General features: G+C 35.8%; 4 protein-coding genes across 16 annotated transcripts in view; 2 read left to right on the top strand and 2 right to left on the bottom strand.

Moving 5' to 3' along the window:
* Positions 1-11,428, bottom strand: part of LOC122326268 (probable E3 ubiquitin-protein ligase HERC1) — a 57,391-nt gene extending 45,963 nt beyond the window's left edge. The window contains exons 1-5 of the mRNA XM_043221008.1: positions 11,130-11,428; positions 4,197-5,163; positions 2,528-2,623; positions 2,232-2,417; positions 1,464-1,775 (exon numbers count right to left, since the gene is read on the bottom strand). Of these exons, the coding sequence (XP_043076943.1) occupies positions 1,464-1,775; positions 2,232-2,417; positions 2,528-2,623; positions 4,197-5,129 (1,527 nt within the window). The 5' untranslated portion in view covers positions 5,130-5,163; positions 11,130-11,428. The remainder of the gene's footprint in view (positions 1-1,463; positions 1,776-2,231; positions 2,418-2,527; positions 2,624-4,196; positions 5,164-11,129) is intronic.
* Positions 11,429-14,897: 3,469 nt separating this feature from the next.
* On the top strand, positions 14,898-17,601 carry esm1 (endothelial cell-specific molecule 1). The gene is made up of 3 exons (XM_043220803.1): positions 14,898-15,471; positions 16,679-16,822; positions 16,925-17,601. The coding sequence occupies exons 1-3, from the start codon at positions 15,165-15,167 to the stop codon at positions 17,005-17,007; spliced, it is 534 nt and encodes a 177-aa protein (XP_043076738.1). The 5' UTR covers positions 14,898-15,164; the 3' UTR covers positions 17,008-17,601.
* Positions 17,602-29,904: 12,303 nt separating this feature from the next.
* Positions 29,905-122,004, top strand: arhgap24 (Rho GTPase activating protein 24). 5 transcript variants are annotated; one of them, XM_043221719.1, is made up of 10 exons: positions 29,905-30,317; positions 44,957-45,171; positions 63,376-63,463; positions 110,146-110,268; positions 115,104-115,311; positions 116,775-116,907; positions 118,336-118,409; positions 118,877-118,998; positions 119,086-120,160; positions 120,649-122,004. In XM_043221719.1, the coding sequence occupies exons 2-10, from the start codon at positions 44,983-44,985 to the stop codon at positions 120,890-120,892; spliced, it is 2,256 nt and encodes a 751-aa protein (XP_043077654.1). In that variant the 5' UTR covers positions 29,905-30,317; positions 44,957-44,982; the 3' UTR covers positions 120,893-122,004. The 5 variants fall into 5 exon arrangements, with proteins under 5 accessions (XP_043077654.1, XP_043077656.1, XP_043077655.1 ...); XM_043221721.1 differs by lacking the exons at positions 29,905-30,317; positions 44,957-45,171; positions 63,376-63,463 and adding an exon at positions 86,186-86,307; XM_043221720.1 differs by lacking the exons at positions 29,905-30,317; positions 44,957-45,171; positions 63,376-63,463 and adding an exon at positions 96,377-96,553.
* A 3,437-nt stretch (positions 122,005-125,441) lies between these two features.
* Positions 125,442-144,179, bottom strand: part of mapk10 (mitogen-activated protein kinase 10) — a 60,249-nt gene continuing 41,511 nt past the window's right edge. For 4 of the 9 annotated variants that reach the window (XM_043221563.1, XM_043221562.1, XM_043221566.1 and 1 more), the window contains exons 10-15: positions 143,741-143,923; positions 139,760-139,884; positions 138,137-138,160; positions 135,760-135,823; positions 135,256-135,333; positions 125,442-130,281 (exon numbers count right to left, since the gene is read on the bottom strand). In XM_043221563.1, the coding sequence (XP_043077498.1) occupies positions 130,139-130,281; positions 135,256-135,333; positions 135,760-135,823; positions 138,137-138,160; positions 139,760-139,884; positions 143,741-143,923 (617 nt within the window). In that variant the 3' untranslated portion in view covers positions 125,442-130,138. Of the gene's footprint in view, positions 130,287-135,227; positions 135,334-135,759; positions 135,824-138,136; positions 138,161-139,759; positions 139,885-143,740; positions 143,924-144,179 lie in introns of all 9 variants that reach the window. The other 5 variants (XM_043221565.1, XM_043221564.1, XM_043221568.1 and 2 more) reach the window with 4 other exon arrangements.

The raw sequence follows: 144,179 nt of genomic DNA, 5'->3' as shown, positions 1-144,179 counted from the left end.
CACACATGAAATACACACTTAGAAAAATGCAATGACGAGATTGGTTACTTTTTTTGTAACATTAGTGGCTGTTAAAAGTGATTTGTCGTTTCTAGACATTTCTAGATAGTTGTGAAATTAACCAAAACAACCTAGGTGTTTTGGTTAATTTCAGAATGTTATGATGCAGTTTTTAAGCTGTTTGGCGGTTATTGGAACATTGCTATGTGGTTGATAGGGTGACTTAATTGATTTTAGCATGTTATGTAGTTGCTAGGGTATTCAGGGGTTGCTAGGACATTGCTATGTAGTTACTAGGGTGTTTTGGTTCATTTTAAAATGTTGCTATGCAGTTCTGTGGTTACTAGGGTACTGCTATGCAGTTGCTAGGGAGATTTAACAGATTTTTAGCGAGGTTTGTGAGCTAGGACTGCAACAGCGCTACATTTCAGGGTGCTGCTCACAAGCAATCTGGTTGATTTTTAACACATTATGTTGCTATGGTGTTCAGTAGTTTCTAAGGCATTGCTATGTGGTTGCCAGATTGTTGTGAGTGATCTTTAGCACACTGTTACTATGGCGTTCATGGGTTGCTAGGGCTTTGTTATGTGGTCACAAGAGCGACCTTATTGATTTTTGGAATGCTGCAATGCAGTTAATAGGGAGTTCTGTGGTTGCTAAGTCATTTCTATGTAGTTGCTAGGGTGATGTAATTGATTTTAGCAAGTTACGTTGTTGTTGAGAAATTCAGAGGTTGTTAGGGAATTGCTATGTGGTCTCAAGGGTGTCTTGGCTGATTTTAGAATATTGCTGGGAAGTTGCTAAGGCACTACTGTGTGGATGTTAATGTAGTTTCTACTGTGCTCTGGCAATGCTAAGATGTTTCTAGGGTGTTGCCAGGGTGTTGCTAGGGTGTTATGGTGTCTAGGGGTTTTCGCATTTGTTTCTAAGAAGTTGGTATGCAGTTGGTGTTGCTATGCAGTTTTTGTGTTTACCGATGCATTTGTAATGTTGTTTCTAGGTTTTCTTGGTCTCTCACCAACAGTTGCTATGGTGTTGTGGTTGCTAGACTGTTCTGGGTGAATGCTATGCAGTTGCATTTGTGTTTTTGATTTTGATTTTGATTTGAGATTATAAAATAGTGTTTTTACAGGTTGTATACATTCTATATTGTGATTTTAGCAAGTTGCTATACAGTTACTAAGATATTGTTATGTGGTTTCCAGGATGTTGCTATATTGTTGCTAGGATCTTCTAAGTGATTTCAGCATGATGCTATGCAGTTTATAAAGTAGATTTTTGGCTAAGAACACTGCTATGTGTTTGCTCTGGAGGATAGTTAAGGTGTATATAATTTCTAGGGTGTTGCTATGGTGTCGCTAGGTGGGTGTTAGGATGATGTGAAAAGCTGTCAATTGATCCAATTCAAAAGAGCTCATGAAAATATAAACGTAACTTCTGCATGTAAAAACACATTTACTCACCTTTCCTAAGAGTGGGCCTTGTATAATCTTAGGGTATTTCTGAGTGGCGCTGTTACCATGGCCCAGTTTGCCATAATCTCCATCTCCCCAGCTGAACACCTCTCCTTCTGCCGTGACAGCCAGAGTGTGTCCGTCTGATCCCTTGGAAGACGACACCTTCCTCATAGTACGAGGCGGCTCCAGAACCAGCTTCTTGGGCATTGACTGGTTATTAGAGTCTCCCAGTCCCAGCCGCCCATAACTACCCTTCCCACAAGCCTTCACCGCTCCGTCTGCAGACACAGAGAACGTGCAGTACTGGCCTGCCTCAATCTGTAGGTGGAAAGAGAGGGGCACTATTTAGAGCCAGGTCAATTGAATCAACCGTGATAGAGATGACCTAAACTGTATTACTTGAAAAGGCACAGTCTATTAAGATGCGGCTGCTGTTATCCAAATTGCATTTCTTAACAATAATGAAAAGACATGTCTATATTAAAAAGCAGAGACCTCAGATTAGGTAACCAGTTTTTGGAAGTCCTTCATAATCAGACAAATTGCTGTTCTTTTTCCAGTTTTGTCCATTGAATATAAATGATCTTACTACCTTTTAAATAAATCCTCTTTTCTAGAACTGTCAAATTGAGAGTTGCAATTTCTTTATTAATTTCATTAATTAATCTGTTCCCTCCTTCTCATGCTGTTTCTGTTGGAACTAATGTTAGCTTCACGACGGCTTCAGTTATTTGGATTTTCCAATTCTCTTGAGTAACTTAAACCCACACAAACCATTTGTGCATCGCTGAAGCCCTGAGCCAGTTTGGGCTGTAAAATCTTCTCCAGCGTTCCCTCGGCGAGCTGATGGCTGCTGTTGCTGCCCCACACGTACACCATGACAGCATCATTCTCCGAGCCGGAGGAAGAGGAAGAGCCCGCGCTGCATGAGCACAGGCAGTTAGAGGCCAGGGTGCAGATCTACAACACACACATACACACATATGAAGATTAAAGATTTGTCATAGAAGATAATACATTAAAAAACTATATGTTACAGAACCCTTATAGGTCTATTTGAGCTAACACACCTCTTCAAAGAGGCAAAGAGCAACATGTGAGAGGCTACAGAGTCCATCTGCATCCTTCTTCAGCACCTGAGTATTGACGGATTCACCACGAACAGCCTGGAACAACAAACAAATTAAATCCAACAATACTAGCAGCTGCAATATCCATGGCTAAATTAAGTATGGCAGCATCAGTTAAATTAGTGGCATACTTACTGTATGTCACTAAGACATTTAGAGGATCGATTTGTTTTTTTCAATGTGGCTAAACATGGCCAGTAAAAAAAGTAAATAATTATAATAACAAAAGACGTAGGGTTGGGATTTCTATCAATTAGTTGCTGAATGAATGATTAAAGGAAGAGTTTACCCTGATTTTTTTTTGGTCATAATGGTGTTGACAGTTCACCCTTATGTTGTTCCAAACCTGTATAGTTTTTTTCTTATGTAGAACACAAAGAGAAGAAATGTTTTAATTTTTTTTTGACAAATGAAACGGCTGTTAAATTCCATAGTAGGTAAAGAAACACTATAGAAGTCGATGGGAACCAGCATTCTCCAAAATATTTTGCACATAAAAATGAAATTCATACAATTTTGGGACAACATTAGGGTGAGTAAACGATGCCAAAATATTCATTTTTGGGTGAACTGTTCCTTTAAGAATTCCGTGGTCTGAACGAATTGGAAAAGAAACCAAACATATGCACAAATAAACCATTCACAATCAGACCAATAGCATGCATTTAGAAACGGATATGGTAAATATAATGCTTAGATTAGGACGCAATGTGTTCCAGATGATGGACTCTTTCCTACACATCTTGGTAATGACTGGTCAATATAACTCTAAAATAAAAGCATGCATTTGTGTTTTTAAATTCTTTAACACAACTCATTCAGACGGTCAATTAAATGATATGAACACAAAGTGAAACTCTGGCCCAAGCCCATAATTGATTAAAACAAAAGATTCACAATGTAGAATAGAATTTGTAAGGTGGTTGTTTATTGGTCAGCATTATCCAGTGGCCCAGGTGACGTTAGCATGAAAAGAAATTAATTTTTTATGTTTTGATTGAAGATTAAAACGATAGTCTCTGGCTTCATCTCACCAAAGTACTTAACCAGCTAGCGTATCAGAGAACGAATTAATACAATTTTCAGGAGTAGGAAAATCTTTAAACTAACTCATCTTTTAGTACAGGGAACAAGTTCTGCTGAACTTCAAGCACTAAAGCCTTGAAGGAGACATATTTCCCATTGATTAAGACATGAATAAATTAGAGAACGGCACATGGCAGGTCTGGTGTGACTCAGGCGGCTTTCAGAGCCGGGAAGACAGCCAAGAGCACCCGGTCAAATGAAAGCCACAATCTTATTTAGAGCAAGGAGAAATGTTTAAATCATTCCTCTCCTCCCTGAGAGGAACACATAATAATGTAAACTATTGTATGGCCTTAATGTATTAGCAGTAGCAATTAGCAACAAAGATTGGCTTTAAGTGCAGAGGGAGGGGTGAACAAATGGAGGAAAGTGTTATCCTTGCCACAGCACCGTAACTCTATACCCTTTCTGAGTTTGAAAGAGGCACAGTTTTCTATATTAGAGCCCATTAGTATTACTGTATATTACTTCACTCATGCTATTAGCATGACCGCTAGGTCAACCGCATGGCGCAGGAACACACCGTGTGCTGGCGCATCTGTTGCAGGGTTTGATGGATCAGCTCGTAGCCCACTCCAACCGTTTCAGATGTGGTGGAGGAAGCAGAGGCGGCCAGTGCCACCTCCACCCATTCCAGAAGGAAGCGCAAGGATCCTCTTTGTAAGGCTAACGAGAGGAGGAGCTCCAGGGACAGCCTGCGTCCAGCCCGATCTGCCCCAGACCCGCTGACCGCCGTCTTCTTTAGGAAGTCTCCAACTTGAGAAAGACAGTCAAGCCCCACTGTTGGAATCTTGTTCTCGTTGGCCAAGGAAAGAGGAGGCAGGGCGGCCAGGACTGAAGATGCGGTTGCCAGTACCTCGTTGCACAGAGCAACATCCGGTGGGTTCTCAAGACGCCCCCGTTGCCAACTCTGCCTCAGTAGGGCAAAAAGGAGACTCAACCCGGTCCGGACTCCCATTTCAATAAGAACATCTGTGCCCGACTTTGAGCGGGAACTGCCTGTTGGCCAAGGCTCGGAGACGGATTCTAGAGCACCCCCTTCTGCACTGGAGGACGAGGGCTGGGGAGGCAGTCGCGCTCGGAATCGGTCATGATACTTGCTATGGAGGGCATAAAACACCCTCTGGAGGATCACCAGTCTGTGGTGCAGGGATAGGGCAAAGGGGGTCCTCGCCAGCATACGGTGGGCAAGGCATCGCTGACTGTGGAGCAGCGCGGACAGATATTCCTCCTTTTCTTCCTCAGCGCTGGATTCGTACTGGAAGTCAGGCAAGCGTGGACCCATTAGGTCCTGCACTGGTTGGGCCAATCCCACGACCTCCTTGTTATAGACCAGTTTTGCATAGAGAGCTGACGCTCCGTGCCGTGTGGCGGTCTGGACGCTGTCCTCCGCCGCCCAGGAGCTGTTCAGGTGCTCCTGCCACTTGAGCATCACGTGGGTCTGAGAAGGCACCATCACTGTACATTATTCACAAGCAAGAGGCACATAGCTGGAAGACAGAAAAAAGAAGCGAAAATTAAAGTTATGTTCAAGACCTACAGTAGCAATGATTTTCAGTGAGTTTTGAAGGTTTCTGCTACAAACCACACATTAAGAGAAAGCAACTGGGTTTGAAAAGAACGTATGTGTGATAAATGTTTCATGCATTACTATGCTACTGACAATGGACTTTTCTGCTTAAGAAATGAACATCTTTTCGTGCTTTTTCGAAATTAATCTAAGCCAAAAAGCCGTAACAGCAGTTGAATTAAAGGTATTGTTTAGCCAAAAACAAAAAGGCATTAATTACTCAACCTCAAGCTATTCCAAACATGGAATACAAAGATATTTTTGTTGAAAGAGCTTTCTGACCCTGCACAGACATCATCAAAACTGCCACTTTAAAGGCCCAGAAGGATAGTAAGGGCATCAGTAAAATATTCTATGCGACATCAGTGGTTAAATTACAAATGTATATCTGAATTTGTGTTCCAAAGATAAAAGAAGATTTTACGGGTTTAGAACAACATGAATATTGACTTTCATTTTTGTGTGAGCTATCCCTTTAAATAACATTTAAAATTAAATTAATTTTAATTAAAATAATGAATAATAAATCAATTTAAATAGATAATCTAATCCAAATGTATACATATAGTTACAAAATAAAAATAAATATTCTAAAACTTCGAACTCTGGAGGCACCACAATTTAAACAGCCACCACAATTTCTGACCTCCAAGATGCCTAATCTTTACTGAAAAGGGAGCATTTTATTTATGCAGTAAAGTCACTAGGCAGCTCAAAAGATTTTGGAACAGAGCTTATGTCTTACATCTTCTCAGTTTTGTTTGTTATGGTGCATCTTGCGTTTCTATTGGAAACTATGGACATGTCAACATGACCCTGGAACAACTTTGTGATTTTATAGTTTTGTTTAGGCAGTGTTTGGTGCTTGTACGCTAGTATCATTTATTTATCATTAAATCTACTTTTAGGCATTACTCACGGGTAAGGCTAGGTTTAGGTGAAGAGATATGGTGAAGACAGGGTCAATAAAATATGTGTATTACAATAGTTCATTCTTAAAATTACTATTATGTTTGGTCTCTGTCAATTACATCCTTGTAAGACAAACAGATCTCTAAAAACACTTCTCCAGGGTCTTTCTAAAACAAATTTCTTGACAGCCTGCGCTTGTTTTCCCCAGTCAGGATGTAAAAAATGTACCAGAGAACATATGTAGAAGTAAATCAAGGTCATTTTCCTGAGGCACGGTTTGATTAAACACGAGGAACACATCGAATTATGCACAGCTTACTTATGCTGATGACAACAATAGCAATGCACACAGATACACACTTGGCTCTAACATCTTTGTGACTCATTAATCAGAAGATTTCACCCTAATCTAGTTAGTATGTGTAAAACTGATTACAGACTCCAGCAGATGTAACTAGCCTACAAATAACCTAATGAGAGATGATGTGAAGATGAAAACAGCCAGACATCACGCAGGGTTCACCTTTCTGGGTCTTTTTCCAACCTCAAAAACAGTTAGGTTTCATCTAAAGATGTAACAATGAAAAATATCATCTTGTTTTGAGAGCTGTGACATTTCTGAAAACCTCGGTTTGAGAATTCAATGCTTTAGTTTAAACTATAAACTGTAAGCTCCAGAGAAAACAAAGGCATTAATGACCCTGGACCACAAAATCAGTCTTAAGTCGCTAGAGTATATTTATAGCCATAGCCTAAAATGCATTGTATGGGTAAAAATTCCTGATTTTTCTTTTATGCCAAAAATCATTAGGACATTAAGTAATCACATAAGGAATCATGTTCCCTCAAGATATCTTGTACATTTCTCACTGTAAATAAACCAAATTAATTAATTTTTGATTAGTAATATGCATGTTATTCGTTTGACAACTTACATTTTGCACCCTCAGATTGCCTCAAATTCCAGATTTCCATTATATAATAGTTGTATTTCGGCCAAATATTGTCCAATCTTAACAAACCATACATCAGCAGAAATCTACCGGTAACTGGTTTTCAATCAGGGTACATTTGATCATCCCAACAGACGATTTGAAAAATCTACCCTTATGACTGGTTTTGTGGTCCAGGGTCACATGTTTTTTTCCAGTTTTGACATTTTATAGCTATCCTTCAAACAGAAGCACAAGTAGCCTAAAGCACGTTTTACACAATATGTTATCACAATGCTCTCTAAAATACTTTATTCTGATTGGCCGATCAGATAATCATTTGTTTTAATGCTGTCTGTTTCTAGTTACATAACCAATGCTAATATTTCAATTCTGATATTTCAGCTTTGCCATCAAATCAAATGTATTTTACAATACATTAATAAAAATACTGTTATTTTAAATTGTAATAATACTTCACAACATTACTGATTACAATACGTTTCCAGTGTTCAAAAGATGGTTGACTTATTTCCATTTTTGACTATAAAAAGAGGAAATAAGAAAACTCCACGGTTAGGGTGAGAGACACACTCATGATATTATATTTCAGTCTCGGAAAAATACGATTAGCTAACATGTGAACACGAAACCTTCCTTGATTATATTTGGAAATCGGTAACCGTTCAATCAGTAATGACTGACGTGATGAATCCAACACCTGCGCAGCAGTATGATCTAAAATGGAAATCCAGGACTAAAACCTTGAATGAACCAGACACCGTCAGCCTGGGAATTGAGCAACCTGGACACCCGCCTCGCGTCGGTGAACCCGGTGGCCTTCTCGTCACTTCGAGCAAGCGTCAAAGCTACCTCTCGTCGGTCAGCGTCCACGAGCAACATGACCCAGCACTTCCACGTCTGCCCAGAGTCTTACACCCCGGAATTTATTACACCCGACCGCCTCTACGGTTTCACTATGTATAAAAATAAAAAGGATGCTTCTCAGAGCTGCTTCACAGTTATGTGGGAGGTGGTGCGGGACCGAGTGTCACATTCCCCGGGAACTCTGACTAATCCTACAAAAACCATGACAATAACAAGTCCTTAATGTGGCGGTCTGTGTGAAGAGACGCTGAGCTTACCCTCTGAGGTGTTTACCGCTTTGCAACAGACATACTGGCGTGAGTACAATGCGCCGAGTGTAAATATAGACAATCTTCAGTTACATGCTACTATTAATAATGAGAAAGAGGTAGTTATGCACACAAATAGTAATTTTAGAGCATGTACAAAAATAGATCAGAGAACATACAGTTTTAAACCAGTGTTGATCTGATAGCTGTCGGGTGTGCTTTTCAAATTATATTATTTATTACATGTGTTGGATATAACATTTTGTGAAGTATTCTAACACAACATTTTAATGGGGTTCTATTAATAATATTTTTTTTTAATGTAATTTATTGTTAAGGTCCCGGGAGTACATATATTAAACATCCTTTTCTTTTAAAATGCTTGATATAAATGGGAAAACGCATTATTTTTATTAAGAAAATTCTTATTTATGTTCTTATTAAGTTTCGGAGTTAGTGTATGAACATGATTGACACAATGTGAGGTCGTATATATTTTCTAACGTGTGAAAATGTTTGCTTTGCTTTTATTGGAAACTTTTTTTTTTTATTTAAATGTAGTAATAGTCTTTATGATCCATTAAATACATTCTTGCTGAAAAATATATATACAGAAATACTAAACCCAAAATTTTGAATGGTGGCTTTTAGTTACTTTATGGTCTATTTTTTTTTTTTTTTTTGTGGCCTTGGGAAATTACAATACATTTTATGATTTGTATGTGCTATGCCTATTATAATATACACCTCAACCATTCAATCCAGAATTTGTTTGATAAAATTACAGGCATCAGTATGACTGAATAAATCCAAAAGACGGCTAAAAATATCCGCATTGACCATTAAAAATAATAAAATTAAATATTAACATCGACACCCCTGTGCAAGCCAATTCTCAACGCCTTACTAATTTTAGCATCCTGTTAATATCTTTGTGTAAATAATCACATCTGACCAAAGCATGAATATGATCCGCTTAATCTTTTTATGGAAATACTTTCCTAAATCACAGCACGAGCATATTACCGTTTAATCTTTTTAGAGTTCACAAGAGTGCCGCACAACAACAATGAAGCGTTAAAAATCTGGATCATAATAAAAATATCAATTCGCTGTCTCTTTTGTCTTAATACTAATAAGCGTTTTCAAGTTTTTCGTAGAAACCTTGATGCAAATGAGCCCGCAGTCAAATGAAGGAACGCGCAAACGCTGTTAACCGAAAACAGAGAGCATATGGAATAACAGGGTCATTCCCTGCCACAGAGGTGAAGGACTGAGCTTGAATCAATCAGACAAACATAAAGCTGTCCGGCCAAGATTTTCCATTGCCAAGTGCTATCGCTGTTGACCTTCTGTTGAAGTGAGACTAAAGTGGATTCAATTCAGCCAGTCAGAATGGTCTGAGGGGGATGATAGTCTGAACACCTGACTGATCCAGGGCAACTGCGACAACTAAAACTTCCGTCCAGTCTGATCACATTTCAGACGGAGGCCATCAACGCATGGGGCTCGCCAAGGTTTCAATGCACAACTACGAAGCGGAGCGTTGAGGTTTGCGTTGAATACGAGTGCAAAATGTCTCCCGAATACTTCAGAAACACTAAAGGCTTAATTATTTTTATTTTAGAAGTGTCTGGCTCCGGTCGTGATCTCTGGATCAACTTGTTTGGACCTCGAAGTAACAATAAAGACGTATTAAACGCAGAATTTAATACGCAGAAGTATTTTACTAAAGCCGGTGTAATGAATGTCAATGAGGACTGAAGCGTTTGTCATCAACAGTGACAAAAAGGGAGCATAAAACTAACCCATATGAGTTAACTATACCAAATCTACCATATGATTGTTGCGTTTAGACACAAATATTTAATGTACTGAAAACATCCACCTGTGACTGCGAAATTTATGTAGACTGTCCTGACCAGGATTTCTAACTTGACCAAAATATAATATTTAATACAAATATTTCACTAAACCCGGACAATTTGGGCAGTTTAGAAATCCTGGACATATGGTCACCCTTGCATTCGAAAATTGCAGCACGTTCGATTTCACAAATGATCATAAGACGTGCAAGATTCAATGATGTTTGGCATCAAACCGGAGACATTTCTGATATACTTAAATTCGAACGTGTGTTGTTGCAGGTCTGCAGCGATATTAGGGTGAGTAAATGATAACGGAATTTTATTTTGGGGCGAGCTGTCCCTTTAAATGCCTTGCTCAAATAAACAATGGAGATAGTTCACGGGTCACCTGTTCTCTGCTGAAAAGACTAACTTAGTCCAGCACGAACGTCCATGGTTTGTAGCTTGTCTAGTTGGTTAACCGATATAAACAGCAAAATACATTCTGTTGGTTGACCAATGGAGGCTTTTTAGGGTTAAAACAGTTAAAAACAGTACAGACATCAGCATCCCAGCATCTAAAACCACACGTCCTGGTCTTTTCAACAAGGTTGAAGGGTTTAAACCCACCATCTAGAACCACTACACCACATTGCCCATAAGAAACTATGCAATGCTATGAAAAACAGCATCAGAAACCGCCGTTTGCTCAGCACGGTGGACCAGAAAGCATCAGATATTATCTGTTAAACAAACCACCACGCACCTAAACCCCGATCTACGCCAAAATACAGCACATTATGCAAAACGTAAGCACAATTAGCAGTGTTACCACAGCAACCTTAACCGGACTGTCACTTAGGAAAGACTTACATTGTTGCATCAGCTGAGACTCAAAGCAACACCGATAGATACAAAAATAGCTAGGCATATGACGAGCTCAACTGTTTAACCAACTATCCAACCGCATCGATTACGACGGATACGACAACGCACAAACGATCAGATCTCATACTGTCGAATAAAACACACAAAAAAGACAGTGTATATAACGCTTACCAAACGATCCGGTCTCCTGTCTTCCTTATGTCATTCACGCCCAGCAGATCAACTGCCCCCTGCAAGGCTCTTTAAACCTGCTGCCTACCAGAAAGGACGTGAATCCTGCGCTTTATTATCAACCATATCCTGTATTCACCTCCACAAATACACACTTTTGAACCGAATGTAACTAAACGGCGCCCGGTAAGGAGGAGTTACGCAATGCGAGGACGAAATGCCGGTTAATCTCGCGCTGAGGGTGTTTATAGTGGGTTAGGCTGCCGCTCCGCAAGCTGTTGCCATGAAAGATAGCGGCGTTCGTTTTCGGGAATGCGCGTGCAGCGGTGGATGTTACGCATATGGCGTAGAGTCGTGACGTCATGACGTTTCTATCGTACGGGTCCGTTATATCTAGCTTTTGTTTAAGAGATAATGTTTTTTTTGTGTGTGTGTGTGTGGTTTTTATCATTACCTTATTTAATATGTAAATATTTGGTTCTTTATTATTTATTATTTAACTATTAACATTTTAGATTAATTTTTTTATTATTATACACTTCACTTTCAAATTTACAATTTTTCATTTCTAAATATAAAATTGAATTTTTTTAAACGCTTTTGCATATCTTGATTTTTGCTTTGCACACTGCGACCCGAGATGTCACAAATAATAATAATAATAATTATTAATAATAATTATTATTATAACAAGAAATAAATAGATAAATATGCTGAGGCAAAAGGAGTCATAAGGGTCAGTTAAGCTGAATAAAAAAGCTTTCCATTGATGTATGGTTTGGTAGGAGAGGATATTTGATCGAGATGAAACTATATAAGAAAAAAATAACCCTAGGGATGCGAAAAAAATCTAAATATTGAGAAAATCACCTTTAAAGTTGTTTAAATTACATTTTTTTGCAATGCGTATTACTAATCAAAAATTAAGTTTTGATTTACAAAAAATACCTTCATGAAATATGGTCTTTACTTTAATATCCTAATAATTTTTGGCATAATAAAAAAAAACAATGTACCATACAATATATAGTTGGCTATTGCTATTAATAAATGTGTTTTTGTGGTCCAGGGTCACAAATACTTCAATTTCCTCGAAAAAATAAAATAAAATCCTTTTTATCAAGCTATCTTACTATTTTGCTTGACATTATTAAATAAAGCATAATTTTAATACATTTTTTATGTTTAAGGACAAAATCCCAAACAAATTAACTCACTTAAACCAGCTGACAACCAGAACCAGAATCCGAATGTTTTAATATTTTGAATTAATTTGTATATTTTAATTTTATATATTCTGTTCATTTTATTGCAATGTCGTGTTTTGCTTGCGTTTCTTGTGTTTTTATTACCTTTTTTTTCCAAGCATGATTTTTTATGGTATGAATTTTATTTAATAATATTAACTCTTCTTGAAAAGGGTTATTATATAGTGCATAATTCATATACATCACTACTTTAATACATTTATGGTGTTGTTGTCATTTGGAGCCATCATATTATATATACAGTAGTCAACGACTGAAGTGGATCAGAACCTTTTATTTGACCTAAAACCTAAATGCATTCTTGTACTCTTCTTATATAAATGCAATAAAATATTTTCGATGTATACGGTTTAAAGATACGCACGAAGGCATGTACAGCTACAAGTTCAACGCAATGACCAAAGGCACGAAACTCCAGAATGAAACGAGCTGTGTTTATAACGCTTTTAAGAGGCAAGCACGACTTGTTCTGGCCTTTGGCAAACCAACTTTTGCGTGCGTTTCCGCCAACTACTGGACCGGAGTCCAGAGCGTCGAGGTTGTGGTGGTTAAAGGCACAAAAAAGCACCAAGATAGTATTAAAAAAGTCACATATACAAATGTGCTCTATTACAAGTCGTCTAAGCGCACAAAATTACTTTACCTGAGGAATGCACCTAAATTTAATTCGTTAACAGCCGTACAAAACTTTCTCGTCACTGTCCTGTTTAACGAAGCAGCGCCATCTAGCGACGGATATTCTGCATTGCAGCCACTCTTGTATTATTTTCCAATGTTTTCTAATCCCAAAAATTTTTGTTTCAGACAAAAATGTAAACCTGAGCTGTTTCGAATTAAAGAAATTTAGTGAGTCAGTGCTTTTGTTTTGTCTTAAGATGCACATCAATAATGCTTGTTTTTAAAGGATGTTTGTAAAAACTAATTTTAAATTGACTTTACAGTAAGGTGTCATGTTAACATTAATTGATGTATTAACTAACATGAACAAACAATTAACAATGCATTTGTTACACTATTTGTTCATCTTTGTTAATGCAAGTCATGAGGGTCAGTTTTACATCGTCTTACAGCTGAATAAAAAAGCTCTCCATTGATGTACGGTTTGGTAGGATCGGATATTTGAAGCGAGGTGAAACTATATGAAAAAAAAAAATCTGGAATCCTGGGGGTGCAAAAAAAAGGAAAAAGAAATATTGACAAAATCACCTTTAAAGTTTTTTTGCAATGCGTATTACTAATCAAAAATTATGTTTTGATTCACAAAAAACCTTCATGGAATATGTTAACAAACACAACTTGTGATTTTAATAGCGCATTAGTAAATGCTGAAATTAACATTAACTAAGCATTTATCAATAAATGCTGTAGAAGTATTGTTTCTTCTTAGATCATGTTAACTCATGTTAAGTACTGAGCCTTATTGTAAATGTCCTAATTGAACTCCGGTCTAATCCTGGTTTAGGCTAAGCCCCGTCTGTGAACCTGGGCCTGTATTCATGGAGATCAGACTTTGACTGCTGGAAACGATATTTTACTTTTTAAAAGATATATGCAGAGCATAAAAATGTCTCATTGATATTAATATATCACCAAAATACTTATATGTAAACCTAAAAAACTTTAATCAGGTCAATGTTTTAATAACATTTAAATTTTTGAAAGCCCCATAAATGGTATCTTAAACCATTTATCATCATTTTGTGAAATTCAGCTCATTTTGTCTGACCCATCAGCTAAAACGGACCATGTTATGACTTATATTTCAATGTCTTCATGGGCCTCTTCTTTAAATTGTTCAGTTAACGTTAAAATTATTCAAATTACATATTATATACACGTTGTATGACTCCAGTAATGTAAGACGCATCTTGTTATTATAAAATTAGATATAAATAAAAGCTATAATTATAGTTTTGCTGTTGTTTTATTTCAAAATGTCATTTATTCGTGTGGTCAAACTCAATTTTCAAGCGTAGACGGTTGGGTAATTTGCTCTCGGGATTCTTTGATGAATAGAAAGACCCCCAAAAAATCAGCATTTCTTTTGAATAAAAAACTTAAACGAGAATACGATCATACGACTGGAGTAATGATGCTAGAATTCCTTAGAATTCATTATATTTTAAAATATATAAGTTGTTTTAAATAGTAAAAATAGTTCATTTGACTGTTTTGTTGCACTTTGGATGAAAAAAACGCAGGCTTGGGGAGCAGAAGAGGCTTTAAAACCCACCCACACACACACACACACACACACACACACACACACAGGCCTAGGCTGCTTGTAAAGGAAACATGTTATTGAGGAAGCCTTCTTTGTAGCCTAATTATTTCTGCGCATTTCTGTGTGCAAGCTCTGTCCTGTCAAGTCTCAGAAGAAGACACTTTAAACGCGACCAAACACATCTGGTCACGCACGTTCACGTCAGGAACCAGGAGCCGCCGGGGTCACGCGGGTCATCTCGAAAAACCTCCAAATAAACAACTCTTTGATGACATCAATTCCTGGATGGCAGCACGGCTCTAATTCCACTTCCACGCCGGATTTCTAAAACGAGGAAAGGGGGAGGCTGGCAAATAGACAACAACACCGGATTGAGGAAACTGACGAGGGCATACCACGCGCAAAACAAACTTGTTTAAAGCCGACGGCCATGCAGCCCCGAGCCGTTTCATTCACTATCTCGTCTAAGAAGGGGACAGCTCCTCCCCAGCGCGCTAGACCCGAGGACAGCGTCCAGCGTGGTGTTCGTTCGCACTTCAAGCCATGCGTTCGTACGCGATCCCGGTGTTGCTGCTGATGGCGCTCGGAGACGCCGACGCGTGGGGTCCCGCGGGTAAATACGCCGTCAGCTGCCCGGACAGATGCAGCCCCGCGCTGTGCGGCTCGACGCAGCGCTGCAGGCGCACGGTGCTGGACGACTGCGGATGCTGCCAGCTCTGCGCCGCGGGACGGGGAGAGCACTGCTACCGCACCGTGTCCGGGATGCACGGCGTCAAGTGCGGACCGGGACTCTTCTGCGACTTCTACAAGGATGAGGATGATTACGGAGACGAATACGGCATCTGTAAAGGTACGGGCTGACGCGTGCACCTGCTCGGGCAGACGGGATTGTTGAGGGGGGGAGGTTTGAATGCACTCGATATATTCAATAGATTCATTGATTTTGCAGTCAGTCGTGTTTGAATTATTAACTGCAACCGTCATGGCAAAAGAGAACTTAAAATACTTAAATTAACTAAAAATAATGACGCAGAAAAAAACATTTAATTACTTTCTACTTTATCTCATTACTTCCTCATTACACCTTACCAAATTTTTTTTGTAGTTTTTTAATAGACTGTGTGTGTGTGTGTGTGTGTGTGTGTGTGTGTGTGTGTGTGTGTGTGTTTATTTATCTTGAAAATCTAATCTTTAATATTGTCTCCTATCATTAAAGTAGCTTTCATAATAAAAACACAACCATAAAACAATAAAAATGAAGTTCAGAAGGAGTGTAAAACAGAATTTATATGCAAGTAAAAAAATGTGAATACAAATATTTAAGATACCTTTATAGAAATTAAAAAATTCAAAAAAATTGAACAAACTGTAAAACAAAGTGCCTAGAGCAACAAAGCTGAAGGAATATATATATTTATGATTATATTTTTAAATATATACATAAATATATAACATAAACTGTGTGTATGTGTATAGTATATATATATATATATACAGTTTATATGTTATATATTTATGTATATATTTAAATATAAAATCATAAATATGCATATTTCTATATATGCTAAAGGCTGTACATAAAAAATCGCTCTAGTTTTTTTCTATTGTGGGATTTCACATTTTTTACTAGCTGGTGTGTCACACAGCTTCAATACACTTGTTCAAGTAATTCTATCTATAGAATATTCAAATATTCAGGATTAGCTGATGGTTTTGAGGTGATTTCAGGTCACAGGTTAAAGAACAGTTCGGCATACTAAAGTAAACCCGCCTCCAAGTCTCTAAGTCCTTTAAGGGCCCCTAAATTATTACTTGAAGTATTATGTAAGAACAACGTGAGTTGGTGAAAGAACACTCGTTGCTTTGTATTGGTGAAACGCACTCTTTCCACGCCAATTACTCACACTCAGCCTTTTAATTGAGTCTTACCCCGGGTCCTAGACAGAAGTGAGCCTTCTGATCCTTTCACGCAAACATCCTCAAAAAGATAACGACGGGTGTTAAAGCTGTGGCGCGGATCAAACCGGCCGTAACAAGCGTGTGTTTTCTCGTTGCAGACTGCATGTATGGAACGTACGGCATGGAATGTCGGAAAACGTGCAACTGTAAAGCAGGAGGACTGTGCGACAGGGAAACAGGTGCTTGTCTCTCCTTTAAATTCCTGGCTAAAATGGCCATGCTGAAATCTCACTCAAGTGAAGGTGAGTTTAGAGTTTACCGAAGCCCTCGAAAAAACGATTCAAAACACGCTTTTTGATCGAAGTGTCATGCAAAATATGTTATTGATTATTATTGTGCGACAGGTAATGAAGTGGGCTCCGGAGACAGCGACATTGAAACCAGCAGCAATCGTTCTTCCATTCGCAATTTTCTCACCCCTCGCTGACAGCAACTCTCTATCTTCAGTTTAGTCAGTGTACATGTAGCATAATAAATTAAAGGACCAAACGGATATATTTTAATATGTTTAAAAACGAGTTTTATCCCGTATATTTTACAGATGTGTGTGCCGGTTATGTCTTTATTCCGAAAGCACGTCTACATGCATTCAGATGCACACAAATAAACCTGCAAATGTCCAGCGGAGTTTGATATCCCGATGATAGTGTTGTGCTGAAACGTCAACGCTCTTTTACCTTATGAATGTATTACAGTCCAATCGTATTTAATGAGATACATATTTTAAGATAATACACCAGACTCAGTACCAATTCTGATCAGCATTAGCGTCGAATTTGACATCTGTAATGTTAAAACAGTGATGTTTTTCATGTGCGTGTTATATTAATGTGTTAATGTGGGTATGTTGAGGCCAAGGAGATTATTATAAATTATGGACTGTATATCCTTCTAATATGTGTATAAATTATTCTCTGTGAATCTTTGCTTTAAAACCCTCTTTAAAAAGAGAGATAATATGAATTCTTACTGCTTTATGTATGAGATTTAAATTAAAACAATGTAATTCTATGAGAAAAGATGCAGTCTCTTGTTGTTGGTTTTCTATGGTTTATTTAGCCAGGTTTTCTGATTATTTTAAGTTGTTTAAAACATTTTTAAAGTGTGAAAAAACTTGCTAAATTATAATTAATGTTCTCTTATTAATATTTAGGTTAGCTGAAATCTGTTTTTCAAAATGTCCAAGTTTTTATTCCAGATATTTTTTTTTGGAAAGCCAGGATATTTTTATATATATATATATATATATATATATATATATATATATATATATATAGACATATTATTATGTATTAGACATATTATATCTATCTATCTATCGATCTGAATTATATATATAATCTAAAACCCATTATATATATATATATATATATATATATATATATACACACATTCTGTATGTATATATTATATATACATTTTATATGTATAGTGTATGATGTAGTGTATTTGCTTTTGTTACTTTTATTTTATTTTTTTTAATTTGAAATATATAGAATATTTCATTTGTATAAAGGTATCGTAAATATAAAAACAAAACCTGTATTATACATAAATAGACTTCTAACTACAAGTTACCGAAATACGGACCATGTGCAGGCCTTATGCTTAATACAGTTAGAAATATACAAATATTAGAACTAATACAAAACCAAACGTTTGGTTAAAGTATTTAGCACCCTTACAAATAATGATATTTCATTCATATAATAATGAATAACTCATTTACAAAACTTATTTCCCGTTCATTCAAATCTAACCCGCTTTCCAGAGGTTTCTGAATGAAAACAGCCCCGAGCAGTACAGCAGATGCTCTTCAACACGAGCTCTGAAAATACCCGCCGAGGGCTATTAATAACCGTCAGATCCCTCACCTCGCAGGGTTCTCATATGAGGCCGTTTCCCAGCATCCCGCTTGTTTGTTTCCTGTGTTTCCTGACACCTGCGAAAATGGTCTTACTTCCTGTTGTTGTTGTGTCTGCCTCTGGGACCGGATTCGAAAAAACTGGCTGGAATTTATCGACTGACACACGTCACCACGGGACAGGACGGGAAAAGAGGAACGTCTCGCTCCCGTCGCGGCAGCAGGTTAACCGAATGTCCTCCCTGCGGGAAACGTCACATCGTTGAAGCATAAACGTGTTTATTGACACATTTCTGAACTGAACCGCAGATTACAAACACGATGAAGTGTAGAACAGATACTCATTTCGCGATAAAAAAATGTTTATTGCATCAAATCGGCATATTAAAAAGGTTTCTAAAGGATCAGCTTCATATCACAAAAATAAATTAAATTGTAAAATATGTTAAAATAGTAAACAATTTTACTGTATTAAAGCCAGCCTTAATGAGCATGCGAGACTCTAAAACCAAATTCTCTGACGTAATTAGTCTAAATGAGTACGTATGGTCATTTCCATCTATTTCCAAGTCATTTCCATCTAGGTTTTTATGGTCAACAGCTCACCTTCCTGCCAAAGCTTATTTTTAGAGAGCTTTTCTTGACGATTTTTCTTCTTTTTATGCATTGTTTCCACAGCAATTCTTTCCTCCATAAGCCACAATGAGCTTTAGCATGAGACACCTTTGACTTCATGGCGAGGCCTTTGAGCTTCATTAAAACCTGCACGCACACAAACACACACACACACACACCGGTTCCCATGTTTTACGGGGACTTTCCATATAGATGTAATGCTTTTTAAACTATACTAATTTCCAGCCGCTTATCCAAACCTACACCATTAACACAAAACGTTCAGCTATTTCAGATTTTCAGAAAAAAAACTGTATTATTTATCAACTTATTTGCTCATTGGATTAAAAATAATGTCCAACGTCCCAAAAAAAAAATTGTCCCAACGTCCAATTGTCCCCAAAACGCAGGGAATTGAGGGGGAACGCACAACACATAACACAGAATTAATAAGCAGTACTGTACACACACACACACATATATACTTTACTGTTCAAGTTGTAGAGGTCTCTGATAACACAAATCTGCTCCGTGCTTCTCTCAGGCACGAATGCAGCGGTTCATCGTTCCCCTGAGAACCGAGGAGCAGGACTCCCGCGGCCAAACAAAGGCCTTGTTCGGAAAAACAGGAAGGAGTTGGTGAGAAATACCCTTTATCTGACTCCCTGAACACGTCAACATCGCCCTTCAGAAACAAAGGTGTACAAAGCACCTTGTAAATACCCCTGATTTACGGCAACTGGCCGTGTTGATATTTGGACGGCAACAGGTTGTTTATTAGCGCGGCCCGAAGTGCATAACGGCAACCCCCGACCAGCGTCAGGTCGCGACCTTCGCAGAAATGAAGCGTCGTCTGGGTCGTCCGCTTCAACAACAATGAATCGGATGTCTAAATTTAGAAATAAATACGCAGACGAGAAATTGATTAGATGTTTGGCATTCCACGGGTCTACCGAGTCGTGAAAACACGCTAATTATTGTGGCTTTGAAGCCGACGGCCTGGTTACGATTGAACGCTTTGTGGAGACAGTTTGAAGGTTTCGAAGGCGTTTGGGGTCACACTGTGGTCAGTTCACACTTAAGTGACCCGCAATCCTTAATAGGTCTCCTCATGATCTGTCAGGACTGATGGGGGGACATTTCTTTGGTTAGCGTGTGCCGCTGGTAGATTGTGTAACTACACCTGATTCGGTTGTATTTCCATTAAATAAGTTCAGCTTTTTAAATTCTTCATCATAATACAGTAGATATTTTTCGCTAAAAGCATGTTTAAAAGTCCGGGGTTGTACTTTTTATGTTTGTGGAATTATTTTGTAATGATTTTAATGTTTAATAGATTAAAAAAGATCAAATAAACTGTATATATATATATATATATATATATATATATATATATATATATATATATATATATTTTTTTTTTTTTTTTTTTTTAATACAGAAATATCAAAAATGTCCTTGCTCTATAAATATTTTAATTTTCCCTTTCTTTTTAAAAAATAAATCTCACTGAACTTTTGAACCAATTTTTTATTCTTTATAAAATACATTTTAAAATATATAATAATACAAAACTATTTACTTACTGAACTAAAAAAAGTACATTTTTCCCATTCCACCGTATAGATTAAAAAAATTGGTTATTTTTAAAATGATAGATTCTTTACTAAAAAATTAGTAAAACAATAATGTTTCTTTTTTTTCTGAACAAAACTCAATTGTTTTTCTTTCCCATTTTTAATGTCCATAAAGAATGTCATTATTGATTTATTTTCAAAAATCTATTCGAGATATTTTAGGTTATTTTGACCTGAATGAAGAGCTCGGCCGTTGTGACATACTTTAGCAAAGTATAAGATCAGTTTATATGATGGTCAAACTCCTTCCTTTCAAACTTCTGCCGTTCTGTCACATAAAAGCAGCAAATATTGATGTTTCCAGTGCAAGGCTGTTCATCACGTAGTTCTTTGTTTTTGTAAAAGACACACGCTTCTTATCGCTGTTTGGGCAGAACAGCACACCCTATCACAGAGTAATGTAGATGTCAGTGTTGTTCTGTTGTTCTCACTGTAACTCTTATCTGTCCGGAAAGAAAACAGAATCATTTCACAAACAAGATAAAAAACACACAAACAGCTCATTATGTCTGAGGAAACAGTTACAGTTATATCAGATGCATGCACTGTATGTCAGCTAAAACTATTTGACTGTTTTGCTAATTCTTTTATTAAATTAATCATAAGACGTGACTTTTATGAGACTATATAAACAACAAAAAAAGTGTACAGTGTCAGTGCAAGATCCTTAGAACTATCAAAGCAAAATGGTTATTAAAAATGATGGAAAATAAAAACTATTTGCATACAGAAAAATAAATAAATATATATATATATATATATATATATATATATATATATATATATATATATATATATATATATATATATATATATATATATATATATATTTTATTATTATTATTTTATAATTATTTTAAAGATATATATATATATTTTATATATATATATATATATATATATATATATATATATATATATATATATATATATATATATATATATATATATATATAATACAAATGTTAATGTTAAATGTTAACCATCAAATCTTTTTTTGAAACAGAGCCATTAGCTGTTTAATATTTCGACTGCACAAGATTGAATGCCAGTCAAATCACTGATGAGTATTTAAATATAATATATATTTTTATGGCAATTATTATTTTTTCAATTAAATATTAACAAATCCCCCAAAAGTGTATAAATGAACATAGTATGTTTGCTTAATTGTAATTCATGTTTAGTGATGTTCTTACCAGGTGGTGGATAACTTGTGTTAATTATCTATTAATTAATTCTTTTAGGCAGTGAGGTAGACAAGACAAAAATAACATTTTAATTCTATGACTTACCTCGTTCATTCACATTGTTGTTAAAAGTCCACTTATTTAGTCCCAGACTTTCTGTTTTTCAGTCTGTATAAAACAAGGGGTCAGGACCAATACAGAAACCACACAGAGTGAACACGACAGTCAAGTTTCAAATATTAGTATTTGTAATCTTCTTCCATACGCCTATTGTTTAACTCAGGAAGACACTGCTTTATTAACAGAGGTTGTGTGACATTCAGTTCGATTTAGATCTTAGTCTGTGTTCATCTGATAAATGAAGGTTATTGTTATTGCTGTACGTGTTTGACCTGTTGTTTTCGCACTTTAACCAAACTTCTGTATGTCTGTCCGAAAAAAAAGTACTTCTGCTTTTTTTATACTTGAGTACGAATTTAAAGTAGTACTTTTTTACTTTTAAGTATGCTTTTGGCCAGACACTTGTGCTCTAAATTAAGTAAAATTATTATTAAAATGATTTAAAATTAAAATTAATTTAAAATTAATAAAAAAATTATAAATATTTAAAATAGCTATTTTTATAGAGATATGTAAAATTTAAAATGCAATTAATTCATTCGATGACAAATTTTGTGTCGCATGATCCTTCAGAAATCATTCTAAAATGCAGACTTATTATTCACATCAATATCGAAAAGATTTATTACTTTATTTATTTATTTGTGGAAAGTTTTTTTTAGGATTTTGATTGAAATAGCCACATTTATTTGAAGAAGACAAAAAATTCCCTTTAATGTCACTTTTAATCAATTTTAAATACTGTTGAATAGACACATTAATAATGATAATAATAATAATAATAATAAACTAAAACCTCTGACTCCAAAGTTTTAAACACTGTGGAAAGACTCGTTTCTCTTCTTGTCACTAGGGGGCACTAATGTCCAAGAAATGTGTTTTATAATTTCATCCCTCTAACATTTTCCCTAGAGTTCAGACAAACATTAGGCCTATGAAACCAACACGACTCATTTGTTTAATGTGCTAAAGGGAGAGGTAAATAGAAATAATGGGGCGAGGTTTATTTAATAAATAATTAGAAAGCCTGGCGCGACTAATTATGACTTTTTTTAGTAATACAACTTCATATTGAAGCCCTGTTTTTGTTTGTTGTAAGTATTGTACTTCACTGCACAACTTATATGAAACCGCCGAAGCAAGATGTTACATATTTGGAAAAATGTGTTTATCTCTTTTAATTTGAAAAACTTATTTTCCGTGTTTTTTTATGATGCCCAGATGGAGGATGGAGTTTCAAAAACGACAGCAAAATAGTTTTTAATCAACAACATTTTTGAGACACTCAAAAGAAGGCAATGGTAAAAGCGACAGAGTGTGATGACCCCCTGACAGCACCTGTCACTACGAGCGAGCCCCTCGGCTTTCATACTGAAATCCCACGCTTGTCCCAACATGTCTGGGCTGTCAGTAGATCGCCATAAACTGACTCCAGATCCTTTCTTGAGACACTTCAAAACCCGTGTAAATCCTGATTCGATGAATTATTCATTTGGAAATGAACTGTAAACTTCGTTAGAGCCAGGCTCGAGTTTTAACACATGTAGCCTAGAGATAAATGCCACTTATTGTTTGTCATGCAGCCCTCTGCTTATTCACTATGATGAAATAAATTAGTAACGAACAATTGCTTATAACCACACAACACATTTTACTGAAAAAATGTTTAATGAATGACATTTTTATTGGAAAAATATTTTATAATGTCCTTGATAAGGTTATATGTATTGTTGCATGAGCATGTCCTTTAATTAATTAGTCTGGAAGTAGCATATGGTCTTAGTCCATAATATTAAAAAGTCAAAATATTTAAATGCGTCTAAATGAATCTCTGTGGAGTTGTTTTATTACTTGCTACTGGAAATTTCTGAGATAATAAAAGTCTACTAAAAGGCTTCTTTACATTACAGAAGAGATTTGATCCAGAATATCCCAGCATTGGACTTTTTTTATAGATTTTTTTTACTTGAGTTACGTACCAACCATCTGGAAAACACCCATAACATCTTAATAACTGCTTTTGCTAGATTTAATTCAGACCTAAATTCAAGTTCAGGTCTAGATCCAAAACTGTGCCAAAACTAGACCTAAATGAGTACAAGATTGATATCAAAATTCATAGTTATCCTTTGATATCGTTCTAGGCTGTGAAACGCTGGTGGCCCTCAAGGTTCTATACTGGGACCTTTTATTTTATTTTTTAACCTTAAAGGCTATGTTAAATAAAGCCATCTTTTACTTTATGAAATGTTATCATCCCGAACCCCAGCAGAGATGGAGTCTATCATCTGTAATGTGTGTCAGGGCATTAGAGAGCTCAGGAACTGTGGAATGCGTCAACACTGAAACTATCACCACACAAGCAGATTCCTCTCTGCTCCCAGCTTGGGTAAACATGGAGGTTCGTCTCGCAGGGACAAACATCTCTCACGCGTTCCGTTCTCAGCAGGCTTTTCTCTAGTGTTCCCCAGAACAATTTATAAGGGTCTGCTGTGACCTCTGACTTGACCCGACGTCTTTAACTCCGCAGGTCAGTGACCATCGCAATGACAGTAAGGTTACTGCCCCGGGGCTCAGAGTCTGTGAGAAATAGAGATCAGATCTTCAGACAGACACGCAACGCTGAGAAAAACATTTGCACATGGGAATAACGACACAGTTTGGGGTGTTTACAGCTGGAGGAACATGTGTTTACGGACGTCAGAAAGTCGAAAAGGTCTCATATTTGCCATTATGTAAGAAAAAAATGTTTTTCAGAAATCGTACACTCTGTAAAATGATGTGCCTCAATGTCTGTGGATGCAAACGTTTAGAAAATTTAATTTCTTATTTTAATTCCAAATTGTGAACAACCCTAATTAATTCAGCCCGGCTTTTGGTTTTTAATGCCTGGCTAGTAGCAGAAAAGAATCTATTATTTCAGTGTCCAATTACAAAGACACATGCCCTGAACAAACATGCCATGTGTTTGTCTGCCCTCCACCATCCATCCACAAACACAGAATGGAGACTGAACCTGACCGACTGTTCTGGGCACATTACCCGCCTCAAATGAGCCTGGTGGAGTTCTCTCTTTGCAGGTCTGGTTCTTTTTATAGGGCCGGTGTGCTGGATAAATTTACAGCTCAGTGGGTAGAGAGACCCGTGGGATATCTTCATGAGCAGAGAGGGAGAACAAACTTATTAATGGCTTGATAGATGAATTCAAAGAACATCGAAGTTCTTTAGCTCACTTATTTGTTTTTAAAAGGCCTGTTTTGATTTCATGATATAGTAAATAGTGGTAAGTAATACATCCAACATGCACATTTAAGTGTTTGTTTTATTACGCTATATATTTTTGCCTCATAATGAGAGTCCAAACAGCCGATAATAAACATGACTTCAGACCGTCACGTAACGTCTTGTGAAGCGAAAAGCTGCATGTTTGTAATAAATACATTCAAGGCATTTTCAACTTTAAGCCGTGGCTTCCAGCTAAAAAAGAATATTATGGATAGGGCACTGTATGCATAATATTGCTTTATACAGTCAAAGATTCATCTTGTCTGAATATAAATAGTATTCTCATAGCTTCATGGAGTATTCTGTCAAAAAACTCCTGATTTTCGTCCAAAACATCTTAACTTGTGTTTCGAAAGACAAATGAAGCTTTTACGGGTTGTAAGTGATTTTTGGAAATATTTCATTTTGGGGTGGAGTAACCCATTAACTGATGGACTGAGCGGTGTGGATTACTTGTGGGTTATTATAGTTTTTATTAGCTGTTTGGAATCTCATTTTAATGACACCCATTCATTTTAGAGGATGCATTGATGAATGGTAACATTTTTCCACTGTTTCAAACTAATTTTCAGCTAACTATTCCTTTTAACCTTTTAACTCCTTTTAACATTTGGTAACCCTTTATTTTGATGGTCCCTTATGCACAGTCTATTACCAATAAGTAACTTTGCACCAACATGTCAACTAACTTTTATTAGAGTATAAGTAGACTGTCTGCAAACTGTTTACTATGATGATCTACTGGCAAACATTCTAACCCTAACCCTAACAGTCTACTAATACTCTACTGTTAGGGTTAGGGTTAGAATAAGTTGACGTTCTTGAAAACCTACCTACGGTCAGTAGAATGTTTGTTGGTAGATCATCACAGTAAACAGTTCGCTACTTATACTCTATTGAAAGTTAGTTGACATGTTGGTGCAAAGTCACATAACGTCAATAACGTACATAAGGGACCATGGCAATAAAGTGAAACCGCACATTCATGTAGAAGCCTATACTTCATAACACTAGAGGGCACCCCAGAGACTCAATGTCAAAACTGAGTGGATCTTAATACAGCCAAGAGACTAATGAGTACAAATGGTGCTCAATAAATAATGAATCTTTGTGCTTTAAAAGTTCAAAAATTCAAAAACCGTGAGTCAGACTTTCCAATGGTCGATCACCACGGCAACAGTTTGATGTTCCACAGTGACCTCTGTCTCTCCTTGTGCATTGTGGGAAATGGAATATCAGCAGCTGTTGAACAGTGGGTGACTTCTGCACTCCATCCAGCATGGCTGGCCAATGTAACCGCAGTGATTAATTATGAAACAGAGATCTGGAACGTCTTGAGTGGACGGCACACAGTGCCAATAAAATGGGGAAGATCTCCATCTGGATACAGAGAAAGGTTAATGTTTTTAATTGCTGCAATCGTGATGGTGGCTATTTATACTTTCTGTTTATTGTGCATTAAGATCGGCGTAGTGTAAGTATTTACAGTATCACGCCGCGCTAAATTTGAGGCCTCAGCCCAGTATAGCTTCGAAATAATTTCAAGTTAGTTTTAAAAGGGTTAAAGTTAATGTTGTTAGATGTTCGTACCCAATGGGCCATAAAGAAGGTCAGAGTGATAATTGCAACCAAATGTTGAAGAGTATTTGAAATTTATCAAGCCCACAAGTAAATGTTTAGTTATTTGACTGAATAAATAAGGTTTTCCACACAGCTAAATCTTTAATATGCTGTTTTCTGTTAAAGCAGCGCACCAAACTATAGTCTTATGTAAACAACATTCATTAAAATTGGAAAATAATAGGATGTTTATATAACTACAGAAAGACTGTACCAGGTTTAATTAATTTCCAAATGTCTGGAATGGGTCTTATTTAATATAGATTCAGATCCCAATTCAAATCCACATTAATCCAGACCCAGATCCAGACCTAAAACCAGTTAAAATACAGATCCATAATTATGTTATGATTAGGATGCAAAATCAGATTCAAATCCGTATCTAAATGTACACCTTGATCCAGATGCAAAATTATATTTGATTTCATTTCAATCCATTTAAATCCTGATCCAGTTCCATACTTAAACTCTGATACAAATCTGTGTTTAGATCCAATATACACACCAAATCCAGATTCAGATTCAAATTCAGATTCAAATCAACATTTAAATGCACACACCAATCCAGATTCAGATTCAAATCCACATTTTAATCTACACCTTTCAGATTCAAAACTATATTCAGAGCCCCGCCGTGAGAGATTTAATTCAGATCCAAATTCAAATATATATTTACATTTAAATCTACACCCAGATACACAAAAAGGTCCAAACCTGTTTTCAGATCCAAATTCAGATTCAAATTAAGGTCTAAATCTAACCCAGATCAAGGTAAAAAACAAACAATGTTCAGATACTTATTCAAATCCAAATTAAGACCCAGATCTAAACCCAAAACTATATTCAGTTTCAAAATCAGATCCAGAATTACACCCCAAATCAGATCCCATTAGATCCAAATTCAGACCTGGATCACATTACTTTCTCTAAAAAGAAATGCTGTACACACACACACACACACACACACACACACACACACACATATATATATATATACAGTATATATATATATATATATATATATATATATATATATATATATATATATATATATATATATATATATATATGCAATACCAAATAATGTATATTCAAAGACCTTCCCTGTAACACATGGACATTTTTTATGCCTATTTATGTTGACCTGTTTATGTTACATACAGCATGCCTGTGCAAGTCCAGTGTAAAGACGATGAGCTAAGTAACGGTCTTATGCAGTTATACAGCGGCAGCCATCAGTTTCAAACCTGTAAAAAACTCAATAACTCACAATAGGAGTAATAAAGTCTACAACAGCCATAAAACCTCCCTCTTTCTCCTCCTGCCTGACTCTATCCACAGCAACCTTGTCGAAAGGAACAAAGAGAAAACACTACAGGTTAAACAACCATCTCAAGCAATGGAAACACATCCCGCCTTGATCAACAGAAGCTTTTTAAGCTCCTACAATCCAAATATCTTTTCTTTTACACTCTTTTAATGTTAATCAAAAGAATCAGACATGAGCATCACAAAACATTTAATTTCCAGTTCACCACAGCATATAATTTCACTCATGTTTCCTCCAATCTTATGCACACCTCTTTGTGCACACAATATTTGGCCTCCGGGGGTTTAACTTAATGATAATCGTATTTCTTACACAACATTTGCTTTGACAACTTCTCATTTTCAGCGCCGACATTGTTTTCCCACTTCAGACTACACCACTGCACTTATTTTTGCATACATTTTGACATTTTTTAGTTTAAGGCATTGTGGAGCTCCACCCTGTTGCCACGATATGTTTGATGGTTTGATAAGGAAGTCATGCAAAGCGATGCTCAGGAATGCAGTCGGGTGTCTGATGTTAGACATCTGTTTGAAGTGCCGCAGTGACAGATAGATCAAGCCCCAATTCAGCTGGAATGCTGAAGAGTTTCATTTACTCATAACAATGCCTTTTTGGCAAATGTCTATAACTAAAGCGATTTAGAATCAGTTTTGGTCTGAATGACTCAAACTGAATGAAAGAACTGTCTGCGTCTTAAAGCGTGAACTGTTTGATTGAACGAATGAAGAAAATGCAAATTGTATCCTCATTGCTTTTCTTGAACTTTAAAACTTTTTTCATGATGTCGAAGCACATATATAGGCCAATTTAAGTGAGTTTGTTTAAAATGCCATTATTATGGTGGTTCTCATTAGATTCCAGATATAATGGATATTACTATTATATATATATATATATATATATATATATATATATATATATATATATATATATATATATATATATATATTTATATACTGATAACATACAATAACAAAAAGATGCTTTTATTTAACATAGCCTTTAAGGTTAAAAAATAAAATAAAAGGTCCCAGTATAGAACCTTGAGGGTTACCAGCGTTTCACAGCCTGAATGAATTTTGATATCAATCTTGTACTCCTTTAGGTCTAGTCTTGGCTCAAAGTCAGTTTTGGGTCTAGATCTGAATTTGAATATAGGTCTGAATTATATATATATATATATATATATATATATATATATATATATATATATATATATATATATATATATATATATATAGTACTTTTTATTTGATTGTTCTAGAAAAGGAACAGACATCTTCAGTGAAATGTATTCGGTTTAGAACAGTTCACTCACAAAACGTTGACTGGATTAAGTGGGTACTTGCAATCCATTTAAAAAGCTCCCATCCATCATTTGCGAGAGATGGAGAAAGTCTATCAGGCTAAGTTTAACACCTGCGTGAGCCGCTTGCGAACGACTCTGTACTGCAGGTGCGGACATTTCTACACCAAAAGCGTCTAAAGACACTAAACACGCAACAGTAAACGTAAAGTTACGCAAAATGCATTCATATTTAACGTTTAAGAGGTCGCTGCGAGAGCGCGTGCAGTCTGAACCGATCAGGGAGTTCGCGCGCGAGGTGTTCGGATCTCTCCTCCTAGTCCTCACACACTTCCTCAAACACGCTCTCCCTCCCTCCGAGGTCGCAGTCCTGCTGTCCGCGTGCGTATTGGCGAGACTCACGTAGCGCGTGCGAGGACCGTCTCAGAAGTGCGTGCCGCTGAGGGGCTGAGCTCGAAGCCCCGCGTGACCGTCCGGAGCCGGTCGATTCCCCCCAGAGACCCGAATGCAGATGGTGCGAGCAGCGAGCGGAAAAGTTTATGACAGCTCTGCTGTTTTCGGTTCACGGCTGCCCCCATGGAGCGTTTTGATTTCACGGTAGCAGCTATAGACTTTTTACCGGGCTGTTTGACTCAGTAATGCGCTTTCATCGGGATTGAATCTCGGATCACAGTGATTCCTGAGTCGCGCGCTGGACTGCTTTTGGGTTTTATTGACATTTTCCACCACTGCTTTTCTGTGGACGATCTTCGGATAGCAGTTTTAAGGTAACGATAGTCTGTTTACGGTCATTTGGATGCTGCTAATGATAAGTTGGCTGTTTGTGCATGTGGTTATTTTGCTGTTGTAAAACTCGTGTGTGTGTGTGTGTGTGTGTTCTTGGCTGTAATGTAAAGGTCACACAGCTCCAGAAATTGTGTTCATGTGTGTCATAGCCACAGAAAGACATAATGAACTGTAATCAGTGTGTACGTGTATGATGTTGTTATTCTTGCCTTTTTATTTATATAGCTGTTTACATGGGTTTTTGAAATGTTATGCATGATTTGTTCAGGAAGCAGCTGTGTGACATGCTGTACTTAAACAAGCATAAAAATATGGACATCATAACCGTCAACTACCCATATACCTTTAAACAAGCCTTTGTAATAAGTTAAGACCTCACCATTGGACAAAGCTAGTTTCATATTTCCACAGCTGTTGACAATTTGAAGGAGAAGTGTTAAAAATAGCTCAGATGTTCCCCTTTTTTATTCAAATATACAGCGTTTTTATTTATTCTATTGCTTTGTTTGAAATACTTGTGGTGGATATCCAGAGGTTGGAGTTCTCAGTTTGAAGGAGCTGATTTTGTTTCAGATATTTCTTCTCATAAATAAAAACAGACTCAAATGCCAGTAAGAGCATAGAGTAATAAATACATGTTGAGTGTGGACTATTTCAGCATGGGAGATTTAATACGCATTGGGAGTTTATATTGAAATCTTTTCTTTTGTAAACATGCAATTGTGATTATTGGCCTTTTTCCCCTCAGGAGATAAACAAGGCATTTAATCAATTAACTACAACAATTGAGATATTACTGAGCTCTTATTCTATGGGCAGAGAAGCATGTGTACTAATAATCTCTGCTCACAGTGAACTGACCCGGCATTTTTTCGGGTTTATGTTGAGTTAGAGGAGGCGTGGAGGAGAACGGCACAGGGGGAGAGGTAGATAGAGATGGAGATAGAAACTAATGAAAGGAAGAAGCAGGAATGAACAACGATCTGTCAGCTCACTGACACTGTAGGAAATGATATCTGGAAGAGAGGAGAATGCACTGTTGGGCGATAATTCACAAACAGAATGGGTTATGCAGTATTTCAAATATTTTCTTTGAAGAAACAGTTAAGATTCTAAAGACGTCTCACTCGTGATGAGTCTTTTTAAACCGTAACATCATATTCAAAACCTTCTGGGGGTCATCTTCCGATCTTCTAACCTTATTACCACGCGTTATGGTGCTTTAACGTTGATGGAGGAACGTTATTTGCCGGCACGGAGAGAGCAGCATCACTGTGGCTGTTTAGAGGACTGATCTCCTTTCATTTTTCCCCATCAAACCCTCTGTGACCCAACGCTGTGATTGTGTTTGTGATGCGGGCATGTCTGTCTCTGTCTCATTCAAGCGTTGCGCAGACTGCAAACCGTCTCATCTGGCGTTTGAGAGCAGCCAAAGTCAGAGCAAAACAGTTGCATCATGTTTGCAGCTACTCTCTTAAAAGTTTATTGGCATCGATGGTGGTTTAAGTAGTGGTTTAAAAGAACATGTTAAGAACATAAGAACTGTTGATTGAATGGTTCATTGGAGAACCCAAAATGGGTTCATAAATTGACTAAAAACAGATGTTTCTGTAGTTTTGCAAGCAGTTATGGCAGCAGTAATACATCAATTAAAACGTGATGGAGAAGAGTGTTCTAGTCAGTCACACATTCACCATTTTTAAGAGCTAGTTTAAAACGTTTGCTGCCGGCTACGTGATTTGACAATTTGAAAAGTGTTCAAATAGCTCAGACGGTCTCTTTTGTATGCAAGAGTAGAGTGTTTTAGGATTTGATCTTTTTTTCAAAACACTTGTGATGCGCAAAGTTTAAAGTTCTCAGTTTTAAGTATTGTGTACAATAAGAGTATAGAGTGATTAATAATTGCGGATTGAAAGGCATGGGCCATTTCATCTTGGTAGAAATGTATCACCCTTCTGTTGCCTATTCTTATTCATTCATAAAATGTATTCATAAAAATAGCTCATCAACCGGTTATGTAATGATGAGGAACAGTTTTGTAGTCAAGTGCATATTTAGCATTTTTTGGGAAGCAACGCTGTGCCATAGTTTCTTCAAGAAGGCGCTACAAAAGGCTTGAATTATGGTCTGCAAAGTTCTAGGTTTAGCAAAAGTTCCTCACCTAGTTGTGAAGGTCTGGAGACTTAAGAATATGGTCTAACTTGTCTAAACAGTCCAAACCTCAAACAAAGAGGCAGTTGGGCGGTCCACTGAACTGGAGTCAGTCATTTTGCCGAAATAGAGAAAGGACACAGCCAAAGCCATCCCAATCCGAAGGTGGCTGCAGTATCATAATCATCAGCATGATCCTTAAATTAACAATTGGCTTCCCGAGTTTCTGTTTTTAGCAACTCTGTTTCCCTTATTCATACGAAAAAGCCAGCAAGTGCCTTCGAGGCCAACGCCCGTTGACTTACCAACCACTTCTGCTAAAATTTCCCCAAATGAGTCAGACAGTCATATGCCTACATGCGTGGTTTTGCACAGATGTAAGGATTCCTCAAGTATTTTAATAAATCGAGAACCTCAAATTACAGTAGTTAGAACCTGACTCGTGACAGTGAGACAGATGTACAGTGTGACCTTTTTAATTTCTCAGTATACTTCACCCAAACGTTTCAGTCATCAGGAACTCAACCTAACGTCAGCGTAATTTTTGCAGTCTGAAATAATTGCAGTGCAATTGAAGTAGAGGGGGACTGTGCCCAAGTTTCAATATTTTTAATATTTCCTTGCAAACATTCCTTACAATATTTTTTGTTACTTTTTAAAAGCCTGTTATGCTCACTGAAAGTATGATTAAACAACAATCATGCACAAAGTAGCCGAAATGTACCATTTATACAGATCCACGAAAACGGCTAAAAAAGCTGGAAGTTTTTGACTTTTTGCACAAATTTGCGTTTTCAGTAATTCTCTGAAATGCACTGTTTTTAAAATGTTCACTTCCAGGCTTTCAAAAATGTCAAAAACAACAAAAAAACAACTAAAACTTACAGACCTCTAACATTCAAACTCCTTACACATACGCTGAGAATTGAGAATAGAACTAGGAAGTGGAACCATTTCTACTTTTGCTAATTCTGAAACATCTAAAGTCGAAAGAAAACAGAAAGCCCTTATGTCATATCCATGTAAATTGAGTGTGCTTTCGTAAGTTGCTTTTCTTTTTTATATTGTTGATGTGTAGATGTCTGAGTTTAGAACAGAAAAGGGAATTGTAACCATTTCTACTTTTCATCTAACTATGAAAGGAAACAGAGCACCCTTATGACATCACACCCACGTAATTCATACGCCACGCGTGTCAATCAAACAGCAGTGACAGCTGAACTCTGACCTTTACCTGACTGCGTACATGCACTCTGCCAGAAAGACGTCTCTCTCGCCCTTCTGTGATTTTGGCAGGTTTTCTCAAATATGTGCCTCGTAGCAAATAGCGTTTGTCTTCCTTTTTAGATGAATGCTTTTTTTCCCCCCGCTAAACTCATTTGCAATGCATTCTGGAAACGCTTAATCCATAAAGGATATGAATTTCATTCCTTTCATTTTCTGTGCTGAAATCTCAATAGGTAACCTAACACGCAAGGTCGTGACGTGGCTAAAATGCATAATTCTGTCTGTGTGTCTTTTCAAACGTCAGTATCTCTAATGCTCTCTGGTCTGGTACAGGGGCATTGCGTTTCACGGTCAGTTGGGCTGAAAGTGGCGATCAGCATTAGCGTAGACAGAAGTGACCAGCAGCTGTCAGACTGAAGCACAGACAGACAGACAGACAGACAGACAGATGGCTGCAACATGCCCGTTTTAGTTCACTCACTCGCAGACACACAAAGAACTGGCCCATATAAAGAATGCATGACCACTCAAGGGATTTACGTCCCTTTGGGGCGACTGAAAATGCCAGATTAATGTATCTTTTCCATCTTAATGCTCCTTTAATAATCAATGTTGTGTGGGTTTTCTTGGTTTTGCACAACAATGGCTGTTATTTAGTTGAAGCTCCAGGGATCGGATTTCTAGTTGATGAATCTGGTGCAGGTGCACTGAACTTTTAGCTAAGACTATAATATTCTGGTCCCTATTGTTCAAAAGCTAGGGGTCAACTGTTTTTGAACAAAAACATTTTATTCTAACAATTACTATTATTTCGCAATACTTGAATATATTTTAAAATACAATTTATTCCTGTATCATTCCAGTCTTTGTCACATGATCCTTCAGAATTTATTCTAATGTGCCGATTTAATGCATAAGAAACATTTTATTATTTTTTATTAATGTGGAAGGTTTTTTTTATACATTATGTCTATATATATAAAATTTCTACACATTTTATATATATTTATATATAATCATTTTATTTTTTTAAGTGCCATTTTTGATTATAAGTATTAAATTGACTTTTAAAACTGATATATATATATTTTAAAATGTATGTAAAACTTTAGTAAAATATTTTGTGTACAACTTTCAGTATTTTATAGCAGTGCAAAAATATTTTTATTTATTTATTCATAAATAAATATTGGCAAAATTGGGTTACATTTAAGCTCGATTAGATCTCTAAGATGTGCAGAAATGTAAAAAACAAATTGCATTAAAACGAATGTATTTCTGTATAATTGTCTCACCTGCAGCATCACAAGCAGCATTCGCCTCCGAAAGCAATGACTGCAATTATTGTTTCTTCTTCTTGCTCTGAGGTGCAAGTAATTTATTATATATGAACTTTAATATACTATATATTACAATTATTATAATATATATGCTTCCCCTAGCTTTCTTAGTGATGTTCAGTGCCAATTTAAAGCGACAGTTTTTTTCTCTTTGACACGTTGGATGGAAATGGTGCTTTGTTCTATGCGTTATTTCAGTTTTAAATCAAATCTTTGGATGGAAACATAGCTAATGATGTCACTGCAGTGCATTCCGGAATCTACAAAAGATACACGAAAATGACGTACAGTATCTCATCATGTATTCAGAACAGCAATCCGGAGTATGCATATAATGCCTAAAATTGTTACCTAGGTGGCCAGCCAGAATTTTTTTTTTCCCGCAGCTCTCGAGCTAGAGAAAGTGGTTCCCGGTAATAAAAGGGCCAAACAAAGCCATGTCAAACACTAAGGCCAGCTCTGTGTGCTCAGCCCTGTCGCATTCCCATGTGCAGAGTAAACATGCTTAGCAAGCAAAGAGTATTAAGCGCGAGCAGATGCTGCACAGCTAACAGGTACAGAAGAGAGATCTCAAATTACACCATTCAAAGGAATAGTTCACCCAAAAAAGAAAATTAACTCTACTTTCCCCCATGCCGGGTGTATGTGACTTTTTTTTTCAGACGAACACAGTAATTGTAAACTGCATTCGTTCTTATAGCTTGTTATGACCCCATGATGGTTTAGGGGCGTATGGGTCGCACACTTGAATATGGTAGATATTGGTATGTTGAATGCTTGCAACCTTTCAGCAGCAGTGGCGAGGAATGAATGGCACCACTAATAACCTGAAATAATAGAGCAGAGACGACAGACAAAACAACCCAATAACGCTCTGTAACGTAACATAGTGACATTTTTTTAACTTCTCGTTTTAGGCATTTAGTATCGCTCAATCCTCGTTCGTCTACGTCATACGTCGAGTCAGAGGTCAGCCAAGATTCAAAACTCGAATCCCTTACCAAAAACATATAGTTGTTGCCAGAAGTCAGTTATAATTTAAAAAATATTCATATTTTTGTTACTAAAACCCATCGATCTGCTTCAGAAGATGCGTTATAGGTTAGTTTTTTTAACAGATATATAGTATTTATGGAGCTTTAAAATAATGGCCACTATCCACCGGCTTTACCAAGCGCGGAAGAGCCAGGATACGTTTTTTAAAAACTGACTGTGTTTGTCCGAAAGAAGAAAGTCGTATACACCTAGCATGGGTGAGTAAATTATGGGGCAATTTAAAATTTTGGATGAACTGTTTCTTTATGGTCTCTTTATAGTTCATAAATATGTGTCGCATAGGATGGAGATGGGCTAGATTCCTGGGCTAGATGCTATTTCTACACAGGGAATTTCTCTTTATAGATTTTCAATTGGAAATTGACGGTCACAAAAGAAACGGCAAGTAGCACTGAACGAAACATGACATTTTAAGCATCCGGTGGTTATTTTACTCAGAAAGTTGGCGAGGATATCAACGAACGTGCACCAAATAGCCAGAAGACTCAAGAGAGATATAAAAACATCTGCAAGTCACATATCTAGGTTTGTCACAGGATGCTCAGGTTAACCGCAAAACAATAGGTAATTGGCTTCATCGGTTTTTCTTGTGTGAGAATAACAGGTCATGTTCAATTTCAGATGGGATTAAATATGAATACACCAGCGAGACACAAATTTCCATCGGCATAAGGCTTGCAGGAAAAGTCTTGTTGTCAAGTAATCCATTATATCCGATCGAGATGTCTGTTGCAGAAGCTTGCACAGGATGTTTTCTTCATCTGTATGCCAGGGAACACTGGCCAAGCTCTGACAGACTTTTCTGAACATTGTTGCTTGGATCTCTCTGTGTTTCATTGATCGATGTTGGCAGACACATACAGTACATTAACTTCTCTGTCCGCTGTAATGAAAGCCGGTGGCCTTCGCTTCGAAGTAAACCGTCCATTGTTTACCTTTTCCAAACGGGTGGTTAAAATTGTTCATTCATTCTCTAAGATTGATCAGAAGTGATTAATAAAGCGTGTGAGTCACTGGCTGAGGTTTCACTGCAGTGAGCGGCTAGATCTGCATGCTAATGTTAAAAAACTTTCACAGTCATGCTGCAGTTATAAAACTCCACTGATCTGCGAATGTACAGTAAGTTATAATTTAACGGATGCTTATTTGAAGCTATTGGCAGCACGTCTCACTCATAATTGGTTTTCTTCGTTGGTTGTTTAACAAAGTCAGTCTAAGATGAAAAAAGGAGCTTCGGCGTCTCTGAAAAAGCAAGCCAAGCTCAAACCGTTAATGGAAAGGAGAAAAGGCTTGTGGGATTGCAAGAGTGTGGTCTTACAATTGTCTGGAAGTGTTTTGGAGGAAGTACATGGTAATCTTGGACTTTGCAGATGGTTAACAGATTTTGAGAAAAGCAAAGCAAGAATTTCGGAATTTTTTTACATTAGAGTTTTTGGCTGTTTTTACAGTATTACATAGTATTTAGATATATTGTGTATTTTATATATATATATATATATATATATAGTATATATATATATATATATATATATATATATATATATATATATATATATATATATATATATATATATATATATATATATATATATATATATATATATATATATATATATATCAAATATTGTAGAATCTTTAAAGAAACTAATGGACTTTTTAAGTGAGGGATTCTTGTCAAATAGGTTTTAAAGGAACAGTTCACCCAAAAATGAAAATTCAGGTTTGAAACTACTTGAGAATTTTCATTTTTGGGTGAAATGTTCCTTGAAATTGTTTAATACATTCATTAAAAACACCATAGTTTTATTTACAGTGATATATTCATGATAATAATGAGCCTGTTGTTTTTACCTATTGTTTGGTTGCAAATACAAATCGCACAGTTAAACAATTGACGATTTCTGGGGATTTTCTGTTAAGTTGGAAATCAGTGTGTTCCGGTCAGAGCCGCAGTCCTGTGAGAGACTGCCTACCCATCTTCTAGCCATAAACATCGGGATTTTGTTCCCTCTGGAGATTTTCTTCTATGCATGTTCCTGTTAATGGACATTGTTCTCGTATTCCCACAGACAAACACGTACACAGTCCCAAGGTCAAAGAGTGTGAGACATTCAGCGTAGGATTCCAGATTTCTGGTACACTAAGATATAAACAAATAAACAGCTGCAGACTACTGTAGTAGAGAAAAGGAAACGGAACATTTTTTTCATAGTTTCTTCACCGGACACACATGTATAATTTCAGCCAAAGATGCAAAATCTTGAACTGTATTATTATTGAAAAATGGTATGCATGACAAATGAGTTCTAGCAATATGGCAAGCAGATAATAAACCGATAAATGGACCAACTCTTTTATACTTTAGACAAAACAGTATACTAAATTCAAGAGTAGAATTGAAAGTTTGATAAAATAAATGTTTTACATCATAAAAAAATACAAAATACGTAATTACATAATAAATGTGATCACACACATCCATCCCTAATTATATATTGTCTTGGCCTGACTATAATGTCCATTATATTGTATATCAGTATGCATATTTATTCCTTTCCCTTATTAATTAATATCAGTTTTTTTGCTTATTTATTTTTTCACACCACAGAAAAGAGATATCTGATCAAAATGAGCATTAATAAGTTATTTCTATTCAGCAGACTGCAGGGAATATTTAATTCATGAACCTCATCAATAAACTCCTTTATGCCAGACAGAGAGGCTGTGCAAGAGGACAAGTCTGTCTCCATCATCAGAAGACCAATCATCCGCCCACATAACACACACACACACACACACACTCATTCACACAGAGACGCGCCCAACTCCTCACCTCCGCTCTTAGCTTGTTAGCCCATTAGCCTCATCAATTGTTTGACATCATAATAGAGGAAAAGAGCGAGGCTTTTCTAAATCTCGCGAAAGCAAACGGCAAACGCCGAAACTGAGACATTAGATTTCATTCACCTAATGTGCATGCTAACGCGTTATTAGCTGCAATTATACACACAGGCTTGTTATGTAGCCTTTTCATCATTCTTCTTTTATACAAAGCAAACAGGAAATGATTTTTTTTTTTACATTTTATGATAAAAATGTGAGCAGTGCTTACACAAGCTAATCTTTTAAGTTACCAGTGTGTTGTGAATGGTTGCCAGAACATTGTTTTTTTGCGGTTGCTAGAGGATTTTGGTTGATTGCTAGGTGATTATTCACCAATCCCTGCTAATGAGGTTTTTTTTAAATCATATCTGGCATCTGCAGAGCACCCATGCCATTATGTTCGATTGAGAGAGGGATAAAAGTTGTTTCAGCAGCATGTAATGGAGATTGTGTCTCTGATTATTGTGGTAAGAGTCTGCGTTTGATGTTTCGAGCGTCCCTGTCGCAGCTGTTGGGTCTTCAGAGAGGAGTTTATAGATGGGAAACTTCAGTGACGCCCCACACAGACAGCAGACAGCGCTAATATATCACAGAGCCTTAGACTTGGCAGGGTGACAGAGTTTTACTCTTCTGTGTTCGTGCTGCTCTGTATTCACAGCCTTGTTCAAACCGGGTGCATTAGAATAGTCAAATCTCAAAAACAAGCTAAATAAACAGCATCTGCGTGGAGTGGCCCTATTGTAGAGCAGGCAGGTAACAAAAATAAGTGGTTGCGTATGTGTTTGTAAGGTTATGTTCTGAATTTAAATCTGCCTGCATTAGTTGCTTTTCAAAAATAGCATGCTTTTCAATGTTTATTAAGCATTTTGTATCACAATTTAGCTTAAAATTCAAAAAATTCCTTTAATAATGAAACATATTTCCGAGTAGATTTATTTTTTTTAATGAGAAAATGCTTGCATTTGAAAACTTTTGCTTCCAGAATGGATTTGGGCCTTAATAAATTTGTGAAATAGATGCCTAAAAATATCTGCCCGACACGTAGTGCAATCTTAAGGCTTGAATGATGTAAAAACTTAATTGTTGCCAAAACAAAAACACGTTTTGGACAACCCTGGACTCGTTGACGAAACTTGTCACAAACTTTTAGTGGAGATTTCAGGTGTTGTGAAATGTGCAATGTAAAAGCATTTTGCAGAAATGTAACCACAGGCACCTTTTTCCGTTTAAAAAGCGGAAACTTGTTGAAAAAGATGCATTATGGAAATAAATTTGAATTCATCAGATTAGGTATTTAAATAAACTAAAATGTGTGACGTTGCTTAGAGTTCATTTTTGGAAACGGGAAGGCTATTGCACGTTGCGCTCGTGGGATACAGTATTACAAGCTTTTGGCAAATGCGGTATGTCACCCTGGTATTCCGTGCGTGAAAAAAATTAGCACGCTCCGCACAGTTTACATACTGAGTGCTGCAGGTATAATAAGAGTAGTGGGACAGACGTGATTCCAAACACACTTTGCTATGTGTTTATGTGTAAATGCGTGTGTGTGTGATGGCTGTGCATCAGAGACTTCAGCAGGGTCTCAGTCCCAGATGACGGTAGTCGAGCGGACTGCTAAAGCAGCACATCTGGAGTTCATCGGAACCCACACACTTACACACACCGCCACCTCTGTGCTTATGACAACGTGGCAGTGCTGCTTTTCCCACTGTGAAATTACTGTTACTGCGTGCGACAACATGACATTACAACTTTATAGCCCAGCTACTTTTGCACAAGATGGGTTTGCATAAAATACAACTAAAAACCTAAAATGCATCATTTGTAGAAAGCAGGAGCAGCAGCATTTTACAAAATATTACCCAAATGCTGGGAAGTGACTGGAATTGTCTAATCGTTCTTTGAAGTAGTTCATTTACATGATTTATTCAAGTGAACCGATTCACTAGACTCAGACTTTTCAATGCTACGTATGAGAGAGAGTGCAAAACCACATAAAATTCATATAAATGGTTAAGAGATTTTGTTTAGATGCTAAACAAATAAATATAAGGTTGTGTGTTAGCATCTATGATATGAAGAACCGTTTCATTGTTCCGAGATCCATGCAAAATTGTTCTTCACACTAATAAAATTGTTATTTTAATATTATTATTTTATCATTTATTTAATCATTTAATTTATTAATAATTTGTGACCCTGTACCACAAAACCATCATAAGTAGCGCGGGTATATTTGTAGCAGCAGCCAAAAATATGGGTAAATATGGTGTAAATAAATATGGTGTAAATATATCGTAATATATCATAACATATTAATTACGATTAGTAAAAATATATACATTTTTGTTTAGTAATATGCATTGCTAAGAACTTCATTTGGACAATTTTAAAGGGGATTTTCCTAATATTAAGATTTTTTTTTTGCACCCTCAGATTTCAGATTTTCAAATATTGTCCGATCATAACAACCATACAATAATGGAAAGTTTATTTATTAATTTTCAGATAATGTATAAATCTCAATTTTGAAAAAAAAACTATATATACATACCATTTGCAGTTCAGGGTCAAATTTATGGGTTCTTCAAATTTTTTAAAATGCTTTTCTCAAATGGTTATTTTAAGAACTGTTCAATGAAAGGTATATTGAAGAACGCCGAATTTGTCTTTTGAGGCATCGTCGGAAAAACCCTTTTGAAACTTTTGTTTTTAAGAGTTAACAAACAGCAATTATCTACGAGCAGCTTACTTATAGTTGTTGATCAGTGTTTAATGTTTAAAATTGGGAAAAGATTTGGTATCGAAACTGATCCCATCGCCAAAAATTGGTGAGCACAGTATGAATGTCCCGGTTTGAACCATTTTTGGATCTACGGTGCTGTCAGCTTTGAGAAACACCGTCACCGAGTTTATTTCCGAAACTGTTTGAGGAAATTAGATGCAGGGGCGGTATTTGAGAATCCTGTCTGGAGCTCAACGTGTTCTGGCTCTGCCACTGTCTGAATCATTAATGAGGCAGAGAGCAAGAGAAAATAAGCCCTGACCTCTAAATATGACACGAACAAGAGGATTACTTCTGCTGCTACTTTTCTGCTCTGCATGAGAGCCTAGCGATTCTTCAGAAGATACAATATGTTCACCTCCAAATCAGATAATAAATCCTGAAATAATCTTCTCAGGGTTATAAAAGATAATGGTGAGATTAGGCTTAGAATTTTGAGGGTTTATAGTGAGAATTATGATTATATTTCCTGATGTTAGCCAAGTTTGCTGAGTTAAACTATGCTAATACAAAAGTTGTAAGTTCTTTTTTTTTAAAGTCATTAATAATTTTTTGATTCAGCGAGGATGCATTAATATTAAATATCAAATCAAAAGTAAGATTTTCAAAGATTTCGTTACAAATAAATGCTGTTGTTATTTTTAATTTTCACCGTCTTGAAAAACCAAATTTCACAAATATTGGCCAGTCGTCATATTTCTGAAGGATTGTATGTCACTGAAGCTGAAAATGTAGTTTTGCATCACAGAAATAAAATACATTTAATATATATATATATATATATATATATATATATATATATATATATATATATATATATATATATATATATATATATAAAGTTACTTTAAATTGTAATAATATTTTAAAATATTACTGTTTTTGCTGTATTTTTGATCAAAAATTGCAGCCTTTGTGAGAATAAGAGATTTATTTACACTGGGGAAAAAAAACATACACATATGTAAATATTAGATTAAATAGTTGTTTTTAATATATTTTAATATGATATACCCAAAGTTATACATATGGGGTATATAGCGACTTAAGGTTTTGTGTCGCTGGAATATATTTGTAACAATATCCAGAAATAAATTGTATGGGTCAAAATTACCTTTTTTTTAAATAAATTTACTACCTTAAATATATCACATTTTTTATAGGTAATATTCATTGCTAAGCATTGCAATTTTCTCCTTATTTTAATTATTTTCCACCCTCAGATTCCAGATTTTTAATAGTTTCATCTTCAGTAGTTGTATATTGTACTTACATCAACAGAAAGCTTATTCATTCAGCTTTCAGAATATGTATAAATCTCAGTTTCATTAAATCGACCCTTACGACTGGCTTTGTGGTCCTGGGTCACATATGTTTGAATTTTATCAAAATGAAATGAATGTTTGGACTAATTGTCAGTATCCGATGTTTACTGTAAAAGAAACTCACTTAAAGTCAATATAGAATACGTTGAGATTGAGAAAGCTAAAATTTTGATCGGGACTTGTTTGTAATATCTTGCTGTGTAATATCTTGAATCTTAATATCAAGAGTGCATCTATGAACCTCATGCTCCGGAAGAATGAGGTCGCTCTGAGAAAAAAAGACCAATTGCGCTGAAAGTCTCCTCAGTTTAAAGTCCAGTGGAGCTCTTTGATTTGAATGGAAGAGTGAATGGAAGAAAAAGGAAATAGCACACACACACACACACACACAAAACAGTCAACATCAAGCATATGTGCTGAGGCAGCAGGTGACAAATCTCCACTGACAGGCGTGATATGATATTGATATCTTGATGGGCACAAATGTGAAGATTCGGGTCTGGCAGCTCGTTCCGCTCCTCCTTCTCTGAAAGATTGTATCTAAAATCATAAACACTCGCATAAAACACCCTTTATAATTTCATGCCTGCATGTCTGGCTGTCAGGCTGTCGCTTAAATGAACGTCAGGTGTTTGGCCGACTGCCTTGTTTTGCAGATATGTGATTCCCAGTCTTGCGCCTCTTTTGGCTGACAGATACACACTTATGATTCCAGCTCCCAGCAACTGTTTAGAAGTTCAATTTTTAATGCTTTGTTCCTGGACGGCGTCCCCTGGCTCTGGATTTTAATCTGTTGAACAGAATGTTGTTGCGGGAAGGTCTGGTGAGCTCGTAGACTCACGAAAAGCACAATGTTATTTAATCTGCTAACGCTAGATGGGTTCGCTTTCGGGAAGGTGGGAGAAAATGGAAAGGATGAATGAGAGGGAGCAGGTTGTGGAGGAGAAAAGTCACCTCTGGTGAACAGATTTGCTGAGCTTTTATTTCAAATGCTACCTGAACTCATAAAGCTATCTTTGGTCAATGGGAAAGTTAATGTCAGTAGGTCATAACATAAAACTAGCAGGGTCAAAGGTCAGACTGTGACATAATGGGGTGACTTGCTTGGGTTTAAGTCCTCATGCAGTTTTTTGTTCATTACTATTTATTTTAAATAATTATATTTATAAAGCTATATGTATGTATGAGCTGTATGTATGTATTTGTATTTTTTGCATATCCTCTTTTTATTCTATTTTATTCATTAAGCATGCATTTAATTGGTCAAAAATGTCAATAAAGACATTTTTAATGTTTTAAATGATATCCGTTTTAAATAAATGCTATTCTTTTAAACTTTCGATTCATAAAAAAAATCCTGAGAATGATGTATCACTATAATGGCTACTTAAAATTCAGCTTTACCTTCATAGGAATAAATACTGTTGCGTATAATATTATATATTCAAATGTTTTAAAATAGAAAAATGTAAATTGTGTTAATATTTCACAGTAAATTTTTAAATATTGGTCATCAAATAAATGCAGCATATTTTTTTGATTTTCTAATAAAATGTACTATGCATTATAATAATGTTAAAATAAATATAATAAATCATTATTTAATTTTTACTATATTTTCTAGTGTATATTAATATTATATATTATATCAACATTGTATAAATAAATATTAAAAATAAATGTAATTGAAATACTACATAATAACAACCACAACAACCAAAATTGATCATATTATATTCATTTCTGCATTTGCTTATCTTGACAAATGCAAATGTGGCACGGATGAAGTGACTCATATCACAGTTTCAGTTATATCCTAAGTTAAAACTAACTCTCCTCCTCTATTTCAGGTACAGGAAGGTCTTTGTGTTCGGTCATGGGCGAGCAGGCTGGCAGCGCGGGCAACAGCCCTCAGCACGGCCGTGGATCAGCCAGACAGGACGTTCTCCGCTGCGGGTGGCTCCGGAAACAAGGAGGCTTCGTGAAGACCTGGCACACGCGCTGGTTCGTCCTGCGTGGGGACCAGCTGTACTACTACAAAGATGAGGACGAGACCAAAGCTCTGGTGAGTGGCTGCTGACTCGTGATCTCATTGCTCGCTCATTTTTAAAGGGGTCATACGATTGCTTTTTCAAGTTTTCCTTTCTCTTTGGAGTGTTACGAGCAGTGCGTAGATGAGACTAATGTTTCGAAAACAAAGAGATGTTCTTTATAAAAGTTATGACATGTTCGAACCCCCCTAAAACGGCTCTTTTAAACATGCCCCTCTTTGACTCCACCGCCCAAATGTTTACGCAAAGAAAGAAGGCGGAGCTATTATTCTCTCTGTAGTGTTGTTGATGCCGGCGCCATGTTCTGGACTTAGTTTGGGCTTCCAAAAGAGGACTAGAAATGAGCGGTATGAGTATTTACAACACTGTTCCAGAATAGATCGACCTGAATATTGGAGTGTGTTCGGCGCATTTACGGAGGACTTTTATTGTTTTTGTGCCATAGAGCCGGGACAAAGCATCACGTTACAGTAAGGGGCGTAACACGTCCAGCACACACTTGAGGCATTCAGCCACGCACTGGGTAGCTGGCCAATCAGAGCACACCTCGCTTTTTCCCGAAAGACGAGCTTTGTAAAAATCCTTAGAGGAGAAACAATGACGTACAATATGTGGAAAATAATGTGTTTTTTAACTTAAACTGCATAAACACATTGCATCACACCAAATACACAAATTAATGATCTTTTCATCGTACATCACATGACCCCTTTAAAACTTGGCAGTTGGCGTCTTCACACGCAAACACACACAGATGTGCACATTACGTTGTTTAAAGTCTATCAGTTCATTCACACGGCATTCTCCCGAGTTCTAACCTCATGCCAAGATGCAAACAGGAGAGGTGAGGACAGAGTGACCTGCTTTTAACCTCAACTGAATGATGGCTTGTCATGGTTCTTCATCTAACAATGGAGATTTTTATCCTCGAGGTCATGCAGCTGGTCCGGTGTAGGTGGACAAAAGCGTTTGCTGTGGAATCAGGCGGGAACTTGAGAATGTTCCATAAATCTGCCTTAAAACCGTCCCGTCCCGTGCCTCCGCTGAGAGAAAGACCGGCTCTTTGCCCACAGGAATATTAAAGATTTATACCTTCACGTCCAAGTTTTAAGATTCGTCTCCTCTGTATCTTTGAAGTTCCATGTTCAGCTTTAATTTTCATGTTTAATGCACTGTTCGAGCTTGTCGCGGGTTTCGTCAGCAGTCAGATATTGGATTTCAAGGGTAGGCAGCTTCTTCGTTCAGGGTTTTCATTGACAAAGCTATCAAAGGACACTGAATACGACTTTTGAAGGAAACGAGAGGCTTTGAAGTTCTTCAGACGACTGTATTTGACGTTTTTAAGACACTTAGTGAAGGGTCTACTTTGAGCAGTTCTGATGGAACAACCCTTGCAATGACATTGCCCATGTTTTCATTTAAATAATGCAATAACTCTTGATGTATTCAAAATAAGTAAATATATAATACTAAAAAAACAGTCTTAACACAAAGTATGTAAATTGCAATTTATTTATTTTTATTACTATTACTTTTATTATTATTATTATTACTGTTATAATACATTTGTATTATAGTGATCACATTTTATCTTTATAACATTTGCATTATATTATACTGCATGTATATATATATACTGTATATATGTATGTGTGTGTGTATATATGTATATAAATAAATATGAGCTGACAGTATGTATATAACTTCATAATATTATTAAGTATATAACTACATATATACATTATACTACTTATACTTTGTTAAAATAACAGTGTCTGCTTTATGGTAATACTATTTTTTTATAATATATACTTTAGTATTAATAATACTCAATACTTTTATTTTGTTTATCATAATATGCACTCTTGTGTGTAATAGTAATATTCCTTAATATTACAATAGTATCAAAAGTATGTATTACTCTATTTTACTTCTTTTACTTCATATATATATATATATATATATATATATATATATATATATATATATATATATATATATATACTCCCTCTGCCCTAAGCTATGTGAAGTGTTTACGTTTAGTGGAAGCTGAGGTTTGCGTGAATCGACTTGTTTGTCTGTAGCCTATTGTACGAAGTTCTATTGTACATAAGCCGCCATTCACAGTCTCTAAAGCAGTTTGTGGGTCAAGTGTTACAAACATTTCTGTCAAAATAGTTCAGTTATTGATTGATTCCCATTCATGTGTTGTCTGTGGGTTAATCCCTCACTGTGTCCGGACTGGTGCTTTTCGATAGTGTATTGTGATTTAATGTTTACATCTCTGCACATATGGGTGTGTGTGTGTGTGTGTGTGTGTGTTTGAGTGAGAAAGCAATGATCTCAGACATGCTTCGCCATGACCAAAGCAAGTGCACGAATGCAAAATAACAGCACAGCCTAAATCAAGCCCATGTGCCTACAGATGAACTAGACATTTATCAAACATCAAAACAGGATATACTCATGTTTTTTGATCTGCTTTTTGTTCCAGAGGCACTGCTGAGTATTTGAAGAGCGAATGGAAAGACAGACATGAGTCAGTGACTGTTATGACAGGCTGTTGTTGACACAATAACCAGGCTTCAACCATAAAAGAGCCGCTTTTGCCTTTTCTTTGCATATTGTTTAATCATTGGCATAAACTATTCCATATGTGCGGAGCTAGTCAAAACAGTTCCGTGGCTGTGTGCTGGTCTCAGAGGTCTCTATGGCAACGGTTTGCAGTGTTGCAGTGAAAACCACTGACAGCACATCAGACAGAAGATTCAAATCATGTTTTGACTGTCTGTGCTGAGACAGAGAGAGAGGAAAGTATGTCTGCTCTGCATTCTGCAACCGTCTAATGAGAAACAGACACTTGTTCACTGTTAAACAAACAGGCTTTCTCAAAGTTCTATCTATCTATCTATCTATCTATCTATCTATCTATCTATCTATCTATCTATCTATCTATCTATCTATCTATCTATCTATCTATCTGTCTGTCTATCTATCTGTCTGTCTGTCTGTCTGTCTGTCTGCTTTTTATTATTACTTTTATTCAGCAAAGATGTTTCAATTCATCCTCTATATTATTATTATTATTTTATATTTGTTATTATTTATATTTTTTATTATATTTATTTTATTAAAACAATTTTCTACTTTTAGTTAGCAAGGATGCATTAAACAGATCAAATTTGAATTTGATTTGAGTATTTTATTTTACATTTTATAATATAATGTAACAGAACAAATAATGTACATCATTTTACTGTAAATATATTATAATATTACAAAATCTATATTTGAAATATATATATATATATATATATATATATATATATATATATATATATATATATATATATATATATATATATATATATATACACACATTACAGTATATACTTTATATACATTAGTATATTTATATTCATGTAATTTATATTATATATATGGTATCTAAAATATTAATATAAATGGTATAAATATAAATATATTTCATATTTATATAAACAAATATATACATGCATATATACTTAATAAATATACACAGCACTAAAAACTTATTATGGATGCAATTAATCACAATACATTTTTAAAAGCACTAATTATGTTTGTTTTGTTTTTTTACTGTGTATATATATTGTATTAAAAAGATAATCAACACCCACTTTTATGGGTTATATTATGTTTTATTATTTTTTTTAATTATTTAATTATTTTACGGTTTATTTCTGAAAAGATGGATTACAATGTGTATTATATTGCTTTAAAATATAAGGCAGGAAGTGTTTACGAAGATTGCATTTTTTACTTAAAAAAGAAACACGGTTAAACACAACGGCCTGTAATATTAAAATGCTGCCGTCATTCAGCTTCTGCATTCGAATATAAATAAACGGTGATATTTAGTCTTTCTGCAGCTTTCAAAAGATCCTTCAGCTCAGCGTATTGACAGAATCAAACAGTAAGAAAAATGCTCCTGTCTGATAGCAACGGCTTCAAAGCCTTTGAACAATCTGCATATGTGCAAACTTTTAAAGTCAAGAGCTGCTTTTGATCTTTTAAATGCGGTAGTTTTGTGAAAGTCGGCACAGCGTGTTTATGCGAGAAAAGTTTGTGAAAACGCCTTCTCCTTATAAGACCTCGCTCTTCGCTGTGCGTGTCTTTCTTAGATAGCAAGAAAAATGACACTAAAAGGTTGCAAGGTACTAAAAAAATCTGTCTAACGTCCCATGGTGCACTTCTTGTTGACATGCACAAACAAAGCAATACATTTCTAGTCATCCCAACAAAAAAACATGACACCGAATGTCTAAAAGTATGCGTCGCCCGCTTCTTGAATAGCATTTAAACGCATCTTAAATATGCATGAGCCTCGCAGCATGTCATTTTCATTGGCCACGATTTAGCCCAGCCTTTCCAAACACATTCTGTCTCGGTCCATCTCTCCATGCAGGCTGCACGCCGAAGCATAAGAGCCGGACGGCAAACGGAAAGAGCAACCGACGGGCTACAATGCATCAGTTGTTCTGCTCAGTTTCATGAATGAGGTCCCTTATGCTCTTCAAGACATGGAATATTACAGCCTGCCAATAAAGACAATACAAGACCTCTAAGCGAAGTGAACGCAGACGTACATTTTGAAGGGTTTGTGTGCGCCTCTAATGTGTGAGGAGTGTCTTATGTGTGCTTGTAAAGACCCTTAGAAACAGGCTGTTTTTGATACGCATTTTTGCAACAGTGGAGTTTGGGGGCGAGTTTTTTTTAGAATAACAAATAGTATACTTACGTAATAGTATACTTGATACATAGACGAAATGCAAGTATAGTTTTTTTTTGTGTTGTAATGTAATATATTTATTTTTATTATAACCAATTTTATTGTAAATTGCATTATTTTTTGTGTAACATTTTTTTATGATTTTAATATATTTTATTTACCGCCATTCAAAAGTTTGGGGTCAGTAAGAATTGTTGTTCTTTTAATACTTTTATTAATCTAGCATGGAAGTAAAAACATTTATAATTTTACAGGAATATTTCTATTTAAAATAAGTTCTCACTCATATTAGAGCCTTTTATTTATTTATTTATTTATTTTATTAACAAACATTTAACCGACATTTTATTATAGCGTATACTATAGATTTGTTATTATTGTTACTATAGTAACCATTTATTTTATTCATTATATAATATATCATATATCATCATGTCATATATAATATCATATCATATTATTTAAAATATACTTTTTGTAAACTGTATTCTGTTTATTCTGTATGTTATTATACATTGACATCTTAAATATATATTGTGTTAAAACAGATAATCAACATACATAAATTAGTGATTAATATTTATTTTTGCTGTTTACTTTTATAATAAACTTTTGAATGGTAGTTATTTTAAGTTCTTATTTTCTTCAGTTCTTAAGTTATTTTTATTATGTTGTGTATAATGGTTATTATATTATTTTTACTATAACATAATTAATATAAGAATTAAAATAAATATACATTTCACTGTTTATTTATTATCAACTATATACCGTATATATATCACAAAAAATGATTATTTATTTAGAAGATATACATTCAGAATTAAAGGTACAATTGTGTACCTATTAGCTTCAAAAAATGTAGACTTTAAGTACTAATATGTACCTTTAAGGTACCAAAATAGACCCTTTAGTTATTAACATGTGCTTTTTGAAAAGGTACCAACCCAGTGATAGCTTTTGTATCTTTATTGTGTAGCTGACAATTAGTTCTGATGCCTAAAAAATATTTCTTATTTCTAAAATGATATATAATTATAACAAATTCATTTATAGAAATTGCTTTAAAAAGACATTTACCATTTTGAAAAGTCATAATTCACACACCAGGGACGGAGTGTTACAGTACAGCTGGATAATTTTATTTCAAAAGAGCTTTTTTTCTAGATACGACCCTTTTAAAGTATATAACAATAATTTATATCCTGCATCTCTCTTTTTTCTCAAATAAAGGCGAGCAGCGAACCAAAGACAGGTGCATTAATCCCAACTATCTCACCTGCAGCATGTTCCTCGCTTGCTTTTATTTCTCTACCACGCAAACAACCAGGTGAGCTTGTTTTAGAGATGGAAAACTTGTCTGAAAGTAGGGCACACAGAGACAGTTTGTGCAGAGCCCGTAATCTCCCCGAACTGTCACTAAGCCAACAGAAACATGCTCTGCTAACCAATGCGTTGCAACACCAGAAGCCAAAAAAAGAATGAGAATGAGATACCAAAGTTACATCACACATGCTTGTCAGAATAAATCAGAAAATTCATCAGTTTGTAGTTGAGGAGGGCAGTGAAGTGTAATTAAGACGTCCCAGAATGCAACAGAGCCACGAGAGGTGATGAAGCACTATCATTAAAGTGGCTGTTAATTAGCATCTTCATTCAAAGCGATGGCTCCATTAGTTACCTGCCTCATTAGCGTAATTGCTGTCTCGCATTCGGGTGCATGAACATCTGCCCCCTAATGTTCCCCCGAGGAGACGCGGCGTTGCGACTCGGACAGGATCATATTCTCCGTGCCTGCTTCTGGTCATGTGGAGTTATTGAACTTGACACAGAGAGAGGCTTTGTGCACGTGCGTCACTGGTGTTGCGTTAGGCGCGCGGGGTTCGTCACAACAGTGCGGTGTCGTGTGCGTCTGTGGCGTTTGGAATGCACTGAACGGCTGCTCGCGGGGTCAGGGGTCACCTGCTGCCGTGCGGAGAGGGGCATTAGTGGGCAGGGAACCGATGTATGTGGGTTCATTTTATGCACTGTAATGTACACTGATGTTCATAAATGGGTTTTTGTTTAGCTGCATGGTTTGCATGATTATTGTAATTCAGTTACATAATAATTGGATATGCTGGGATGACACTAAGGTTGGATGAAGTAGCAAACCTCTTGAAATAAAGCTGGCAAAATGTTTCATTTATTGTTATTTAATTTTAGATTATTGTATTTTATTTAAAATAATATTTTTTTATATATATATATATATATATATATATATATATATATATATATATATATATATATATATATATATATATATATATATATATATATATATATGTGTGTATATATATATATATATATATAGTTAAAAATAAAATTATAGTTAAAACTCTTAACTATAGATATAGTTAAAAATAAAATTATATATATATTATTGATTATTGTATTTTATTTAAAATAATATTTTTTATTATATATATATATATATATATATAGAGAGAGAGAGAGAGAGAGAGAGAGAGAGAGAGAGAGTTAAAAATAAAATTTTATATATATATATATATATATATATATATATATATATATATATATATATATATATATATATATACAGTATGTATATATATTTTTGCAGTAAATATATATATATATATATATATATTTTTTTTTTTTTTTGCACCTCATTGCAATGATAGCTGTACAATCCTACAGCACTAAACCGGTCTTGCACACACAAGTATATGCAAAATGCAATCAAATCCCTGATTATATGCACAGCTGCATCTGCCTTCATGAGCTCATTCACTGATGTGTCCTGAATGACCTGCTGAGCCACCGTTTCCTCCAGCACTTCCTGTTCCACTGACATCAGAGGTGATCCGGGGAGCCGAGCACCTTTCGCTGCTCCCTAAACAAAGTCCGAGGCATTAGTTACAAAGCAGGATGAAAAAACAATGCTGAAAAGAATCTGTTCGCAACGGAACAGGCAGCGTCAGCTAAAATGAATCACAGGTATGAACAGAGGGTGTACAGACACCTGAAATGTTCATTCATACAGGATACGAGCCGTTAACTTCAAAATCAGGAGGGAATGTGCTTTCACAGAGAAAATGTGCTGATCTACATGCAGTTTTTAGGGTAAGGTTATGGCTTATTATTTTTGCTAATCGATGTTGTGGCTCTGAACGCTTTGCTTTTAAATCTAAAAATTGCTGAGGAAGTTCGATATGAAACAGTTTGATCTCGTTCTCTGTCTTTGAATACGTGTCAGAGGAGGACTGGAGAAATTTAGGAGACATCCGGACAGACAGGTTTACGAAAGTCTCTCTCTTTTGTGGATTTGTGGATTTTTTGGATCAGCTGTGGTTAAGAACAGAGTCCAGTCTGAATATCTTCTCTCTTTCAGAAGTTATGCATGACAGCAATTAGTATTCTGAGCAGATTGAGGTTACGGCTGTAACTTTTATGTCTTATTTCTGTAATCTTCTTTATGTCTTTATGCGCTCCTTAAATCTTTTCACCATCCATCCTCCGGTGAACAAAATGTGTGGCGCTATAAACTTAACTGCATGGTGTATAATCGCCGTAAAAGTTTTTAATGAGTCTCGTCTGATTAGATTATAAAACAACAGTAAACACAATAGCTCTTTAAAAAAGCTATATTTCAGGCTGCGGAACAGATTTGGAGAAGTTTAGCATGGATGCTCTGCAGTGAATGGGTGCCGTCAGAATGAGAGTGCAAACAGCTGATAAAAACATCACAAGCAATCCACGCCACTCCAATCCAGCAATAAGATGTCAAATAGTAAAACAGATTTGTTGTTTTATTGGAGGAAGCATTTTTATGCAATCATATTTTAGCAAAAAACAATGGTTTAAGGTTAAAACACTAATATTTTTTACAAAGTTGCATTTTCTTACTTCATTAGATATTAACTAATGGACTGGAGTGGTGTTGTAGATTATTGGGATGTTTTTATCAGCTGTTTGAACTCTCAGTCTGACGGCACCCATTCACTGCAATGATCAATTTCTCCAAACCTGTCCTGATGAAGAAACAAACTCATCTTGAACTCTTTTGTTTATCGGTTACTTTAGCTGCCTTTGCAAAACTTTGAGAGCGTTCGCTTTGCTCTTTGTCTAGGGTTCGTAGATCCTATTAGTGGTAGCAAACAATGGTGGGACACCGATTTTAGAAGCAATTAGCGTCCAGTGCTTAGGCATAAAGCTCTGGCCAAAGGAATTATCTCCATTGCATTTGTCATCTTTCCTAGATCATTTGCATTTTATCTTTGGGCTAAGCCAGCTAATTGGCCTTAGAAAGCACTTAGTGACTGATGCCATTAGAAACGACTCTACATTACAATCTAATCATCTTAAATGAGTTTGCTTTCACTGGAAAAATCATATCTGAATGTCAAGAGTGCAATGTCAGCTTTTTTGGGTGTATTGGTAGACTGGAACCATAAAAAAGCAGGCTTATTATAGTTAATTAAAAGCAAAATTAAACAAAAATGAAACATTTTTTTTTAGATATTTGCTAAATAAACATTTCTCATTCTCATCATAAAACCTAAACACTATATCATATTTAAAAAGAACAATAAAAAAAGGATAAACAATAAAATGACAAATTAATTTAAAATTAAAATAAATAAATTCTAAATATTAACAATACATAAATGGTATTTCATTAATTTTAGAATAATAATAATGACACAACAAAATTACTAAGATTAACCGCAAACGAATGAAAATAAAGTATAAAAAACTAAGTTTGTAAAGCAGGGTTATTATGGTGAATAAAATGTAAAAAATATTATTAATAATAATAATAATTGTATATGAACATAAGATGTAAAATAAAATTTATTTTTGTTTCAGTTATTTTGCCAAAAAAATTTTTTTAATTTTCATCAAAAATAAACACTATACAATCTACAACATTATACAAAAGCACTATACAAAAACACTCTAAAAACTAAAATAAAATATAAAATAAATTCTAAATAATAATAATTACTAATTTGTATTTTATTAATTCTAAAATAATAATACAGGGTGAAAAATAAGCGATATAGAACAACTATTTAATACAGAGTACATTATGATAAGGCAATCTCAGCCTGCATTTCCTCAGGAAACATGGGATTTTATTCAGTAATGAAGATTTTGTCCACTATTTATGTGTGTTTTGTATTTGCAGTCGTTGTTAAGAGTACTGGGTCATTAACAGAACACGCTAACGTTAGCAGTCGAGTTTCTTGTGAGGAGTTTTATGTTTTAGTTGGCACCGAAGCCGCACACTACGCTTCGGAAACATAAATCACTTTTTTAAAGGAAAGGAAAAGGTGAAGGTAGCCAATCTATTTAACCCCGAGGGATAATGTCGTACGATGCTGCGCGATCTCTGCCGTTTCTGACTGTGAGATATGAAATAAACAGATTCAACAACAGCAGACGTCTGCTCAGAGTGAATTTGCACCTCGTCGAACACAACAAAACAATGTACGCGAAGACGAAAGACCCCTGAGATGTCGCGTAGCACGTTACCCCAGAAAAAGCAATTTCAAATGAATCATGTGGCCTTTTATGTCTCTCGTATTATTCATTATTGGTCATCGGTATGCTAGGCTAGCTGCCAATTTGACATTTAGCCTCTTCGCCATTATTGCTTGAAATTGGGGCTCTGAAATATGAAAAAAAAAAATCATTTTTCTGTTCCTGCGGCCTAAATGAACATTGATTTTTTTTTTGGATGCAATAAATATCTAAAGTCTCTTTTGTTTTGATGCTTGTGTTTTTCGAAATTTAATAGGCAGTATACGTGCGTAATAAAATGGGATGGGATGAAACATTTATACGTTGAAGAAGCCACGCACTTCGAAATATTTTAAAGCATAAAACCTCCACCATTAGAGCTTTTAGCAAACAAAAGGAAAATGATTGTGCTTCATTAAAGCGACTCACAAGTATAGAGTTTCCAGCAGACAGTTTATAGAGCGTACAGTATATTTAGCCTAGCGCACTAATAAAACCAGCCTATTTGCTGCAGTTATTCCAAAGCGTTTGCTAAGTGTATAAATGTGGATGTAGCAAGTAAGGTTTTATTGGTGGACTAGGCTAAATGTAGACCTCTATAAAATGACTGCTGGAAATGACAAATGCATTTGCACTTGAAAGCAAAATGTAAACATAACCATTTAAAAAAAAACAAAAAAAACCTCAAAAATCAGCCCTTTTATTAAGTGAAGTCTGAATTTAGATAAATATATGCACATTACTGATCAATAGTTTGGGGGTCAGTAAACTCATTTTTTTTGTCAATTAATAAAATTTTTTTTTTTCATGTTTACAGCAAGGATGCATTAATGATTAGATTAACAATGTTACAAAAATTCTATTTAAAATAAACAATGTTTTTGTCTTTTAATTCATCAAAAAACCTGAAAAAGACAATCTTTTGTAACATTTGTTTTTGCCAATTTAATTTTATTTATATTAAACTTTTAAATGGTAAAAAAAAAAAAAAAAAAAAAAAAAAAAATATATATATATATATATATATATATATATATATATATATATATATATATATAGAGAGAGAGAGAGAGAGAGAGAGAGAGAGAGAGAGAGAGAGAGAGAGAGAGAGAGAGATAGATAGATAGATAGATAGATAGATAGATAGATAGATAGATAGATAGATATATGTCTGTGTTTACAGAAAAATTATGTTGACAGTTTAGCTTGGCATCAGAGGAATACATTTTTAAATATATTAAATAGAACACACTTGTTTTGGATTACATATACAGCCTTGGTCAGCACCTTCTGAAACATAATTAAATAAATAAATAAAATAATAACAATTATATATATATACAATGAATATATTAATAATTATATATATATATATATATATATATATATATATATTTTTTTTTTTTTTTTTTTTTTTTTTCTTTTATTACTTTTTTCCACTGCTTGAAAACTTCCCCCAACACACACACACACACACACACACACACACACACACAAACAAACATACAGACTATGTGGCCTATATATCTCTGTTGCCAGATACTGTATATAGAGCATCTCACGGGGGAAAATAGTACACTGGCCAGGATGTAGGTAATGGAAAGTTGAGGTTAATCACATTTCTTAACTGCTGCAGTCCGCTTGTTTGTAGACCTCCTATCTACAGGTACACCGGCCTCCAAACCTGATTCCATCAGGTCTGCCATTCTGAGCATTTATAACATTACTGCCAGTAATTAGGTTTGGTCTCCTCGGCGGAGAACAAATTTTAACAAAAACTGAGAAACGCATTTGGCATGCAACTCAGCTGTGACCAGCTAGATGGATGCTGTCCATTTCAGAATTAATTTTTGATTTGAACTCCTGGCAAACTAGTTAATTTCCCACCTGTTTTCTGTTAGACGAGCACAAACCGCGGTGAGGGTAATGATGTTTACCTGCGGCTGTACCCTGTGGAAGCTTTTATTTTTAGGAGTTGGTTAAGTAGCATATATCTGAGTTGTCAAGATCGTAATGGTTCTGCAAACTGACCTGTTTATTGTTTTGAGTGAAGAAATATTCAGATAATTTGCTTTTTCTGAAACTGGAAAGGTCTATCTACTAGAGCATAGTTTGAACCTACTAACCACCAGTATAAGAGATTAAAGTGCATGAATTACATGTTATTCGATTTTATAGCAATTATTAAAGAGTTAGTTCACTCAAAAATGATCCATTGGCTTCCATATGAAAATAAAAAATCTTTACAATCTTCCTTTGTGTCCAATAAGAAGAAATTCAAACAGGTTTGGAACAACATAAGGGCGAGCAAATAATGACTAACTATTCTTCAAAATAGTATATTACATGTATATATTTACATGTATAAAAATATATGCAAATGGTGTTTGCACAGATCGATTTTAATGCCTTTACGGGGACGGCATAAATACAGTTCAACAATTCCCAACTAGCTTTAATAAATACTAATGCTACAACGATTTAAGAATTTAATTGAAATTTTAAAACAGAACTGTTGCGCTACGCAAACTGTCGAGTCATTTGTTCAGTACGTTAAATATTACATTGTAATACGTATTGCTTTGAATCACTAAAAAGAGCCGGTTCGTGAGAGTCATTTGTTTGGAATCATACTACACTCTCCTTTTTTGATTCTCTAACAAGAAATGGATCGTAAGATTCATACAAAGATTTTTAATTAATAATAACAGTGTAATATAATGACTGTTTATTTGCTGCTCTGTACTGTGTTTTAAAGTAAAATCTCCAAACGGTGGGAACATTAGCGAGTCCGTAGCGCCTAATGTATCGCCACAGTCCAAATGGCTTGTTTATTTCGTTCTACTTCCGCGGTCCCTCGGACGTTCTGACATTTTTCTGCGAGCAAAGAGAAACAGGCTTGCATTACAAACAGCTGATTTCACTGGATACGGGTACATTTGTTGCACCCGCTGCAGGCAAAAGACCGCATATTAAAAAGCAGAAATAAAGAAGGGAGAGCGAACGAGGCCTCTAAGTGTGAAAAAGTGCCGCAGGACAGACAGGGGCCACTAATGAACGAGACGTGAGGGCAGCCCTCTGAGGAAAAGTCAAGGTTAACTGTTCAAACGTGCACCAAATGGGAGCGCTCCGCAGCAAATGGCTTTCTTTTAATTAATTCCATGGGACCGTTTTGGACTTCGGGCCTAAGTGCTGGGTTGCAGCTTTCCTCCCGTTCCCTTCGGTCCTTTATCATCAATCTCCGCTGTTTGATAAACAAATGGAGCGAGCTCTTCTGATCCAATCTGGAGTTGGATTTTTTTCGTCTCTATGGGGGATTCCCACATACCCGTCAGCTATGCGCGCAGCCTCTGAGAAGCTAACTTCATTTCGGCACCATCGGGACTGAAATTTAATTAAATATAAACACCGGTGACATAACAAATCATTTTTTTTTTGCTTTGTTCTGCCTCTCCGTTTTTCTCTCAAGCAGGGAGGGAAATTCCTGAGATGATATTACGCTAACCTCTGCCCCGGGTCAACGTAGCGCAGAAATCTAGGGCGATGGGGGGGCGATTTCCGCTTCCCACAGCTTCCACTCCCCAGAATGCACGTGGTGTGGTGTATCTGTGCTTACATTTGTGGTTGGCTGTGTCAAATTCTGAGCAGTCCTGGCCTGACTGGAGGTGTTAATAAGGGAGCAATAAAACAGCCAGGACTCAAGAGAGGTCAGAGAGGTGCAACACCTTGCTGAGAGATGAACTGCCGCCCCGAAGCAACGCAATTCTTATAAAAGTGAATGTTATTATATTAATGTTATAAGATCACTATGCACACTCATATATCACTGCTAGATGTATTTATTCATTTATTTATTTTTTGCTGATATTAAAATAGTTCCAGAACTCTATTTTAACGAAACAATGTATAATTAAAAATGAATAATTCATTAGATATTGTTTATTAGCTTTAAATGTTTCTATCATGCATTTTAATGTTAATGATAAAAAAAAATTGGTCAGTGGAATATTACAGTGAAACGTACTAATATGAAGACTGGCATGCATGAGTAATCCCAGAATGCTTTGGGCCATACTCCACTATATATATATATATATCATGTTCATTGCTGTTGTTCACTAGAGCACATACTAATTTTTCTACTCTTAGTGTGCTACAGTAAGCAAGGAAGTGCATCAGGAAAGACACATGGTTCCTCTGCTCTGGAATGGGTCGGGTTTTGTTCCCTGCCTTTTGATGATATGCCTTTCCATGTTTTCCACATGGAATGCCTCCGGGGAAAAAAACAAAAATGCCTTTAATTGAAAGACCCGCGTCTTTACCAACCCACCCTCGAGGCTCCGGTTCTAAAACAGGAAGCGCTGCCCACATTAAAACGCTGACCTGCCTTACCGTGGGCTGAAATTTGTGCTCTCTTCACGAGCCCCACCAACGCTCCTCGCGGGGGCGGCAGGTACGGTTCAAGTTCAGCTCGATCGGGGACGTGCTGTCAGCAGGATCTCGTAAAGCTTTACGACGTTTTAACAGAAGCGAGTCACTGCGCCGCATGCGGAGCGACTTGAAAAGCCAGGGGGAAAGAGGTCACTGTGTAATGATTGTCATATGTGGCTGCTTTTCACCTTTCACGAGGTTCGTATAAGCATGACAGGCACCACTTACTCTCAGGAACCCTGCAATCTAGACCAAGTATTTTTATAAGGCCTTGTTTACTCAGTCTTATATCATAGTAAAGTGATCCTAATGGTTTAAAGACTCCGTGAAGTCTAGAAAACGACAACTGGTTTGTGACATTTATAAACGTTGCTGGATGTTTATGATTTCTTCATGACTTGCTGACAAGTTATTAAGGCAGGCCTCACTATATTACTTATATTTACAATCATGAATCTCAACTGAACAGAACGTATATTTTTTAGACTTATACCGTTCAATTATTTTTTACTATACCTTTTTAAGACCGCGTGTATTTGGATACCCGGAAATAGAGATTCATTTACCTACCATTGGCAAGATTATTTTAAAACAAGATAATAATGTTTACTTGTTTAAAAAAATGCTTCTTGGTTTAAGAATTTTTAGATATTTTGTTTGGAAAAAGTATTTTTTTTCAGTGCATGCGTTAAAGGGTTAGGTGAAAATGTTATCATTTCTTACTCAACCTCATGTCGTTCCAAATCTGTGAGACCTTCATTTATCTTCAGACCACAAATTAAGATAATTTATATAAAAACATGTGAATAATTATTATTTTACCTAAATATCTAAAGGGGGGTTGTAAACTTTTAACCTCAACTGTGTGTGTACATATATATATATATACTGTATATATATATATATATATATATATATATATATATATATATATACAACAACTGTATATATATATATATATATATATATATATATATATATATATATATATATGAATTTTAAGCATTATTACGCCAGTCTTGTTACGTGATCCTTCTGAAATATGCATGTTACTCTGCTATTTTTTGTGGAAACATGAATCTAAATAGAATGAGTACAAATTCTGTTTAGAGTAGAATGAGTATTTGTTCCAAAAATCTTTCAAAAATCAATCACAAAACAGTGGAGTTTGTTTCGATAACGTCGTGTAACCAAAGCTCGAGTGCAGAGATTTGAATAATGCATCAGCCGCTATGTTAACTATCCTAATCTCTGCATCCTAGATGTTCTCAGTGTTTCCAGGCATGTCGGGACACTGGATACTGAACATATGCACTGATATTTGATAAGGATGTAACCGAGCTCTGTATTCTCTCTCAGTGAATATGTGCCTTTTAAGCCCCTCTGTAGTGCAGATATGAAATAGTCTCCCTCGAAGGTGACTGCTTCGGCCCTCTGCAGTTGTTCCCCTGCATACCACAAATACCCCCAGTGTGCCAGTGTCTACTGTAATGTTACTATAAAGATCTAAATGAAAACATCTCTCAGCATGTGTCGCATTAATGCTGTTCATTGTGCTATCTGACCATGTGTGGCTGTCAATCATGCATATCATGATTCTGTAATTTAAATAAGACTATGAAGTAACACCTTTTGTTACATATTTTGGCAATAATTGTATACTATGCATATATATATATGTGTGTGTGTGTGTGTGTGTGTGTGTGTGTGTGTTGTGTATATTCATTATGTATATATAAAGACACACACACATGCAGTATATATACAATATGTATTTTTTTACATATTTACAATATTTACCGACCCCAATACAGTAAAACTGCACAAATTTTGGCCAGAAAATAATTAATAATGCACTACTCATGCCGTCCAATCAGCATCTTGATACGCCACACCTGGAAGGATGCACTATCCCGGCAAAGGAGAAGTGCTCACTGATTTAGACACAATATTGTGAACAATATTTGAGAGAAATAGGTCTTTTGTGTACATAGAAAAAGTCTTTATAATTTTGTTCAGTATATATATAATATATATAGATGCTGGTGGGATAAAGAGACACGCAGATGAGAGAAGTGGGGGAAATCAGGCTGCTTTACTAGTCCGCTGGTGGTTGTAACACGGTCTGTGTGCCACGCTGATGTTGGGTCTATTTAAAGCAGCAGTTCATCCAGCGTGTCAAACACTGATCTATAATCCCACAGCAGTCGCAGTGCTGCTTAAGATCCGATTTCTCCATAATAACAAGAGCTTTGTCGACTCTAATGCCGCCTGCGCTCTGTCACACAGACCCCCGAGGGATCCATCCGTAACCCCCGAGCCTCTGACTCCAGCTAATGCCCAGATGATGAGATGGTTTCCTGAATGGACATTTCTCTTTGCTTTTCAATCAAACACGGGGCACAGTTGAACTTAATTGTAGCTTTCTAACAAAATATGTACACTACTGGCCAGAAGTAGTGTTGATAAATAATAGTGTTAATTAAAAAAAACTCACTTTGAACCACCATCGAGTGTTTGTATTAACCTATACTGGTGTTATGCTATATATAGCCTTTTTTTATCGCTGTACAAATTGATTTCAGTTTATTGATTAGTTATGATATATTCAAATCACAATATTGTAATCTGTAGTGGTCGTTGACATGTTTATTTCTGCTGTGTAAAAGGCCTTAAAGGTTAAGCGTTGTTTCGAGTATAATACACATTAGTTAAGGGATCTATTTCAATTTTAATTTGTCTGTATACACTTTGGGCAGCCACGGTACATTATAAAAATAACTCCCCAAAAATAGCAACACATGAACGGCTCTGTAATTTCTCCTGCGACAGCATTTTCAAAAATAGCCAAACCGTGTTGGAAAAGCGTGACCCTGGTGACACTGGTTCGCTGTACCCTTGTCACACAGATAACCTTCTGCGCTGAGATGACGCTGGGGTTAAAACCATATCAGATGATTAATTTGTGTTAAAAAATATGAACGCGTTTCTTTATTAATCGCACGTGTTAAAGCGTTAACGTTGAGAACGCTAATATTTATTATTATGATATATAATTATTATTATCATATTTAATTAATTATTTTAAAGGTTTATGTTATATTAGCATTATAAAGTAATATACATACACATTTAGAAATATAATAGAATTTTTATAAAATATATATATATATTTTAATCATCTAAAAAAATCAGACATATTTAGTGTGAAAGCTATTAATATTTTTAAATGGGATATATTATTTTGATTAAATAAATACATACATACATACATACATATATATATATATATATATATATATATATATATATATATATATATATATATGAAATCAAACATACTAAATCAATTTTTCACATTTTAGCATCCTATTCTCCATTGCACCCAAGCTTTTCTCTTGCTGTGATATATTTTCCTCGTACGTCTTGCTTTCCTCAGCAGTTTATGTCTGACTAGTTTCTTTTGGCTTTTTGGTTCCTCTAGGGCACCATTTCCCTACCTGGCAACAGAGTCACCGAACATTCCAGCAATGGGGAGGAAGGTGGAAAGTTCCTTTTTGAAGTCATCCCAGGTAAGGAGAAACTTTTTACCACGTCTGTTTTTGCAATGCAGTTTCTGTAGCTTTCATGACGGGACCGCAGTGACCTCACTCGCTGAGGAAAGGTCTTCAAAGACATTCATCAGAGCTAATGAGAACAGATCGACGCCGGGCACCTCGCTGACAAACACAGCTGAATCCTTATGCTCCAGACATAACATATCACGGGAAATCTGTGTCATTTCGGTGGAACGGTCTCTTGCATTTGTAAACAATGCTTGTTTATAAATCATCTAGGCATCTCGTCATGTAAAGCAGCCCATGTGTTTTCAAATGGATCTCTCTTTATTTAAGTTTGCGGGTAATTTGTTTGCTCCCAAATGCAGTTTAGTGATGAATGTCGCCGAAGCTACCACCTGCTGTAATTAGTTTACAGATCACACACTCTTTGGGCTCTGGTTGTGTTTGGAGAGGGTTCAGATAAAACGCAGATGTCCCTCTCGTGCGGGGGATGATGAATCGCTGAGGACAGATGAGTGCTCGAGGAGCAACTGAAGTGCAGGGCTACTTCCTGTTCAGTTCTGGGGAACACTCTGCTAACATACACACCTGAGCTTCAAACTAAATGAATAACTGAAACAGAAATAACAGGCACACCTGCTTTCTAGCAGCTGGAACTGTATTACCACACACTCCTACCACACCATCTTATAAGATTTAACCACCTCAAAGTTATGAAACTCACTTTTAAACTACTTTTTAATAAATCATAAACTAATTGTAATCAGTTTGCCAAATCAAATTTATATATACATACATACATATACATATATACAAACATTTTATCCTGAACGTAAACAATTTAATATTACATGCATGTGTATGTATTTATATATACATAATATATATACACAGTACACACAATTCTATCTATCTATTTATCTATCTATCTATCTCTCTCTCTCTCTCTCTCTCTCTCTCTCTCTCTCTATATCTATATATATATATATATATATATATATATATATATATATATATATATATATATATATATATATATATACAGACGTGACAAAATTGTTGGTACCCTTTGGTCAATGAAAGAAAAAGTCACAATGGTCACAGAAATAACTGTTATCTGACAAAAGTAATAATAAATAAAAATTCTATAAATGTTAACCAATGAAAGTCAGACATTGTTTTTCAACCATGCTTCAACAGAATTATTTAAAAAAATAAACTCACTAAACAGGCATGGACAAAAATGATGGTACCCCTAGAAAACACTGAAAATAATGTGACCAAAGGGACATGTTAATTCAAGGTGTGTCCACTAATTAGCATCACAGGTGTCTACAACCTTGTAATCAGCCATTGGGCCTATATATATGGCTCCAGGTAATCACTGTGTTGTTTGGTGATATGGTGTGTACCACACTCGACATGGACCAGAGGAAGCAAAGGAAAGAGTTGTCTCAAGAGATCAGAAAGAAAATTATAGACAAGCATGTTAAAGGTAAAGGCTATAAGACCATCTCCAAGCAACTAGATGTTCCTGTGACTACAGTTGCACATATTATTCAGAAGTTTAAGATCCATGGGACTGTAGCCAACTCCCTGGACGTGGCGCAGGAGGAAAATTGATGACAAATCTAAGAGACGGATAATCCGAATGGTAACAAAAGAGCCTAGAAAGACTTCTAAAGAGATTCAAGGTGAACTTCATGCTCAAGGAACATCAGTGTCAGATCGCACCATCCGTCGTTGTTTGAGCCAAAGTGGACTACATGGGAGACGACCAAGGAGGACACCATTGTTGAAAACGAATCATAAAAAGCAAGACTGGAATATGCCAAACTACATGTTGACAAGCCACAAAGCTTCTGGGAGAATGTCCTGTGGACAGATGAGACAAAAATCGAAGTTTTTGCCAAGGCACATCAGCTGTATGTTCACAGACGAAAAAATGAAGCATATCAAGAAAAGAACACTGTCCCTACTGTGAAACATGGAGGAGGCTCTGTTATGTTCTGGGGCTGCTTTGCTGCGTCTGGCACAGGGTGTCTTGAATCTGTGCAGGGTACAATGAAATCTCAAGACTATCAAGGAATTCTAGAGAGAAATGTACTAGCCAGTGTCAGAAAGCTTGGTCTCAGTCGCAGGTCATGGGTCTTGCAACAGGACAATGACCCAAAACACACCGCTAAAAACACCCAAGAATGGCTAAGAGGAAAAAATTGGACTATTGTAAAGTGACCTTCTATGAGCCCTGACCTCAATCCTATTGAGCATCTTTGGAAGGAGCTGAAACATGCAGTCTGGAAAAGGCACCCTTCAAACGGACACAACTGGAGCAGTTTGCTCATGAGGAGTGGGCCAAAATACCTGCTGAGAGGTGCAGAAGTCTCATTGACAGTTACAGGAAGCGTTTGATTGCAGTGATTGCCTCAAAAGGTTGCGCAACAAAATATTAAGTTAGGGTACCATCATTTTTGTCCAGGTCTGTTTCATGAGTTTATTTTTTTAATAATTCTGTTGAAGCATGGTTGAAAAACAATGTCTGACTTTCATTGGTTAACATTTATAGAATTTTATTTATTATTACTTTTGTCAGATTAAAGTTATTTCTGTGACCATTGTGAGTTTTTCTTTCATTGACCAAAGGGTACCAACAATTTTGTCCACGTCTGTATATATGTGTGTAATTATAACGTAAATTACTATAAATTAGTTTTACATCTCAGTACTTGTGGATATATATCCAAATGAACTTCAAAATAATGGCTATCCACCTGTATTACCATAAACTCTTGACTGTGTTCGTCTGAAAGAAGAAGGTTATATACAACTAGGATGGCTTCAGGTTGAGCATAATATGGGGTGATTTTCATTTTTCGAAGAACTATTCCTTTAAGTAGGTGTATTTTGGAAACTCTGACGAATCATCTGTTACAGTGTTTCTGAGAGGAGTGACAGGAGATGTTATCAGAAGCAGACGGTGTTGGATCTGTAGATCTAACATGCTTTTATATTGTTAGTAGACACATTTCACCGTGATGTTCACATTACCAACTTCGCGTGGAATGGGCCATCTGTTATCATCCGTGATTGGTGACGCACACGAGACAGTGTGTCTTTGTTTCCTAGCACGTGACCTTGAAAGAAGTCAAAAAGTTAGTTTTAAGTCTTTGTAATTTTACTTTTGAGAATCATTGCAGAGCCTTTATCTGCGGTGACACTGTGGCATTTGCATGAATAGGGCCTTTTTGCGGAGCAGATTAATATGACACAGATCATTGCCTACTGACCCTGTCATCACAGCCTTCTTATTAGTCACGCCGGTAAATGCCACATTGTATCTGTCACCAAAATCATCACAAATGGGTTCCTACGTGCTGGTCGAAGAGCTGCAGTTGAGATAAATGGGAATGCTAAGAGATAGCTTCAGGTATTATTATGCTTTGGCCTATGCGCAGAAACCTATCCGGTCCTGTGTTTCCCCAGCAGACGGCCGCGAGAGCGTGCGCACTGTGCCAGAAAACAGCAGAAACAGAGATTTATAGCGCGTTTTCAGCTCTTTGGAAACTCAGCATGGCTCCAACTGTCCTGCCAGCTGACTGTGAAAAACCAGAGTCATTGTTCAGCGCGTCAGTCTTCGATGAAGGCGCTTAGGAGTGATTCCATGCTTACGTGCACTTTTCCATACATTAGCCTTTTATCATCTTTACTCCATTTATTCCACTGTACGTCTCAGCAGTATTCTGCAATATTTTAAGCACCTTTTTTTTTTGTGCTGCATAGGCCATGAAATCACTTGTCCTTGAAAAAGGCTTTTCGGAGGTAATGTCGTACAGCTCAGTTCATAAAAGAGGGTTGTTAAAAGTGCATTTAATTTCCTCTCGTCTTTCATAAATACAGATGGGAGTGTTTTGTGCAGAGATAACATGGACTGAATTTCAATTCAATTCTCTTGTCGTCTATTAAATTTGTTTCTTTTTTGTGTGTGTACGATTCAGAGCTGAGGCATATACTGAGCAATAGCTATCCATACTATTTTTATATAATTCAATAATTGGATTTGGGCATAACAACATTATATTGCACTGTAAGAATTAGGGTTACCTACGCATTTTGTCCTTACAGTGGGACTATTACAGGACAGCTTTCTTCATGAGTTTAATATTTGTTGTAATCTATAACTATTTCTCTAAGCAGTTGATGCCAAAAAAAAGTAATCCAAATTAAAAATTAAAAAATTCCGATAAACTTTTAAGCAATATCATGAGAGCAAGAATGCTAGTAAATGACTTAATAGGTGTCACTTTTGCAAGAATGTTTTTTATACAGTACAAATAGTCAATAAACAAGAAGGTAGTATTGAAACTTATATTATACACTCAAAACTGCAATACTTTACAGAAATATTTCAAAGGAACAGCATGATAAACCGCTGAGTGTCTCCAAACAACATGGTGATTCAGAATGATTCAGCATCTTTGAATGAATCATTTGAGCCAATGATTCAAGTAAGGTCACCCATTTCATGTTTTAATGAATTTGTGTATTGAATCAATTGGCTAAATGATTGAGATATATATATATATATATATATATATATATATATATATATATATATATATATATATATATATATATATATATATATATATATATATATATATATATATATATATATATATATATATATATATATATATATATATATATATATATATGTGTGTGTGTGTGTGTGTGTGTGTGTGTGTGTGTGTATATATATATATATATATATATATATATATATATATATATATGTACTTGATTTGGTTTTACATCAGTTAGTGTTTCTGAACAAATCAATTGAGAGAATGATTCAGTAACTCAGAAATGATTGTTTTTGAACAATGGGTTGAAGTTGACTGAAGAAGTCACTTATCACCATCTGCTGGTCTATAGATATAACTGACAGAAAAAGTGTTTATTTTTTTACCATTGAGTACTATGTCCTGGTTTTCACATGATCTTGAGATTCACATTCAGTTCACTTTCTTAGATAAATGTTTTCCCGATACGTAACAAAAATGACGTTATCTGTCTGTCAGGTCTAAATCTTAATTTCGAAAGTCTAGAAGGCCTATTTGGATTGCTTTCCAATTTCACAGGTCTGTTGCTTTGGATTTCAGACCGCGAGAGAAAATAGAGTAACTCATGAAGGCAAAATTGGATTTTAATTAAAACCTTTTTTCTCAAAGGTTTTAATATGCGGGGTTCAAATTTGCTCCATCTGTTGCTGCAGTCCAACAGCTCACAATATATTTCTCTATCTAGACAAATCTACTGTCATAATAATGTGAATAATTACTTTGCTGGCCCAGTGAACACCAGAATGAAATATCAGCGCGGCGCGGGGCGATCACGCCACAGCACGGCAAATTTCAAGCAGATTTTTCAAAAAAAAAAAAAAAGGAAATTAAAATAAACACTAAACTGACATCATTGTTTCATAACTCCAAACAGGCAGAAAATGGCTCCTGCCTCATAATCTTTCATCATCTCCTCGTCTGGACACACTGTTTACTCACAGAACCTTTATTTATTAACTTCTAATTTATTTATAACTCGCCGACGTCCAATGGATCTGGATAATAATGGGAAAGTGAGGAAAAGAGAAGCTAACAGTTTGCGCGGCGGGCATTAAAACCTCGCAAGACGAAGTGGGTCGAAGAGCATTTCTTCTTCTCTTTCTGCGGGGGTATTTGAAGCTGAAGTGTATCTAGCGGTCTGTTTCGTGTTGAAGGTCTTCAGAGAGAGAGAGAGAGAGAGACACGAGCGGAGTCAGTGAGAGTTCAGGGCAGATGGGGAAGTGTGCTTTCAGAGAACACCTGCAGAATCATCAGCCCAGACCCAGAAAAAGACCACATGTTGATTGCTGTTTCGTTTCTTCTTTTCTGTCTTTCCGTTGTTAGTTTGTGCTATTTTATCTTTCGTGTTTCTTTTTCGTCTGTTTGTTTCCTTTGTCCTTTCATTTTCGTTTGTTCGTTCAGTCCTTCATTGCCTCATTTGATTGTTCCTCTGTTCTTACAGTAGTTCCTTCAGCCTTTCCTCATACCGTTTTTTCTGCTCCCTTATTTTATTTCTTGCTTTATTTCACACTTGTTTATTCAATCGTCCGTTCCTCCATTCTTTAATTCTTACCCGCTCTTTTTCCCTTTCTCTCTATTTCTCTATTTACTTACTTATTCTTTTATTCTGCTTTCAGTTGTTACTTATTTCATTCGTTCTGTTTCTTTCCGTCTTTCTTTCTTTCTGACCTACTTAAATGAGAATGTAATGAAGCGATTGTTGCATCTCCTGCGGCGAACTATTTTTTTCACCTTGAGATCGACTTAATTACAGCAAAACGGCTCGCTCGCATGCACTGGCAGGACCAGGTGACTTCCAGCAACAGTGTACGGTTTTAAACAGAGGTTGTGGATGTGAGATTTCACAAGAGCCGTCTGAAGATCTCGTTCTGAAGACGAATGCCAAAGCCAGGGTCAGAAAACTGCTACAACCACAGGACGCTGGATCAGTGAAGTTAATGAATTTTCAAATATCATACAACACTTTATAAAATGCTGAACATTCGTATTTGGCATTCACATTTCAATTGAAACTATATAATATACTGTATTATTACGATTAATGAATGCTATTTCTAAAGACATCATTTTTTGACGTTCCTCTGCTTTTCCACAAGTTGCCTGATTCTCCGGGGGTCTCTGCTGACGTGAACCCGTGTAGAATTATAACAGCAGTTAATCGGCGTTTTAATTGGACGGCTCTCGTCAGGGGGTCCGAGGGTGACTGAGAGGAACCCGGGGGCTTTAGTCTGAAGGTCGCGGCCGCTCTGCTGCGCTGTTTATTCACGCTCTCTCTGCTGTCTGTAACGTCTTCGCGGCGGAGAACGAGTCGTGTCCTCTCGTTTACCGCCAACTGTTTAGACGTCATTCTTTGACTTGATCGCTGGTAATTTGCATGCCAATTTATTTCCCATTTAGCTTCGACTCCCTGCCAGGACGGTCCTAATGTAGCGAGAATCACAAACAGGCCCAGTTAGACTAATGCATGCGTGTGTCGGAAGCAGTTTCAATCGCCAAGATCGGTTCAAATCCAGGTACAACGTTATTACTAGCTATTTAACCGAACACTTCGGCTTGATAAGTGCTTGCGGTTTTTTCGTGTACTTAGTTGTGCTATTCCTCCTGGAAAAAAAAACTATGCATAAGCCGGCCTAACCTGGTTTTGTGGTTTGGTTTAAGGGGGTTTTGGACCACTTTTAAGCTGGACAGGTAGAAAAAAAACTGCTTTAGCCAGCTTCGACCAGTTTTTCGTACAAAACCCTATGTTTCTCTTTCGCTTTAAAAAACTGACAATGATGGAATTCAAATTCTGCATCCATCACATGCTGCATCATGATTGGTTATTGAAGTCCTCCAGGTTGCATTGAACATTAAACTTTAAGATAAAAACCCATAGAAAATAGAGAAAATCCAGATTATTTATTTATTTATTTATTCATTTAAGATAAAGAATAATTAGACATATATATATATATATATATATATATATATATATATATATATATATATATATATATATATATTAAACACTTCAACTTCAAACCTTAATATTTACAAAAACATGGATATATGTATTTTAATTCTCTAGTTTCTAGTTTTACATTTAAATTTGGATCATGATCAATTACATCTTGACACATTAATATCAGATGAAAGTTAATAAAATGTACAATGCGGTCTCAACGGCTTATTATATATGATACGCTGTATTTTTTCAACCCACATCATGTTCGTTCTTATAAGCCGTCATGCCTCTTAGGTGTAACTTAAGTCTTCGGCGTGGGCAGGTGAGATAAATAGAGTGTTATACACGTACGTCTGCTGTGTTATCGTTATCTCATTATCTACCCTCCTTGCATATCTTGCATGCTTAAAGAAAAATGATACTCATCACCTCAGGCTGAACATATATAATCACAGACAAGGTGAAAAGTCACCCAGCATACCTAGGAATCAGGACATAGCTGACATTTCTGTCATTGTTGTGATGATAGAGAATGTTTGGGAAGAGATACACAAAACTAGGAAGTATGCAATTCGTTTATGCATTTATTAGCCAGTTAAAATAAATATTTAAATTCAAAAGACACGGAAGTTATTTAAAATGCGTACCAACATAATACACACATACTGTATATATGTTATTGGTTAAGTTAAGTATTTATAAATGTTTACCAAGATATTTACATTATTAAAAAAAAAAAAAAAAAAAAACTTAACCAACTTATCTGCATCTTTAAAAAATATATTAAAATATTTAATGTATTAACATGAAAAAAACAATGTTGTAAACATTTATAAAACTGTTTATTCATGTTAGTTCGCGGTACATTAACTAATGTTAACAAACGCAATTTTAAATGCTGAAATGAACATGAAATTAAAACAGAGATTAATAAATGCTGTGGAATTCTTGTTCATTTTTAGATCATGTTTACTAATGCTGTTAACTAACGAACCTTACTGCAAAGTGTTGCCACAAAAACTTTCCCAGTTTTGCGCTGTTTGTTTTTTTTAAAAAGACTTATTTTATGCTTAAATGCTTGTCATTCTCTTTAGCATATAAAATGTGCAGTGTGCTGGGAATTCTATCACAATCCATTACAATCAGCTTTAAAAAGTTCTACTTTTCCATTCAAAATCCGTTTAATCAGAGGCTTTTTAATAATGCAAGGTTTTTGCTGCAGATTTAACATTCAGTTTGAAAAATCCTTGAACCTTTGCATTGGACCATTTAAAAAAAATATATATATATATTGCCAAAGAAAAAGGAAAAATAAAATTTCTACGGCTAAGAGCGCACCCACTCACATTATTTTTTGGAGGATGTGTGCCTTTGTGCATCTGTCACATGCAGCGAGGTGTTCACTTTCCTTTAGCGGGGCAGGAAGAGCACGTAGTTACGGCTCAGGGTCACTGCCTTTGACCTCCAATTGTAACATCACCACGGCAACAGCAGATGACATGCAACTCAATTAACCTCCACCGGCTGCTGTTAACGCACTGTAGGATTTGATTTTAAGTCGTATACTTATTTATTTTAATTTAATAAAATGATTATTTAATATTTTATTATATTTATTTTTATTTAATTATTATTATATTTTTCTTTTTATTTCATTATTTTGTATTTTATTTGTATGGCTTATATTTCATTTTACTTTATTTTATTTATTTTTTTTTAACCATAGTAACTTCTTATTGACTTCTTAATATTGGATTATTGATTAAAAAAAAAAAAAAGAATGCCCTCTTATCCAGCATGGCCAAAGCAGTAGTTCTGTTCTGCCACTATAAAACTGTAAGAACCAAGTGTGAAAATCATATTTCACAGATGGCGTCCGGAGAAACAATCAGAGCCACATCTAGCATGTTCTATAGCCAAGAATCTGATTCTGTTTTCACATATTTTCAGCAGTGAGCTTATAACATACAGACTGGATCCAAAAATGAAATTATGGCACCACTTTATGTCAGTGGTGGGTGAAATGACAACTTTTACGGAACATAAATATTTTTTAGGGGTTAAGAGCTGATGCATTTCTACATACTGTTGCATTTCGCAACTTAACGTTCTTTTAAAAGTGTGAAAAATTCCACTGAAGGAAAACAAAATCAGACAGGTGTGGCGTGATACGAAAGTGAATAAATATTGTCAGAATTTGTATTTTTGAGTGAACTACTAGAGATGGAAACTCCAGATCCTATTGTGCTTTTCAGCATGCAAGGGGGTGACATCCTGCGTGACACATTTTGCACGGAAAAATGCTTCCAATATTAGAAAGTCAAATGAAAAAGCCTGCCTCAAATGTGTTGACGTAACAATTTGCACCTTGTTATGAATCAAAACCGCAGAGCTATTTCCATGCGCAGGAGACAAACAGGTTTGCGTTAAACACACAGACGGGCAAATTTCATTCTAAACGGCACTCTGGAAGAAAGCCATAAAAATGTTATTAGCGTTATGTATTCAAAACATATGAGGCTTTTAACTTTCGAAGTGAGTCTCTGGTCCGTCAAAATGTTCAAAACAGATTTGCTTTGGAAATATCGGACAATCCATTCAAATAAATAAATCAAGTGCTGCGCAGAAACGAGAAAGAAGATATTTCATTTTTGATATTTTCAATGCCTTTGTTTGATGAGAAAAAGATGACCTTCTGGATATTTCACAGCTGTCTCAGAGAATGTTTCTGGAGGGCTCGTGGTCTTCTTTGGTCACATTATTGTCCGTTCCAAGCAGATGGAAAGTAGAACTGCAATGAAGGACCCCAAAGAGAATCAGATTGAACATCAGACAAACAAATTCCAGAAAGCTAAATCTGTCCTGCAAGAAGAGAAAGAGCAAGAACTGCGATATGGAAGAAGACGGAACAAAGACATCTATTGTCCCGAATGTGCAGACTGGCTCGGGTCCAGGTGTGTGCGGCCCGCGAAAGATGGCGTGAAGGAGCTCATTCGAGCCGTGAAGCAAGCTGACCTTTACTCCTGTCTCCTCTGAATAGAGCTGCATGCTACTGGGCTCCAGACTTACAATGACTTGGGAACCACTGGCTCCTAAAATTAAACATGTAGGAACCAAACGACCTTAAATGACATTTTGATTCTGTCTTAGTTGGAGATCCTGTCTATCTGCTTTAAATATTACTTTCACTTAAATTTGTTTTCATTTATTATTTATTCATAAATTGTTCTGATTTATTTATTTTATTTTATTAAATTCATTCCAATTATTTTTTTGTAAATTATTAATATACATTATTTATTTTATTCATTGTTATTTATTATTTTTTCAAAAATATTTAATTTAATTTAATTTAATTTAATTTAATTTAATTTAATTTTATTTTATTTTATTTTATTTTATTTAATCCACAGTATATGTGTTCATTATACGTGAACATTTCCTAGGAATGTTGCTTTTATTTATGCTAGTAAAGCTCCTAACTTCTCAATATTTCATTATGTCTGAAAACATAAATATCATATTTTTCTCTTCTTGAACTTGAATTTCTCCCATTGATTTCATCAGCAAAAGATACCGTATTCTGTATGTGGTTATCAGCAGATGACACAGGGTCATGCGGGTTTTGTAGAATTTTTATTGGTCATATTGACTCAACGTGGGTTAAATTTTGTGGAGAGATGGTGTGGATCGTGACTGTGTTTTTTGGGGGTTTTTTAGAGACATACAGCGCAGCCGAGGTTTCTGGGAAGCGCATCATATGATGCTTCTTCTTTGTAAATATAGCGGATGTAACGCAATGTTATAATCTGATGGTTAAACACCTGTGCAGGTAGTGAAAAGTTGATGAAATGAACATTCTGTCATTACTTACTCCAAAAGGTAAAAGGTAAAAGCTTCTGAGAAACCTGAGGATAATACCACAGTCGATGCATAAAATTAAGCTCTCCCGTCTAACACAAAAGCCTGAAGTTGTTATTGGAGCCGATAGAGGAAGGTATAAATGAGATCCCCTCCAGCGTGTTCTGAAAGGCTTGTTTGTTTGCTGCGAGGCTGTTTGAGTAGTTGTTCTGCCGGAGAGCATCCTATTCATATGGATGGCATCATTATCTGCCTCTCCAGATGGGGCGAGAGCACCGTGACGTAGATGTTTGCTTTTGTATGTGGGCCTCATGCTGAAACATGTGCAGAGGATGTGGAATCATCCCCTTTAGGCAAACACTCTTCTCTCTGTCGGGATATTTGGAGGGTGTATGTACACACGCAAAAGGGCGTTAAATCAACACTGAAGCAGATTTTAATTATACGTTGGTTTTAATGCTGATTGGATGGAATGTATTTCGTTTTAAAAATGCAGCGTTAAAGCAGTGTTAAATGCAACACACCTTCACGGCAGTTTGTAACATTTTTATTTGCCATTTTGGCAAATTGATAGTGATTGATATTGAAAATGAAATTAGTATGTGCTCGTAAAACCCATTTAGGGTTATGTTCAGAACTCCAAATGCATTCATTTATTTATTTAGCTTATTTATTTATTTATTTTAATGAATAACCAAGGACATTTTGGACATTTATATGGAAGGCGAATTATTTTATTCATTCATTTATTCATTGATTTTATTCATATACATTTATTCATTCTTGATATCTGTAATTATTACTATTTTATTATTTTATTATTATTATTTTATTATTTTATTTATTATTATTTTAAATGATTGCTATTAACCAGTGCAAAATATTTTCAGCATTACTCAGTATTCGATATTTAAATGTTTCTGTCTTATTTTAAAATGCATTGTAAACAGTTTTAATCACATTATTTTTATTTAATTCCATTTATTTTAATAATTAATTTATTTTATTTAACGTTCAAGTAGAACATGTTGGATCCAATTAGCTGCCAACTAATTTGTTTAGTTATGAATATTTGAATAAAGTTGTTAATATTTTAATAACGTTTTTGCAACTCGATGTATTCTCAGCATTCTTCTTTTTAATAGTTTTCCATAATAATAGTTATAGTTATCGACCACTGCCCCCGGCAACTGTTTTGCTGCAGGCAGAATCTGTGTTTCTCGTGTTGCTAAATTAAAGGCGCACCAAAGCACTACACACAAGGTCACGAAAGGTTAATAAGCCAGAGCTGTAGAGAAAAAAGTTTAGCAGTGAAAATCCCACCGAGCGACGGCGTTTTTCTATCTCTCATGTCTAATAAGCTCCTGCAGATCTTTTGAACAGTGGGAGTCGGCGAATAATGAAAAGTTTTCAGTTTATTTTAAAACCTGCTGCCGTTTGAAACAACCCAGGCTTTTTCTCCTCGCAAAACTTCCTGAACTCCCACTTACGGTTTCTCACAACTCTCTGCGTGTCATAAAACTTATCATTTAGCCTGTCCCAAAATATTTTTTTAGACCTTTTCATTTCCTGATTTGAAAACTGTCGTCTCCGAAAAAGATGACGCCGATGCCCCCAAGTGGACGTTTAGCCGTTCACAACAATAAAGCCTCGGATGATACATCATTGCAGGCTTTTAAATATTAATTATTGTGCCTGTCATACACTCGTTTCCGTTCAGCTCCATCTAGTTCTTTAGTCAGATCAATAATTATGCATATGCATGATGAGAATTAAGTGAGCTGCGGGGAAACGAGCTCTGATGGCCTGAAGGAATCAATGCGGCTATGATCTTTATGACTCGCCATGCATTCATATATTCCCAAAGAATCTGAATCGTGGGTTTTGTGTTGCTCTTTGTCATCCACTGTTATTGCTTTATTCATCCTAGCAGAATGCGTCGCGTCGTATGAATACTTTACAGCAGGTCTTCTCAGAAATGATTACAATGTAATTGACAGAGACTTTCGTCTGACGCGTTTTAAAGTTTATTATTTCTCTGAGAGCCAAGGCAATAAAATCTCCAAATATGATTAGATTTTTGACAGGATTCCCAGGGCCCCCGACGAATGAATAGCAATTTTTACGGTGCCGTTATTTTCCTCAGTTGCGTTTCTGTTACTTGGCGCGTTGGATTGGTGAACCCTGTCGGTAAACTCTTGTTAATGTTTGACTGAAGGATGATGACAAAATAGCCGCTGTTTATTGATGATTAGTTGATAGTCGGTTATTAAATCCCGCTTGCTTTGGAAGGAATGTGTTGTTTTAATGTCCATAAATCAGCATAATAATCAATAATTAATTAACACCTTGTGAAACGAAAAACAGCTTACTGATGATTTTCTTTCTTATAAACGTAGAGCTTTTCATCTCATTCCGACGGCACCCATTCACCGCAGTAGATCCAGTGATTTAATATTCGACCAAATCCGTTCCAATAAACAGCAGTTTTTTTATTCGTGAGTAATTCTTTGGAATAACTTTTTCCGGTACCCGAGCGTGTGTGCTTATGCTATTTGCATTAAGTGATTTGTCAGATTGATTTTAGATTGATGGACGACATGCAATAGGCGCTGTATAAGACTGTGTGTTAATTAACGCAGTAGGACAGGAAACCATGGCAACTGCACAAGGCAGTCCAGAATCCAGTCAACGAAACACTGCCGTCTTCATCCTCATTTGCACTTTAGTTGTTTTATGGTAAAAAATAGCTTTACGCTGCAGCCTTCAGTACATTGAGTGTTCAGTCACCGAGTGAACTGCACCTCGTTTTTCATTCTCCACCCAAAAGGTCAGAAAAAAACGACCCTAACTCCAGAAAATGAGACGCATCCATCATTATAATATCTGTGAGTTAGCTATCAACTTAAAATCTGATGCTGTAAGTTTGTTCTCAAATACAGTTAAGTTACAAAGTTTTCTCAATAAAAATACAAGCCTAAAAATTGAAAATAGCTTGAGCTAGTAGCATGGCTTAACTAATGACTATACAGCAGGACTAGCAACTGAAAAGACTAATGTTTTAGTGTATTTTTGTGTAAGTTTTCATGTTTTGTTTTGCAATGTTTGTTTAAGTTAATTTTATGTTAATTTTTTTTTTGTTATTGCATCTTTTGACGCTATTCCTTTCTTTTTCGTTTGTTTTAGCATGCTTGTTTAAGTTTGTGTTCTGTTGTTTCGTTTTAGCATTATTTGTTTAGGCTTTTTTTGCTTTAAGTTTCTTTTTTTTAAAGTTTGTTTACATTTTTGTTTAAGTTTGTGTTGTATTGTTTCGTTTTAGCAGCGTTTGTTTACGGCATTTGCTTTAAATTTCTCTCGTTCTGTCTTTCTTTTAGAATTTGTGTTTAGTTTTTTTGAGGTTTGTATTGTTCTGTTGTTTTGTTTTTAATTGTTTGGGTTTGTTTGTGTTCAAGTCTGTGTTGTTCCATCTTTTTTAGTATATCTTTGATAAGTTCTGTTTTGTTTATTCGTTGCGTTTTCTTTAGGTTTACGTCATTCTATTGTTTTTCTAAAGTTTGTTGCTCTGTCTTATTTTACGTTTTGTGGTCTGTTTTGTTTAGGTTTGTGTTGTTTTGTTTTAATATGTTTGTACGGGTTTGTTATGTTGTATGTTTTCCATTCTGTCCTGCATCCGTTTCATTCTGTAGAGAAAGCGGATTATTATTATTATTATTTATTTTATTTTATTATTTCCTATATAGAATGCATTGTAAATATCCCAGAAAATATACAATGAAAAATCGGCAGCTGGGATTGCTGGAATTCTGATAAGAAAAACAAAGAAGAAAAATCTAATTCAAACTAAAATGTCATTTTATGGTTTTTCCCTTTTACGGGAATTTACCGTTAACCACTTAACAGGTTTTTACTGTAGCGTTTTTTTTAATCAACGGCCATTTTTTTTAAAGTGTGCACTATAATCTAATTTTAGCAAGAGAAATTACACGTGATTATTCAGCAGTGCTGCGTTTATCTGTCGCTAGTAAGATGAGATGGAGTTAATTATCGTTCCAGTGACAGTGATGTCAGAAGCTCCCCAGAGACAGTGACCTCACTGAAGACACGACCTTGCCATATCTGCCGAGTAATTAGAGGCATTTCGTAACTGTGGGGTTTTTTTAAGAGAAAAACCGATGACTCCCCACATTAGGCTGTCAAACCCGACTGCCTTCGCTGTATGAGGTCTGAAAGCAGGACTAAAAATCGCGCCTCTGCTGAGAAATAACGTTCTGGAGCGCAAAATAAAAGACCTTTTGCTATCATAGTACAGTGGTAGGAGATGTTTGACCTACACAGTAGATACAGCACTGCTATGTGCCTTGTGCGTGCGAGTGATATAGGCTGCCTAGTTTTAGCGTGGAGCTAAAAGCTAGTGTTTTATTTAATCTTACAGAAGCGGCGTACAAAATGAATCACTGTGCACTTTGCGCTTCGATTTCTTTCACTCTGCTCCTGAACCCCTCTGGCTCTGGGCAATTTGCTCAATCGAACGGTTATAAATTACATTCAGCGCAGAATGCGTATCTCATGCACTGCTGCTGCTAGCGTTACAAGTTTTCCAGTAATGCAGTTGTTTACCGTTTACCATTGTTAGCGAAAGAACGCCATTGTTGTCCAATCAGATCAGCGTTTCTTTAATGTTATGTTCTTGGCAGACATTGACCGATCTGTTTGTCCTGTCTAATTTGATGGGTTCCCCTGGTTCTTCTGCCTTTATTTATGGGCTCTTCATGTCAGCACGGTTCATATTTATCTGCGCTTCTGTCTAATATAAATAGAGCTGATATAGCTGAAATGAGCTACAGCCTTGCCTTTTAGAATAAACTGAGGAAGTAAGTAGATTATGTCCAAGTATATTCACCATCCCGTGAATTATACTTACTTTTCATTAAAGGTGATGTGCAACCCCAAATTAGATTTTCGCCATCATTTATTTTTTAACGAATTACACAATTATACATGTCCATGCAATGGAAATAAACAGGAACTGTGCAGCTGCCAAGCTTGAAAAAAAAGCAAAATCATTATAAGAACAGTATCTTTTAAAGATTATTTTACTCCCTCTCAACGGACATGTCGAGAAGAGCTAAAGTCCAATATATTTAAATTAACTTTAAGTTAAAATTGTACCTTTTTTTTTTAAGCAAAGCTATTATAGACTTCAGAATACTTGGAATTTAGTGCACCATCTGTTTTTTGCAGTTTAAAAGCATTAGGACAATATGTGTGTAAATAATAGCAAAACCATTTTTAGGTGAACTAAACTGTGCAAATTATTTTTTCAGTAAATAAGATTATTAGATACCATTTCAGTTTTTTCTTTAAAATTCCGTGTTCAAGTCTGTGGATTACTTGATCCTGTAAATGTGATATTTACTAGCACTGTTTGGTGAAACCATTTTTTTTAACAGAAGTCCTTTTTAAAACATTCCAGTCCTCCAGTAATGTAATGGAAAAGACATCTGCCTAATTAAATTAAATAGCCTTAGGTGCCTGAAACTCACTCGCTCTGCTTTTGTTTCTAACAAAGCAAGTCTGATGTTTCTCATGAAGATGGATTTTCGTGTTTTATCTCTCTTGGTTTTCTCCTGCAACTTTATTTATTGCAACCCATCTTCAGCGGTGGTATCTCACTGTTGCTTGATTTGTAGGAGGAGGTGCTTATAAAAAAAAAATCGCCCCTTTTCGCTCTATACGTTGAATTTGTTTTGATAAAGTAATTGAACGCCACAGTCTATCATCTTTATGTCTCTTTTCGCCGCCACATAAATCTGTCAGGTGGCGTAAAATGGCATTGTGTTCGAAAAAAAACATTAGTAGCATTAGCAACCATCCAACTTAAAACACACTGCTTTTCTACTATGCAAAGAATTTAACCCGGTCTCATAAGTTCAATATTTGAACCCTGGCACATTTTTTTATTACGTTAATATAGGTATGTATTGCGACGGTTCAGATTTTAAATATATGTGGACTTAAGTCGATGCTCCATCGTCTTGGAAATATGCAGTAAAAAAGACTAAAATAGTAGTAAAAATTATTTCATTTAAAACTTCAGTTTTGAAATTCAATGTATTCCAGTGCATAGATGTGTTTTATGAAGCAGCTTTTATGTTTTCAGAAGTCTGTTCAGATTCTTATGCATTGAAGCTCAAACTTCTAGGAATGGATTTACGCAAATTAAGGAATTTATTAGAATAAAAGCGGTTTCGGGTCCAGCTGTGAGGGCCGACGTCTGTGTGTGTGTGTGTTCGTTTCTTTCTCTGAGCTGTCCTGCTGTTTTCAGTCTTGCGTTCAGACTGTTTTCCCCGCTGTTCCTCCGTCCTCTGAAGTGTGTGATTGATGGCGGTCATTCATCGAATCATGTTGTCACGCTCCGTGTTTTCCTCGTCCCTCGCGTCGGAGCCTGGGGGGGGCCGAAAGAAGAGTTTGTACTCTATTTGTTTTATCGTTTGCTTCATTCAAGTCTGATTAATCCCTTGTCTGTCTTGGTCTTTCATAAGCCTCTGGTCTCGTGTGGGAGCTGTCATGGCTCCAGGAACTGATATTTCTGAAGTCACAAGTGTCTGCGGGGGTGCTGATAGCACAATCTCGGACTTGATTGAAACCAATAGCTCAGGGACAAATTGAGGGATTCATATCACTGCTAGACTCTCTCGTGCTAGACTCTGCGTGGGTGTCCGAGACCTTTTTGCTGCCTCTTATTAAGATTTTTGGAAAATGACTGATAAGCTTTCGGGTTTAGAAATACTTTCCTGAAAACGCTTATATACTATATAAAACGCTTATTACATTACTTAAGTAAAAGCAACTGCAGAACTGGAAGGTCTGATTCATTCTAGTGAATCAGTTCATTCTGAGGTATGGTTCTTTCTCCCATATGTAGTATTTGAAAGTATGATTCATTTTAGTGAATCAGCTTGTTATATAGCATTCACAAGATATATATATATATATATATATATATATATATATATATATATATATATATATATATATATATATATATATATTTTTTTTTTTTTTTTTTGTAAATTAACACATTTAATAAAAATAAGTTTTTTTGCAGAATATTTAGTTAATAGGTGTTATATGGATTATTAAGTGCACTAGTTTTTTGTAATTGTGCTAAATGTATCTGTAAATATTTTTATCATTTGTTCAAATTAATGTAACTCTATATTTCTTTATATATATAATCTTATATAATATACCTATATAATATATTCTGATTCATTCTAGCGAACTGCTTCGTCCTGAATGGCTCACTTTTTCACATGAATTGAAAGTCTGATTCATTCTAATAATCTGAATGAGTCTTTTGAATGAAAAAATAACAAACTGAATCTTATTCAGCTACTCGATTTCATGAGAAGATTGCAGATTTTGTATGAATTCATAGCGTGCAATTAGAATAAAGCGAGTAAGAAATGCTGAGAAAGTTCTTGAATTTTACTTTTGCAAACCTACACGAACACGTTTATTGTTCTGCTGAGGGTTCAGTTCAGGGAAGCCGGTCTGGGGTGAGCTGAACCTACGCAGGTTCTCCTCTTCTCTGGAGTTTTTATCCCGAGCTGAGAGGAAACTCAAATGCTTTCTGTCATCGCAAGCTCTCACACACCATAAATACCCTCTGATGTGAATTTAACTCCACCGGACTCGTCTCGGCAGAGGAAGTGGCGATATGAGCTTTATTTTTCCTCACATCTATATGTCAGCCAGAGTGTTTTATGATTTCCAGATGTCAGAATCTGTGGGTCTCGACCTTAGGGATATTGTCTTTATGTCCTATTTTGAAAGCAATATCGTTTGAATGTTTCAGAACGAAGCTTTTTTTGAGTGTGAAAATTTGCTTTGCTGTGAATACACACGATATTCTCTGGAGATTACGGGAATGTTTTCAATAACAATTAGAATAATGGATACATTTTTAATGAACACATACCTTTCTAGGTGTTGCTCTTAAACAAAGAATTAATACGGCATACGGCAACATATATTATAGGAATAGTTAATAGTCGATAGTGACCCAAAATGCCCTAGATTTATTTTTATGCTTTCTCTTTTCATTTCAGAATTTTTGTCATTTATATACATTTATTTGTGATTTAAATACAGTATAGTACAGTACAGTTTTATACAGTTTTTACTAAGTTTTGGTTTATTTTATTTGTTTAGTTATGAAAACAAATATCTAATAAACATGTTTTAATAAAGTTTTCTTTCAGATAATGTCATACAATTTTGGAAATTTATATTAATATTGGTCTGCTGTAGTGTTATTAGATTTTATTTTTATCTTTTTTTTAGAAGTTCAGTTTTTATCAGCATCATTATTATTATTATTATTATTATTATTTTGTTCTTCTTGTTAAATATTGTTAAATAATTAAATATATAGTTTTTATTAAGTTTTAGTTTATTAATTTGGTTATAGAAATGAACAGAATTTTAATAAAGTTTCAATTATGTCATAAAAGTTCAACTTATGTATCATCATATTAGTCTGATGTGTTGTTAAGAAAAATGTTAATTTTTTCTGTTTTTATTTTATTTATTGTAATTATTTTTTTATTATTTTTTTAAATGCACCTGTATAGTTTTTTTAAGTTTTATTTAACTATGAAGAAATTATAACAGTGTTTAGTGAAGGATTCGTTAAAATGTCATAAAAGTTAATTGCTCTACTACAGTGTTATTATTTTTTAATTAGAATTTAAGCAATTTTTGGAGGGTGGGGTTATAATTTGTATTAATTGTTTTTAATTGTTTATATATTTATTAAGTTGTAGTAAAATATGTTTTTACTTATTTATATTTGTCTCTTAGGTTTAGTTTTAGGGATTTTTAGATATGTTTTATATATATATATATATATAAGTTTTAGTTTTTAACTTTAGTTATGCATAATTTATTAATAAAAAGCATTTAAAAGCAAATCACGTACCATCTTGCTAAAACAAGGATACTTAGGGTTGTACAAGGAAACTGTGTGGTACTCGAGGCCTTTATCTAACATAGCTAAAGTTTTGAGTGGGCTCTTGGTCAAAGGAAATGATTGATGCCACCCGAGATTGAAAACAGCAGCCGCAATACCATGAGGGAGCAGCAGATATCCCAGAATGCTCTTGGTGTGGGATACGTCTTTTGTGCTCAGCATGATTGAAAAGACAGAGGAGAGGAAAATGAGTTTGCCATTGTTCTGTCTCTCTCAAGGTCTATTTCTTTCTCTCCGGGCTTTTTTCATATCTTCGGCTCTACAGCCACAGACGGACCCGAGGCCATAAACGCACAGCATAAGTAGGTCATTCTGCTTCAAGATTCGGTGTCTGCGCCGCTTCTCGATGCATTATCGAAACGAATTAAAATGTTTATGCAAATCGGCCCTTTTGTGAAGCTCTGTCGAATGAACGCATGCGGGAAGAAATATTTGTGTTTCTCAGTCGCAGAACTACATTGCGCGTTTCACAGATGGAGCCTTTTGGCATCGCGGCCAGAGCTAAACGGAGGTTGAGATGTCACTGGCGCTCTGATTGTATCTCTGAGACGTAGACCAGGCTCTCCAAAGCGTTTTTAAGGTCTGTAATTGAAAATGGGCGAGTTTGACTTTAGGTGAGATGTCAAGAAGTCTGTGTATTTATGAAGAGTGACTGTGTGTGTGTGTGTGTGTGTGTGTGTGTAAGCAGGCATACAGATGCCAGAGACAAAACGGGAAACACAGACAGTTACATAAGCTGGTAACAGAGAGGATGTTTGGCTGTCATAGCAAACTTCAAGCCCCTCTAAATATTCTTTCTCCCTCTCACAAACACACACCAGCACAGATCAGGTTGAGCTTTTACATTAAATTTACCTTCGACCTCTATAGTTCATGTGTAAGTGAACACGGTGTTGACACTCTAGGGAACATTCTAGACTGGTTTCGCGGGTCTGACATATCCAGAATAGCAGATATGAGCGGATATACACTGGGCGCATGCACACAGAGCAGTTTTCAGACAGTGTCAGCGACCCAAACTGTCACAGACTGTCATTGACTGCTGGGTCAGTGGATGCTAAAGCTGCGTGGGTAACGTTTACTTGAAGGGACGGACTTTGTAGATCACCCTCGGGTCATTTCACAAACACGTGACATCGGGAAAAAGAATATTTGCGTAGAATGAGTGAATGGGGACAGATGCAGCTAAGCTCCAAAAACGCGCTTCATTCATTCATTAATCCATCCAATATCTATTTATTTAGTTATTTATTTTTTAGTTATTGTTTTTTTTTATTATCAATAAATGCAGTACATACATGTTAAGTATTTATTTATAATAAATATTTAACATGTACGTACTGCATTTATTGCTATACTATAATTAAATGTATTATTATCTATTCATCATATATTTATTTATGCATTTTTAATTGTATATATATATTTATAAATACATAATCATATAAATAAAACAAATTATTTATTTAAAAAAAATAATTATATATATATATATTGTATATAATATCATATTGGTGATTTATTTATTTCAAATAATTATTTTAAATACATGTTATTTTTTATGTATCTATGCAAATATTTTGTTTTACATATTGAATATTTATTAATATATTATTAGTTTTTTTTCAAATATGTTTATTTATTTTTATTAATAATTGTATTATGTATTTATTTGTGAGTACATGGTAAATATTTATTTATTCATAAAAATATATTTTTTAATTATTTTAAAATATTTTTTCTCTGAAAAAACCCCAACAACCTCATCTATGTTCCAAAAAAAAAAAAGCATGTAAAGACATGTAATAATAATGTCAAACAAAATGCATGATGCTTTTCTGTCATTTTGTGAGCCGTATATTTCACGTCACACTGAAAAAAGCATCAGCATCGTTCCTTTCAGATTAAAAGAAAATTAGCAGATTCTAAAAGTGTTCTACGGATCAAAGTGCAACAGGAAAAAAGAACTAGAGGACTCAGTTTCCTCTCTGTAGCGACCGGTAGCAGCTCTGTCTGTATTTATAGAGCGTGGTGAGGGCCGAGCTGTTTGGCTGAGTGCCCGCTCTTCGATCGTCAAATTTACAGGCCAGGCCGGGACCCCCCGAGAGCCTTAGCGGCCGTGATTTATGAGCCAAGCTTCCCTGCTCGCCTTCCGCTAGATCGTCACAGTGCATCGCTGAACGCCATCCGAGCCAAAGACGCTGCGCATGAGAACCTGTTGACCGGCGATGCTGTGACTCCTCAGGCGCACCGAATATCACGCTGAAAGGACGTCTGCAACAGGATGAGAGCAGGCAAACCTTGAGAAATGCACAGATGAGAAGAGCAGGACGGAGCTTTGTGCTGGATAGATAGAGCCCCCGTCCCGTCATGGACTTAAACTACAACCCAGGTGGGTGGCATCGCGGCTTTTTATTGGACAAAACAGAAAGGGGAGGAGAATAAATCAGGTTATTTGTAATGTGATTGCTCGCTTTACTCTGACCATTGTTTCAATTTTCGACCGTCAGTTGTTCAACTTAATAAAAAGGTCATATATTCAGTGTCGCACAGTCCTCCGGGAATCATTCTAATATGCTGGTTTGCTGGTCAAGAAACATTTTTTATTATTGCTGTCAATATTTAAAGTGTAATTGGTGAATTGCAAGATTAGAAAGATCCAAAACAGCATTTATCTGAAATAAAACTCTTTTGTAAGGTTACACCATTCAAAAGCTTGGAGTCAGTATATTTAAATCATTATGTATTTATTATTAAATTATGAAATTATATAAATTAATACTTTTATTTTAAATTTAATTAATCGAAAGCGACAATAAAGACATTTATAATATAAAAAATATATATTTCTATTTCAAATATATTTAAAACCTAAAAAATCTACTCAACTCTTTTCAAAATAATAATAATAATGATGATGATAATAATAAAAAATGAAGCAGCAAATCATAAAATTTGAGTGATTTCTAAAAGATCATGTCACTGGAATAATGATGCGAAAATTCAGCTTTTAAAATCACATTTTAAAACATATTAAAATAATACATTAAATAGTACAAATATTTCACAACATTACTGCTTTTGCTGTATGTTGCATCAAATAAAAGCAGGCTTGTTGAGCAGAAGAGACTTCTTTTAAAAAAACATACCCATCCTTGACTTCTTCCAGACGCACATAGCTTGTCGTATCCTTTAGCTGTGTATTTTTCGATTGTGTTTTGTGCATGATTATTTGCTTGCATGAATAAGAAAGATGAAAGGCAGAGCTTTAGGGAGATCTCTTCGCGTCTCTCTGTTGTCTTTCTGGCTCTGTGGTTTAGCGTTTCGTTCTCTGAGTGATTTGGAGCCAATTCAGATGCTTTTAAAAAGATGCCTTTTGGCTCGCTCTGCTTATCTTCGCGCGTTCCTCTCTTTAAGGCTGTCTGAAGAGCTGACGTGGCACTTCGGGGCGTCGATGCTCTCTAATGGTTCTTCATGCACCACTGTAGCTCTGCTAGATTAAAAAGGCCGTATAGTGGAACATTTTTATTTTCTGAAATCTAATATCCGTCCAGGCTGTTTATGAAAACTGTGAGCTGCAAAAGAGCTCATTTTAACACGCATTTATATATAAACGCTGGCGTTTAGCACGTCGGCCGGGAATTATTACTTATTTTGCATGCGGAGATGCTAGCCAACTATAACAGAGGTCATTTGCAAATGTTAATCATAAAAGGTACAGCAACTAAAATAGAGCCTTAATTCCAAGGCTCAAAGAGAAAATCACATTGAACTGAATTGCTACTTCTTTTAGTTCATGAAAACGTTTTTTTAAAGGGTATATAATTGACTGTAAAAGTGCAGTAAACGGTCAATATGAGGAATATTGTAAAAATATATTGTTTTGATAAATATCTTATTTATATTTAATACATATATTAGAGTATTATTTAAATTTTTAGTTAAAATATTCAAAACTAAATAGTTTTTAGATTTTAACTATTTAAAAATTCTAAAATTCTGAACATTTAATTTCATATGATTATGCTGCACACACACACACACACACACACACACACACACACACACACATATATATATATATATATATATATATATACACACACATGCAAAATCATTTTTAACAAATATATATTAGTATGTAAAATAATCATTAATAACTTGTGAATACTTAATTCTATATGCATCATTAAAATTAATTACTACAGCAAAAAGGTTTTATGTATTTTTAATAAATTATATAAATGAAGTATATAATAATATTGTTATGAATATCAAAAAAACGTACATTTTTATGACAATTATGACAATATTAAAAAATCTATTTGAAAGTCTTGTTGTTCATAAACACTTCTGCACATATCAACTGTACATAGAAATAAGCTTCCCAGTCATACTTCTGGATAATTGTGTATTTTCAGCCCACATAACGGAGACTGTCCAGATCTCCGAAGGTAAATTAACGATAATGCAAGTCCAGCAATGACATTACCCAGCTCAGTTTATTGCACTACGATGTTAAAACCTTTGGCTCCTAACTCAAAGGTGAGCATTAATAACTAAAAGAAGGTGAGAAAGTAAGCTGTTTTTCCAGTGAACACAGATGAGACACAAAGGCATGTCTTCTGTCTTTCTCATGCTCTCTCTCTCTGGTCGTTGTTGCAGACAGACCCGTCTTATACATCCAGCCCCGAGAGACTGCAGTCTGCATTAGATTAGCAGATGTCACCATTCTCATCCCCTATAGCGAGAGCCGTCAACACTTTTTGAGGGTTTACGTTGTCCTGCGGAGATTCAACTGACATTCGAACTGTCAGAGTTGGTTAGACGGAGACCGGGAGACAGGAAATAGAGAAAGTAATTGAACAGGACTGGGATTTGTCATAATGTCAGAGCGGAGGCCGTGATTGGTTCAGATGAGGTTCAACTACTTCCCCTGTCAACGCCCCTTGTGAGGCCCGCAACAATAACGTGGTGTTACGAGGATGTTTAGCGGCCGCGGTGACGTGCGATGTTGAAATTGCGGTGGTCATCCATCAACCGCAGAACTCAACAGAAATGATGACATTTACTTAAGCAGTCTCAGCGTGGGATTATTAGACCGGGGAAACATTTCTGTTTCTCACGGACAGCCTGCAGGAGAGAACAATCTCAAATGAAATCTTTAATAACTCGGTTGTGAGCTAACGGAGAGACTTTTTTATGAAGTTTGCTATAATATACAACAGGTAGCTCTGTGCTAATATAGAGCGATATTCATCAGCATCTATATTTACGTGAGATATTGCTCATGTATACATTTAATATGATAAATACTAATACTGTATGCTGTATAGCTTTTAGGACGCAGCTAAGTGTCTTAAAAACATCTTGTACGCAGAACTACTTCAAATTGCGACATGTCACTTTAAAAGCGTTAATAATTCGAAAATGTTACTATACAACTCGAGTTTGAGCTTTACCGTATTACTGTGTTAAAAGCTCGCTCATGAGAGAGAGATGGACTGAGCGAGTGTGATTACCTGCATGTGATACAGCATTCATTCTTCAGCTCATATTCACAATAAAACATTCGTTTTAAAAGTAGAGGAATCTTCGTTGCACTATCCTTTCATCTTTTAAGGATAATTTCCGATGACAGCATTGCTCTGTGCATTTGTGGGTTGTTAAACATAAACATAAACATTTTTTTCCAGAGATATCACGTTGGCTTTATAGCTGTACGAATCCTGCCGAAAACATGACTCGTGTTAAAACAGCTGAAAGATGAGAGAACGAAGAACAAACTGAAACGACTTGCTCGAGATTGCGTTTTTAAGTCCCATTAGTTTTTGTTCATACTATTTGCTAGGTTTGGTAGACGTTTCAAGTCAGAACTGTGGCGATACATACTTTTTGTCACACAAAGTCACATAAATTTTACTATATGTACATTCATCTTTTTTATGGAAAAAAACCATCAGAATCACACCCACTGGACGTTTTTGTCACGAGCATTAAAGCTCACAGGATTAAAGTTATGTGAATGAGACGGCCCCAGCCAAAGCTACCATTAGATTTACCCCAAACAAATTATAACTCGTTTTAAACCACTACAGATTCCCAAATTTCATGAGCGCTAAATAGCCGCTGACAACCTGGAGCTCATATTAATTTTTTTGGACTTTATCTTTATTAGCACACAGCATATTTGAAACTAAAGCTATAAAACTAAATTTTAAGAATACTATTAATAATATGAAATATGTTGTGAAAGGTAATGCTATTAAATACATTGTCAATCTAGCCCTTGATTTATACTTTCATCCAAATGCTGATTGGTTTCCTATCTATTGTAAGATGGTAGGATGGAGAGGATATAGCGGATGGCAGACTGTGATCTGAGGAAGATATCCAGTGATCTAGCACAGTGATGTCCCTTTGTCTCACCTTTCCTCTCTTTTATATCCAGTCTTTTATCCCCTGTCAGGTTTGAGATGTGAAGAGATGTTAAGCTGCAGAGCCGGTAACCTCACACCTCTAAACTCTCGTTCTGAGTCAGAGCCAGGAGTCACGAGGTCACGTGGAGCCCTTGGCTGCTTCCAAAGATGGTGTCAAGTCACCTCAGCATCTGCACAGCTGGTTGGCCCGTGGCCTCGAATGATGAATGGCGTCGTAAATTAGACTTTTAATTATCTTATGGAGAGATTTACAGAATCTCGTTCGAGCAAAGCATCGTTTCTAAACGTCCGGTCCTGTGAGCGTGGAACAGAAAGTGTGCCGTATGTGTGTACGGGGTGTTTCAGGGTGTCAGTCCGCTTGTTTTTGCCCAGATCTTGCTGAGAGAGAATGAGGTAATGACATTACAGGGTGTTTTCTAAAGTCCTAAAGCCCAAATCGACTCTCATCAGCATTTTCTCAGCAGCTTTATCTAAGCCCTATCTTACTGCGGTTCTCAATCCCACAATCCCCTCTGTTCTCTGCAAGCTCTTCATTCTGGCAGCCTGCATGGGCCAACAGCTTTGCCAGAGCAAACAGGGCTGGTAAAGCAAACGGGACGCTCGGGGATTACAATGCAAACATTCTTATCAGCTGTCTGAACACTTTTGAGCCGGACGCTGCCTTAGGACTGTCATAATAATAAGAGCAGAGCAGCTTGTCTGCCAGAGAGAAAGTGTGTGTGTGTGTGTGTGTGTGTACATATTTAGTTATAGATTGGAGACATATTTGCCTTACAGAAGCTTCATCTGATTTGCCTTACAGAAACTTCATCTGATAAAACCTCTCTTTAGGGTTGCATTTATTACAATTTTATTACAGTATTTTCAAAAAAAGTATTTATTTATTTATTTATTCTTTCTTTATTTTATAAGCATGAATATTAATTTGTAAATAATATATATATATATATATATATATATATATATATATATATATATATATATATATATATATATTATTACTATTATTATTATTATTAAATTGTATATATTGTATATTTTATATTGGAATAATAGTTCTCTAATCATCTATCTATCTATCTATCTATCTATCTATCTATCTATATATATATATATATATATATATATATATATATATATATATATATATATATATATATATAGGTGTGTGTGTGTGTGTGTTTATATAATATTATATTATAATGTTAGAATTATAATGCTATTTTATATATATATATAAACCCTAAACATATACAATGTAATGTAATATAATATAACTGCTATACATATTTATTCATACTATTTTTATACAATTAGAAATGTAGCATTTTTTATATATAATAGGTTTCTGTATGTGTTCTGTATCTGTAAGTACATTTGATAGATTTTTTGATAAATGCGATAAATAAATATTTTTGATATTTACATTTGATATTTTTGACAATTTTATTATGTAACGTTTGTATGCACAGCACCGCCTTCACTGATGCCTCTAGATCAGGACTGATCATTGCAGGTATGTTATTTACGACTGAAAACGTTTTGCTACTTTCCCTGGGAGATATTGCACAGAACCGTATTTCAGTGCTCGATGTTGCCATTGATTGATACTGAAATTCTTGTCAGTCTGTGTCTGTCTGACAGCTTCAGATACCGAGTCCATCGTTCGCTCTCCAGAGGCCTATTGATTTGATCAGTGCGTTTGCTCAAGAGATTCACCTATCAACACCATTAACATTCACTTCTGCCTTCAAGTGCCATGTTGACATCGTAAATTATAGACGCTATATGTGATATTCACGTGCACAATGCGTGCGAGGGTGTTGCTGGTAATATCTGAGATATTTGTCTCTCGTATTGATTCGACGTTGTATATGAGAGAAGTGACGGGAAGCCGTGGAAACTGTCTGAGAGATTGATGCTTGCAGTGTCAGATTGTTGCTCGAGGCTCTACAAAGGAATTTGATCTCGGAAATGGAAATGTTCGAGCGGAGCGCAGAAATGAAATGTTTATGATTGTGTGAATAATGATCTCTGGAGCCGCGTAGAGGGGTTTAGGACAGCTCGTGCTTTATTTGTGTCTACCGACGGCGAATGAAAAACGATAACTGGGACGCATTTCACATGCACTTTAAATAGTGTCTTCGTGCTTCTTCTTAGATTTCGATAAGGAGAGTGTCGCTGTACTTTATACTGGGGTTCGAACAAGCTACTAACCATTAATGTGAAATTTTGTGAAAGCGAGTTGAGCTTTAGCATTAGGTCTCCGGTAATGCCTTATGAACGCCGTCTCTGGGGGATTCATCAGTAACTGACACAACATGTGCTGTAACAGGTGTTTAGTGCGTTAGCTTGCAGGACTCGGCTCGGGGTTTCCTGTAGAAAGTCCCGTCTGTTATGCAGGGATTATGTTCAGTCTTCCTGTCAATGGGAAACGGGAGTCTCTTCCGAAAACCTGAAATGAATTTTGAAATGTTTGCGCGCTTGTGCAAACAAAAACAGCATTACAACGAATACTTCAAGTCTGTATGGAGCTCACTTGACTGAAATGTTTTGCTTAAACGTTTGAAATTAGTTATAGAAATATAGTAAAAATATTGTTTATTATTTAATACAAATTATTATATGCAATATTAATATTTTTAGAACTTTATTTTTAGACGTTGGCATATTTATTTTGGTCTAGAAAGTAGATTTTTAAAATATTTTTACATTATTATTTTTAGTAGTAGTATTTTAATTAATAAAGCTGATGGTGGAAGGTATTTTTGACCTCAACATTTTTCCATGTTTCCATGTGTTTACTATTATTATAAAAGCCAGAACATATTATAATTAAATGTTAATATTTTGTATCCATAAAAAAATTAAGTTATATTTTCAGAAAAAAATATTAATTTTATTGAGTTTTTATTTTATTAAATAAAATATTTTTCTTTTTATATTGACAGTATTGAATTTGTTATGGCGTATTGATTTTAGAGTGTTTTTATACTGGCAGCCCCAATTTTCCACCAGTTTCATGAGTTAAGATCCCCAATTATCCGATTCCCCATCAGCAACTACGCCAGTGTATAAATCTCTCCCACAGGTGTGTCAGACTTCAAATAACATTAACTCTTCGTCAGACCCTTCAGGCAATGAAAAAGGCACATATAGTGTGGAAGACATTCACTAATATTAAACTCGGGCCTGTGGCCGTCTGAACAGACAGAGCTGGGGGGAGGAGATCTTGTAGTAATTTAATCTGTCATGGGTAGACGTGCTCATTGGAGTGAATTTATTATTTGGTTCAATTACCTGTGCTCTGTAACCTATGTGATTTACTACGACACTGCTGGCTGTGGCCATAAATCATTCCTGTGAGCCACAGACCTCCACTGAAACCAGCCAGGGCAGGTGTCATCTGTGTACCAGCCTGGAAATATACCAACCGTCTGAACACCAAAACCGTTAAGGTTTTTATTAAGCAGTCTGGGTGACTGAGCCATTGCTTTGGTTGTTTGCTCCCATATTGGTTTATTAGCGTTCTTTAATGGGAAAAGTTAGCTTCACATAATAAAGCCTGAGCACTATGTGATCACATCATTTATGCTTACATTAATTATTGCTTTGGCAAGCATCCATATGATTATTGATCATGAAATGCACTTTTTAAGCCTTTTTGGTGGCGTTTCCCTATAGAATATGCAACATTTGCTGTGTTCCCCTGTAAGCCATTAATTTACTTCCTCTTATGTGTTTCCTAGCCTGTGTCTGACCGATCAGCAAACTCTGAGAAATTCAGCATTACTTCTGTGCTACAGACCCTCGTAATATTGATGGTACTTTATGTACTCTGTAATAGCCATAATAAATTTTATACAGTGTAATAGGACTCACAGACTCAGACAGACTAATGTTCAGTTGGTCCTGAACTGAACTGAGGCGCAGAGGCTATTTTAGATTACTCAATATGAGCACCCAGAGAACTGACCATTTATCAGGATGACCTCCTTTGAACTTAAGACACAATTGAACATATTTCTAAAAAAGCTTGGAAAGAGTTGCAGTCAGAATTAAGATTCATTCTAGGGAGCTGATTTACTTGGATTATATTATATTATGTATATTATGTAAGAAAAAAATAAATAAAATATTTTTAAAATATATATATATATATATATATATATATATATATATATATATATATATATATATATATATATATATATATATATATATATATATATATATTATTTTATTATTTTTTTATTTACATATATATTTATTTAATTCCCAAACAAATTTGTTGCATATATTCCTGCCCACAATCTCAGAATATTGGCTATTAGTTTACTCAATTGCGCAATTAATCAATCGACAGCACTAATTTTAAAATAACAAAAATGACATACATCACTTACACAACCCTACATATTTTCAGTATGGCTCAGAAGTTGCATCGAATTTCATCTAAACAAGCAGGACGTCTACTTCAGCTCCTTTACAATAGCGATTGGCGTCTGTCCTCACAGGTGAGCATGGATGTCTGGTCTCCTGCGCACTTTAGTGTGGTTTATACGCAAGAAGAGATTACTTTCACATACGTACTGAGTTACAGTCATGAACCTGGCAACCACGTAACCATACACTGCGCAGCATACTCCCCCTATCATTAGGACACATTGAAGTACACTAAGTGGTGTCATGTTGTAATGCCAATGCTAGTTCATTGTGGTCGTCTATTAGGGCGGGGACTATTCCGGTTGAGATGTATAGAGTTGAACAACTAGTGTAGCCTTTCACCTTTGCCCTGACCTGGTCTTTTCAATCTCAGTCTCAATGGCTATCGAATGGACTGAGATGAAGCCACAATGGCTGATGGGAGCTCGAGAGCCTGTTGATGTGAGTCCATGAGTCGATGGTGGATCAGATAAACCCTGTCTGCCACTTTCTCCTCATACCTCTGTGGGGGGCACTGAAACCAGACCCCCGGACATGCACCGGAGGAGCTGGAGATATGAGGCTCATTGTTCAAAGAGAGTCGAAGCGGTTATCTTCGGTTGGAATGGCGACCGTGTTGGTTCTGCTTGATTATTTAATCAGACAGGTCTTCAGCACCAGCATCAGCGCCCTCGTTTTTAACCTTGTGTTATCTTAAGCAAACTTTAAGATTAGAACGTTCTTCATTGATGTTTGTGGTTAATGATGATAATGGAGTAGTTGTGTAGATTGCTCTGACCTCCTGATTTCCGAATAAATCAGCACTCCCTAATAATGTCCCAAAAACATTGTCCTGAGATGTTAGCAACTGTTCCTCAACGATCCCTGCGTAGTGTTTAAAGTATTTATTTGATAAAGCAGAAAAAATTCAAAATAAACCAATCAGGACTTAATACACACAGCTGTCTTGTATAACCAACATCACTGTATTATTGAGCAATAATTGCTGTAATAATGATTGCACATTATTCCACGTAATAAACTAATACTCGATTATAATTATTCATAACGTGTTGTGCTACACTATATCTTACTGTAATTACAACCAAATTGAAAATACATTGTATATAAGTGTTATAAAGTGTTAACTGTGTTATATTATTTGTGTTGATTATACAAGGCAATATAAAGTTCATTAGGCATAATTAATCCATTAAACTACTATTATGATCCATTACGCATAAAGGCTTTAAGCAAAATGTCAGCACACTATTATGGAATATTTATGGAAAAAACAAAATGTCCACTGATAACTAATCAAAGAGTTTAAGAACAAAGTGTTTGCTGGATTTATTAAATAATGTTGTCTCTTTATCATATGTTAGAAGCAGCCAGCCCAAACAGCCTTCATAAAAATATAAATATCCTCTGAAAAGATTTATTCAAAAGTTTGACTGACAGACTCTCTGGAGAAGGGGCCGCTTTTCTCTTCTTCTCTTGTAAGAGCTCCTGGGCCTGTCGAAGCTCTCTATTGTTAGTCAGAAGGAGAGAGAGGTGGGTGTACTCGTTTCTCCTCCCCTTCGGCTCTTTCTTCCCCTCCTCCTCGGTCCTCACTATGGACCATCAAGTCTGCAGGCCCATAGTCTCCTGGAAGACCAACTCCTCTTCTAGTCTTCCCCACTTCCGAAGCCTCTTTTCTGGGACAGATAATGGAGGTGGTGCATCAGGTCGGACATCAGCTGTCTCCATTTGGGATATCCGAGTGTCTTTCAGGTAATTCTGCTGTTAAATTGCGTACAGTGCTTTTGGAGATGCTAGAAGGGTTTACTAGATTTGCTACAAGTATCATAATTTGCATTCACGTGGAGTGTGACAGCATAAATAATTTAGGCTAGTCATTTTCTATAAACCGAAGATTAATTTGAGCGCTCACTGATGCCAGAGCAGTTTTATTTGTAACGTTAAGCACATTTGGGCCTTTGTGTCTGTCTCAGTGGGATATTATTTATGAGTTTAGACAATTTCGTGAACAATTAGTCTCTGCTTTCTTTTTACGCTCCCTTTTCCCTCAAAACAGTCCCAGTTTCTGTGTTTCTTCATCGTGATGTCCTCAGATGTGTTGATGGATCTCAGCTGTCTCTGAGAACCTCAGATGCTCTCCGTGCAGCATGTGTTGTGCAACCCATTAATATTTGCTTGATATCTCCACGAATAGTTCTCGGCGGCTCCCTTTAGGCTTCTAAAAACTCTTCACGGTAGCTGAGAGGAGTTCAAGCTCGACCAGGATGTATGAAATATGTTATGTCTATCCTTTGCAAACAATGCTTTACAGCAATTGTCCTTTTTCCTGCCAACTCCTTGCGCTTCCTCTTTAGCGTGCCGTGAGCATCTAAATCAAACATTTGTGGTGTTTCATAATGCAGTTTTGAAAGGAACATAAGAAAGTAAGTCATTATCGGTATCTTTGCATTGTCGGTGCGACCACAAAATGATTCCCATGTAACAATGGGCTTATTTATGTGGCTGTTTTGTTAATAAAATGGCTGTTGATCTTTGGGATTAGCGAAGGCAATGATGGGAAGGCACATAATGGAGCGTTTAAGGGTGAGGGGGCGTTTCTGGAGAAGGTATGTGACAGTAATTGCTGCTCACTATAACCCTTTTGTTTGGTTCCACCTGGTTTGGGCCGTCTTATAGCTCAGGTCACTCATTAAAGAGCAGACGAGATCATATTTGACGAGACGCTGAACCATAGACGCGGACAGCTTATAAAAATACATACATGCCATCACGTTCAGAAGAAAAGGTTTAATCGTTTTTTTTATGTATGTACGATACCATGTAAGTGTATTATTGTTTCTTTTAAAGTCTCTCATGCTCGTCAAGGAGGCATTTATTTAATACAAAAATGCAATATAAAAGTTTAAAATTGTGAAATATTATTACAATTTCAAAGAAATGCATTGTACTTGAATATATTTGAAAATGTAATTTATTTTTGTGATGCAAAGCTAAATTTAGCATTTATTTAAAGTATAAATCTTTTGTAGCACTAAAAATAAAAGTCAGTTTAAAAAAAAAAATACTACGTACTACTAACGCATTTTTAAATAGTAGTGTAAATATAAAATGAATGAAATATAAATAACTCATTATATTTAATAACATTGTCAGAATTTTCCACCATCTTTTATCTGCTTTATGTAGCGCATTAGGGTATTGCATTCTCGGGGAGTAACGCCGCCTTAACAATGTGATCTGCTTTAGAGGAGTGCTCAGATTTTGGCGCAGATCCTCTGTCCGGAGCCTCGGGTCTGATCGCTTTTGTTATTCCCATGAAACGGCTCTCTGCTTCCTGTCAGAGTCCTGCGGCGTGACAGGTTGTCTAGTCGCTTCAGAAGAGCCCGTCTGCCCATCGCTCCATGCCATCAGTGGCAGATGGTGTGGGTTTTGAGTTGTTAAAGTCTCAAGGTACCTCAAGCACAGACACTGACCCAGAGACTGTCTGACTGCAGCTCTGACCCTTTTATTTCACTCCAGTCAGAGGCAGACTCCTAAAGACTTTAATTAAAGGACTGTCAAGGAAGACTTCCCTTTTCCTTTGATCCAATATTAACGTAAAATACCTATTATCATCTATAATTTTTAAATACTTTCCTGCATATATATATATATATATATATACATATATATACATGTAGCTGATTTCGCTGCCTTCTGGCAAAAGTGTGTTATTTGTAAAGGTCAGTAGATTAGAGATGGGAATGGAGAAACTTCTCACAGTGGACAACAGAATAGCCCCATTTACTTGGGAGATTGAAAACACCACCTACGGAGATATAATCCTGTTTATTGGTCAAATCTCCTGACAAGCATGAAGTCTCCCTGCTATCTTTCGCTTTCACCGTTGTACTTGGTTTATCTTTTGTTACGCTTTCCCAGAGAGAAGTGTGAGATTGACATAGTGCCTTCGATTGGATTTACTGACGGAAACAATGGCTTGCGTTATCTGTGCAGCTGATTGGTGGAGAGCTGGGACTGTGATTAGCCAATCATTCACCTTATCTGACCTACATGCACTTACAGCAGGCAGTTTACTCACCTTTGGCAGAAGTGGATAACAGCCGTTTGGTTTACGAGATAATAATTTTTTTATGATATAACTCTGTTATATAAGTGTCAATTCAAGAAGCAATCAGCATCAAGGTACCGCCACACTGGGATCTGAGCAAGCAAAGTGATCTTTGATGCTGCAGTGAATTTGGACAACAATAAAAAAAGAATAATAATTAATAATAATAAATGTATGTTTATTTACTGCTGATATATGTAAAAAATAAATAATTCAATAATGTATAAATATGTATCATTATTTACATTAAATTGAATATAATTGAATGAGTCATATTATTTTTAAAACAATTGTTTATTTTTTAATGGTTACGATTTTTCTTAATTAATAATATTAATTAATTAGAAATTGAGAATGCAGGATTGCTTTGAACCTACAGTGAACATAATAAATGTAATAAATATTTATATACAAATATTTAACATTGACATTTTTATGAATATATGTTCTCTTTTGCTACAGCAATATTTATTTATTTAATTATGTAATCATATTTAGGTTAATTACTTATTGATATCATTACAAAAATAAATAAATAATAATAATAATGTTTAATCAATTTAAAATGATAAAATCTGACTTCTAATGTGACTTCACTAGAAAACCATTACATTTACATAAACTGAGGACGTTTATGTCTCTGTCTGTTCAGCTGCTAGAGCAAAAATGCAAAACTCTCTCAGTCATCCATAATGAAAAGCACAGTCAAATGAATTGCATGTTAATCAAGTTCTGGATTTATTCCATGAATTTTCAAGATCTAGTTTCCAAATGACTGTTATCTCCTGGCAGCTGCTTGGGCCGCTGGACAGGCAATCCATCAAATTACCATCAATTATGTTTCATATGTATCACAACGGTGACTCCAAATTTCTGCGTTAGTCGCTTTCGTCGGCTATTGCAAGAAGAGGATTCACGATAAGCTTTCAAAATCACAACCTGTTTTTTTTTTTCATAATTAAATGTGGTTGTTATTAGACATGCTACACGCAGTGCGCAATGAAATAGTTTTACGTGCTTTGACTAATGGAGACTTGTTTACGGCGTAAGCCCTGACATGGGTTGTAAATCCAAGTTAAGATTATTAGGCCCGAACACAACAGACTGCTTGTGAGTTTGTCTAATCCTTCGTTCCGCTCCTTATCGAGACTGTTTTGCGAAGGTCGCGAACTGCAACTGCAGTAGCTGTGATCTAATGACGTAATGCTGAATAATCTATTGCGATATGATGTCGGTATGACAGTTACAAGAATTGATTCAGTGTGTCGCTGGACTCAGAGCGCAGCTTTCCATGCAACAGCATCAATCATTCATGCCACATTAGCGCTGGGAGACAGAGTTTGTCCCGTAGAGCTCGTAAGCACTGCAGATTTGGAAAGAAAGAGCAGAGAAGGTGAAATATGTTTTGTTTGCAGGAGTCATGGAACCACAGCTTGCTAATTCAATGGAACATACCAGGAAATGACTGTAAACAATCTGCCTCATTCCTTTGCCACGGCAACAGAGGTGATTCCCTGACAACAGACAACAGTAAACAGTATCAAGCAACCCCCTGCAGAACTAGTAAAGACTAGTCTCTGTTGGGCTCGTATGGAAATTTTTATTCAATCATGTGTGCATATATATATAACCTAAATACAAAGTAACCAAAAGCAAATGGAAAATGTTGTGTATATATATATGTTTGATATATATATATATATATATATATATATATATATATATATATATATATATATATATATATATATATATATATATATATGTCCAAGGCCATTTATTTTCATGAAACACGCCCAACCATGTCAACATAAGGACTCTGGAACAATTTTTCTTATACCGTTGTACATATACTTATCAGTAATACAAAGAAATTTTACAGCTGATGATGTCCAACATTGTCTCATGAACAATTTTACAAGGTAGCTTGTACGTACAAATTCATACGACCTCACTAGGTCATTCGTGCAAATTCATGTGAATTGGCAAATCATAAAATATCGCATGAATTTTTACGAGTGAGGGCGTACAAATTCATGCGAATTAGCCTCCTTGTAAAATATATGGGCATTGCACTGTTTATAATTTAATCTTAACATGATTATAAGGCCACCTAGAGAAGGCCTATGCAATTTTTTTTGGTTCTTTTTTTTAGTTAATAGTAAATCATTATTCCTAAAAAAGTTTTTATGCTGATTTTACACACACTTTAAACACAGTGACTGGCCAAGAGACGCATATAGTAAAGTAACTTTATTTCACCCTCTATGTCTACCTCTCTCTTCTCTACATCTCTTTATTCTAATTCTATTATATGTTACATTATATATAGTCCAAAACGTTCATTTAGTGCGTGTTTACGTAGAATATAAATGGAAAGGTAGCACTGAGGAGGGTTAAGCATTACGTGAAAAGCACTTTTGAGTTTTGAATGAATCCTTTTCCTCACTACTGTGGCAATCTTAGTCAATATAATGGGTTATATAAGACTTTTTCGTGACAGGGTCATCATATCAGTTCAAACGCCATGTCTAAAACAGGAAGCAATGAATCTCTTTCATGATAATTGAAGTTGTTGTCCTCAGAAGCCATGATTTTGAACTTTGCAGCATTACGCTAGCTAGCCCCTCCTCCTGTCGAATCCCATTGGCCGGAAGTTTTTCTTTTATGGCTGCACGTAGCATTAAACATCAAATTGGTTGTAAATGTGTGGAATTGTTAAGGTCTCCGTTTTGACTCATGAGCGTTCAGCACAGCACGCCTGGATGTTATGGAGGAGTAAACAGGAAGAAACAGGAGGAATGAGGTCACTGGGTTTGTTGAGTTTTAAAGGAAGGCAAGTCACTTCTTCCTGTTACTTGTGTCTGTAAAGGTTATATGGGCACTCTGTTGTCTCTTCTCCGAGGAGAAAGAGAGAAGACAATGCACACTACAAACTCTTTCGGGAGTCAAAGTGTGTTTGCATAACAATCCGTTCACACAGCGCAGCCTGCGAATGCCTCCGGACAGCTGCGTGGAAAAAGCTTCCTAAAATCCACTGACATCTGAATAAAGACCTTCGGTTGATTATGTCAGTGCAGTTGCTGTTAAACCCACAAGCACGCGTGACGGGCGTTAGCTCTGAGATTTACTATACTATCAAACCACCATCTTGAAGATCTCATTTAATTTAATGAGATGAATAAGAGTTTGTCTGGGTCAGTGGTTACTAACCGACTTACCGGAGGGACACATGGCACGCACAGACTTGCTGTTAAAGGAGGAAAAATATCGCTAATCGGTTTACTCATGGTGAATGCAAAGATGAGTAAGATTTAGAAATACTGTAGCTGTCGTTCAGGACATCCCGAGGAAGGAGGGTGTGCATTTCTAAATCAGGGAAACGGGAAAAATGCAGGGAATGCTTTATAGATGACTGAACAGGGAGGCAGCCAAGACAGATAGTGCTTGGGTGTGTGTGTGTGTGTGTGTGTGTGTCAGGAGGTCAAAATGACTAGACTAGACTAGACTAGACTAGAGTGTTTTTTTTATGATTTGCATCCTGATAAGAAATATATGCTCCATTTAACAAATTACTAGCATCTTTTTTTTTCCCTTTTTACTTACACTTTATTTTGGTGGGTAGTTACCTTTTTTCTTTATGAGAGCTAGTAAGCTTTTATTGTTCCCTCATCGTTTTATGGATAAACATTAACCAACCAATAATAGTAAAATAATATATAGACTATACAAATGAAGGAATGTGTATAATGTATTATGGTCTTGGCAATAAAATAGATATTAACAGTTCTAAATACTGTAAAAAAAATAAATAATAATAATCTGAAAGGCACTGAAATGGAAATAAAATAACAAAAATGAAATGACAAAATGAAACAAACCAAAAGAAATAAAAATGTGATAATAAAATCAAACTGGAATGCAACTTGCAAAAGTAAATAAATAAATGGCAAATTTATATTAAAATGCTTACATTAAATAAAATAAAATTACATTCAATTACAAAATGCCAGATTAAATGAAATAGATTATTTCATTATATTATTAAATGAAATAAATCAGATGCAATCTGATATTACAAATACTAAATATAAGGAATAAAATGACATAATTATATAGAATTACAAAATAAAATAAATAAATAAATAAATGAAACTCAACAAAATAAAAATATATGTTTGTGTTTGTATATGTGTGTAATGTTATCACACTGGTATAAAAAAATATATTTTCAGCTTATATAAACACAAAAATATGACCTATGTAACTCAACTCAAAGTTGAGTAGAAGATAAGTTAGATTGGCGTTGTATATATAAAAATACATCATTTTAAAAGGTGAGCCTTTATAGCAAAAGATATGAAATAAATGCCACAAAGTAAAAGAACAACAGACTCCTCCATTCACGCGCATCGCCGTGGATGACGTCACGCAGCTGCGAACGCCAAACAAACAGCGTAGTGGCAGCGAGCGCGTGAGGGGAGGCACCGACAGCGCTCCGCTAATCCTATTGTGTCTCGCGCGGCCGGTGCGCGAGGTGCTGCTGTGCGGAGCAGCGAGGAAACATTAGTGGGATTTATTTCTGCAGCACTCCGGGTCCATACGCATGTAACAACCAACCCGCGACTGGATGCCAGAAAGGGTCAGTATGCGCACTGAGGCGTTATCCTATAGTGCTGTCGCGTGTGGTGGTTTCATTTTGAAGCGCGCAAAAAATCCGACGCTGGAACTGTTGCGTGTGAGATTTAAATAAGACTCAGACTGAAACGGCAGACGCGGACGTTTAAATGTGAAGCGTTTCTGGGGGTGAGTTCATAAACAACGCGTCTGTTCTTGCGTTTAAAAAAAAAAAACTGACGTGAAGCGAATGTCTCGCGACGCGTTTTAAAAGTTGAACTATTTTTAACCCTCTGTCTCATCTTGCATGTATTACGAAAGTAATGTTAAAGAAAGTATTATTATTATTATTATTATTATTATTATAAAATATAATTTATCTCAAATGTTGGGTTACATTTGTTTAGAGTTTATTAAAAAAAATAACTTTTATTATTAGTTTTGTATTTAAGTGTTTTATGTTGCAGTTATGCTATTTAGTTTATGTTCACTGCATTAATGTAGTGTCATGTGGTGAAGGTGTTTATGTGGGTAACACTGTTGTTGACTGTTGCTGGTGAACTTGGAGGCATCCTGTGGTTTAACATTGTGCCACATGTGTCTTTATCGTCTCCGTTTTTAATAGCTCAAATATGTAATGTATATTACCATTATATAATGTATTGGCATACCCTGCACAGGAACTGTGAAGTACATTGACCGAATTAAACGTGTGACAAAAAAGGTGGATGTTTGATAATGAATAGTCATTGCATCCGTCGTGCGCTAAATGGTTAACTCGAAACTTTATCTTAAAAATGAAATCCATCTGATTCATGTGCATAGATGAACTCTTAAAAATGATCACGGGTACAATTCGAGAACGCGTCCTGGGTCTATGTGCGTAGATTTATTATGTCAGTGATTCGTTATCTTGACAGATGTTGAAAATGAAGCTATTTTTTTGTCTTTTTAGGGTGTTTTAGGGTTTGTTCATGTGATAGATTGTTCCATATGTGGGAATTCCATAGGAGCAGCACAAGCTGATAAAGACACTCAGAGCTAGAGGAATGTGTGTGTCTGTGGCTCATTCTCATGTTGTTTATCACACGCACACACACATCATGGGCTGATGCTTCTTGCCAGGGCTATACATTACACTAGGTAAACCTTCCCTCCGGTGGTTAAACACACTGTCAGGGTGCTCTCTATATAGAAAAATATTGCTTTATGCGGTGTGTGTTTATAAAGCGTTATGTCTGTATATCAGCCAAAAATGATGATTTGCGGAAAATGCACTCACCTTCAGGTCAATCCAAGATACAGGTAGATTAATCGGTGTCATCAGACTAGATTTGTAGAGATGTGTCGTTACATCACTTGCGAGCGCAAAGAGCTGATAAAAACATGACAGTAATCCACGGGTAGGCTAATCTACACCACTTGAAACCATCACTTAGCATCCTGTGAAGCATAAAGCTGTGTGTTCGCAAGAAACAAATCCATCTCGATGATTTTAACGTCAGACCATTACTAAAATACGAGCAAATCTATACATCATATTGCTTTCTCCGGTGAAAAAGCCGTCTTGTCTGAATCAAGAGACAAGTATGCACAGATCAAGCACCATTTGCAACAGTCAAAAACAGTTGTAAACAAATATGGACAACAAGGTATGGATTTTTTTTTTTCACTGTACTAGGAAGCTTTACTGAGGATTTGTGTTTTGGCCAGAAACAATCATTTAGAGTTGTAATGATGAATCTGAATTTCCTACAAACAAGCTTTTAAGCTCACAAGACGTTAGTTGACCATCTCGAGTTGTGTGGATTACTGTGAGGTTTTTATCAGCCGTTTGGACTCTCGTTCTGACGGCACCCATTCACTGCGGAGCACTGGTGAGCAAGTGCTGTAATGCAAAATTTTCCAAATCTGTTTAAATCTCATTTACATCTTAAATGGTCTGAGGATGCGTGCATTTTCAGCAAATTTTCAAGCTATTCCTTTAACAGCGTCAATAAACATAGGTCATGCAGGCATGTTAGTTGGCGCAAGAGGCAAAGTGAACTTCCTCAAAAAGATGTCTTTTGCAAATCATTTCTATAATTAATTTCTCATCCGAATGAGTGTTTTTTTTTTCTGTGTAAGCAGTTCAACATGCACTGGAAAAAGCACGCATGATGCAATATTTGGCAGCGTAATGTAATGATGTTATTTTAAATGTAATTAGCTCACACATTTGCATACTAGCCTTATTTATTGAAGACCGCTGGAGTAGATCTGTCAGCGGTGACACCGAGCTTGGCACATTAGGGTTTGCTAACTGGCTCATCCCTGCCCTGGTCATGAAGATGGGTGATTGTTGAACGCTCAGCGGGCACAAAGGCCTCTCGTTAGCCTCCCGAGTGTGTGAACTGGCACCGGGATCAATGGCAGCAGGCTTGTGAAAGGCTGGTTCATAATGAGCCCTTGAGAGCTCGTCACTCACCCGCTGCGAGGTAGAGAGAAGCCAAAGGATGGACGGTGAGCTCAGAACTTTAAAGCTTCTGTTTGCAATTGGGAAAAGGTTGCTGGTCCTAGAATAGCATAAATGGGTCACCTCTATGTACACTCATGGGAAAAGTCTAGCTTAAAGAGCCACATTAACGTTAATGTACAGCCAGGTGATGGAGGGGAGGGGAGAGCGTGTGGGTCATAGATCGTTAAGTTCATTTAGAGAGGAAGGTAATCTATTAGAGCAGGGTCAGGGGTCTCTGGAGTGAACTAGAGTGCTGGTTAGTGCTGTTTTATTGGGTAACATGATTGAAAAGAGAACCGTGGGGCAGTAGAAGCAATACTGATGTTGTTTCGAGCGATAGTTAGACTAGTAGTATTTGTTTTCATGCCATTGTTTGGTATTTTGGTTCAATTTAATGCGCTATTCTGGACTAGAGCTTCTTATTTTGTGAATGGCATCCTGCCCTTTGAACCAAACTAAAGGCTTTTGTTGCAGAACTGCTCATTTTGAGGCCTGTGGTGGTGAAACCTGTGCTATTTTTTTTCACTTGTTTACCATTTCAATCCACTTTAATCCATACAGTGAATGTGAGTGTGGATGGATGCTGTTGAACTCTAAAAATGTCAACAAAAGCATGATAGAAATGCAAATTATAAAGGCATGTTTTTAGTAAGCGTTGTTTAGTATTTACCTTTTTCCCGAAGCCAAAAGTAATTTTTATTTTCAGATTCATATTGCCATTCAAACGTTTGGGATCAGTACGATTTTTTTCTTTAAAAATGAATATTTTATTAAGCTAGGATGCATTAAATTGATCAAACGGCATTTATAACGTTGTGATAGATCCTGTTATTTTAAACTTTCTATTCATCAAAGATCCAGTAAGAGCAAAATATTAAGCAGCACAGCTGTTTTCATCATTGTAATTAATAATATTTTTTTTTTTGCAAATTGAAATGAATTCTGAACGATCACTGAAGACTTGAGTAATGATGCTGAAAATTCAGCTTTGCATCACAGGAATAAATTACATTTTAAAACGTATTCAAATAGAAAAGAGCTATTTTAAATTATAGTAATAATATTTCACAATATTACTATTTTTATTGTATTTTAAGCGTAAGAGGCATCTTTAAAAAAAACACTAAAAGGTCTTTTTCAAATATTTGTCATTTAATAAAGACACAGTATTGTTTTTTAAACCCGTAATGTCAGTTGGAACTAAAATTCACTTTAAAATCATGCTCTCTAACAATTTAATTTTAAAAATGTATTTATTATGTATTTATAAGCGCCTGGTTTTATTTAAAGTGTCCCTGTTGTTGACATTAGCTGTTCTTTCATTTCTAGCAGCCGTGCATTGCAGTTTAGATGACTGAGCTCGCTATCATTCATCTGTTCTCTCTCTCTCTGAAACAGGTGCTATGTTAACTGGTAAACGGTCATTGTTTACTGCTAGATAGGCTCATTTATGATTCATTTAGCTTCCACTTGGTCATCAGACGGTCTGTTCAGGCCTCTTGTGTAAGTGTGCATGTGTTGTCATCTGCGCTCAAACGGTAGGAAGATGAGACCGCAGCAGATGGTCTGTAAACTGTGCTCGAGCCGGACCCCCGTAGAGTCTGCCCTTTGTTGCACGCATGCATTCCTACGTGAGCGGGTCGGTGCATATGCCATGACACTTTAGTCTTGGCTTAGGTTGCCGTTATCTTACCCTCCATTCATCTCCAGCCTCAGGCGGTGGGCCGCAGCTCAGCATTCCAGCTTTTGTCTCCTTCATTTCCATTTGTAAAACAGGTGTGGATGCCGAAACACTAGCGAAACACTAGTGAAATGTAAATGAAATGGGTTATATTGACTTTTCAGACATTCTTTGAATGGTTTTATTTGTTGTTTTAAAGAAAATGCATCCAATTATGCGTGGAATAACTCTTAAAGGGTTATTCTAACCCAAAATTCTGCCATTATTTATTTACCCTAATATCGTTCCAAACCCGTAAGACCTTCGTTCTTCTTCGGAACACAAATTGAGATATTTTTAATAGAATCTAAGAGCTATCAGTCCTCCATAGACGGCAATACAACCGAAATGTTCCCAGGCCCAGAAACGTAGTAAATGCATGGTACATGGTGACATCAGTTACATATAACAGAGTTACATATTTTGCCATTTCTGAGAGTACTTAAGAACGTATTTGAAATAATCAGGGATGTTTACGTTCGGGAGGAAATTGCACGCATGACCGTAATAGTCATTTATGTTTGTGACACTCTCGAAAATGGCAGAATACATAACTCTGAGTAAATTATGTTTTCTTTAAAATAAGTATTCTGGTAGAGTTGCAAAACTCAAGTTGAGCCACTGATGTCACATGGATTGTTTTATGATGTATTTACTGTTTCCAGACCTGGATAATTTCAGTGTTGCTGTCTAGTGTATGGAGGGTCAGATAGCGCTCTGATTTCATCAGATATTTTAATTTGTGTTCTAAAGTTGAACAAAGGTCTATTGGGTTTGGAACGACATTAATTAATGACAAAATGAATTTTGGGGTGAAGTAACGCTTTAAAGGTACTGTAAAAAAAGAGATTTAAATGCACAATTTTGGTGCACGAAACCTTACAAAAAGTACAATATATGTACGGGATGTAGGAGTTTGCTTAAATGTTTTTTGCTCCCATAGTCCATTGCCATGTCTAATTCGCCACAGTATGCAAACTTTCAATCCTAGAACATGTAATACAGAGCGGAGAGAGGTATAAATATAACACCTTGTTTGGCTACCCAAATGAAGGCAAACAGTCGTTTTTCATAAATGAAACAAATGCAAATCAAACAAGCAAGTCTACAAATCTGACGAAAAAAAGGTTGCGCCTGAAAGGTTTTTCCAAATGATCAATTGCTCCGTTTCGAGGGGTGCTGTAGAGAAATCAATGGAATCACTGCTGCTGTTGTCATTCCTTCAATGATTTCCATCTGCTTTGCTTCTCGACAGTCCATAAATACATTTTTAATGGTTGGCAAACTGATCTCGTTGCAGATGAAAATCAATGATCAAGACCGTGAGAGTCCCCGAAGAACTACACAAATGAATACAATGAATAATTTAGTCTTTCACACTAATCATATATCCATTAACTCTTAAAACTCTGCCTCAGTGTAAGCACTAGACATGTCGGACATGCTTTTAAAGACTGGTAATCATCTCTCTCCTTACGGATGTATCCGGTATTGATCTGCTTTTTTCTGTGTATGTGTGTGTCCAATTCATTTGCCTTAGACCATTTGAATCAACACTGGTGAAATAAATATTTCAGTTAAAATGCAAAAAGGTTTTACAATCTGATGGCGTTCCCTGAATGACATTTTATTCTCAAAATCTGTCATAAAATGGTTGATTAATAGCTTATTAAAATATTTTTAATAACAAAAAAATGTCTTAATATATTAATGTTACATGTGTTGTATAAATTATATAATATAAATATATTATAATATATTTATAATTAAAATTAAATCTATAATTAAATAGGAATTAAAATTAAAAATATTATTTTTTTAATATTAATTTTAATACCTAAGATTAAAGCCTTTATTTCTCACTTTCTACCATTAAAGCGTTTGTTTTAATTTCATGAGCCAGCTCAAATGACCCATGCATGCTGTTCTCACAAACAAGACTTCATTGCTCTAAGCAGACTAAACATGTGACGTCTCAGGCCCAGCACCCTTAACATATGTCAACACACCTGTACATTTGTAAATAATGGCTTTGAGTGGAGGGTTAATGACAGATCGCTGAAGTGTCATTGAGGTTTAGTACACAAAGGCATGTCCTGCCACTCATCTTTAATGACCGAGACCTAATTGGTTGTTGACAAGTGGTTCGTTGAAGTGGGTGAGCAAATAACTCAAACTCATTGCTGTTGCAAAGTTTTCACAGAGCAAACGAAGTAAAGAATGCTTAAGCTGTTTTCATTTAGCTAGCCTCAACTATTGAAACACTGTATGCGAATAATGACTTTTGAAATAATTTTCTGATATTTGTGATAAACATTACAGTGTTTTTACGTGGAAGACAATGTTAGCATTTTGACCCAACAAACCTCTGACCAATCGTTTCATTGTTTTCTCTGTAGGGGGCGACAGGGAGCGAATGACATCCAACCATGAGACGTATCTACTTATGGCCAGCACACAGAATGACATGGAGGATTGGGTGAAGAGCATCCGCAGGGTCATATGGGCTCCGTTTGGAGGAGGTGAGCTTCTGCAACCAGTTTGTCAGAATAAGTTATAGTTGGTTAATGGATATAAACAGGCTGGTCACAGTTTAACTTTGCTTTACTTACACCCCATCAACTTTGCAGTATATTGTACAGCATTGCACACTGGCTGGTTAAAGGAGCCAAATAATATTTGAACCTGTGCTCGCAATACTAACAACTGCAATACGAACAAATTCTTCTTGATAATGTCAGATAACTTAGAAAGGTATGTAAAGAGGTACCCAATTAGATTTATAGGATAAATTACCAAGCGATGCTTATTTTTGTTCAGTCTGTGGTGTAAAAAGGTTGCAATTAAACAAAATACACTTATAAATTACAATATTTGAGTATAATATATCGCAGTTTACATTATTTTGCTATTCTCACTTACATAAACTACAGTGCACCTACTAGTAAAAAAAAAACTGGTGTCTGAGTAATTTTTGGTTTTACTATATGCATATCTGTGTGTGTGTGTGTGTATATGTGTATATATATATATATATATATATATATATATATATATATATATATATATATATATATATATATATATATAGACATTTTGATAGACATCATTTAAATTACTATATTTTAGTTGTTTGAAGGAGAAAATTCTAAGTTATGGACTCAAAATTGTGGAACAAGTTGCATGTATTCATATATTTAAATACTTAATGTACATTAATGTACATTAATGTCCGTACAGTCATTAGGTCTGTGAGATGTATTTTTCAGTTTAATCGACTGTCTATATGTGGGTGTGTTTGGAGGTCTCAAATACAGCCCCAACCTTATTAAACTTCCCACTTTCTTTGGTCAGTTTAAAGGTTTCCTCATGAATGGCTCATCCTTGCATGGCCATCTGAATGATCCCACTCAGTGTTGGCAGAAATCAACCATTTGCAGTAATAAGCACATGTGGTCCAGCCTCAGAGTTGAGGGCACCAAGTCATGTGATGCAGACTAACCGCATTCAACTTGGAGAGTTCTTTTTTTTTTTTGGCTTGTAAACACACACAGTTTAAAAAACTCAAAAGTTACGTTACACAGTCATTTGTAATACATAGGGACAGCGTAGTGCTTTTTGTGTTGCTTGGTTTGTAGGCTCGTTCTTAACCTTTAAATATTTCTCTGTGAACTCAATTGGTTCATTGGATTTTGACAAATGGACTTTGTTACAACCTTGTGTGGTATTTCCATGCACAAAGCCATTTATCTCATGTATACATATGTTTAGGTATAAGAATTAATATTCCTCAGGAATGCATGTTTTGTTCACATTTGTAGTTTTGAAAGTGACATTCCCTACCACAGTCAGCTGATTTACCCCACAGGTCAAAGGTCACTGAGTCAAACAGTGTACTATATCCCACTGTAGGGGTCGACCACCCAGTTGCAGTGCATGTGTGTTCCAGTCTCTTCTCCTTGACCTTTGACATCGGTGTCTCAGATTTGATAAGAGCATGTGTGTGCAGCTGCAAGAAACTGATCGTTCATTAGGTCCCAGTCGTTGCTTATAATCACTTTTAAGAAGTTATTTTGACTTGTTATTTTGCAATGTGGTCACAGACTTTATCGGCTTTCAGCAGTGACATATAAGTGTTTTCTTTTGGTAATAGAGTATTGACCCCTCAGAGGCTGACACTTCCAATGTGATCCTGAGAGAGAGCACGTATTTGTTAAAAAGTTCACTTCGACCAAACAAGGAACTCTATAAAATTACTTGCTATCCAAGGGACCAATAATGCAAGCTTTATTTAAAAATAATGCCAAATTTCAACAAACTACATGTGACATGCAGGGTAATTCATCTCTTGGACTCAACTTTGGACCAATGAGAGCTTCTCAGCATGATGTAATAAAAACACAAGACACTGTTATGACTGGTTAGGACTAAAATTTGCGATAATATCCTCTGGTTAAGGTTTTTTAGTCTCATGCAGTGTTGGCATTGTTAAATAAAACAAAAATTTAAATATTGTTTTTTGCAGTTGAAATAAATCTAATAAAGTAAATAAATTTTTTAACGATTTACTTAAATGAAAATGTAAAAAAGTCCAAGCACTAAATCAACAAAAGCTTAAATAACAAAAAATAAGTTATAAAGAAATATAAAACTGATAAATATAAATTAAGCATATAACAAAATTACTACAGCTTAATTAAATTTAAAAAGTACTTGTAGAAGCTATTTCATGACTCAATTAATAAATACTAATTAATGAATTTAAGATCATAGTAAATTAATTTAAGATCATTCTGGCCATGAACTGCAATTTTTTTTAGACAAAACAAGAGACATGTGAAGCAATCAGTTTATCTGAAAGAATAATAGTGAACAAAAAAATCATGTTTTGTGATGACTTCACAGAAAATGCAATATGTCCTTCCTATAAAGTAAAGCAGAGTAGAAGATGAAAACCGCTCTGACTCTGGCAAGTTAAACCCAAGCAATAAGATAAAGTCATGAAATTGACTTCCATTTTAGTATTCATTATGTGTTATACAGTTTGCAGCTCCTATATGGCTTCTGACTGTGAGAACGTAATACAGGCCCTTTAATGAAGTCATAATTTCCTGCTGTTGGCATGTCTAATCTTTGTGAACTTCTAGAGCTCATTTAAATGCACGTTTACTGTGCTCGTTTCATTGTTTGAGTTGTTAATCCTGACCGGTAGGTTTAAACAAAGAATATTTATTCCAATTTCATGTTTTTATTCTTTATTCAAGAAGATTCAAATGATCTTTTAGCAAATAGTCTTTTCCGCCAATAACCTGGAAGACATTTTAGGCTGAGAGTAATTCGCCCACGGCTATTGTGGAGCTTTTTGTGCCGGGCGCCGTTGTTCAAACGTCCACTAAAACACGGTGGTGTGAACAGCAGGAATGAGGGCAGAAGGCTGGGAACAGCCACAACAGATGATTACACAGCTAAGAGCTTAGCAGCTTTTTAACACTAACCTTAGGGGAGGGAGAGGAGGGGTTGTTTTGGCCCTGTCGTATGAAGTACAGGTCAGGTCTGGGCTTTGGATGGATGGAGCAGTTCGTCTCCTCCCCTTTAGATCCAAACCTCCTTAAAGAAGGGAACGGGCTAAGCTTCCAGACATACAGGGGTAGAGGACAGAGATGACCAGAGTATGGCTTCAAGGCAATCTGATGAATCTGTGGATGAAAAGAAGACAGGATGAGATGAAGAGAAGGGATCAGAGGAGAAAAGACCAAAGAAACTGCAAGAGCTCAAAGGGTGCGAGACTGTAACGAGGGACAAAAAGAATTGAGGAAAGACCATCAAAAAATGAAGAGGTAACCTCAAAGGTCTGATATGAGGCAGGAAGACCTAAAAGGTGTGAGAATGTAATGAGAGGGGAAGACATTTTACAAGGAGAGCCGGTCTGAAAGCTCCTCATATTTGATATTTTGTCGGATAAGAGCACAAAGAGCACTGTGTGTCGGCAGAAAAGCTCTGGATATCATGAAGACTTGCATGTGTGTGTCCTGTGTTGTTAATTGACTGCCATTGCACACAGGGACAGCAAAGTCAAGTGAAAGTCAGAAGAAAAGCTCAACCAAAATGTGATATTAAACCACATGAACTCATTGAATGGAGAGGAGAACCATCAGGAGATTACGTTTGGCTGATTCCTCACAAACTCTTTCCATGGGAAACAAGAAACTCATGCAAGAGCTTCTGCATTAATCATTAAAGAATTGAAGCCAAGCGAATGTCTGCGTTAAGATTTTTCAGCTTAGATTCCTGTGTTTTTGCCAGATCACCATCTCACACCTGTGTGGTCACCATTAATAACAGACATCGCTTGTCTAGAGATGCATCACAGGAAACTTCATGTTTATTCATCCAGAAAGGGATGTATATAGAAAAGTCTTTTTTCTTGACTATTTTGATGTTCAGTTGAGATCTAGCTATGCAAGTTCCCAAAGCTTTTTCCCAAGACTGGGAGTGGAGGAAAATAACATTTTGGATGTGTTTTCCAGCAGCAGTGTGATTGTAGGCTTTGGATTTATTGTTGAAGATGCTCAGAGGCAGACAGTTCGGATGCACCTTTTTGCATCCCTTATTGTACTACAGTTTCATGCACAGAAGCGTGTTCCGTAAAATTAAAAGTTGCGTGAGCTTCAAACACGGTAAGACTTTCTTTTGAATCAAAGAAAATGTGAAATATTGTTTTTTTCATCTGTCCAACCTCTTTTTCCCCTTCATCAGCTCAGGCAGGAAAAAGGCGGCAAAACCTTTCCTGTCTTCTAGGCTTAGTTGAATTTGTACCATCTCGTACCGCATGTCTGCGTCCGGAGACCCGGAAAGCGCCACCGATCCAAAGCTTCCAGGAAGTCTGAGCTAATCCCCGCTCATATGCATGCCACATGTGAATCACGCTTGTTTTCAGCCCGACTGATGCAGACAAAAGAACAGGGCAGGAGAGGAAGTGTGCGATTTTATTTTCAGAGAGCGTGACGTGAAGAATAGCTTAAATCAGCCTTCTTTAGCAGCTCTCTCCTAACATTTTTCCTACATATAGGGATAGAGGAATCAATTGTTTTTCAACATGGACTTTCCAATTGAGTTAAAACAATTTTTAAGGCTCTAAAAATGTATCAGATACTTTCCATACTTTCCATAACAATAGCCTACCTAAAATATTAAATAAAAGGTCAAATATAACGATTGCCACCAAAAATGTATGTTTTTAGGTCTGTAAATTAAATTAAATTGAAAAATAAGCAGGTGTGTCTCAAAGTTAGTGTGTAAAATCATTAGAATCATCCTAAACGTTAGCTTATCTGATCCTCATGAGTTTGTGTTTCAGGAATCTTTGGTCAGAAGTTGGAAGAAACGGTTCGATATGAACGCCGTTATGGCAATAAGATGGCACCCATGCTGGTGGAGCAGTGTGTGGACTTCATCCGTCGCTGGGGTCTACGAGAAGAAGGGCTCTTCCGTCTGCCTGGACAAGCCAACCTCGTCAAAGAGCTTCAGGATGCTTTCGACTGTGGAGAGAAGCCGTCATTTGATTGGTACTTGCAATTACTAACTGCACTTATGAATGTGCATTTATGAATCATACTGTTATGAATGTGAAATGAATCTGCATGAATACAAACAGGCTTTGAATCCTCTAAATAGTCTTATTCAGATTAGTCCAAATTGTCTGTATTATCTCTTTTGCCCCCTTTATTATCTCTCTTCAGTGCGTTTCTTTGTTTCAGGAACACGCACATTGAGAAATATAAATACAATATTTGAGGATTTGAACTTTGAAGTTAATTAAGCAAAATGCAACACATGCTGATTATTCCTTAGTTCAAACATTAAACGCTATTCAGAAATTTGCAGACAAGAATTTTTTTTAAATTAATAATTGTATTTAGCAATTATGTGTTCATTAGATCAAATAAAGACACTTGCAATTACAAAATGCAATTAAATTTAGCATTTGATTCATTAAATAATCCCCAAAAAAATCCATTAAATAATTTCATTCATTAAATAAGAAGTACCGTATCATTAATGCCTAAATTGAGTCCTCATTAAATCCAAGTTTACTCTGTCTCCTGTCATAAATCAAAGCAAAAATATGTAGTTGACAGTGACATCTTTGTTTAGAGCCTGTGAAACTTGTTCCACATACTTTCACTTTATATTAAAACTCATAAGTGTGCCATCTTTTGATAAAAATAGATTTGCTTTCTTCCCAGATGTCATTACAATGAAGCTGAATGTAAATCTGTAATATTCACACAATTCAAATGTATACATTAACAAGACAAATTCATCCTTTTTAACAGCACCAGGTTTTTTTATTTAGTCTTTTTCTCATTTCCATGTTTCTCTCTGTGCAGTTTTCCAAATGACCCATTTACCATTTAGTAGATGTTTATCCATTATTTGCCTGAAAGTGCAGTTATGTCGTCCATTTTTAGTTAATGTCCCTTCACATTACCCTAAAATGTACGCTTTCTCTCTCTGAAAAAGCAGAGAGGAATGCAAACCTTTCTCAGTTTATTTACAATCTGCAAATGTAGCGACGACTGTCGGGGCTCCACAATCACGTTGTCGAGAAGAGAAAGCACACTGCATATTTAACACCGTTCATATTTAGATCTTACTGGTGTCTGAAGCAAGGTGATAATTACGAAGGGTCAATACGCAGCATATGCGTGTGAAGGTTACATTATACACATGCCTGCTATTCCTGTCCAGCCCACCCGGGAAGAGTCAATAAATCCAGCTTGTTACGGGATTGTCACAAGCCCAAGTCCTCTATGGGGCCGTTACCGGTCTGGTCAGTGACGTGCTAGTGCTTTGTTTGATTTAATACCAGCTTCCTGTTACTCATCATTAGATCCGCGGGGATATTGACACATGGACAACCACAATCTGTCATTTAAAGATCCCTACACTATTTTTACACACTTTATGATTCTAGCCTTTCATTCTTTGAGGCATTTATATTTATTCTTTCCATCTTTCTCTGCAGTAACACAGATGTTCACACCGTGGCATCTTTGTTGAAGCTGTACTTGAGAGAGCTGCCCGAGCCAGTCATCCCGTTCTGTAAATACGAAGAGTTTCTGGCCTGCACCAAACTCCTCAGCAAAGACCAGGATGCAGTGAGTTGTCTCTTGTTGACCATTGCATAGCAAGCATATAATTCTGTTGTATATACGTGGTGGCTGTAACATGTCTCATGAAATGTTTGTTATTAATGAGGAAAGTTACTGAATATAACAGTAAAAACAGCAATGCAATCAAAAAATGTATTATTATTTTAAATATATTTTTTGTATTTAAATATATAAATATATTGCAAAGCTACATTTTCAGCATTATTACTCCAGTCTTCAGTGTCATATGATGCTTCAGAAATTATTATAATATGCTGATTTGCAGTTCAAAACTAAAAAATGTTATTAATATCAAAGCTGAAAGTTGAGCTGCTCAATGTACATTTAATAAGAGGCAAGAGGTAATTAGGCATGAACTAAAATACTAAGGGACTTTTGCTTTGTTTAAGTGTGTAAGGCCAGTTCTACTGAAAGCTTTTAGTGTTAAAATTGAACTGTGAGGTTTTTCTAAAGATGTGCAGTGATGAATTTAGATCTGAAAAGGAGTGGACAGTTATTTTTGTGCTTGACCTTATTGAATATGCATTTGTAGTATGTTTGTTTTTTTTCTCAATAGGATAATGACCCTCACTGTAGACTTTTTGTTGACCTTTTTAGCTCCCTTCCTTTTGCTATTTCTTATTTTTGAGCTCGGTTCCCACCAGCAGGCTGAGAGAATGGCGAATGACTCATCCTATTATTATACTGCAGTCGTCTTTCATCTAGCATGCATCAATTCCTTACTTTCGCTCAGCTTGAAGAAGAACGTGTTGACCCAGAGGAAGGGAAACAGTTTCATTCTGACTTTTAAGTTAAACTTTTACCTCGCGTGAATCACCTGCGCTTCAGCCGGTGGCTTTTGAATGGTTTCAGGATAGATTCAAAGTGCAAGATGGGGTCTTGCAACACTGAATTTAATTTACTGCCCCAAGGTTTTGAACGAGATTCGCACCTCTGAGATTCCCTCGAGTGCAGTACACACAAAGAATCGCAGTACCATGTCAAATGAAGCAGAAGGCTGTACTAGACGCTTTTGTTTTTGAGAAATAGATTTCTCATGTGCTGCAAAGTCATTTTCATCAGAGAGAGCCTGCAGGGAAAAGACATATCGACCATGATAAAAAACAGATCTGGAATTGAGCGCATCATTAAATATAGACCGTCATCAATTGTTAAACTCACTGACCCATGCCTAGACAAATAGCGTAGTAATAACGGAATAAATTGCAATATGAATATTTAAAGTCAATTAGGAAGGCTTTTAAAAGCAATGGGATAGGTTTAATTGCTTTTTCATTCAGTACATCTTTTAATCATGCATATTAGCCCAGATCATTTGAAACTGTATTACTATAATCAGTTTATACAAAGGCCTACATTTGTGTTTCTTTTTATCCTGGATGTATATTAAATTTTTTTTATCTCTCTGCACAGGGAATGAAGGAATTAAGAAGTCAAGTAAAAGGTCTACCTTCGGTGAACTACAATCTGCTTAAATACATATGCAAGTAGGTGATTTTGGATTTATTCCATTCAGCTGTGGCTTATCACAAAATATATTTTAAAATAAAATGTAATAAAATGTAATAGCTCTGTGCAACGGTGGTGGGAATTTGAGTCACTGAGTCAGTTCAATCGATTCGTTCAAAAACACTGCTGTACTCAGGAATGAAATAAGTGACTGTCTTTGAGTGAGTTCCGGATCAATCCTTTCAATCAATTCATTCAAAAACACTGAATCATTTGTGAATGAAAAAAGTGACTTTAAGTTTAAAAAGTGTCTTTAAGTGAGCAACTTAGTCTGTTCAGGAGTCAGGGTCGTGTTCATAAATTCTGATGCATTCATGAATTAAATAACTCAGTAGCTTTATTAAAAATAAATATAAAAATTGATTGCAACAATCAAGTTCATTTTTTGTTACATACAGTTTCCAAAGTCCCATTTGTAATATTAAGACCCTTCTTTCTTCTCCAGGTTTTTGGATGAAGTTCAGTCATACTCAGGTGTGAATAAAATGAGTGTACAGAATCTGGCTACGGTCTTTGGGCCAAATATTCTAAGGCCAAAGGTTGAGGACCCAGTGACTATTATGGAAGGTAGGTCTTCTCCACATCTCTTGCTCCAGAAATCTTTGGATCTGGATTACATTCAGTGTTTGAGTAATCTATTTGCCATGTGTTCAGGCACAGTACTGGTCCAGCAATTGATGGCTGTTCTGATTGGCCGCCATGATGTTCTTTTCCCACCTGATGAGGACCATACTACCACTCTGGAACTGGTTAATAATAACAATAATGAGACGCAGAAGCGGTCTACGAATGGTCAGATTCAAAACAAAGAAAACAATAACACCAGTGGGGTGCGACAGTGCACTTGGGACGCTCCAGAATCACCCAGTCGGGTTCCTCTGGACAATGGCTCTCCTCGTTCGGGCAGCCCACGTAATGGTTTCACAGGACAACGATTCGAAGTGGCCCGGAGTCCGCCACTTTCTGTGAAAAAGAACCCGGCGTTTAGCAAAGGGAGCGGGATTGTGACCAACGGATCGTTCAGTTCGTCCTCGTCGTCCTCAGGAGACGCCAATCAGGAGAAAAGTCAAACTCTACCGAACGTGGGAACACTACATGCCCGTCGGACGGGTGCGATAAAAGGCTCAGGCACTAAAATGGGCGTCCAGAATGGCGTCGTTCGAATGGGCGTGTCCAGCACGGACGTGACGAATGGGACTCTAAATGGACGAAATGGACTATGGTTGCCCAACGGTGCCGTCACGATGCGCGAGGCTAAAAGTCGAGAAGCGGAGCACCAGCAGAACCGTCTGTCCACATATGACAATGTCCACATCCATCAGCAGCAGACGGCACAGCCCAGTCTAAGCAGCAGCTGTGAGGACAAACAGAGCGTGGATAGCGCCACATGGTCCACCTCGTCTTGTGAGATCTCTCTACCAGAAAACTCCACTTCTTGCCGCTCCTCCACGACCACGTGCCCAGAGCAGGACTTTTTTGGTAGTAACTTTGAAGATCCTTTGTTGGATGGGCCGGTGCAGGAGGACAACGGAGTGGCAGTGGATGATAGAGAGCAGCGGACCAGTAACGGAGGAGGCCGAGGAAGTAGAGGAACCAGCAGTAGCGACAACAGCGAAACATTTGCCGTCACGAATGGACCGACCAATCACAGTGCACTGCACAGCCTGGTGGCCAGTCTCAAACAGGAAATGCTCAAGCAGAAGAATGAATACGAGGCCAGGATCAAGAGGTGAGAGTCATAAAATGAAAACTTTGCAGAGCACAGAAGTAGTGATGGTTTTTTTCCTCTTCACCGTTTTAATGAGGTTAAAAATGAATAGAAAATAAAACAAAGGAAATCATTTTTCACCCTCAAAATGGTTCTGACTTGTGTTTTTGTTTAATGGAAAGTCAATTCCAATTTCTGTGTTTTTATGTGATTTATGGGAAACATTTAACAATGTAAATAAGATCAAATTAAAATACCAAGTAAATAAATAAATAAGTTAATAAGCAATATATATATATATATATATAACAACATCTGATATTTGATGTCTAATGTGATACATCAACAACTGTACAACTTTTAAATATTGCAAGAGTTATTGTAGGAAAAAATTAATAATGAATTGTGCTCCAGGATAGAATTAACTTTTACACAAAGTTAAAGTGTGTCATTAAACTACCACAGTGTTAAAAGATGTACTGACCCACCTATTCCTATCATTCCTGTAGTCTGGAACTTCGGAATCTAGAGTTGGAGACGGTGATGGCAAATCTACATGAAGAGCTGGACCAGGAGAAGAAGAAATACACCATGGTGGAGATCAAGCTGAGGAATGCAGAGCGAGCCAAGGACGATGCAGAAAAGAGAAACGAGATGTTGCAGAAAGAGATGGAGCAGTTCTTTTCCACCTTCGGAGACCTGACCGCAGACCCGCGACGGCCCGACAGAGCCAACACCATCTGGATCCAGTGAGCCGTTAACCATTAACTTAACATCGTGCGGGCTGTTGTTCAGACAGAATGGGACTAAATCAACCTTCACGACATCTTTGCACGTTTGGTGCAAAGGTCAGACACGGCTGAGCGAAGCCCATTGAGTCAAATTTTCAGAACTGAACGTGGACCAGTTGTTGGATTGAACCAGAGGATGCAACTTGGATGTTAAAACGAAAGATTCTGACCTGAGAGCGAATGAAGAAAGGAACTCTTTGACAGTTGTGGTTGAATGCGAGAGAATGAATCAATTACATGATTGAGCTTTGAGTTTTAGAACTTCTGAAGGAACGGCAGAAGCACGAAAGTCACTCCTATTTCTTCTTGTGATCCAACCAAATGTGTCCTTGAGCTGTCATGTATCCTCTTGTGTATATAAAGGAGAAACAATGTTAAAAATTCCACAATGAAAAACACGTCTGTATAAATGCAAATTAATGTTTAATGTACGTACTGATATTTAAACAGAGAATTCTCAATGTGTTACATATAAATTTTATATCAAGGCTTTTCCTTGCACTTAAAGCGTATGAGTTGCTATGTTGTTTTTCAGTTTGGTACGTTACGAGATGTGGCAAATATTTTAATAGCAGTCTTCCCTGTTGCTTCTTTGCATAATTTATCACTGCGGATAAAACACGTTCTTCATCAATATTGAAATTAACATTTTTAAGCATAAATATAAATAAACAGTTTAGGGTGTTTTTTGTGTAAAATGGGGTAAAAATTATATATAATTTATTATATATACATGTCTCGGATAGAATGTTTTTAGCTGAGAAAAATATTGATGAAGAATCGATTTTTTTTGCATCGCTGCAGCGTTCCCCACACGACCAAAACCAAGCAGATCTGTAAATACTTGTGAAAACACAGCAAACGCTCAGCCTGTCTTTGTCATTCGTGCCTGTCGCACATCATTTGCTTGCAACGGTGCTAGACGGGAGGAAGTGTGCTTAAAATAAAGACCGAGATGGGGTTCGTTCATCTCTCGGACCATGTGGGGTCATTTGCCTTGTCGCAGCTGTCCATGCTTTTACTGTAGCTTGATGCATTCAGTGAAATGCAATGAAATTAAATTATGTGACCTCATTTAAACTTGTCTTAAATTGTGTTGTCATTGTATCGGTCGCTGGGTTCGATTACGCACAAAATCGATGGGGGGGTGGTCTGGTACTTACGACCACTTTAATAAGAGTGCAGCCTCCCGAACAAATTGGGACACCGTCCTAAAAAAACTGTTGTGTCTCATTCATTTAAAAATGAATCTGGGTGGGCTTTTAGATCTTTTCTCACTGTAATGCATTCATGTGCGTGTGCGGATGTTCACCTAGGAGCGTTTCTCAATGTTGCGTTGCAAGCTCGCACTAAAAGATGCAAAAATACATTTTCAAACCTGCATGAAATCATTATAAAAGTGTTACATTTGACTACATGCCAGCTAAATTTTCACAAATTAACACTTCCTCTAACACAGCTATCAAATCTCATTTGCTTTGCACAAAGTCACACTCGATGCTGTATGTCACATATGGACACCAAACAGAAGCACCAATGAAAAGTGCAGCTGTAGTGTCTTTCTGAAGAGTTTTTATGACGTGTTGCAAAACAAAAGTTGCAGGACAGTGCTGTTTTACTGTAATTTCTAGACAAAAATGCTATTTATTAATATTTTTGTTTTCATTTATTTTTATTTCAATATGTTTTTTGTTTTTTTTTCATTTTAACAATTGAAGTATTTGCATTCGGGCAACATTTCGGTAACACTTTATTCTAAGGTGTCCTTGTTACAAGTTACATGTACTTATTATTATAATAACAATAAATTAATTTTTAAGTAACTAATCCCAACCCTAACCATATATATAACCAGTACATGTAGTTTATTAATATTACTCAGCACTTTATTTTATAATTACACTGAAAGAAGGACACCTTAAAATAAAGTGTATTTTTTTAAATCTTATATTTATATAATACTCTAACATTACGATTTAAAATAATTTTCTATTAAAAAGTCGTTTATTGCTCTGATGACAAATGTGAATTTTTAGCAACCAGTTTTTAATGTCCGATCTTCACTGTCACATGATCCATCAGAAAATGATGCTAACTTTATTTTATTTCAGCATTTTTTTATTTCACCACTATTTTTAATAGCTTTGCAATGACCTGACTGAATGACACTTTTAAATTTTTTGGTGTTCTTACGAACCAGTCATTTGCTGCAGACTTCTAGCGCTACCCCGGTGCACTCTGGGAATGAACATCCTTGTCACCTCGCCCAGTATAATGGTGCGTTTGAATTAGAAGCTCCCTCTAGTGTATTTTATTGAAACTATTAGAAGAGCCAATCGGTGGGGCCTGTGCTCTCCGTCCCGCAGCAGTCTGGCTCGCACTCCGCACCTTTCTTCACTGGATAATAGGCTTAAAGCAACCGGACAAAGTAAACGCGGCCTGCAAATTCCACTCCGAGCTACCGATGACAGAAAGGAGAGGGATCCAGGAATATTTTCACGCCAAGCTTGAGCCGAAGAATACAAACCTCTGGAGCTGGAGAGAAACACAGATAATAGAGTGCTTCCCATGCGGGGATCGTCTTTTGTTGGCGATTTGGGTTTTGCTCCATTTTATAGAACTAAACCAAATGAGATGGAAGTCCACTGTAGGTGACGGAGCTATTGAGATGATAAATACGCTTCAGTCCAGTGTGTGTGTGTGTGTGTGTGTGTGTGTGTGAGAGAGAGACGAATAAAATAAAAACTGTATGGTGGCGGCCATAACAAGGTCAAAAAAATATCAAACTGTTTCTGCTAACAAAAAACGTTCTCAAAATTAATAGACTTTTTAAAGCACTTGGTTAAAGTGATAGTGGGTTCAAGTCAGTTCACGAGTCTTTTGAAATGTTTCCAGTCTATTTGGACAAATGCGTTTCCAAGTTTTTTCAGTCACGTTTGAACACCGGAGAAGGATTTTCAAATAAATTCAATGATAAAGAATCATTCTGAACCCATATTAATAAGTCACTGAAAAGAATGAACCATATAAATATCAGCATATAAATCTGAACATACGCACACTCTTAATAAACAAAGAAGCCATAAATGATGGAAGCCATCAACTGCATCTTTGCTTTGACAGCATTACTGAATAAGATCCAGAAGTAGTAAAAATGCCAAGTATTGATAAAAATGCTTTTTTTTTTTTTTATGAAACCTACATTCAAGTGTTGATAAAAACAACCAAAAACTATGCAAAAAGCTATTATAACAGATTTTTATTTTGTTTGTTCGAAAGCATAGTTTATGATTTTGATGTAGTCCTTATATATTCATGCAACAAGATAATCTGGGGGCCATGAAGGATAGCGAAAATCGCCAAAAACGCTGCCGGTGGCTTGCAACTTTCGTGGGAAAAATGTATCAGTGTTTAGGTCAGCCGGTGTGGGCTGAGAAATGCACAGCTTGAGAAAATTCTCAGAAAGACTCCGTGTATGATCCGCTGTGATTAAGAGGTTCATTTTACCTTTAAAACTCTTAATCATAGAGTGATTAATACTTTAAACCCTTAACTTCATGCTGACTGTAGACTACTTGAGCTTGAAACACAGCAAGCGGGTTCATGAAAAAAAAGGATTAAATATATATATATATATATATATATATATATATATATATATATATATATATATATATATATATGTGTGTGTGTGTGTGTGTGTATGTGTGTGTATAGACTGTGAGCACAATTATTTGGCAAGTGATTTTTTTTTACCATATTGTCATTTTATCCATAATTCCAATAACTCCAAGCTGTATAAACTTGAATGCTTATTGGATTTAATGCATATCAGGTGATGTGTATTTGAGTAACGAGGGAGGGTGTGGCCTAACGAGATCAACACACTATATCAAGCTGTGCAGAGTTATTAGGCAGATTCTTCTCCTCGGGAAAAATGGGCCAAAAAAAGAGATTTAACTGACTCTGAAAAGTCAAAAATTGTAAAAGTCTTTCACAGGGATGCAACACTCTTGAAATATCTAAGATATTGGGAAGTGATGACAGAACCGTCAAATGTTTTGTAGCAAATAGTCAACAGGGTTGCGACCGTTATGGAAAAGAAGGGTGGCTATATTGGTCACTGAGGTTTTCTTTTCAGAAATGTTTATTAATAATTTAGTTTATTCTCACTTTAACATGAAAATAATCAAGTTAGATGGGAAAATTTTTGTTTTTCATTTAGTTCCGTAATTCTGCACACTAATAGTTGCCTTATATATATATGGTAATGTAATCTGAAAAACTCATGCATGCAGTGTTTATGACTTTATATCTTTGTATCTTCGTGGAATTTAATGAACTTGTCACACAGGCAATTAAAAGCACTTAAAATACACTTTCCCTCCTGACAACTAAAGTACAGTTTAAACAGTAATTTTACATATATATGGGTTGCTGAGCATGTCTAAATATCTACTAGTCACCTGTCTAAATACATAAGAGATAAAAAAAAAAAAAAAGACAATTAATTTCAAGGTCAAAGGAGTTTATTTTGAGTCACATACAGATATTTATATTACATACACAGTACCTTTAAAATGTCGGGTGCTAACAGCAGTCCATAGTGCTGTTTAAATCTTTAATTTTTATTTTCATTTTTTTCCCCAACCATCTCATTTTATCTTGCATTTGTAGAATAATTTGATTTGAACAACAGCCTGGAGCAGGAGGTGTGAAAATGGCATTAGATGTCAAACGGCACTGCGTAAAGAACCACAGCCTCCGTCTGAAACTCTCAACAGAACGGCTCACTGACAGCACAGACAGAGAGAGAGAGAGAGAGAGAGAGAGAGCAAAACATTGTCCAAACGAAACCATAAAGAGTTGATTGAGTTGAACATCACCATGAGACTCGTCACATTAACTAGCGCACGGCGTCGATGCATGATTACAAAAACAATCCATTATTCATTATTCACTTAAAAGTGTTGCGTTATTGCACTGCTGTGTGTCTGACACCGAATAACCCTGAAAAAACAAGGCAGGAAATAAGGAGGAAGGACAAAGGCAGAAATGTAAACATGTAGAAAGGAAACAAAAAAGAAGGAACGAAGGAAGGAACCCAGCGGTCGTACAACATCATGAGATTTCGAGATTTACTTACATTTCAGTTGCAATGTCGGGTAGCCAAAATTCAACGTGAAATCAATTTTTGATATTTTGTTGTTTTTAGGTAATGTAACCAAAATACAAAGTTAACGCGGTTTTCACTTTCGACCAAAAGCAATGTCTGATGTTGTTTAAATAGACATTCGGTGCCTGCTGGGAAGAAGGAAAAGGAAACGAAAAAGGGAAGCGATAATAAAGGGAAGAGAGAAAAAAGTGGGAAAAGGAATAAAGTAAATTAAACCAAAAGCAAGGAAGATGAGGAAGGAAGAAGCACGGTAAAAGAAGGAAACTGAGGAAAAAAAGGAAGGAAGGAAGGAAACAAGCAGGAAATAAGAGGAAGAAGAAAAGGAAACGAAAGTAAGTGAAGGAAGAAAATGAAATGAAGGGCCTGAAGAAGTAAGGAAAGGAAAAGTAGGAAGGAGTGAATAGTAATGATGATGCGGTCTGTATTGCTCTGAGTGTTTCCACATGGATTCGTCAGCAGTACACTGTTGTGCGGTTCGTCTGGATGGAGTCATGTACTTCATACTAAAACAGAACATTAAATACACATTTGTTTCAAACGTAACATGACAGATGTGTTTACTGTGAGCCGCTGGACTGTTTCGTCTAGTGAACATGCATTTATCCATCAACATACAAGACTGGATAATGGGCGGTTTTAATAAAAACAAACCAAACGCGGGACTATTTTACAATTTTTTCGTAAAGGCCACCATCCTGACCAATCGGTTTGAGCTTCAGTGATGACATCGTAATAGCGCATTAAATTACATCATTTCCGATTGTTCTTTCCGCTCGCGCGCCGCACTCCCACTTCCACAAGACAAAGTCGAGCTCTACGATACGGTACTTTACCCACAATGCCAAAGCAGTGGCGTCCCGCGTGCGTCGCTGTTCTGCGTCGAGTCGCAGGTTTGTAACGGACGCTGGTTTCAGAAGCAGCATTATAACGATGTGGAAAAAGTACAAACGCCTACATCGATCAGAAGCCGTTCCAAAATCCATCCCAGCGTTTGTTATTTGAAGCACCGTTGGGAGAAATACACGCTCCCGGGCTGAAATTCAAAGAAACCTTAACGGTTACGAGTCGACGTTTCATTTCGTAACAACTGGTTTAGATGGTTGAGATGATGGAGTCGCGAAAATTAACCCTGCGTGCCGCCCGACAAATACGAGGGCCCTTTCGTCCAAAAAAAAAACCTTTAGAAAATGCAAGATGGCACACCACATTGTCCGTCTATTCTAAAATGAAACAAATCGGATACACAACGCGACGTTTTACAATTAGTATTGAATTCTAACAATTGAAATACAAAAGCTACTGTATGCACGTGTCCACCCTGTTGTAAAATCATCAGCAGCCATATTGAAGTAGTTTGCAGAGACTGGAGACCTCCCAGAACCCCTCTCTGTCCTCTGGAGACGATATGAAACGCTGATTGTTACGGTGAAAAGGTCTGATCAGGCTGGGAAACTTCGGCTAACGTTCATGCAAATAAAGCGGGTGTTTAAATGGCTTTTGATATCAAGGTTCTGAGGTTTCCGTCTTTCTTAAAGCAGCACTTGAACGATGTCGGCTCTCGGTGTCCAGCGGAAGGCTAGAATATCTTATAGGGGTCGGTTTACGATGAAAAGGTGATGCAATGTATGCAAAAAAATAAAAAATTGATTAGTGCTGACATGAAAAGAAAAGCATAATCTGGGCATATTTCGGCATGTGCTTAAAGAAACAGTTCCCACCAAAAAAAAAATTCAATTGTCTATCCATGATATCGCTTTTTCTAGTGGAAAAATCATCTTGTCCGAATCAGGAGAGAAATATGCACAGATCACAGGCTATTCGCGAGCAAAAATGTGAACGATTTTGATGCGAGAGGACAACAGGGATGGACTTTTTCACCGGATGGCGCATTATTATGGGCATATTTTGGCCAGAAGTTACCGTTAATCGACAGATTTGTGGATTACTTGCATATTACTGTGATGTTTCATCAGCTGTTTGGACTCTCGTTCTGACGGCACCCATTCACTGCTGAGCAACCGATGGACTAAATTTTTCCAAATCCGTTTCAGAGTTCATGTATATCTCGGATATAACCCGAGGGTGCGTACATATTGCGCAATTTTCATTTTTGGGCGAACTATTACTTTAAGCGGAAACGTATATACATGCAGTGCCATAAAAATGTGTTACTGAATTTAAAACAATAATTTATAACAATAACACGACCAAAGAACTTTACAAAAACGGTGATTCTGGGTGAGAATGAGTTAGAAAATGAGAGCTGCTGCGTAAACAAACGAAAAAAAACCCCTGTGCATTTCATCCCTTTATTAAAATGTTTAGTACACGGTTCAAATCGGACAAATACAGGTACAAAACAAAACCGTACAACTTAAATATTATATGTTCAATTTACTGTGTACTGCATAATGTTTATTCAATGAAGCTAATCTTTACCTAATACTAAAAACATCAGCCATGTGTGTTTCGAAAGACTACATTACTTGTGTTTTTTTTTTTTTAAAATGTAACAATTAAACGTGAAGAGTGGGGTTACACTGCAACCAACAGCGGCCCTAAAACGTATTCGGACACATTTGAAAAAACCCACGGCATAAAACGGTAGCTATATTGCTCACGAGTGGTATGTTTCTGATTTAACGTGATGAACTGCACCACTTTGAACTGTATTTTTTTATCATTCTCGACGTTTTTTAAGCGCGGCGCTAGTGTCCGAATACTGTTTAGAGCCACCGCAGTTTCTTAGATCTGGGGCTTATAACAGATCAGTGTAGAAATATGAACCCGGGTGCCTCTTTTTAACACACAATGACATTCAGGATCGCTACACTAGGTGATCTACACGAACAGGGGATTGTGGGAACGGGTAAACACGGACCCGACACATCCGACACCACCTGGAAAACCTCTGCCAGAGCCGTCGCGTTACTATATTCGAGGAGGAAACTGCATTATTTCAAAGGCACTTCCCAGATCTGACAAAAAATAAATAAACTCCAGCTTGAAATTTAGGTAGCAAGCGCGTCGATTCCCTTCGGACAACGCAAAAACGTGAGTTGGGAGACGGGATTCGGTTCGCGGGGATGAGGTGCGTGCTCTCGACCTGCATTCGTTTTAGTTACGCGCGCCTTTTCGAGGGTGACGGGTACAGCATGCAAGGCTGCCGCAGAGAGTCGGAGTTTCACAAACACAAAGGCGGAAAATGAGAGCGAAGGTGCTTGTACCCCCCAATGGCTTCCCGTGAAGCAGCCTCGCTTCCTGCCTGAGCGACAGAAACGCCCACGATCGCCCCTTAAATGTTATATAAACACGGTTCTCTATATTGGTATATGTATAATTAGCTTAGTTACTTTTATCTCTGACCATGCAAGACTACAGGCAAAGGGAAACGGGTGGTTAGCTGTGATGTGGCAAGGTGCGCAGATGCTCCCTCTACTGGCCGTCAGTCCCACTCTGAGAACGCCTGTACACAATTACATATATACAAAAGATAGGGGGCGCCATTGTACATGTTATTTTTATCGCACACAGACACACCGGCCCGTCCGAAAACATCCGGAGCGAGCAGAAAACCATCACAGAAAACAAGGGTTGATCGGTGCTCGTTAAAAACCCCCAAAAAAGCCCACCCTGCCACATCGAGTGAAGCACAGAAATCGCAAGGTTTTAGATATCAGCCAGTCAATGTACACTTTACATAGATGCCCGATTTTTTTTTTTCTTCTTTTTCGAAAGTCTCCTTATTTTATTTATTTATTTATTTTTTTGGATGCCATATGAGGGGGTTTCAAAGCAAAGCAACTAGTGAAAGATTCATAAATATACATATCCAGACGTTTCTTTGAATGAAAATGCATACTTTGTCGTCATTTACGCGTGATACATTATTTTATACGTATATATTTACTCTTTTTTTTTTTTTTTTTTTTTCTTTAATTACATGTTTTCGAGGTTTGTGGATTTCCGGTTGGGGTTGGCGGGTGCCGTTCACCTTCTGAAGAACATGGGGTTGCGCAGGCAGGCGGTTAGTCACCTGCAGCACCCCAGCGGTCCGGCGGAGGTCTCCAGGCTGCTGTCGGTATCGGAGGCCAGGGTCTGGTCGGTGGACATGGAGGAGATGTCGTTGACGGAGGAGGAGGGGGGGAGGCTCTCGCTGCTGTTCATGGCTGCACCTGCGCTAAGGGAAGTAACGGGGGAAAAACGGTTACAACGAAAAAAAGGAGCACGGCCACAGCGCCCTCTACAGGGCGAAGAGACGCTACAAGCAGGTGTTCAAATATTAAAAAGTACAGGAACGGTCAAATATGTACAGATATCCCACAGGGATGAGAGCGGGTTGTTTAAGGGTGGAGTCCATGGACTGGGTTTGGATCTGAAGTGATGTTGTAGGATGTTGAGGCAGCTGTCAAAAACCATTTATACAAACCCTAAGAGCACAATGTGACAAAAAAAAAAAGACCATATAACTTTTGCTGGAGAAAATTGTATATATGTATGTATATATAGAAAAGTGTATATATAAGTGTGTGTGTGTCTACACACACACACACATATATATATATATATATATATATATATATATATATATATATATATATATATATATATATATATATATATATATATATATATATTTATGTGTTATATATGTGTTATATATGTTAATATATTATTTCACTGAAGAAGAATAATAATAGAGATTTACAAAAAGTGAGTGTAAAATATTGCCTTGTAGCTTATAACTTACATTATAAAAATCTGTTATATCTAATAATTATTTAAAACTTTTACACTCATTTTACATTAATAGTATATTAAATATACTTATATATAAGTACATACACACACACTATTATTATTATTATTATTATTATTATTATTATTATTATTATTATTAACATTTACTTTCTCTGTCTGTTCCTTTATCTTGTTGTAGATATAAACTTGAAAAAGAATATCAGTTTATTTAATCAGCGCATTTAAATGTGTGTGTTACATTTTGTAATTATTTAATAAAAATAATTAGACATTATATAAAAATCTTTTGATATTTTATTTTAATTAATTCTTTATTTTATTTTCCGCCTGGTAGCTTAGAAAAGTAATAATTGCAGACTTATATATATTACATATATATATAACACCACTAGGTGGAGCTAATGCTCTACATGAAGTAATAAATAAAGGCTCCAGAAAAAAAGGACAAATTGTCCCTATTTTTCATCATCAGATTTGAGAGTTGCTCAGACTGCCTTATAAATCCACAACCCAGAAAACCTCAAATCCTTCACCGCTTCTGTTTGAAGAGGAGCTCTGCCCAATCCAATAACCCGCTAGGAGATTGCTGTTGATAGCAATCTAATGCAAATAACCCCTTAAACGGCTTCCTACGATAACATTACAAGCTAATTTACTTGACTGACAGCCTACATCTTTCGTTTTAATAAAAGGCAGCTCTTTAATACCCGTTCAGCGCTGTGAACATGATTTATAATAACTTTATAGCACACTGCCCACATCCTCATTTGAAATTAACATTTTTAAACATGCAATTTTGACTGCAGAGTGGCGATAGAGGGGGGGAGACATTATGATAAATGATGAAAGCAGAAGCTACCCTTTAAAATGAGAAGAAAAAATACCGAGGGTGGGTGACATTGGCTCAGCGAGGGCTTTTTATCTCCGTCAGCTTTACGGTCACTGTCTGTATTATTCTCTCTCTCAATAGAAATGTGCCAGACCAGCAAAATATGATCACTAGTTACACATCACATGGAGAGTGTCAGTTACCTCACAGCACATAAGAACAGCAATATATACACAAATATAGATATAGAATAGATGACAAAAACTCAAAAATTCTATTTTCTGCTCACCCAGACTGCATTTATTTGATCAAAAAACAGTAATATTATGATATATTATTATAAATGAAAATATCTTTTCTATTTTAATTAATTTCAAAATGCTACTTATTCTCGTGATGCAAAGCAGAATTTTTACTCCATTACTCCAGTCATCAGTGTCACATGATCCTTCAGAAATCATTCTAATATGCAGATTTTTATGTAACTTTTGACTGAATATTTTTTCAAATTTGTTTTATATTTTGTGAAAATTCTTACTTTTTGTAGATTTTTGCATAATAGAACGTTTAAAAGTACAGCATTAACTTGAATATATTTTTGATTTAATGCATGCTGAATAAAACTTATTACTTAATTTACTACTTTATTACTTAAATTTATTAAAATGGTGCAATGGTGTTATAAAATATTAAATAATATTTATATATATATATATATATATATATATATATATATATATATATATTAGTGTTGTCAAATGATTAATCACCATCGAAAATAATATTTTTATATTTATTATGTATCTCTGACGAACACACATACATGCATGTATAAAGATAAGAAAAATGTGTTTTATTTTTATATTAAATATATTTATATGTGCTAGAAATTATATTAATATAAATATATACATGCAAATACATATAAATATTTTCAAAATATGTACTGTATGCGTTTGTATTTGTATATACATAACAAATATACAGAGCATATACACATATTATGTAAACTATTTAATTTGGATTAATCGCGATTAATCGTTTGACACATATATAATTTTTTGACCAGACCTACTACTACAAAAAGAAAGAATAAATAAAAAAGAAGGAAAAGAAAAAGTTTTTTTTTAATAGAGGTTCTGTCAACTTGGTCAATCTTGTTAGTCATATTAAACCAGCTTGGGCTGCCTTTTTTCAGTTCGGAGCTTGAATTTTAAGATGATCTATTCTATACAGATTTTCTTGGTCTCTAACGTCCATGTCCTCTCTCAAACTCTGCCCATCAGCTCCTCTTGTCAAATTGCCCTGGCTTTTCTTTACCCACAATCCCCCTCAGCGCGAACAGCATCACGTATATCCCATACATGCGTTTTCAGCGACCACTCGGGTGGAAAAATAGACTTTCAGCTACATCGCTCTTCTCTCACTTAACAGAATCCTCCAGTCATCCCCCACAAAGGACACCTCCAGCGTCCCAGAGACCTCCATAAATCTCCCTCCTATGCTGCAGGACGAAGCTTCCTACAGAGCAGCATCTCATACTCCCAGATCCTCAATAAAACAGGAAGGGAACGAGGATTTATAGCCACCATTGATTTTAACCCCCGGCCCATTTCTGTGGGTAACTAAACACACTGAATCACTGTTTAGCACGGGACGCCACATCGACGACCCCCCGCCGCCGCGGGACATTATAAACACCATCATATTTTCATATTCGCTCTGCAGCTACCAGAAAACCACAAATATAATACTTTTCATAAAGCGCACCGAAGACGACAATCTGTATGCTGATATACAGTTCAACACACTGCTGTAAAATACCAGAGCTGCATTGCGACTGCTTTCTTCAGCACAAGCACTTAATTACAAAGCTGAGAGACTGACTGAGAGAGAGAGAGAGAGAGAGAGAGGCCAGAAAAGGATGGACGACACAAGCAAAAAATACAAACACCCTAGCAATGTCAAAAAAAAACCCCAGAAGCCGCTAGAAACCAATAGTTCGTTCTCGGCATCTTTAGACGTTCAAAAGCAAACGGGATGACAACAAACAGGAAGCTCTGCGGCTGGTGTCGGTGTCTGTCACCTTCTGAGTGCTGCAGGACTGCAGACATGCAACGCTGCACTAATACAATCACACACACATGTGCTGCCCTCTACAGGTCAAACACACACACTGCCACTCAACATCCCACAAACCTCGGAGAAAAACAGCCTGGCAGCCTAAATCCTACCAATGTTTTACACTACATATAAAACGATGAAATCAGACATGGACTCCAACCTTAATTATGAAGCATGTATACATATACAGTGGCAAATATACAATAATCACAAATACATATTTAAACATCGACTTGTCATTCCCGACATTTTAGTTTTAAACACAAGAATGTGCTTCGTTTGTATATGCACCATTACTTTGAATATTATTTCTACATCGCTGTAGACGTAATGGTTCAAAGGAAAGAAAAAAGACAAAAACCCCTTTCACCAAGCTCTGCCCTGGTTGTTATTTATATGTGACCTAAAGTATGTTGTGAGCAGTTTTATTTAAAAATTAAATTACAGATTAACACACTAACAATTTCAGAACTTTCACAGAATTTCTAAATAAATAAACAAATAAATAAATGAAGTGTGTATGTATATGTATATATATATATATATATATATATATATATATATATATATATATATATATATATATATATATATATATTTTCAAGCAGATAATAAAAATAATAATAATAATTTTACTATATTTTTGAGATATTTTCCCTCAAAGTGAAGGAAAGAGAAAGAAAGAAAGAAAAAAAATAATAATTACAGACTAACATACTAAAAAGTGAGTAAGTTTTACAAAATCAACTGAAAATAAATAAAGTTTTTAAAACTGATTTTCACCAAAAATTATTTTACTACATTTTTTGGATATTTTCCTTCAAAGAAACTATCAAAGAACTATAAAAACTGTGAACAGATTTGGAATTTCAGTATAATATTTTGTTTGACAAAATGGATGGCGCAAGCTTAGTGAAAGATCTATTGTAATTCTGTAAGTGGAAAATAGGCTAAAATAAATACAGTGTAACAAAGCAATTTTCCTAAAGATGCTGTAAGCGCCTTTTTTTAAAAAAATAATTATTATTTTGATGTATACCACAAATCTGACAAACTGAAAGAGTTCTCCTAATTCACAACCTCTTGGAACGCCCCACACTTTTTTTTAGCCAATCAGAAACCCTTTCTGCCTGTCAATAGCTGTGCGCTTTGGCCGGAATGTGTTTAGGGGCGGGGTTTTGTTTCGAAACAGAAAGTATTGGGGAAATCGCTTATAGCACCTTTTCATCACAGACCACAACAGACAACAGCATTGTCATTTACAGATCGAACAACTAGCATGTAATCAGACTCGGGACGTGCTCTGTTTGAGTCACACGGACGAGATGAGAGGGGACAGGGACAAATGGAGCAGTCACAATGGGAGGGTTTCTCATAAACAGCTGAAATCACTTTAAATTGACTTACAGAAGCATAGCTTATGCACAGAGAGTACCTGAGGGAGAGGGCTGTCCCTTCACCACACCATTCTTTGTTCTCTCCTCGAAGTTCATCACCTCTTTATAGATGAGCTCTGAGCCAGAGAGACAGAGAGAAAGAGCACATTTAGATCTAATCAACTCAACCACTTTAGGTTCATTAAAAAAAACTAGTGCTGTCATATGAAATTAATTGCATCTGAAATAAAGGTTTTTGTCTACATAATATGTATTTGTTATGTATATATATATAAATTATATAGATAATACTAAAACAACACAAGGAACACAAAATATAGTAAATCAAGTTTTATTTTAAAACGTAAACATATCTGAGGGCTAGTTTTAGCATTCGAGAGTAGATAATAGTGAGTATAAATAGTCTAGTATCTGAGTAACAACAGAAGTCAGTGGAAAGTGGCCACCATGATAGAAAAACAACAGTGTGTGAATGATTTACAGCTTCATCTCTCCATCTGTCTGTGTGCTGTGAGTTATGTCATGACCAAACGAAGGCCTACCTTTCCATTCATCAATCGAGTGTTCCCTCTCATCTAGCTGTTTATCATAGATCTGTGGAGGAGGCTGAGACAGAGAGAGAGAGACAGAGAGAGAGAGAGAGAGATATTTAATGTCTGTATCATTCCTTGTCCTTAACCATGAATACAGTCCTTTTAATATTAAAAATACATGCTTTGTTATGGAAGCCTGTTTCCACTACTGCGTTATATCTAAATTCAGAACTTCGTTTTCTCAGAATTGCGATATATAGCCTTGCAATTCCAAAAATTCAATAAATTCAATTTGGAAATATAAAGGCGCAGTTCTAAGAAGAAGTGAAAATTATATCTCACATTTCCAGTTTTTCCTCTCAGAATGCTTAGTTTACGTATCAGATATATAGTTTTTTTTGTTTCCACCATGGAATAAAAAACAAAGTAAAAATCGTAATTGTGACATTTTATCTCATAATTCTTTTTTTTTTTTTTTTTTTCTCAGAATAGCTTGGCCGTAATTGTGAAATATAATCTAAGAATTGCAAGGGAAGAGTGATTCGAATGATAAAAAAAAAAAAAAAAATGCAATTACCCTTTTTAACGCTTTTTATTCCATGGCGGAAACGGGCTTCCATACTTTATACATCAGGCAGTACATGTAGTAAAAATGTCTAAATATAGCACATTTGCTCCTGCAGAGTCACTTATTTGATGCAATGCTTTTTATCTCGCATAAATCACACTCAGCACTCAGCACTGCATACGAGGGCCGGACGTGTAACGTTAAAATATCCGGGTTAATATGTTACAGTACAGTGTTCATTCGTATTACAATATGAATAAATGACGTATTAACAATCGTTTTCGTAACTGATCGTATTTTTCACGTAAACACTGTAATGTAAAGTGTTTCCACCACTTGCACATGCAGCTGACATGTTCGACAGTAAGAACTTAGTAAATAAGGACCAAACACCACCATTAGTAGGACAGGAAAGCGGAGAATGTTCCGCCGTGAGGTGTCGGATTAAGACAGAGACGTGAGAAACACAGGCAGCGTCTCAGAACCTAGTGAGCAGCCTAGCTAGACTGCATTTTTGGCCATCGAGGACACAATCAAATCAAACCTGAGCAGCATTTCAAGCGTTCAAATGTTGAACACTGGCGGCGTTTTGTGCTTGATTCAAAAGTTCCTGAGTTGCTGCCAAAAATATTGTCTTGTATATATATATATATATATATATATATATATATATATATATATATATATATATATATATATATTCAGCTCACTAGGTTCTGAGACAAGCCAGAGAGAATCAAATTAAGAGATATAAAAAAAAAGAGAGATTAAATGGCACTGAGTGGAGTATTATGGAAACTGGGGTTCCTTAACGCACAATGAATCTGCGAGAATTATATTTGATTTCACAAAGCACACAAGTTATTTTTACTGCCTTTGTGCTTTTTGATCACGATTAATCAAATGTAAGTTATTTTTTCTTTACGTAATATGTGTGTGTGCACTGGTTTAATTAATTATTATGTGTATATATATATATAAATAGACACACATGCATGTACATGTTTAAGAAAAGATGTTATGTTTATATATTAAATATATTTATTTGTTATATCGTTTACTGTATTTTACGTAATTTGTTTTATTCATTTATTGTAAATATAGCACAGGTATAAATAACGACAAAGTATATGTGTGCTATATGTGTGTTTATTTTTATATATATATATATATATATATATATATATATATATATATATATATATATATATATATATATATACGTAAATATGCATAATATATAACAAATATATAAGCGGAATATACGCAGGTATACTATATATGCAATAAAATTTTTCGGGATTAATCGGTTTAAAGCACTGCACTGAGTAATCTATCTAAAAGTGAATGAGTGATTCTGTGCGTTTGTTATATTATAATTGTAATTGTAATATTATACATCATCATAAAAAAAGGGTTTTATTATAGTTTTGCTTAACTGAATCCATTTAAAACTAAAACCAGCAACCAGACACGGAAGTCAAGGTTTTATAGTGCCTTAAACTTAAAACCTCCTCAAAATTCTATTCTATTCTATTCTATTCTATTCTATTCTATTCTATTCTATTCTATTCTATTCTATTCGTTCGCCTCCAAATGGTATTTGAATGCAGAAACGGATCGCATTATTCCTTTCATACGTTTTTTTACAAGATTAGTACACGATACAAACACACACAAACACACACATATGCAAATTTCAGGGAAAATCTTGGTCTGTTTCTGAGTTCTAGACGTCAGCGTGTGTTACAGAGAGGTCGGTGTGTGAGTGATTTGAGATGAGGAGGTTTCCTAAAGTGTGGAATGGTCTTTATTTACCATAGATATCTGCTGATTCCTGGCCTTCATCAGAGAAAGAGAAACACCAGAGAGAAGGAGAAAAGAATCACACTAATCATAACGATGCTCATGGGTTATTAAAACAAAACTATTTGCTACTGAATGTCAGATTTTCTATCAGATCAGTATTTTCGTTTCATATTTGGGTCAACAGAAAAGTGTATGTTCACATAAAATGACATCCGCTAACAGCTATACACATATTTACAGACAGTAAACGTGAGTTGGTTTTTTTAGTACTTTGTGTTCTGTACTTTCTAGAACAAGAAAAGCAGACTTGTTGCGTCCTTGAAACCCCTTTGAAACATTACAGACACAAACTTTAGACAAGAACAAGCTGTTTGTCAAAAGGGGACGTGTGAATAGAAGCTCTTACTTCATCAAAGAACAGGACAACTTTCTGTTTTTTTTTTACTCCTTTCTTATGTCCTCTCAAACTGATGAAGGTCCCCAGAATCAACCACAAACATTTACAAACTGAACAAATGCAACATAAACCTAGATAATGATTTAACACTGTTGAGTTTGGACCTATTAGCTCTATAATATAATATAATATAATATAATATAATATAATATAATATAATATATATTATATAATATAATAATAATATAATGTAATAAAATATAATATATGCATCCAAACATCCAAGTCTGATGATAAATAAAAATAGAAATAGTTTCAGATTGAAATAATATTTCACCACACAAAAACCTTTAAAAAATGTATTTATAAAATGACATAAATATATTAAATGTTATTTTGTTTAAAAAAATTAAATAAATAAACTTGCAAATTGTTAGATATTTCAAACTTGGTTCAGATGCATCCAGTTAAAAATACAAAAAAAAAAAAAAACTAACGTGGTAAGTTTAATCCACAATATTCTATAAATAATAAACAATACATAATTTGTATTGTGTAAATTAAATAAAAAAATACACAATTTGATCGGAATAAGTGTAGGAAAAAACTAAACGTTTAGACTGGGTGGAAGTGCATGCATTTTTTTATAAAAATAATTTAGTTGGTATTTCGCAATCTTATAAATAATACAAAATTTGCATTAAATTAAACAAAAATGTAGTATAAATATTTATTGAATAATAAAATGTAAAATGTATTAATTATGTGTAAATTAAAGCAACTAAATAATAACAAACAAAAAAACAATTTATTTTATTATATTTTTATATATTTTATTTTAAATTTAACATAAATTTTACAAATTAAACACATTTTTAAAAACATTTCTATGCGTTTTCTACCCCCTGAAAATTCCGACTTGTTGTGCACAAGCCTTACACCTGCAATATGTCGTATTGATCCCTAGTTATTTATAGTGCCGTGCATTGCATAATGACATTTCTTTTCCTCACGCATATTCAATCAGTTATGTGAATGATGGAGGATATCATGATTGGCCAAAGAGTTCCAATCATGTAGAAAAAACAGAACAGACGAATCAAAATACTGAATGTGGCCAAAGTTTAACAGAGTAAGCCTCGGTACATAAAAGGCATGCGGTGGCCAGTCTGTAATGAGCTAGCGGTAGAGTGGACGCAGCTGAGGGGGACAGATGGCCACAGACAGATACTCACTGCCTCCACCTCGGCCGGGTCGTACCACACGTTGATGTAGGGGTGCTGCAGGGCCTCGTCCACTGATATCCGCTTTGCAGGATCGATGATCAGCATCTTAGACAGCAGGTCTCTGGCCTGACTAGCTGTAAAACACATCACAACAGACATCAGCTAAATGGAGGCATTTTACAGAAGAGGAAATGGATACATTTTTTAAAGGCTACCTAAAGTTATTGTAAGCTTCTTAAGTTATTATAGAATAATTATAAAATATATAAAATAATTATTATAATTGTGTGTGTGTGTGTGTGTGTGTGTATATATATATATATACTATATATATATATATATATATATATATATATATATATATATATATATGTATATAAATATATATATATATATATATATATATATATATATATATATATATATATTTATATATATATATACTATATATATACACAATTATACATATACTGTATACACACACAATTATAATAATATATATATATATATATATATATATATATATATATATATATATATATATATATATATATATATATATATATATATATATATATATATATATATATATATATATATATATATATATATATATACATATATATATATATATATGTACGTATGTATATATAATATTATTGTTATATTATTTTATCATATATAGTTTTTTTATGTTATCATGTTTTATTGTGTTTTTATTTTTTTACCTAGTTTTATTGCGATTAATTGGAATGCACAATAAATAAAATCTGTTTCGGCAAATTGACTAATAAATAATAAATATACGCAACACACACATATTACATTAACGATAAACAAATTGCTCCTATTAATGTTGAAATAATAAGTAACAGTTATTACCTGAGCACTAATAATAATAATCAGTAATGGTTTCAATTATTACTGCGTTCGCTGTATTTTTGTTCATATAAATGCAGATTTGTTAAACATATACTGTATGTCACATATATTTTTTGGAGCTTCAACAGAATTAGAGCAGGGACATTTATTAAGAATGTAAACAGAATTATTATTGATTTCAGAAGTCCAAACATCTCAGAAAGCAGACACAATCTTCCCATTTCATCCTCGATTTCTTTGCAAGGGCACTGAAAACAGCACTCTCTCTTTTCATAGCGCTCTCACCTCTCCTTCCCTTTCTTTCTCTCCACCTCTGTACGCTCTCTGATTCCTTCACTTTCTTGCTCTATAAATAGCCCGGTAAAGTCAGGCCCTTTCTCTCTCTCCTCTTACAGCATCATCCCATCTCTTCCTTCTCTCCGCCACCGGCTGGACCGCTTCAAAATGGCCGACAATTTCTGCGGATCTGTAAAGCTGTCTCTCTCTCTCTCTCTCTCTCTCTCTCTCTCTCTCTCTCTCTCTCTCTCTCTCTCTCTCTCTCTCTCTCTCTCTCTCTCTCTCTCTGTCTCTCTCTCTCTCTCTCTCTCTCTCTCTCTGTCTCTGTCTCTCTCTCTCTGTCACTCTGTCTCTCTCTCTCTCTCTCTCTCTCTCTCTCTCTCTCTCTCTCTCTCTCTCTCTCTCTCTCTCTCTCTCTCTCTCTCTCTCTCTCTCTCTCTCTCTCTCTCTCTCTGTGTCTCTCTCTCTCTCTCTCTCTCTCTCTCTCTCTCTCTCTCTCTCTCTCTCTCTCTCTCTCTCTCTCTCTCTCTCTCTCTCTCTCTCTCTCTCTCTCTCTCTCTCTCTGTCTCTCTCTCTCTCTCTCTCTCTCTCTCTCTCTCTCTCTCTCTCTCTCTCTCTCTCTCTCTCTCTCTCTCTCTCTCTCTCTCTCTCTCTCTCTCTCTCTCTCTCTCTCTCTCTCTCTCTCTCTCTCTCTCTCTCTCTCTCTCTCTCTCTCTCTCTCTCTCTCTCTCTCTCTCTCTCTCTCTCTCTCTCTCTCTCTCTCTCTCTCTCTCTCTCTCTCTCTCTCTCTCTCTCTCTCTCTCTCTCTCTCTCTCTCTCTCTCTCTCTCTCTCTCTCTCTCTCTCTCTCTCTCTCTCTCTCTCTCTCTCTCTCTCTCTCTCTCTCTCTCCCTCGCTCCCCCCCTCTGCCTTTCAATATCAATTTGTCATTTGAACGTGTATAGTAAACATGACAGAAACTGTACATTTATCTTGGCTAAGTCTTCGTTGACTCGTTGCTGATCACAATAAGTCAAGAAAGGTAAAATGTACTAAAAGAAAACGACAGAAATAAAAGGACGATAAAATATAAAAAAAAAACCTAAAATGACACAAAATATGACATAAAATAAAATTAAATGACATAAAATTGAATTTAAATAAATAATCAAATCTAACTGAAATGCAACCTAAGATCACAAATAGTCAAAAAATTAGATTAAAAGTATTATGTAATTTAATATAATTAAATCACACTAAATTGTAAAATGAAACAAATGCAAACTGATATCATAAATAGTTAAAATAATGAACTGTACATTAACTGTACAAGTCTTTGTAGACTGTGTAAAACCTCACAAATAGTCTTATTCAAAGATAAAATGACTGAAAAGGTAAAATGCGCAAAAATAAGATGAGAAAACATATCAAATAAAGTAGTAGATGTAGATGACCTAAATTGTGATATCATAAATAGTAAAAAAGTTAAAGAAATATAATTAACAAAAATAAAATGGCAAAACGACATATATTAAAATAAAATTTAAAAAGAAATAACTTGGAAAAATTCAAAGGAAAAAGAAGTGTCTCAGTTCAGCAAGTCATTAAAAGTGTGAGTGAGAAGCAGACTGTGCTGTACCTGACGGCACTGTAACACTCATATAGCTCACCCAGCCAATTTACAGTCTAATCAGCACTGCCTTATATCCTCTTTGTTTCCCACACTGTAAGACTGAGAATACACTCCACCACGCAATTTTCATATCAAAAGCTCACGATTCTCCTCCGCTTTCCCCTAAAGAACAACTACAGCTCTGAGCACAATTTATGAAACGTCTCTCAATTTCGCAAATGGGAAGGAAATTGCTGCCTGATTCATGCAGGCAAACCAGGAAAATAACAAAGAACTGAATTTATTAGTGTTCACCTCATTTGACTGTTTTTTTAAACGATCGTACCCATATTTCAGAGCTAATCTTACAAGGAAATGGCTTATAAATGTATTCTGTAATTAAAATGAAATATTTTTTTCCACATTAAAATTTTTTTTAATGTTACAATAGGTTATTAAGAATGCAGCAAATTCTAATTATTATCAAAATAAGCTTTTAGGTCTGTGCGCTAAACATAATAGCATATAAAAAGTTACAGTGTATTAGTTAATGATGTGAAAAAATTAATTGTGATAATCACATCCAAAATAAATGTTTTTACATAATAAATGACAATAATAAAATATTAATAAAATTAAATATAAATAAAATATTACAATAAAATTAAATATTACAATAAAAATGTATATTTATTATTTATACACAAACACACACACACTAATATATATATATATATATATATATATATATATAAATATTTACATACAGTTACATGTATATATAATTTATATTACATGTATATATAATATATATTATATATATATATATATATATATATATATATATATATATATATATATATATATATATATATATATATATAATAAAAATACATAGTATGAACACATTATGTAGACAAAATATTATTTTGGATTTAACCATGTTTAATTGTTTGGCAGCACTAGTATTAACATATTTATTATTTTAATATTATTTAATATTTATTATAATATATTTAGATGTAATAATATTTATTTAAATAAAAATTTTTGGTTAAGAGTGGAGGAAATTCTAGTAGGCATTTATGTATTTGTTGATATATTTTATTTTATTTTACTGCAATTAAAAAAAAAAAAATGTTCAACCTCAAACACACACACACACACACACACACAGTAGTTTACAACTGTTTGCATGCCATCTAACACGCTTACAGTTAAAAGTGTGCAAAGTCTCCTTACCTTTGAGTTTGTTGTGCTCCGAGTCTGCAGGGAAGAGGCAATCAGGGAAGAGTTTGGGGAAGGTCAGGCCGGCGTATTTTGGCCTGTTCTCCACATAGTTACGCACCGTCGGCTGCAGTTTCTTCATGAACTCAGGAGAGGGCGTGCCGAGCTGCTCTATAACCTTATTCCATTGGTCGATGTCTGAATGTGGGTGGAGTCACGGAAAAAAACGCCTACGTATGGCCCTCAGGGCTAGCTTTTTATCCATTATACAAAGTATGATATTTCACTTTTAAATAGAGTATAAAGTGGAAACAAGGACATAAAGTGGTTATTCTAACATGATTACACAAAACAAACATAAAAGCGAGTGCTGTGAGCCTAAAAATGCCATTGGTAATGAAATAAAGTTTGATTACATTTCCACTCCAAGATAATTAAAGCTAAATCAGTAAAG

This window comes from Puntigrus tetrazona, chromosome 21 (assembly GCF_018831695.1).
Source record: "Puntigrus tetrazona isolate hp1 chromosome 21, ASM1883169v1, whole genome shotgun sequence".
NCBI classification, from domain to species: domain Eukaryota; kingdom Metazoa; phylum Chordata; class Actinopteri; order Cypriniformes; family Cyprinidae; genus Puntigrus; species Puntigrus tetrazona.
The sequence above is the reverse complement of the archived record's forward strand: the minus strand, read 5'-3'. Positions and strand labels throughout refer to the sequence as shown.

Bases quoted from the DNA above. Each gene is read 5' to 3' on its own strand.
- esm1 (XM_043220803.1), top strand. From the start codon at position 15,165: ATGCGTTCGTACGCGATCCCGGTGTTGCTGCTGATGGCGCTCGGAGAC. The intron at 15,472-16,678 runs GTACGGGCTGAC...TTCTCGTTGCAG, and splicing joins CGAATACGGCATCTGTAAAG to ACTGCATGTATGGAACGTAC. The intron at 16,823-16,924 runs GTGAGTTTAGAG...ATTGTGCGACAG, and splicing joins GAAATCTCACTCAAGTGAAG to GTAATGAAGTGGGCTCCGGA.
- arhgap24 (XM_043221719.1), top strand. From the start codon at position 44,983: ATGGGCGAGCAGGCTGGCAGCGCGGGCAACAGCCCTCAGCACGGCCGT. The intron at 116,908-118,335 runs GTGAGTTGTCTC...CTCTCTGCACAG, and splicing joins TCAGCAAAGACCAGGATGCA to GGAATGAAGGAATTAAGAAG. The intron at 120,161-120,648 runs GTGAGAGTCATA...TCATTCCTGTAG, and splicing joins TACGAGGCCAGGATCAAGAG to TCTGGAACTTCGGAATCTAG.